Source organism: Antechinus flavipes, chromosome 4, assembly GCF_016432865.1.
Source record: "Antechinus flavipes isolate AdamAnt ecotype Samford, QLD, Australia chromosome 4, AdamAnt_v2, whole genome shotgun sequence".
NCBI lineage: Eukaryota > Metazoa > Chordata > Mammalia > Dasyuromorphia > Dasyuridae > Antechinus > Antechinus flavipes.
This window is the reverse complement of record NC_067401.1, coordinates 296,613,772-296,757,950: the sequence shown is the minus strand read 5'-3', so window position 1 is coordinate 296,757,950 and position 144,179 is coordinate 296,613,772. Positions and strand designations below refer to the sequence as shown.

Here is a 144,179-nt window from a genome sequence, read left to right as displayed (position 1 = left end):
TATTTAAATGCTATTGTTATAATTATCTCTTAATCTTGTCCTTTCCTCTTTTTCACTATATTTTTATCTTTATAAAATAAAAAGGGAAATATGCCCACTAAAACAATTTATTTGGATAAAAGACTCAAAATAAATAACCAGCATAAATAGAATGCAAAGGGTTGGAAAAATATGTTGAAAGATTGATGAGTACTTCTCAATAGCAGTAAGTCAATAAACACTTAAGTGCCTACTGTATGTAAGCACTATCAATGTTCAGATACCTATATTTCATCAACATGATTAAAATTATAATAAAGGCATTGTCACTTACATAGAAGAACTAGATCCTCTCCTGTAACATTATAATTTGAAGGCTTCTTAGCTTACAAAGTATGGAATTTCCTTTCACATTGCATTTATAGGGCATGTATATAATAAAGATCTTTAACTAAATCTAGTTTAGATAACATTTTTAATAACCCAAGGCAAGATCCTGGACAATGAGATTATGTCACTAAATGTCACCAGAATTAAAGGAAGAACTTCTAATACAAATATGTTCATATCAAGCAAAGTGTTCTCCACTAATAAAAACAAAATACAAGTAATGTATGTTACCACAATATCCACTGATTATTCCTGACGTTACAACCCCAACTCAAGACTAAAAGATTATACAGTTTTGCTTATAGATATTCAAAGATATGCAAAGTATGGGTCTTTTAAAAAAATTTATAGCTTTTTATTTACAAAATATATTCATGGGTAATTTTTCATCATTGATCCTTCTGAAACTTTCTGTTCCAACTTTTCCTCTCCTTCCCCCCACCCTCTCCTCTAGATGGCAGGTAGTCCAATACATGTTAAATATGTTAAATACAATATATGTATACGTATTTATACAGTTATCTTGCTGCACAAGAAAAATCAGATTTAGAAAGAATGTAAAAATAACCTGAGAAGGAAAATAAAAATGCAAGCCGACAATAACAGATAGAGTAGAAATGCTATGTTGTGGTCCACACTCATTTCCCATAGTTCTTTCGTTGGGTGTAGCTGGTTCTTTTCATTACTTAACAATTGGAATTGATTTGGATCATCTCATTGTTGAAGAGAGCCACCTCCATCAGATTTGATCGTCATATAGTATTCTTGTTGAAGTGGATAATGATCTCCTGGTTCTGCTCATTTCACTTAGCATCACTTCATAAAGGTCTTTCCAGGTTTTTCTGAAATCATGCTATTGGTCATTTCTTATCAAACAATACTATTCCATAACATTCATATACCATAATTTATTCAGCTATTCTCCAATTGATGGGCATCCATTCAATTTCCAGTTTCTAGCCATTACAAAAAGGGCTGCTGCAAATATTTTTGCACATACGGGTCCCTTTCCCCTAAGATCTCTTTGGGGTATAAACCCAATAGTAACACTACTGGATCAAAGGGTATGCAACTTTTTGTTTGATAACTTTTTGAGCACAGTTTCAAATTGCTCTCCAGAATGGTTGGATCCCTTCACAGTTCCACCAACAATGTATCAGTATCCCAGTTTTCCCACTTCCCTCCAACATTCATCATTATCTTTTCCTGTCATAATTAGCCAATTTGAGAGGTGTGTAGTGGTATCTCAGAGTTGTCTTAATTTGAATTTCTCTGATCAATAATGATTTAGAGCACCATTTCATATGACTAGAAATAGTTTCAATTTCTTCATCTGAAAATTGTCTGTTCATATCCTTTGACCACTTATCAATTGGAGAATGGCTTGATTTCTTATAAATTTGAGTAAATTCTCTATATATTTTGGAAATGAGGCCTTTATTAGAACCTTTGAATGTAAAAATGTTTTCCCAGTTTATTGCCTCCCTTCTAATCTTGTCTGCATTAGTTTTGTTTGTACAAAACTTTTTAACTTGATATAATCAAAATTTTCTATTTTATGATCCATAAAGATCTCTAGTTCTTTTTTGGTCACAAATCCCTTCCTCCTCCACAGGTCTGAGAGATAAACTATCCTATGTTCTTCTAATTAATTTATAATCTCATTCTTTATGCTTAGATCATGGATCCATTTTGACCTTATCTTGGTGTATGGTGTTAAGTGTGGGTCAATGTCTAGTTTCTGCCACAAAGTGTGGGTCTTGAAAGGAGAAGGACCACCTCAAGAAAAGATGTCATTCAAAATCCATCTAAATGAAGGCTGAGAATTGCTTTTACAATTCATATCACTTGCCATCATATATTCTTAATTAGAGACATGACTATACCCCCTTAGTTGGGGCACAGAGGATCAATGGCAACATGTCTCAGAAGAAAGCAACTCTAAGAGCAATATTGCTATATGAACATGAGTATGTATCTTATGGAATTGGAAATTATTGTGGTCCAGCACTTTGGACATATAATAGGTGCTTAATAAATGATAGTGGTTCAAGAAAATTGCTTTTTATAATATTTTCTTATAAGACCTATTGCTCAAAATGTTTAGGTCTCTAAGCAGGCATTGTGTTTTTAAATTTTTAATGATTTGTTATACAAACTATATCCAACATCAATACCTGCTTAGTCATCTTTTGCATTTAAGTTTGTTTCAGTGCCTATTATATAACCATTTTTGTCATTCCCTTTAAGATTCTATATAGAGTCTTGTCCTTTACTTCTCATTCAGTTCTCTTAATATGTAATGTAAATGCATGTACAACATTCTTTAAAGCTTAATGTAAATTGTTAATATTTTCTCCCTTAAATCTGGAAAATGAACAAAACAGTAAATCAAGGTTTTTCCTTCATTTAGTGTTTGCCAATTTTTGCAATATTAATGCTTACATTGAAAATTGAATAACTGGCTTTCTTGGGTCTGTATGAATTAGTGTCAACCTGTTCCTTGAACTCCCCTCCTTTATGATTTTTACAATTGAATAGAGCCAGCTGTTGTTACCACAAGTCCTAGATTTGGAGCTAGAAAGAAATATAGATTATATTTCATCTAACTTCTCATAAAAAAATTAATCATTGAGGTACACGGGGTGAATAGATTACCCAAAGTTAAAGATGTGGCAAGTGGTTAATCAGATTTTAAACTATAATTCCTGATTTCAAATTCAAGATACTTTGCTCTATCAGGCTGCCATCAATTCATTTGATAAGAAGAAAGATCATTTTCCCCAAGGATAAAACAACACAATTTAAAAATCTGATTAAACGGTTTCTGAATCATTCTAGATGGATGATCTCAATTTGATGTGTTAATCTTATGGCTAATTCAATAATCCAAGTCATATAATTCTTAAAGAAGAATACAGATACATTGTTAATAGATGTAAGTAGCACCAATTTCCAGTGATTCCAATCAACCGACTCTTGTTATTTTTTCTTGTGGGAGACAAGGAATGTGGTAAAAAGTCATAACTTAAATTTCCCTGAATTCACTTAACAAGATCTAATTGTTAATAGTACCATATGCAATAATTATTCATTTAGGGACATTCTCAGTTAAAGTATTTTCAATGTGGAATTTCTATTAACATCTCTAAAGCTTTATAAAGACCTCTCTCAGCTTTCACATGTGCTAAGTTATTTTAATGGTGTCCTAACTGTAGGAATAAGAGGAAGACCTCAGCGAAGTATTTAATGAAATTGTATATCATTTCTCCATTTGTTTTCTGAGCAAAAAAGGGAAAAGGGAAATCATAATTTCCCACATGCTGGGCATCCCTACAGAGTTCTCCTAGCTTATCCTGGTGACATTAACTAAGATCATAATGTTTAGAGATAAGACCTGTCAGAAATGTTTATTCTATTTAACCATTCAGGCCCTCCTACACCTGCTCAGTGTAGTGCTACCTCTTTTTTAATCACCAGATATGTTTAATGATTATGAAACAATAAGGCTATTTGAAGGAAAATGTATATGGATTTCTCCCAACTTAATTTTCCTACGTGATTTCTTTTTTTTCTTTTAAAAGCTGATGTAAAAATAATTCCCTAGAAGAATGTCACTGTTGTATCAGTGACATTGAGACATGAAAGATATGAAAAGAAATTTTACTATAGAATTCTACATCATTCTCTGTGTATGTGTTCCTCTCTGTTTCTGTCTGTCTCTGTCTGTCTCTATCTCTATCTCTATTACTGTATCTCTGTCTTTCTCCCTCCCTTTCCCTTCCCCCTCCCTTCCTTTTTCTTCTCTCTCTCTCTCTCTCTCTCTCTCTCTCTCTCTCTCTCTCTCTCTCTCTCTCTCTCTCTCTCTCTCTCTCTCTTTTCTCTCTCTCTCTCCATATGTGTCTCTCTCATTATCCCTCCTTAAGTTATAAAAGCCAGCATTTCCATTATGTCTTAAGGTTTGCAAAGTTATTCACATATATTATCTCATTTTATTCACACATAACTTCATTGATAAACGGAACTCCCAGTGAGAAAACTCCCTCGACTATAAGGAACTGCAATTGTTCTGTAACCTCTATAGTCTTTGAGAGTTGCCTGAGTACCATGAGCTTAAATAAGTGTCAGAGGCTACACTTGATTCCAGGACTTCCTGATTCTATCCATTAAGACACACTTTCTCTTACATATTAGTATGGATTTGGATTAATGTTTTAATCTACTAATAATCTTCAATCTGTTTCCTTGAGAAAATGACTTTTAAAAAAATAAAAGCATACTTTAATAAGATAATCTAGATTCTACCTATATGCAACTTTGCAGAAAGTGAACATTATACTCATCTCTGCCACCATATTTTTGTCATTGATTTTTTTTTGTTTGAGCCAAAGCCCCTAGTTTTAATTTTAGTTGAATCAGCTTTATTTTTTCACAAATTCAAAATGCCATGATATTATTCATTAGTTTCACGCACTCCTGCTTCAAAATTCTTCCTAGACCCTAAGGGGGTGAGTGGAATAAAAATTCAATATGAGGAAGCATTGTGATATAGCCAAACAAAAACAAACAAAAGTATAGGGGAAGAAAGAAAAAGAAGGAAGGAAGGAAGGAAGGAAGGAAGGAAGGAAGGAAGGAAGGAAGGAAGGAAGGAAGGAAGGAAGGAAGGAAGCGAGGGAGGGAGGGAGAGAGGATAATCTGAAACAATTCTATTCTGATCAGACTAGATTTGTAGCACTATACTCAGTCATTGAAGTGACATGATAGAAGCATTGAAGGGTTCCATGGGAATATATCCAAGATAGGGAACTGAAAATAAAGTGACAGAAGGGTAGAAGCTTCAGAGAATCAAGTACTGACATAATATAAGCCCAAACTTCCTAACAATGAATGTTTTCCATAAACTGAATAGAATTGGTGACTCTTCCTTCACTAAAAAATAAAAATAAAAATAAAAAGGCTTGTCCTAATGAAGGTGAAATGTCAGAGAGAGGATTCCTGTTCAAGTAAGGGTCAGATAAGGTTGCTTCTGTGATGCCTTGCAAATGTGAGATTCTGTGAAATGTCTCATTTTTACCAGAACTGCACTTTGTCCAAGAATATGGTGTTTTAATAAGCTTCCACCAAATTTGTGTTACTCATCACCTTCCTGGTTTTTTTTTTTTAATGTAATTTTTTCTCTGCCATCTACCCATTCTAGAGGAGAGGTAGTTAGTAAATAAGGGCTGAGAATCAGTTGATCATTAGTTTGCTGAAGCCCTGATGGAGAGCTGTACTGCAGTAGCTAATGCAAAGTTCTAGTTAAACATTGGCCTAGCGTTTGCCCTGCTCCGTCTGTTGTTTTTACACTAAAGACTCAGCCAGGCTTGGAGGCAGTATTGACTTTGTAATTAAACTATTTTACCTTCAGAATTTTGTAATCATCACATTTAAAACCATCTGTTGCAGTGCAAAAGTGAATTATTTTTTCCTCGAGGCACAGAAAAAAAAAATCACCAGTGATTTTTAATGGCAGAGCCCCAGATTTCAGTGTTCTATTGACTTGTATATATGTCAGAAGAAGAAAGGGTGGTGATTTTTCTCTCTGAGACATAGAGAAGCAAGCATGTTGGAGAACCCATAGTGACTAGGGATATGAATTGCTTTTTGCTTTTTAAAAAGATGGTTTGTTTTCTTTTTGTATTGTGTAAAGTTTTTATTAATCAAGTCAAGTGAGAATTTGACGGACTTAAAGACATATTAATTTTGTGTAATGTTGGAAATCATTCATTTCTGTCATCTTGCTAGTCCCATTATCCATTTAGAATTAGGGTTGAGAGTTACATTTTACATATTACAATATGTCTAATGTGTTGCTTCTTTCAATTAATAACAAATTGTTCATTGAAGAGCAACGATATCAAGGACAGAAAAATATTAAAGAGGCAGTCCCATGGTAGTACTATGTAAGTACTGAAAATCTAGGCATGATAATTCTCAACCCTAGAAAAACAAGACAGAAAAATTTCAATAAGAGAATACTTTTAAATTTTCTTTTAGCCCATGCCAAGTGTAATGAACATATTAAAAAAATCTTCACCACTTCTTTTAGATGGTTCTAATATCAACCCATGGAATTATATTTCTGATAGGATGAAAGCAAATTTTAGATATTCACTGATTAAATATTTCCATCAGTTGAAGCAGTAAACATAGATTCGTGGAGTTTTTTCCTAGTTAGCTTCAGATTCCTGAATAGTTGGTATGTATTATGTATTACTATCCAATTTAGGATGGCAGTCATAACAAGTAAAAATCTCCTATAATTGAGATGTATGATTATCTTAGCTCTCCTATTTACATGACTTTTGCCATTGGGGGATTCTCTTCCTTCCTCTGGACCTCAGTTTCTTTATCTGAGGGTGACCTATATTCTTGGAGTGGTTGAACTGAACAATCTTTAAAGTTCCTTCCAATGTTAGATCCTATGTTTCACCCTGGAATTTCAATTCTTTAGTCTCTTTCTCTTACATGTACTTAGTCCCAATTCAGTCTGTAACTGCATTAGTATTTCAAAGAACCAGGAGTCCAAAATGGAAAGAAAAGGAAGAAAGGAACCTTCCTCGTTCCATTCACCCAAGTGATACATTTTTAGTAAGGCATGACCTAGGAGAATTAAAAAGCAGATGTAGCATCCCAGAAGGGGATTCCAGAAGAAAAAAAAACTAATTCTAAAATGGAGCATTTAAAATGTGTTTGGCAAAAAAAAATTCTAGAAAAGGAAGTAATGATTATAAAGAACCAGCATACCTTAGTCAAGACTAGGTCATGGCAGACTAACTTCATTTCTTTATATTGACAGTTTTACTACATTTGTTAATTTCTTATGGTTGAAGCTTTCCAATTGTGTTCAATTCTTCATGACTCTATTTTGGGGTTTTCTTGGCAAAGATAGTGGAGTAGTTTGCCATTTTTCTCCTCCAATACGTCTTACAGATGAGGAACCAAGGCAGAGTTAAATGAGTTATCCAGAGTCATACAGCTAATAGGTGTCAGAGACAAGAGTTGAACTCAGGAAGACATCTTCCTGATTTCAAACCCAGTACTCTACCCACTGTTGCAAATTTAGTTTACCTAAATTTTAACAGACCTTTTGATAAAAGTATTTAAAACTATTTTTGTGGACTGGATACAAAGATGACAGATAAAAACACAATAAACACTGATGAATTAAACTGGTTGAATAACAAGGAATAAAAAAGGAGTGGTTAATGACAATGTAACAGAAGGTAAGAGTGAAATATCTCAGGGATCTGTGCCTTTCCCTGTGCTTACAAAAACAATGAAGAAAACAAACAAAGGAGAATAAGGAGAATGAAAAACATATTCTTGTAGTTCTGGCAAAACAGCCAACATATGTAGTTCTGGCAAAACAGCCAACATTTTAATCAATGATTTGGACAAAGGCTTAATCACTATGCTTGTCAGATTTGAGGATAAAACTAAGCTAGCAGGGAGAGCTCCCACATCTTGACAGAGTAAGGATCCAAAAGAATCTTAAAGGTGAGAATATTAAGTTGATCTAATAAACTGAATCTCAGTAATTAGATAGATAGATTAGATAACATTTAATATATATTTAGAGGGAGGGAGGGAGTTTTATACCTATATGTCAAAAAAAAACTTTTCCAAGTATAAAATGTTAAGAAACATGCTTTGGCAATAATCGTTCTGAAAAAGATTTAGAGATTTTAATAATCTGAAAGTTTAATAAGAGTCAGTAGTGTGATGTGAAAGCCAAAAAAAAAAAATAATAATATGATCTTAGTTTGGATTGAAGGATACAGGGCTTCCAGGATTAGGAAGATGGTAAACCCATAGTACTCTGCCCTCCCCTGGAGTGTTGTGTTCAGTTCAGTGAACCATGGCTTAAGAAGGACACTCCTAAGTTGGACAGTATTCAAAGGAAGTTAACCAGAATGGTCAAGGCCCATGTCATATAAGCATTAGTTGAAACTACGAATGGTTAGCTTGAAAAAGACAAGGCTTGGGGGAAGACACAATAGTTGACTTCTTAGAGTATTTGAAAGACTGTTATATGAACAAGGATTAGGTTTGTTCTGTTTGGTCTTATAGGGCAAAGTCAGATACAGTAGGTAGAAGATACAAGGAATTAATTTTAGGTTAGGAAAAACTATATGCAAATTAGAATTGTCCAGTGGAATGAACTACCATAAGAGATTGTTGGTTACTCTTCTTTGAAGGTCTTCAAGCTGAAACTGTTTGACAACTTGACATGAATGTCATCATAGGGATTTCTTTCACTAGATGACCTTCTAACATACTCCTATGACATAACTGAGAGGTATACAGAGATTAAGTTCTCATTTTCCTCTAATCTCCTATCCAAAGAAAATGGGTCCCAGTATCATAGCATTACTAGCAATTCCTATTCTAACTTTATCAGAACAATGTAAGGCTTACTTCATTTCACACTATCATCTTTTGGGTTTATTTTTATTAGGATTATTAAATAAGGTGAAATCAGTTCATTGATAAGAACTGGCACACCCTTAAGAATGAAGAGAATGATTTGTAAAGTTGGAATCCAAGCTCCAGATTTTTGTGGCTAAGGCAAGATAATAAGTCTGTGATTAAGACAATAATGAAACAGTGCCAAAAATTGGGGGGGGGGGGAAATCAGTTATCAGAATTACTCCAAAGGGAATTTTTTTTTCTTTCTGGTCATTTAAATAACTAATTAACTAAAAGAAACATTGAGAGTCTAGAGTAAAGCAGTTGAAACATTTCTAAGATAGAAATGTCAAAATATATAATAAGGCACACTTTAACCACTCAATTCAATTCAATAGACATTTATTAAATGCCTATTATGTGCCAGACATTGTGCTAGACCCTGGGGGTAAAAAGGCAGAATTCATATAAAATACCACATATAACATATTTCCCTCAGGAACTTAGATTCTAATAGTTGTAGGGAAGGAGGGACTAGAGGAGGGGAATAGTGACATGTATCATAACAAGGAAATATACAAAGTATGTTTATACTTTATAAAATAAATATTGTAAAAGACTTTGTATAATAAATGTATACAACAAATTAAAAAGCAATATGGAAAGGAGAGTAAAATGAAGGGAATTAGGAAAGGCCATTTGGAGAATATAAGAGTGCAATAGAGAGTGCTGGGCTGGAATCAGAAAGATATGAATTCAAATCTGGGCTCAAATCATAGTTATATGACCTTGGGCATATCTATTTAGCTTCAGTTTCCCAATATTAGCACCTACCATAATATGGTATAAGAATCAAATGAGATAATATTTGTAAAGAGCTTTTCACAGTACAATTCAGGATAGGATTCCTATTAGTTGTCATGGGGAATCAAACAAAGATAGATGATTATATCATAATGTCCCTTTTTCTTCTACAGAATCAAATGATGCGTTTTCTTCTTTGTGGAATGACATAACTAATCAGTAATAGCATTTGTTTCCATCTTTATTATTCTTTATGTTAACTCAATAATACTAAAATATGAATTACCAAATTGCTATAAAATGACAATATCACTTTACTCTGAATAGCATGAGAAGGAAGGGGAAGAATTAATATCAATAGCAAAATAAATGCTTACTCACTAGCTTTTTAATGGAATCAACCCCAAAACATACATTGTTCCCAGATTAACTAGGAGTGGCTATTTCAATAGAATATGAAAAGTGGGAATTTAGTGAATTTGGCAGGTAACAATAAAATACTATTTTATATCTTTAAAACTTAAGAGGCATTACATGTTTAAATTATATATTATTATTACAATAAATATTTAATGTTTCTAGTAATATATAACCATTATCACTATTATCTTTTTGCGCTAGATTTATTAGGAATGAGAAAATAAAATTACAAGAAATCATGCAAATCCAAGTCAGCATAACTAATATTTTGATATTTGAAAAAAAAAACACCAACTTGTAATGATGAGAAAGCTGCTCTACTTAGAAAAAAAAATTACAAAAGCAAATGCAAGGGAAAAAAGGATACACATAAAACCAATAGAGGAACTAAAATAAATATAGAAGCTAAAAAACTTCAAAGTCAAGCAAATTTGCTTAGCAAATGAGATAGTTTTATTTGCAATAGTTGAATATTTCATAGGATAGATGATATAATATTTGGTGACAATTCAGAAGACAAGATTTGTAGACATCAATTATATATAGAATAGATTTCTTTCCCAGAGAAATAGGTATACTATATGCAAATAAGAGGCTGTTCTGGCATGATGAAATTTTGTTGTTCAGTTGTTTTCAATTACATACAATTCTCCATGACTTCAATTTGGGATTTTCTTGGCAAAAATACTAGAGTGGTTTGCCATTCCCTTCTCTAGCTCATTTTACAGATGAGGAAACTGAGACAAACAAGGTTAAATGAGTTGTCTAGGTTTCAAAACTAGTGTCTGAAGCCAGATTAGAACTCAGAAAGATGAATCTTCTTGATGCCAGAACAGATACTCTTTCCGCTATACCATCTTATGAAATTAACAATAATAATCAATAATAGTATTTATAGAGTACTTAGTGCATGTCAGGAACCACACTAAGTACTTTAAAATTATTTTCTCTTTGGATCCCCACAACTGTCCTGAGAAGCTGGTGCTATTATTATTCCCATATTACAAATGAGGAAACTAAGGCAAAGATTAAATGCCTTGCCCAAAGTCATACAGCTAGTATCTAAAGCACTCTATCTACTGTACTACCTAATTTATCTGAGCAAACAATGATGATCAATGATTGAAATCTCTATGTCCAGAAAGTAGTGATCTTGAGCATGGTATTGAAAAATTAAGATATTGCATCATATTTCTCCATGAAAAGTCAGTCACATTCACATTTGCTTAATCCTCCTTACTGCAAACTATCTAATAATAAATCAAATGGACAGATTCCTGGGCCTTTTTAAATTTCTAAGATTCACTTTGATAATTTCCTTGGGGTTATGGCAAAGTCAATGATAGTCACTGCTTCTGGCCATTAAACAATTAAGACTGCTGAAATTGGCTATCATGGAATATATTTAATAATACAGTTTCCAAATAGAAAGGAAGGAAGGAAGGAAGGAAGGAAGGAAGGAAGGAAGGAAGGAAGGAAGGAAGGAAGGAAGAAGGAAGGAAGGAAGGAAGGAAGGAAGAAGGAAGGAAGAAGGAAGGAAGGAAGGAAGGAAGGAAGGAAGGAAGGAAGGAAGGAAGGAAGGAAGGAAGGAAGGAAGGAAGGAAGGAAGGAAGGAAGGAAGAAGGGAAGGAGGGAGGGAGGGAGGAACGGAGGGAGAAGAAGGGGAGGAAACATTTATTAAGCATCTGGATCAAGTCATATACTAAATGTTTTACAAATAAAAGAAAACTAAACTTTGATAAAATACAATAATAAATCTTAGTTCAAGAGAAAAAAAAAACTTCTCCCTATGTTGTATACACAGTTAAATATAGTTAATATAGAGATTGGTTTTTTTTGCTCAACTATTTTATGTTACAAGGAAAGATTCCATAATTCTTGCTAAAGTGGAAAGAGGGTAGCTATTATGTCATAACAAAAGGCATCAATAAGACTTATTTGAAGGAAAAAAAGTGTATGAGTGGAGAAGGAATTAGATAATGATAATGAGCTTCCTTTCAAACAGCCAAATTTCTATATTACAATTCGTACAAATAATGGTTTTTATGTAAGGCAAAGTTTCTTGCCTGAACTAATATCTAGGCTGTTGTGAGGGCTTTCAGATCCCAGTCCTTTCATTAATTACCATTCATTTTTTCCCAAATTACACTATAATCAATGATTCTCTTGATATATTTAGAAGTATAATATCTCACTTGGTGTATGTACATTCAAATACATTCATAGTGGGTTATCATTTTGTATTATTCAGCTCAGAAGCTTTCCTTAGGTTTATCAGTATAGATAAAATGGGTGAAATCAGATGTGAAGAGAGGTACAGGTACCTGTACGTCAGCTCTCCAATTGTTTATGTCCCTTACTCTGCTCTTGTTAGTCACCCAGGACACGAAGGCCTCAGCTTTGATCTCAGTCTGACTCTGTTTGACAAATCTAGTCTTGAACAGTCTTTGGGGATGCAGCAGATTACAGATAATACCACCTCAAAGAAGTATATCTTCTATCCATTCATATGCTGCCGCCAGCTGGCTCCTCATCGTGAGATTTGCTTGTTTCATGGAATGGCAGAAACAGAGTGACAATGGAATGAAAAGAATCTGTTCATTTGTTGGGACACATCTTCCTCAGAGAATCAGACATACCCATCAGAATGTCTGCAACCAAATGAAAAGTAGCTCCACTAACTTAGCTGTTGCAACAATATCAAGATTTATTTATGAAGGTATAGTCCAAAAAAAAAAAATTGATGATGCTCATTTCCTGGAAACTATTATAGAGAAGATGGCTGAAGGGTACTGGCAGATATCCATCTTTTCTTTCTCCTTTTCCCCTTCCCCTTCTGCCTTCCCCCAAAATCCTTTCTACCTTCATCCTGTTAATGAATACAGATAATAGAATTTTATGGCTAAAATTCCAATTCCAGAGATGTGATGTGAATGCTGAATTGCTGAATTCCCAATCTGACATTTGGTATCCCTACTATTTACTCAAGTTTCTGGTTTCACTAGGATAAATATTTTTATAAATATAATGGTTATTTTGCAAATTTTATATTATTATATTTGATAGTTATTCTTAAAGTATTAATAAACTTTAGAATCAGAAAGCCAATCAATATCCATTTACCTTTAAGTTTAGGATTCTACTATCAAGATCTAGAAAATAATTCTGAGGAAGATACTGTGTGAGTGAGACTACAATCCACTCTTTTATGTTTATCAATTAACTATCATAGTAGAGAATGTGCTAAATTTGGAGTCCCAGAAATTTATTACCTTGGTAAATTACAACCTCTTTTAGACTCAGTTTCCTCAATGGGATAATAATAGTACCTACCTCAAAGTGTTGTTCTAAGGATGAAATGAGATAATATTTGTAAAGTGCTTTGCAAATCCAAAAATTCTACACAAATGTAAGCTGTTGTTTTTATTTTAATGGGAACAATAAAGATAATATTTAATATTTTATATTAAGCATATCATTTGGTATTTGTGTTAAAATGAATTGGTAAAATGACTTTTGCTTTGGCAAATTACTAGTCTATATCATTTGTATAGCTAGTTTCTTAGCCTTCCAGTTAAAACATGTGAACTAGAGGCAGATAATTAAGAAAACATAATTACCAGATTATATTTCCATACAATATCAATAACGTTATTTAAACTACATTAATTATAATTAATTAATTTAAAGCTTAAATGCAAAATAAAAAAAAGAAAAATTGCTATGCACAGCAAAGCATGAGAGGATTCAAAATATCAAGTAATAAATTTCCATTTCAAGAAAACCTATATAATAAATTCTATATTGTATTCAGAGTTGTCTATCTTTTCTTTGCTTTCTTATAAGTAATTTTTTGTTCTCTGCTATACTATACTATAGTTTTACTATACTATACTTTTACTAAACTATAGTTTTAAAATTTCAGTGGGAAAAAGTGTGTGTGTGTGTGTGTAAGCACACCTGTGTGTGTTTTTGAAGAAAGATGGTCTCAACTTCCCTTTAAGTTAGAAAATATTTAGGAGATGATTTATCTTTAAAATCAAGTAACCCATATTACAAATCAGTTTTCACTTTAGTATTATTGCTAATGATTTTCAGCCTTCTCACAATCAATTACTCCACTTGTAGTTTATATCTAAGAGCTTTCATATTGCATAATGACTGGTAATTTATAAGCATTTAGCAAAATGCCTATTTAACAAAATAAAAAAATTAGGCCTAACAAAATGCCTTTTTAAAAAAGCATTAACAAATGCTTATTAACTTGAAGTAGCAAATCATCCCCAAAAGATATTTTTCTGTAAAAAAAACAATTATTGCCTTAACATTGGCTCAAATCAGGAAAATATAAGTAAAAATGATTATTCAATTCAATTTAATAAAATTTACTAAATATCTATTATATACAGAAGTAACTGTTCTAGGTACTTGACTAGCCCTCCCTGGCTGGGGAAGAGAATGGGGAGGAAAGAAAAAAAAAAGAAATTTACATGATAAATTTATTATATATTTACAAGGAATAGAAAGTTGTACGTAATAAATTTTCAGTTTCATGTGCAATCAACTTTTTATTATTCTAAAATGTTATCAAAATGCATAAATTAAAAATAAATAAAAATCCCTACATTCAAGGAGCTTAACTGAAAGAAGGGGGGAAGATCAGATACACAATTAAACAAATGTAATGAATGTGCAAAATGATGCAAAATGATTCCAACAGGGAAAGAAGGCTCACAAGTAGGAAGTTCAGAAAAGGTCTCATGTAAAAGGTGTATTATCTGAGCTGTGCACTGAAGGACGGTAGGGATTCTATGAGACCAAGTAGGAAAGGGATCATATTCTAGAGATGAGGAAATATTTGTACAAAGGCATAAAAGTGAGAGATGAAGTATTGAATATGGGAAACAAACTATTAGGCTTGATTAGAATTAGGAATATGTGAAAAGGAATAATATGAAATAAGACTAGGAAAGTAGGTAGAAGCCATAATGTGGAGAGTTTCAACACTCTAGTGGCAATTCAGTTTTATTTTTGTTTTTGGGGTGCTTCTAATGGCAATCAGTTTGTTGTTGACCAAGGGTAGATAAATTGCAGGAATTATTCAAAAACATGCATTTTTTTCCCTTCTACCACAAGTTCCTAGATTATCTGTCTTTTATCTGACTTGGTTTAGAACCAATGATATAGAAAGATCACATGGATTCCTTGGAACTAATGAGCTGTATACTGGATGCAAATTGTGTCCATGAATCCAATCAGAAAGTTCATTTGATATCTCCACAATGGTCAGATTTCAGTCATCAGGATTGACCGAAAAATTTAAGTGACTCCTAGATCATCAGACAAAATATCAAATCGCTGTAGAATTGGTTGACTGTGAATATACTGTAATGATTATCTTGCTGATTCTGAATAATTCAGGATATTTCATTTCAAAACCCATTCTATTATATATATATATATATATACATATATATATATATATATATTAGTGAATAAATAATAAAATAAATGAGTAAATTTCTAAGATGTTACAATGAGTCTCATACAAGATGAAGTATGGTGAAAAAAAACATAAAAAGAAAAACAACAACATACTTTTAGGAAGTGTCTTATTCTATTTACTTTGTGGAAATCCAGAGATTTAAAGACCTCAGCAAATTGGCTTAAAATAAGCCTGAGTGTGACTTTTTCCACTATTAATGGAAGGGACTAGAGAGCAGTACAGATTCAGTGTACATGTATTCACATGTATTAGACAATAATTAACATAAAAATCTAATTAACACAGCATCTAATCATTCTCTGGTCCTCACCTGTAATGTAAACCCACTGTTAATTAAATCATCTCCTAACCCTGACCATCCTAATCCTAGTGTTTTGATTATTTTTCCATGGTCAATGTAGAGCTATAACCCATTGTCCATGAAAAGAAATGCTAACACCTTTGCCATAGATTTTCTTCCCAATTGTTGCACAATAGAAAACATTTTGAAATTGGTCTTTCTTGCAGGTTTGTTTACAGGAGAGAATGATCTTTTAAAATATGGAATATGAAGGCAAAAGGCACATATGCACTAAGAGTATCTGCCAATCCATGAACATACTCCTTCAAGATAGAATTTTCAGAGTACATATTTTCTTTTTTTTACTTTGCTTTTTTTTAAAAAACTGTGGTAACCAGGGCACAAGGGCAGTATGAACATGTGGCCCTTTATTTGATCAGGGGATAATAATCAACCAAGCAAGAGGAAGGTAAGTAGGTTTTCCTATTTCACCTGCTTAGTTAAATCTTTTATGTGCTTTTCAATTGTCTATCCATCTGTGCCACCATTGTGATGAGGAAAACCTCAAAGGAAACAAAGATGAATCATGGAGAAACTGAAGGCTTCAAATAGGAAATATCACTTACATTTATATGCAGAAGTACTAGCTACTGAGTAGAATTTTGTTTCTTGTCCATTTCTAATGTCCTAGTATGACTGCTTATTTTGTAGTACTCAACTCTACTGATCTCATCTTTTCTGTTTGTCCATTTTTTTCCCTTTAGCTTTCTAGAAAGCACCCCAAAGACAAAAAGAAAAGTTTCATGTATAGCAAAATATTCCTAGTAGTACTTTTTGTGGTAGCAAAGAATTAGAAACAGTATGATTGGTCATTGATTAGAGAATGGCTAAACAAGTTGTGGTACACAATGCTATAGAATACTGTTCTCCATAAGAAATTTAGAATATGAGGAATTAGGAGAAACATGGGGGAAATTATATGACCTAATACTGGGTAGTAAGCCAAGCCAAGTACAACCAAGGCAAGAATATCTACAAAAATTATTATAAACATAAATTATAAGAAATCAAAATTGAATGCTATGTAATTGTAATGATAGAGCTTGGCCCTGTAAAAGAGATGAGGAAATATATCTCCTTCTTCCTTTCATTAGAAATGTGGAAGACTATCCATATAGAATGTTGTATATTCTGTCAAATGTATTCAATATATTGCTTGGTTTGGCTGGCTTTTTCTTTGATTAGGGGAAGAATATATTCATTCAGAAATAATCATGATATACAACCAAAAAACATCAATAGAATGTTTCTAGAAATTTTAAACTGCTATTGGTTGAGAGTGCATATCTCGCACATACATGTATATGGAGCATTATGTGTGTTAGTTAAAAATAGAATTTCTCCTTTTTATGTGGGGAAGAATTGCAAAACAGAAAGGAAGTTCAATGGGAGGCAGCACAATGTGTCTGACATTTGTTATTTCTTGAAGCACTTTGAGCAAATCCCTTGACTTCTCTGAGACTTGGTTTTTTAATCTATAAAGTGAGAGGATAGGGAGATTCATCTTTCAAGGTCCCTTCTAAGTCTAAATTAATAATTTTATGATTCTACAGATTTCCATGAAATTTCTTGGGTGTAGGATATATTCATTGTCTCCTGGGATCATAGATTTATTGCTGGAAAGGGCCTTAGGGGTCACCTAATCTATCAGCCAGTCAACTGTTAAATAGTCTACAAGGTCATTCAAATGTACCCAGGACAGCATTCCTGACTCACTGGTTTTGTTTGTAGATGCCTATGGACACATGTACAAAACTGAGATGAATATACTATTTTATGGAGATGCTTCAGAAAATTCCACTCTGGGTTCTAGTGACTCAGTGACTCATCAAAGCATTTGGAACTATTTAATTCTATTTTAAGGATTGTGTATTTAAATAATGTAATTTCTGCTGATGGAGGCTGATAAGGGGCACAGTGGATAGAATGCCAGGTCTGGAGTCACAAAGACTCATCTTTGTGAGTTCAAATGTCAAATCAGACATTCACTAGTGTGTGATCCTGGACAAGTCACTTAATCCTATTTGTCTCAGTTCCTCATTTGTAAAATGAGCTGGAGAAGGAAATTGCTAAACATTCTGGTGTCTTTGCCAAAAAAAAAAAATCCCAAATGGGCCCATAAAGAATTGGACACTATTGAAAAATGACAATAACAATAAATTCTTGCTGGAATGTTTTATCCACAAATCATACAAAAATGCCTAGAAAATTTTCAGTCATGTCTGACTACTCATGATCCCATCTGAGATTTTTTTGGCAAGAATACCAGAGTGGTTTGACACTTCCTTCTCCAGCTCATTTTATAGATAAGGAAACTGAGGCAAACAGGGTGAAGTGACTTGCCAAGGATCACACAGCAAATAAGTGTCTAAGGTCTCATTTGAACTCAGGTCTTCCTGACATCAAGACCAGCCTGTGCCCATTACACCATCAAGCAGCTGCACTTTCAGTCTCAAGATTACCGGTAAGCCAATTTGGTTTGGCTTCAGAAGGCATCTGAAGAATGGGTCCTCTAATCAATAAGTAAGTTTGATAAGATGTCTTGCTTCCTTTCCTCCCAACCCTGCCTTTTGCTATAATGTTGTATCTTTCAACTCCACCCTCTTCAACAGAAGTCTTATAACTTTCCATTTTGATTCTTTATACCCTTTGTGCCTAATAAAGAAAAGATAACTAAGAAACAGGCACAGAGAGACTAAAGGAAAGAATCATAAGTAATAGCTACTAAAAGAAGAATGGAAGGAAAGCAGGCAGAAAGGAAGGAAAGAAGGAAAGAAAAAGGGAAGAAAGGAAGGAAGGAAGGAAGGAAGGGAGGAAGGAAGAAAGGAAGGAAGGAAGGAAGGAAGGAAGGGAGGAAGGAAGAAAAGGAAAAAGGAAGGAAGGAAGGGAGGAAGGAAGAAATCGAAAAAGAAAGGGAAAAGAGGGAAGGACAGAAGAGGAAAGGGGGAAAAAGAAGGGAGGGAGGGAATGATCCTTAGTTGCTATAATCATCACAAAATGTGTTGGAAATTTTATATTTGGAGGAGATATTCAGTGGCTAGCTCTGTGGACCATGATTGTGTAAGGGCAGGTATTGATTAACTAGGCATGTGCCATCTTTTAAGCCTTCTAATACAAGGAACATAAAAACGTGCCTTTCTGACGCCTTGGTGCCTCCTTCTATCTGTTTCTGATTCCAGAGTTTATCTGTAATCAAAGACGACCAGCACTTTCTTCCCTGTAGCTATCTCCTTCTCCTCTTTTCCTGTCTCCTCTTTAAGACTGCTTGTGAGATTTACAGCTGGGGTCATAATTCTTTCCTTCTACAGGTTAAAGATCAGCAGCTGCTGAATACAAATAGAATATGTAGGAAACCTGTATCCATACAATCAAGCCTCCAGACAATCAGCCAACCAATAATATTGAACAATAACATGAAAGACAGCATGGTGTAATGAAATGAACCCTGGATTTGGAGTTTTAGAACCTGGATTCAAATTCCAACTAGTACTTATTTGCTAATTGATTTTAAGAAAACATCTAGTCTTACAATGTTTCAATCTCCTAGTCTATGAAATTAGAATTAGACTAGATTTCTAAGAACTCGTCTAATTCTAAATACATAATCCATGAGTCTAGCAATATAAGGAGTGTCCTAAAAGTCTCAGTCAACTTTTAAAGTTTTAAAATCTTTTAAAATGAACTAAGACTTTTGGGACATGATGTATATGGTGCTAGAGGGTAGGAGGGACAGAAGTGCAAGTTCTGTCCTCAGAGTTCACATTCTATATAAGGGAAAATTAACTTTCATGAAGCAATGAGAATAATGGACTATTAGAAAATAAAGTATTGACAAAGTGCAACAGGAATTAAAAGGGAAACTTTTACCACACCCCATGGCTGTCACAGATGGGCTGTGTTAACATACAGTTCCACTGGATGAGCAGTAAGGCAGGACTAATTTTTCTTGAAATTGACATTACACAAAGTATTTCTTTTGAAGAAACTAGCTGGTTTCTTTTCTGTCTAGCCTACAGGTGCTGTATCTCTCTTGGCAGCATATAAAAGGTATAGATGTCATTTTTGTATACTTTACTCTCTTAAGCACTGAAGAGCAGAATAATAGTAGGGAAGACAGTGGGAATTTAATAGTCTTCAGATTTGAACGGATTTTATAAGGATATCATAAGGGATATCTTAAGGACAAAGGATTAAACTTGTTCTGTCTTCCTCAGATGGCAGAAAATAGAATGGGTGGAAGTTTCAATGCAATGAGGCAGTTTCCTCTCTGTAAGGACTCTAACAATTTGAGCTAATCAAAAAGGAAATTGGCTACCCAAGGGAATAGTGGTTTGCCCTATCTAGAGGTCAAGCAAATACAATAGAAAACAGGGGTGAGTTGTGTCCAACTGCTGTTTTAATAGCTTTTGTTCAGTTGTTTTCCAGTCATACTCAACTCTTTGTAACCCTATTTGGGATTTTTATTGGCAAATATAATGGCATGGTTTGCTATTTCCTTTTCCAATTCATTTTACAGATGAGGAAACTGAGGTAAACAGGATTAAATGACTTGCCCAGGATCACATAGCTAATAAGTGTCTAAATGTGCATTCTAGATCCAATAACCCCATGGGGAGTTCAGAATATTATAGCAAATAATGGAACAGAAGAGTTCAAAGCAATAAATGTGCACTACCTAGCCCCACCTTTTTAATAACTTAAAATCCATTAGATCTTTTGGGATACCCTATGACTCAATGATCTCTGAGATCCCTTTCAACTATTAGATTTTTCAAAGGGACTACAAGTAGAGCAAATACTGATGTATTTTTTTGTTTATTGAAGAGAGGTTTCATCTTTCCTCTGTTCCAAAAGAAGTCCAAAGCTGGGGGGAGATGTTTCCTTGGAGAAGAGCAGGAGTGACTGAAAAATTGAACTTTACTTAATGGTACTTAATGAGAAGGGGATTTCTCTTAATTTTCATCATTAGTTCATATAAAGATTATCTCATTAATGATAGGCATGTTTCACCACAGCTTAAATGGATGCTACTGAATTATTAAGCCCTAAGGAACTGATCACTAACCTATTAAATGCCCATTAGGAATCCTCTGATCTAGCTCTGAGCTTATTATAAGCAAGCAAATTATTTAAAGGTGGCAGTAATAATAATAATATCTAGCATTTGGATAGCATTTCAAGATTTGCAAAGTGCTTTACAATTTTTTTTTCATTTAGTCCTCAAAATCATTCTGAGAAGCAGGTGCTATTATTATCTTCTTTTTCAGATGAGGAAACTGAGGCACAGAGAAGTGAAGTCAAGAGTCACACAGCTCATATGTGTCCAAGAATGTATTTAACCTTAGGTCTTCTTGACTCCTATTATCACATCATATTCACTATGCCACCCAGTTGATTATTTTTAAGATATAAGGTTAGAAATTTTTCTCATTGTGCTTCAGAAGTTTCAGAGCTACTCTTTTAGTAGATCCAATAGCCCCATGGGGAGTTCAGAATATTATAGCAAATAATGGAACAGAAGAGTTCAAAGCAATAGTTGATGTCCTCCATGTATCTCATAAAAGTCATCTTGGATCTCCCCTATTGTTGGAAACTTGGAAAGGAAAGAGAAGTGTTGAAAATATATCTGAATCACTCCATTTAGTTAAAGGAATGCTTATCATATGCAGTTATGAGAGCTAGTGTAGTAGAAAGAGTTGCTAGGCTATTGATAGGTATGCTTGTATGAAGAAAGATCCCAAGGCAGGAAGCCCAGTATTTACATTCTCACAGATATTAGCTTGAATTTAGACAATAGATTTTGGAACTAGTCGATCAAATTCTTCTCTTAATAATACATTATTTGTATTGAGAATTCCTCCCAGTTGTATCTTTGGATTTTTCCTATGTACTAACTTTACTTTCTCTTGTGTCATAATTATTTGTATTTATCTTTTTCCTCCATTAGATTCTAATTTTCTTAAGGGCAGTCTCTAAATTATATCTCTTTATATTTCTATTACTTTGAATATTGCCTAGAATAGGTTCTTAATAAATGTTTGTAGAATGGGTTGAAGAATAAATAGCTATGCCAGAGTAGAATTTGCACCTCTATTCCAAAAAAGCTAAAATAAACTGCAAATTTTATTTCTCCTCATTAAAATTTCCTTTAGTTATGGGTTACAGTGGAAAACTGAATAGGGAACTGGAGTCAGGAGAACTGAGTTCAAATGTGACCTCAGATACTTACTAGCTGTGACTACATGTCACTTAATTCTGTTTCCCTTAGTTTCCTCAACTACAAAATGAGATAGAGAAGGAAATGGCAAACCACTCCAGTATTCTGCCACCAAAAAACACCCTCAAAAATGGGGTCACAAAGAGTAGGGCACAACTGAACAACAACAACTGAACTAAGGAGTCATAAAAAACTGCATTCTAAACTTAGTTATGACACTCCTCAATTGTGTGAATTGGGTAATTCATTTGCATTTGTGTTAAAGTTTCATCTTAATTGAAAATCAAAACACTGGATTTCTCATAAGAAATCAACACTCAGATAACTATTTCCAAACCACTGTGTCTCCATTCTAGCCATCATCACTCCTAGAAATTTATACTCTGCCTTTGAGCTCTAACAGGTAAGTTTTTGTTTATTCTGTTACATTAGAATTCTCTACCTCCCTTCCTAGCCATCTCCTAACAATGTGACAGCATGTTTCCCCACCTCTCTCCTTTCCAAATCCCCCCAAATACATCCCTTGATGTACTGTTTTCTCTAGAGTAAAAATTCCTTGAAGTCAGGGACTGCCTTGCTTACTTGCATTTGCCCCCAGGATTTAACACAGTACCTTTGCACAGTAAGTGTTTAATAAATGCTCTAGCTACCTGCTTGCCTACCTATTTACTTATCATCTATTTATGAACTAATTTCTCAAATTCATAAATGCAAATCACATTCTTCTTGTAATTCAGGCAAACAAGGTAGTTGTGATTAGTCTACCATAATGTGATCACAGTGCTAAAGTGCCCAAGGTACAGCAAGTATATTGTGCTCCTCAAGACAACTTTGTGAGGTGTACAGTACAGGTAGCATTATCCCCATTTTACAAATGAGATAACTAAGGGTCCAATAGATTAAGTGACTTCCCCAGGTTAATGTTTAGTCATTTTCATTTGTGATGCCATTTAAGGATTTTTTTGACAAAGATACTGGAGAGCTTTGTCATTTCCTTTTCCAGTTCATTTTTACAGATATGGAAACTGAGACAAAAAGAGTTACTAAGTTGCCCAGTATCTGAGGCCAAATTTGATCTCAGGATTTCCTGACTCCCCACCCAGAAGTCTGTTCCCTGTGCCACTAGCTTCCCAGGAAGCTGTATCAGAGATGTAGACATTCTGGGTCACTGTCAGTCAACTTGACTTTTGTCTTGCCACTGGACTATGATGACTCTGGAAGAAAGAATGAGATCTATGACTGCGTAACTCTGTCTCACACTCCTGATGTCACTGATTCTCTTCAAGAACAAGGAATGAACAACAACAATATCAGAGATGTGATTCGCAAACCCAATCTTTTCTGATTCAAGATCTAACACTTTCCAATTCCACCTTTCCCTCACAAGGATGTAAGCTCACAAGGTTAGAGCAATAGGAAACCCAAAGATCACCTTGTCCAACAATCTACATTTTTATTTTATTTTATTTCTTACTTTAATTTTCCTTTATATTACAAATTTTATAATCTCCAGCAATCACAAACATCTCAAGATCCTCTCATTTTATAGATGACGGAACTAATGTCCAGAAAAGTTCACACAGATAGCAAAATCACAGAGCCAAGATTTGCACCAAGTAACTCCAAATCTAATGTTCTTTCCACTCCAGTGGAGTGGATCCACTGCTTGATAGTGGAAATGACCTTTGATTTGACCCTAAAAGGATGAAGATAAAAAGGGAAACATTACAGGGTATGGGAACTGAGAAGAAAGTATGGTGCTTTTTGGTCATGTTAGGTGGAGTCTTGAGCATGCTGTAGTAGTGATATAAGATAATGCTAGAGAGAGAGGATGACAACAGAATCTTGACTGCCAAATAGAGGAATTCAAATTTGTCCTAGGAAGCAATAAGGTTCCATTCCAAGATATTGCAAGGCAATAATGACCTTTGGAGAGTACATTCAACCTGAGAACCTCTTCCCTCATCCTTGTCCTTCATCCATTATCCCAGATTCTGTCTCAAAAACACAAGTTAAAATTGCTAAATGACTGGGATTGTTAGGTAGGAAAAGGAATTGATCTAATCATCATCATCTCTGTCCTGGCCAAGGTTCTTATGTGTCTTACATCAATTCAAACAGAGGAAATTTCAATGGTTAGAGCTGAGAGTTGCAAAAAAGAATTAGTGCCAAGGGCGCAAGTGTCAAACTAAGATTGTTAATTGTACAAGTGACCTTAGAACATAGAAGGTAGAAAGTTACAAGGACTCTAGCATTAGAATTTCAGAACTGGAATGAATTTTAAGATATAGAGTGAATATTAATGTCAGAATCAGGCAGCAACACTGAAGCATGTGACTAAGTTGCCAACATAAGGAACTACATTTTTCCTCTTCTCAGGACCCAACATCTCCCTACCCATCTTATTGCATGCTTCCTCCTTCCCTTCACTGTCCCAGGGTCTTTTTGTCATTATTTCTCTAGGGAGACTTAACTCTCCCAAAGTGAGAAGGATCTTGCTTACCACTACTTTAGCTTCCTACCAAATGAGCTACTTAGCTTGGGGAAATCTGCCACCAGCAATGTCCAAGATCATTGCCTCAGCAATTAGGGAATAAACCCTACCATGCTTCCTTCCCCATAGTAATCTCAGCTCCATTACTCTCCTAGTCCTCCTTTGCTCTTATTTGTTCTTGTGTTCTCTCTATAATTTGTGTGTGTTCATATAATATATATATATATATATATATATATATATATATATATATATGTATGTATGTATAAAATCAAGGCTTCTTAAACTGTGGGTCACAACTTCACATGAGAACCCATAATTGAATGTAATGATCTTGAAGTTATGATTTATTAACAATAAATGTTTGATTTGCATACCTATTTTATATACTTACATATACATGTGTGTGCTTTTACACTTTTCTATACTTATATACTCAGGGTTGTGTAAAAATTTCTTGAGTGAAAAGGGTTACAAGTGGGGAAAGTTTGATAAGTCCTGGCTTAAGATAACACAGAATCTGATCCTTCCTTCTCCAAAAGAGACTGTGATTTTATACCTGAGGGAAGCTGGAGAAGTGAGATGACTTGGTGCTCACTAATTTCCATCTCTTCTTTTAAAGAAAACGTTACTGTTTAGGAGTTTCAGTCTAGTTCAGAACAAAATCCATTTCTCTTGTCACTACTAACCTTTATTTCATATGCTCAGAAGTTTAACTCTTTCCCACCAAATGCTAGTCACACAAAATATCTCAGCTGAAAACAAAAGAAAGATCCTATATTGACTCAAGGGAAAGTTTTCTCTCTCAACTCTTTCCAAAGGCAACCTAGAAATCAGAGACATGTTGAAGAGCCAGCTTCTCCTTACCTATCTTCAGATTCTAAAGTCTTTCTCTCCTAATGAATATCTAGAACCAAATATGTTTCAACCACAAAAACTCTGGTACTGACCATACCTCTTATGTAGATTATTCATCATTACCTTTTAGTTCTCCCAATTAACATTCTTTTCTCCTTTCATATAGAACTCCTACTACCCAATTTGATAATTTATTTTTTAAAAAATAGTTCTTTCCCTATATGTTAAAAAAATCAAAATCATTAAATAGTTACAATGTTTTAGGCATGGTACTGAGTACTGGGGGAGTAGGGGAAAATATATAACACCTACTCTCAAGAAACTTACAATCTAATAGGGAGAATAGGTAAATAACTAGGGCTATAGAAGCTATATACAGAGTAGATGGAAACCAGTCTGAAAGGGAAAGACATTAGCAGCTGGCTGGGATTAGGTAAAGAAAGACCATGGGCTTTTGATGTAAGTTTAAAGGTAACTGTTAGAAAAACACATAAAAAACTAAGAGACTGAGACAAGAGGACAGAGCATTTCAAGCGAGGGGAACATCCAGTGCAAAAATATAGAGAGAGTGATTTTTCTTGTGCAGCATAGAAATATTAGAAGAATTGCATATATTTAACCTATATTGGATTACTTGCTGTCTAGAAAAGGAGTAAAGGAGGGAAAGAGGAAAAATTGAATCAAAGTTTTTCAGAGGTGGATCTTGAAAACTATCTTTGCATGTATTTTTAAAAATAAAAAGCTATTATTATTAAAAAGTTATGAAGATTTGAAATAATGTCCTGCACAAGAAACACAAGTAAGCAAATAAGCTGATGTTCCTAGGACATAGAAATATAAGAAGGTTGGAAAAGGAAAGAACCAGTATATGAAAATCTTTTTATTTCTAGATAAAGAAGTTTATATTTCATCTCAGAAGTTAAAGCTTATCAACCTGGGGTAAGGAGTACTGTTAATATGTTCAGTGTTCAGATCTACATTTCAGGAAAATCTCTTTAGCAACTGAATAAAAATTGATTGGAACTGGAAAGATTTGAGGCAATAGTCCATGTGAGAAATGAAGTTATGGACAAAGTTTATGGCTCTGTGAGTGGAAAAAAGGGGACAGTTGTGAAAATAAATGACAAGATTTGCAAATAGTATGGCTGTGTGATGTAAAGACCTGAAAATAAATGATCAAAGAGTCATAAAAGTTATATAATTTTTAGTTATTTCTAGAAAAGAATTTTTCTCCCTCCATTTTCATTTATTTTCTTCTTTTATTCTTAGTATATTCTTATGTTTCTGTTTTTTATTTCATAAATATCTTTTGAAATTTCCTTATATTACTGAGATTTATCTTAATTTCATTATAGTATTCTATTAAATGAACCACATTGTACTTAAGAATATGTATATAGTATATATGTATATATACATATATACTATATATATATATGCACACACACACACACACACACACACACAAGTTATACAACCACTATTAACTCTGAAAATACCAAAGAGCTCACAGAGGTTGTATACCAACTGTGAACTGTGAAAAATAAAATAAAATAAAACCAAGGAGCTCACAGAGGTCATAAACGAAAAGCCTTATTTATTCCTCTAGGAGAAGGCTCACCGAAGGGAGATTAAGCCTTCATACATATAATAGTGACTAGACAAAGAAACAGGTAGTGAGTTGTAGATATAGTAATAGGGCAAGTCTAATTTATAACAGGGCCTTATGACTGGAATGTTGTTCTTGAAAGTGCTTGTCCAAGCTGAAGCTGGTATGGAATAATTTTGTGATTTTGCTTCAGTATCATCATTCAGAGTGTGAGTGCAAAGGATTATTGTTATATCAAGCTCAGAACACAGCCTGCTTTCAGTGCCTTACTTTGGAAAATAGGGTGTCTCCTAATAGTGAGAAGAGTAAAAAGAGAGAGGTGGTCTTCACATGGGGATCCCAAAAGTAGTGACTGAGTAGTAAGAAGTCAAAGTTTCAGGTCTGAGAGACTAGGAGATTGGTGATTCCCTCGAATTCAAAAAAAGGCTTTAGAAAGAAAAATAAGTTTTGTTTTAGAAATATTTAATTTTAGATGTATACAGTAATATATTATCCTATTTAAAGTAAAAAAAAATTCAGAAGATTAAGATATTAGGTGATTTTTAAAGCACTCTCCCAGCTATTCCTTCCTGCTTCCTTTGCATAAGTCCGAGAGTGAACTTGTAGAAGCAGGGATAAAGTTTGAGGGGAAGAGGAGGATAATTCAAACATTACCAGTGGAGCAAGAGCTGGTCTGGACTAAGTAAGGGCATGGGAGTTGGGAAGCTCAACTTAATCATTACACTTAGAAATGAGAATGCTTGCAGATGGAGAGCTAAGCTGAGAACTCCATGTGCTACAGACTCTGGAGTAGGAGTTCTTAGCATAGTGATAATAAGAGGAGCAATGGGAGCTAAAGGGAAGTAAACAGGCCAAAGATGGAAGAATAGGATTCTTATGGAGATGATGCTCCCTTAATTGATAACATCAAGGCTGTCCATTAAGTATTGGACTATACGTTTTCCAGAATATTTTGAACTTGATTGATGGGAGAAAGGAAGTTCACCAGAAAAGAATTATCCATAAATTCTTTCTTATGCTTCAATTATCTCTAATATGATTATTATTTTATTAGATGTTTTTCCTACAGGGGAACATGCAATTGGATAAACAGAGTTGATGTCCCGAGCTGTTAGCTAAACCCAGAAAGAAGTAAAATGAGCAGAACCAAGAGAGCATTGTATATAGTGTATTGTTTAAAGAATGACATTGAGTGAATAAGTCATTTTACTATTATAAATATCCAAATTAGCTATAAAGGACATATGAAGAAATATGCTATCTGCATCCAGAGAAATAACTGATAAATTGAAGTATATTACATATATTTACATGTTTTATAGGTATATATTACATATATTCACCTCTTTAAGTCTAATAGTAGCATCTTTGGAAGGAAGGGAGAGAAGGAAAAAAGACATCTATATAGTAGCTTTATCATATTTTTAAAAGAAATGGCAATTTTTTTGCAGCTTCATGTATAATTTTTTATTATATTGTTATGGAGATTTTAGTTTATTCCATAAATTAAAAATAAAAGAATTTTTAAAAGTGAAACTAAGAACATTTTATACCTAAGAATCTTTGAGAATTTTAATATCCCATTCATTCAATACTTATTTATCTACTATGTCTCAAAGGTAGGTCATTGAAAATCTTTATGAGTATGTGACTGTGACCATCATAATATAATATGAATCTAATCATTTATTGACCCAGGAAAGCTTAATCTAAAATTATTTAGGTAAGAAGATTGATGCATTAATTGTCTGCCTGTCATCGTGATGATAATGTAGATGGCATGAGGAAATGAGCATTCACTGGGAATCATGAGATCTGGATTCAAATCCTGGCTTTCCCACTTATTAGAAGAATCTTGAGCAATATAGTCGTTACATTCCATATTATTTGGATGTATCTGAATATAAAAATATATGTTATCTAGACCAGACAGAAACATGTTTCATTACTGTTTTTCAGTTTTTTAAACAGAATTTTTTGAGTGGTATCAATATGTTCTAAGAGAACAGAGTTGGAGTTAGGGGAGTGGGAAAGAATGTAGAATTTTAACCATGATAAGAAAGCATCTAATATTAGATATTGGATAGTTTTAACCCAAAGGAAAAACATAAGATGTATTCAATGAATCTGCTGTTCTTTTAAAAACAAGCACTAAATTCTGGAACAGCATGTCCATTGTGGCCTGTGTCCATGGCCTTACATCATGACCCATTCTTGAGTCCCCATTGGTCTAGTCTAAGGCTAGGCATAGTAGTGGATCAGAGAAAGGTGGTGGCAGTTGCTGCCTCTGTTCCACCATAATTCAGATTTCAAGTATACTGTTATAGTTTATTGTTGCTGTTCAGTTATTTCAGTCATGTCCAATTCTTCATGACTCCATTTGGGCATTTCTTGACAAAGACACTGGAATTATTTGCTATTTCCTTCTCCAGCTCATTTTGCAGATCAGGAACTGAAGCAAACAGAGTTAAATGACTTAACCTTGTCACAAAACTAGTAGGTGTCTGAGATTAGATTTGAACTCCTGAAGATGAATCTTCTTGACTCCAGGTCCAGGATCTCTACTCTGCCACTTACTGAACTGTACAATCTTGGCCAAGATACTTACGTTTTATTGGGTTCAATTTCTTCATCTGTAAAAAAGGGAGATTAGGCATAATTAGATCTTAGGTCAATTACAGCTAAATCTATCATCCCCAACCTCACCAAGAAAAACATAATTTATACCTTAACTTGTCATAGTCCAGGAATGCCTTGTTACATTAATATTCCTTGAGTTCCAATGTCATGTAATCAAATATACACTCTAGACCTTAGTTTCAGCCTGTTCTACATTGGCCTGTGTTTCACACCGTGATATTTTTTATATCTATCTCATAAGCTTTCTGGCCAGTAATCATAAAGACCTACTTACTTCCTTGCAATATCACATTGGAGCACAAAGCAAATGTGAAGACTTGGGCCAAGAATTTCCACTGATTCAGCACTCTTTCAACCAGAACCTCTCCTCTAAGTAGAAAGCTAATGCTCTGAGTGATTTCAATGCCATTAAAACTAATGATTTTTCTATAAACATTTTCATTAATCTTGCTCATTTATCAAACATGTCCCTAGAACTCCTATCTTGACCAAAAAATACAGAGGAAGTTACAGTCCCTGTAAAATGATTTGTTACCATTTCAATATCCTGTAAATCTTCCTTGGTGACCATTGCCTCATATTACATGGAAATAATTGACTGAATATTGTAGTGATAGCATCAGTAAGAAAAAATAAAGGGAAAATATTAAAAATGATTATTACATATATTTGTGTGTATGTACGTGTGTGTATATATATATAAAACATGTAACATTTGTCTGTTTTCTACATATTTAGAAAAATATTTGTTAAACTTTTTTCTTACAAAATATTTCTATCTAAATAGACATATCTCTGACACATGTACTCCAGCTCTAAAAATTCTTTTTAATTTTAAAATATTTTTAAAATTAAAATTTAATTAAAATTAAAATTAAAAAATAAAATAAAATAAAACAAATATCAAATAAAGAGCAAGTGGGAAAATTCCCATTGAAAAGTTGCCCTCTGACAATAGTTTGGGGTTCATAGGCTTGTGTATATGCATGTGTTTTCATGTTTGTGTGTGCATGTATTTTCTCTTCACATATAGCTCTTCTCCCACCATCTTGAAATGAGGCAGATTTCCTACAAAGTACTAACTAGGACCAGCTTCCTCCCTCTACTACTCACTTTACTTTCTCGTTCTTTCTTGTAATAATGTATAATAATAATAATTCACATTTCCATAGCACTTGAAGGTTTTTAAAGCATTTTTGTCTCAATAATCCTAGCATTCTAGGAGAGCAACATGTATAACATTCCTATAAGAGATTTCAGCCAGAATAATGGAGAAACAGATGGAAGTGGACAAGTACATGTCTTTGCTTATAACAGAACTCAACTCCACAATCCATTCTTCCCCGTGCCCCACCTTGCAAGTACCATGGGGAACCAAACTCCATATGTGACACTCCTCTCTTGCTGCTGAGCCATATTTCTGAGGAAAAGAGAAAACAGGGACAGCACATAAGAACCAATGTTTGAAATGTGAAGAAACGAGCTCAGATAAGGAAAGTGGTGTGCTCATGATCATACAACTACCAAATTTCTAAGGCAGAAGTTGAATGCAGATCTTTTTACTCTAATTCCAGTTCTCTTTCAACTATGCCATGTTTCTGAGACATAGGAAGGTGATGGGGGTGGAAGAAGTATTTCCCTTGATTTTGTCACAATAATTCCTATCATTGTTTGCACTCTAATTAAGCTTCTTGACTTGATTATTTGACAGTGGAGTCTTGGATCTTTTAAAAACTTCTTGTGACTGGCTTTTGGACTTAATAGTTTGCTTATATGTAACTAGATTTGAAAGGGGTTTTTAATTGTGGGGCTATATTTGTTTCTAAAAAACAAGAAAGACTTGGGTCAGAAGATCTGGCTTCAAACTCTAACTCTGATATTTGTTGTGCAGACAAGTTACTTTCAATTTGTTTACATGTTTCCTGATCCTTAATAAGAATTTGAATTAGTGTACCTCTAAATCCCATTCCATCTTTTAATTTCCAATACTGTGATGCTTTGATTTAATAGTTACTTTATATGTAATAAACTAAGGAGCAAAGGAAAATATCATGCCTTTCATGGGATTATGAAAGATTGAAATACCATTCAATTAATTTTTTCAATGATAAATTTTCCATTAAAGCAAACAAAATGGGTTTCATAAAATTGATTTTTACTAAGAAAAACAAGTTAGTTTAATTCAATGAAAAGAAAAGAAAAAATTGAGTAATATTAATTTTTATCAGGTATCTTCCAGTAGCAGAGATTTCATTTTACTATCTCATTTTATAAGTCTGTGATATCATGAACCTACACATTTCACTTTTGTCTGATCACTGGTATTCGTTAGAAAATAGAAGCAGGATATTATTTTGTCAGTGTAATTACTGAAATTCCATATTAGGTTTCTGGCTCATGAGCCCAATCAGATAAAGAACTGGAGATTTTCTCAGATCTTTGATACCTCTAAAATTTCTCCCAAATAGGAACTAGGGGTCAGAGGAAATTACATTTCAGGTATCTGTGATCCAGGACATCAGATCCCAAACAAGGTAAAAATTCAATGAACTAACAAAAGAAAAAAAACAATAATTCCTAAAACTTAAAGCTCTCATTTAACATCTCATCCCCTATCACTCACTACACTCCAGAAAGCAAAGCAAGCTACAGAAATTAACTCCATATCCGAACCCTCAATGCCTCAGAGATTCAAAAGACAGAAATTTGCTCAGGCTCAATAGCAAAATAGCAACATGGCAAGTGATCTCAGCCAGAAAAATGGAAAAACAGAGGGAACTGTGCAGGACACATGTGTTTGCTTGTAACATACTCATTTCTACAGCTCAAACTTCCCTTTACCCCAGCCAAGTACCACAGAAATTCAAACTCCAATCATGTTGCTGTTGTTGCTCTATTGCAGCTGAGCCGTAGATCTGAGGAAGAGAGAACAGGGACAGGATACCTCATAATGTTAGATATAATGCAAGAAAACAGCCCAGAACTTCTGGACATAGAAATCAAAGAGCCAATAAAGAGATCAGAGTGGGAGGAAAAACACTCTTATAATACAAACTCCCAGGCACATGATGGAAATATTGAATAATTCAAATAACAAAAACATATTCTGCAAAGGCTCAGGAAAAAGATCTTCAAATGTAAAAGAAAGTATATTTTATTATCTCAAAACCATTATGCACCCATCAGAAAACTGCATAATGAAATGGAATAATGTGTTCCAAAGAAATGAAGAGCTCAAAATGCAAGCCAAATTGACCTACCCTGAAAATAAAAGGTGTCAGAATTGGAAAAGGAAAGAAAAAGTTGGGGAAAAAAAGTCAAATGGAAATGAGGGTGGGAAAAAAAGCCTTGAAATATCATATACTAAACCTTCTAACACCCCACCTATAAATAAATCAATATTTTTGTGGGGCTATATTAAGAATGAGAAGGTGAATAAAAGGGAGAGAAGAGAAAAAAGATAGAGGGGAATATGTGATGTTCGCTAATCAAGTTAAAGGCTAACGATGAAGGTAGAAGAACACTTATTTCTCTAGAGGAAGAGAATAGTCAGGAGAATAGGGAAGAAAGCAAAAGAAGGATTGAAACTGCAAAGAAAGAAATCGTGTTTTAATAAGGAGACTGAACCAACCACTCCAATGAGAGAGAGAGAAATTCTATAAAAGGAGCTGAAGGCTTCACAATGAGTGCAACCTGCAGGGATCTGATGCTTAGAGAGACCCCATCTTATTCTTTAGAAGTAGAATCAGAGCACCTGAGAGAAACTAACACTTAGAGTGTTAGTGAAACTCATGAACCAGTGGTGGAGATTCTATAGCAAATGAGATAGAAATGATGGTGAAAAAGGCAATAGTTAATAATGAACTGCATAATTTTAAGTATAGGAACATTCCTACTATGGGAAATATTTTTCTACAGTAAATGATATTTTAAGAGTGAGGCACAACAGAAATAGTATGTGGGGAGAGGTGTTGAATCTAAAAGACATAAAAATAACAGTATTTTTTAAAATAGGGAACCATAAGAAATACATGAACTAAAGTAGGTCTAAATAAGTATAATAGACATAAATCAAAGAACAAAAGTTTAGAATGGACAGAAAAGAGGGATAATGAAAAAAGTTAGGGAAAGAAAAAATTTTAGATAAAGCACACAAAATGAAGTTGCTAAAACTAATAAATAAGACAAGATGAATCAGTGGTGAGGTATTGATTCCTTTTTTTTACTTTTTTTAATTTACTCCTTTATTAAGAAGGATAAATGTGGAAAGTAATTAAGTAAATGGATAAAAGGGAAAAAATAAAATGGAACTAACAAGCTAAACAAAACTCCAAAACCAAGGAAAGGGGATACAAATGAGAGGGCGCTTAGGATGAGATGAATAGAGCTAATAATAGGACAACTTTAATAGAAATTAAACTAAAATAATGGAAGTTATAAATTCATTATTTACAAAAATTGGCCTTGCATTAAGGTATATGGATATTGCAAACAAATATTAAAAGGTAGTAATATAGACATATTCTTTACAAATCATAATGCAACAAAAATAGTAATCAGTTCCAGGAACATAAACAGAAGACACATATCCAGATGGAAACAACAATAAAATCCTAAATAATGACTTGGTCAAAGAACAAATTGTAGAAATAAATCATGTGGAATATGACAAAGAATATTGATGATAATATGATAAAGAAAAATACACCCAATTTCTAGGATGTATTAAAGTAGATTTCAAGGGAGAAATTATATTCTTACATATATATATATTTATATATATATATAAAATCAAAGAGGCATAAAGAACTGAATATTCACTTTTTAAAAATTAGAAAGCTAGCAAATAAATATAAAATAAGCACAAAGGAAGAAATAATAAAAGATTGGGGAGGAACAAATTGGAAACTAAAAAAAAAAAAAAATAGAAATGATCACTAGAATGAAAAGAATCCCCTAAGCAACACAAAACACAATTTACTGCCAAAGGATGCATACAGGAGACCACCCTTAAATTTGGTTTTTAGATGAACTTTAATTTCTAGTATTACAGATGATACCATGAATAATGAGTGCAAGAACCAGAAAACTGACAATGGACATTTAATTCATTTAAAAGTCAAAGTACAAAAATGTGGTACTTTGAACATTAAATATAAAAATATGGTTAGGTTTTTCCCTTAGAAGTCATATACTTAAGGCATTAATAAGCTAGAGTACACAGTGCCAAATGACAAATCCTGATTAACAATCTATTGGTGAAACTTGTATTTGCCTCTGTGTGTTTAAAGATGCTTGAAGGCTATAAATCTCTGACCCTTATTCTAACTATTGATTGGTGAGAACACTACCCTTGTTTTCAACTAATCAAAACAATGGTTTCTCTTTACTTAAGAACAGGTATCATTTTGAGTAGTTAATTTTTCACTTTTTAAAATGTTCTCTATACCCAAGTCTTTCTTGGAGTCTCTAAAGCATCTTTTTTTAAAGCAGGTCTTCCCATTACACTGAAAAACTTAGATTGACCTTTTCTTCACCTTCAGCTCTTTTCAACTTCAGGGATAAATCAATCAAATTTACATATAAAAAAATCTTACCTAAGATTTAAACATTTCACTTACTATATTAGTACTTTTAATTGGAAAATATGTATGTATAGACATAGAAATATGGATGTACATATATATCTATAATTCCTCCAAAAGGAGAAAATTTTATTGTACACACATATATAAACATAGATATATATAAATAAGTATGTGAAATAATAGTGTTTTATTTTTCTTATTGGAAGAAGCAAGGAATTATATTTTCAAAGTTTTGTGACCTTTTGAAAGATAAATAAAACTTAATAACTTCACTGTGTTTATAGCCTTAGGTAAGAGATAGTATGGTATAGTAGATCAAGCTTGGTGTTGGAATCAGGAAAACAGCTTGGTATTCTACCTCTAATACTAACTAGTAGAGCATAGACAAGTCACCTAATTTTTCTGTGATTAAGTCAGTTCCCTAACCATTATCTACTAAGACTATGATTAGCAAGTTTTGATTCTATGGAAGAGGCTGGTGAAATCACAGATCTTTCAGGTATTTGTGTATACAGTATTAAAAGAAAAATATACGAAATGAATTCTTTTAATTTGTGTGATATGTCACAGAAAGAGCAAATTCCAGATGTTTTTAACTATAATATCAGGGAAATGATCCAATCAAAAAATTACCTGGCAATAAATATTTTAATTGCTTTTTAAACAAATTTCTCCAATCCTTCCTATTCTCATATGCTGATAATTTATTATCACTGTATTTCATTACTATTACATACATATAACTGCTATTTATATAAGAATTTAAGGTTTGCAAAACATTTTCAATACCACAGCTCTGTGAGGTTAAGTACTAAGGATAAGGAAACTGAGGCAGATGGAGGATGTTACTTGCCCAGAATCACTTAAGTTTTGAAGCCAGGATTCCAGCTCTAATTTTCCTGATTCAAAGTCCAGCACTCTCCTCTGCTATATATATATATATATATATATATATATATATATATATATATATATATATATATATATATATATATATATATATACATACACACACATATGTATGTATATGTTATAAAAATATACTGTATATATGCATAATATATATGAGACGTGTGTATATATACTGTATGTCTATATATTTGTATGTATATAAAAACAGCTCTAATACTGACTATTATATCATCTTTAACTCATCCTTTCTAAAATATCTATTTTGTATGCTTTATAAGACATGTCTATTAACACAGTAGTATATATAATATATATACATATGTTATTGATAAATAAAATAAAAAATACACATATCAGGGGTATATACTCTTTTTTTTTTACTTCTACAATTGCATGTTCTCAAAACTGGGGGCCACCAGCCTAGAGGTCAGTCCTTTATTCACATTTTAGATATAACAGAATATGTGGAACAGAAATTATTAAAAACATATGGAAGACTTCTCCAATCAAAGAGAATTAATTTTTGTACTATGAGAATAAAAAAGACACTATCAATAAACACTAGGATCTATTTTTATCAGGGATGTTATTGACAAATAAAGAGAAACTTTTATATAAGCAAAATACAAATAAGCCATTATTTTATAAAAAAAAAAATTGGTCTCAAGATGAGTGACCAGATTTAAAACAAATTCAGGTACTAATTACTCCCCTATAAGTCTCGATCTTTCCAGTCAATTGGATATTCTTGTAATCAAGGGGTAAATATGGCCTTTGAAAGGGAATCTATTTTTTCTTGTTTGGTACATTTTATGGAGCAGTATGATGGTGTCCCCTACCATTTACAAACTAGAGAGTTTCATTTAGAATTCAATAATTGAATAAGATAGGATAGAAACAGTGTGTGTAAATGCATTGTCTTTTATCTTCCCCATAAGAACAAAATCTGCCCAGTGTCAGTCATAATGACTATAAATGTTGTTTGCTTTTCTTTCTGCTCTATTTTTGCAACTGAAATAAATGTATTAACCCTTTCCCTTAAGATCCCAAACAGGTCTCAGATCCAGACACTTGTAAATGCTCATGGCAGCTCTGGTGACATTTATAAGAAAACTGAAACTTATCACATTCTACAAAAATGATAGAATTATCAATCCCAGAGTTCAGGGGAGCTTATGTAAACCAAGCTTCTTGTAACCAAGAAAACAGAATCAACCATTGTTACTGGCTATCTGCTTCCTAGCAGAGTTGACACTTTGCTCTAGAACTCACCTATTCTAATGTCTTTGCACAGATGTTCTCCATGAACAAGTTACCAATTTGAACTACCTTTAATGAACTTGAAGATTACTGCTTTTAGTCTTTTCTATATGGCCAATATCTACTAAATATGGAGGTGCTTATTTACTCTATTTGTGTTTACAAATGAGAAGGCCCAAATTATAATTAGTGAGAACCCAAGACTATCAAGAGACAGTGTTATATAGCAGAAGTAATCCAAAACCAGGAAATAAGAAAAACATACATCAAATCTTGCTGTGGTGATGCTTAATATTTGTATGCCTTCAAACAAGTCTCAACCTATCTGATCTTATCCTTCTTTACTTGTAAAATTGAACAAAGACTGATTATGGTATTTTTCCCACTAAATTGTTACAAAATTAAGTTAGATAATGTGATGTTGTTCAAGAAATTTATCGAAATAATCTACTTCGATTTATCATTTGTAAATCCCCAGATCACCAATTTGTCCTTTATCTCTCCAATCCTTGTTCTGCCAGTTAATCAAAAAAAGCATCCTGATTTAGTACAAAGCTTTTTAAACTGTGGACTACAGTCCTACATGGGCTTGTGTACTTGCATGTGGGGGTCACAAAAAATTTAAACAGTAAAACAGTAAAAGGTATCAAATATTTCAGCAAGATTTAATTCTTTATATAAAAATAAACAAGCACATCTACTTCATCAGTATCCAAAATTTGCTTTCATTTTTAATAAATGGCAAAATTATATATTTGTGTACATACACATTCTAAAGAATGATTTTAAATTATTTTCTTTATGATTTATTATAGGTAAATGGTTGATTTGTATACCTACTTTATGTACCTGTGTACTCAGGATATGTAAAAATTTCTGGAGTAAAAAGGAGTAGGAAGTAGAAAAAGTTTAAGAAGCTCCAGTTTAGTATATAAGACAAAAGACGTAGATGTAGGAAGACTAGGTTCAAAAACCACCTCAAACACTTATTATACATGTGACTCTTTCTAACATGTTCTTGTAACATTTGCTGTGGTCTTGCTTTTTTCCCTTCATGGTTTTAATCCTATTATTGACAAATTCAACTGTACACCATCCTTTATTCTTGATTTCCATTTTTATTACTTCTTGTGTTTTGATATATTCTAATCCTAGATTGCCATCTATTTACTTCTACTCAGTTCTATCTGCTGAATCCTGCTAGAAATAATACATAATTATGTAGACCTTGACCTCTCCATATTTATGTTTTATCTTCTCAACTGTATCCTCATTGCTATATGACAATCTAATTATTGTTAGATGATTCTATCACACTCTCCCAAAAAAGCTCTTCAAACTTTAAGAAGGATTACTTGTCTCTCTTGGACAAAGTGCTTTGCTAAGTTCAAGAGATGAAGACAAACTAAATAGCAGTATTTGGCCCTATAGAAGTTTATGTTCTACTTGGGGATTAAACATGTAAATAAATAAGTAAACATGAGCCAATCTGAGTGGGAAGAGAACACTAACAACCAGGGAAATAACACAACACTTCTATAGGAGGTGGTATCTAAGCTTACCCTTGAAAGAAATGAATCATTCTAAGAAGTGGAAGAGAGAAGAGGTTATTTTGTAGGCATGTGGAACACATGGTGTAAAGACACTGAGGCAAATTCTGGAAATGGAAAATAGACCAGGTTGACTAGAATGGAAAATTCATGGAAAATAAGAGATAAATTGCAGCTAGACTGAAGAAAGCTATAAATGCTAAACAAAAGACTTTGTATTTTATCCTGAGGCTATAAGTAAATTATTTTGGCACTCTGAAGAGGATGAATTGAAGAGGGGAGAAACTTAATGCAGGGAGACCTGTTAGGGACTTATTATAGTCTGGGGAGAATCAAAGAGGATCTGAAGTAGGCTGATGGCCATTTGAGGTCTAAAAGGTCTTCAAACTGGAATTTTAGAGAGATTTGTCTTTGGCCTGGGTTTATTTGAGAATTTTATTAATGATTTGGTAAATAGAATAGAAAATATTCTTAATAAATTGCTAGTAAGAGCAAATCATATGTGAAGGCTGGTACATTGCTAAACCCAAAGATATTTAGATTCTAGACCCTGCTAGGAATTATGTTTATATAGTTTTGTAAAAGGAATGTTTAGGAGTAACAAGTAACTTTATAGAGCACATTCCAAAAGTCTCAGTGCAATTTTAAGCTTTGATAGAATATATAGGGTATAAGACAGACTTTTTGTTGGAGGGTGAATGGATTAGGGGTCTGGAAAAAAAGTGAAAAAATACACCCTGTCATGTCCATTTATAGTAAAGACAATCAAAGAGGGAATCCTTTTTATAATATAACAGAACTTAGGTAAATACTTGGAGTGAAATGTTTGGAAAAACTTTCATTTTAAGGATTCTGAGTCACATATTAAGAATACTTCTTCCCTTTCTTCTCTTTTTCCTACCTCCCAGCTTCTAATGATTTAAGTGAAGTTTTAGGGAGATGAATGAGATAACCTTATGATTCATTCATCCTTACACTTCTATCGTATTGATTCAAGTGGCTTTTTTTCCTCCAGTTTTTTCAGTCTCTACGCTTTCCTAAGGATCCTCCTAATTGATGCACTTATCTGTCCCTTTGTTTTATTGAGCTAACCACAAAAATGTATAATTCAAAGAATGGTGCACTCTAGGGATTGAGAAGATAAAGATTTAGCTATATTAATTTCTAACATTGATTGCATTAGAAAAATTAATAACTCTTTTGTTCCTGTTTTCTTCATCTAAAAAATGGACATAATTTTTGGGGAGACAGAAAAGGGATTGGATTTGTAATTTAACTGATGTCAAGAAGTCTCCATGATGGAAACTCTTTCTACCAAAGCAAAATTCCTTCTGCTATTGCACATGGGCACCTATTTTGTGATTTATATTTGTTAAGTATTATCTGAGGCACTTCAGGTTAAATGACCAGATCTAGACTGGGATTAGAGTCAGGACAATTTATTTTCCTGAGTTTAAATCTGGCCTAAGACACTTCCTAGCTGTGTGACTTTGAGCAAGTCAATTAATTTTGTTTCCTCATTTGCAAAATTAGCTGAAGAATCAAACAACAAAACACTCTAGTATCTTTGCCAAAAAAAACCCAAATGGAGTCACAAAGAATTGGACATGACTGAAAATGACTCAACAGCAATACTTATTAATCAAGTATGTGTCAGAGGCAGTGAACTCAAATGTTTTTATTCAAAAGGACAGTTTTCTATATGTCACTGCAATTACCTCTATAAAAAATATGTACACACAAAATGTGCTACTAATATAAAAGCTTATTTATGACTACACTGATAAATCTATTATCTATCACAATATAACATGTCATGGTAAGTGTAAACTCCAATAGAATGACAACTCCTTGAGGGCAGGGCCCAGATGCCTAACAATATCTTCCTCTCTAAGATTTCTATAACAGTGCTCCATTCTAGTTGTCTTCCTTCCTGTCTGACCATTTTTTCTCAGCCTCTTTTGCTAAATTATCTTCTTAGTCTGAGCTTGGACATAACCCTAAACTCTATCCTGAATTCTTTTTTCTTTCTATCTTTTTCTCTTCTCTTTTCAAATGCTGTCTATAATAATTTGGACAAAGTGTATATTCCTCTGTTTACCATTAAAAGCTCACCATTGTAAGCTAATTCCAATCTATTTTGATAAATTCACTTGATATTACTTCCCATCATGTACTTTATACTCCTAATACACCATCTCTCACCTCTGTGCTTTATGAACAGGTTGTCCTTCAAGTCTCTGTTTCTCTCTCTACTTACTTATGTCTTTTGTAACTCCTAGTTCAAATGAAGGTTCTGTTCAACTGCTCCCTCCTACAAAGGATCTTTCCCTATCCCCATTGTCTCCCATCAGTTTCCTAGTATTACTGATTTAGTATGTAATTACTTTCTATCTACTTATTTATCTGTTGTTTCTCCTCAAGAGAATATAAGCCCCTGGAAGGCATGAATTGTTTTATTTTTGTCTTTGTATTCCCAGTACCAAGCACAGCAGTAGTGCTAGGCAAAATAGGTGCTTAGAAAATGCTTTAAAAATCAAATATCTGTTGTATTGCTGGATCAACTTAGATAGTTCTCCAACTTTAATATCTATCATATATTTGATTTTTTCACTAGATCTTTCTGTTCTCCATCAAAACTATGTTCTTCATTCTTAGCTTCTCTCTCTAGACCTCTCCCTTATTGATTTCATACATTCTCACAATCTCATCTATGTAGATTATACGGCTGACTCCAAAAATTATATCTTCAGTCCCAAATTGTCCTCCAAGCTATAATCATTTTATACTGCATGCTTGAAATACAGTATCTTGAATGTGCTACCATCACTTCTTTTTTCCTCCTAAGGCAATTGGGTTAAATGACTTGCCCAGGGTAACACAGCTAGGAAGTATTAAGTGTCTGAGACTAGATTTGAACTCAGGTCCTCCTGACTTCCGGGCTAGTGCTCTATCCACTGTGCCACCTAGTTGCCCCCATCACTTCTAAGTGTCTAAAATAAATCATTTTCTCCCTGCCCCCACTAATATCTCAAAGCTTACTCTCCTAATTTCTTTAAATCTTATTCATCAACCAAATATTTGTTAAACCTCTATTACTTGCTGTTCCTCATATAGGTTCAATGCTATCTTGCCTCAATTCCTGTGCCTAGAATGTTCCCTCATTTATTTGTATCATCTGAAAGCCACTCATTGTTCAAGGTCCAAATCACATGCTCTGACCTCACTCTGCCCCTCCCCCCAGTCCAAACGGTATTGGCTCTCCCATAGCACTTTGTATTTCTTTTAGAAGATAAGTGATGCAGTGGATAGAGTTGAAGTAAGGTCAAGAGTCTGGAAGACCTGAATATAAATTTGACTTCAGAAATTACCTATGTGATCCTGGGCAACTCATTTAATTTCTACCTGCCTCGGTTTCCTCAACTGCAAAATGGGAATAATAACTCCAATTTTCCATTGTTGTTGTGAAAATCTAATAAAATATTTGTAATATTATAATATTTATAATAGCACAGTGCCTAGCATACATGCTTGATTCTTTACTCCCCTCTTTCCCAATGTTCCACTCTGTGTTGCTTATGTGTGTACTGTGTCACCTCTTAAATGGTAATTCCATCAAGGCAGAGCCCATCATATTTATCTTTATTTTAATCTCCAGCACACAGAAACTAGCTTTTTACATACTAGTTGTGCAGTAAATATTTGTTCAATTGAACTGTTATATTTAACTAACGCCTCTTCATTAGCCTCAAGTCAAGTCCAATTTCCTTTGAAATGTCTCACAACTGTCTTTTCTATTCCTCATGTCTCCTTTATAATACAGATTCTCACTCAGTTTAAGAGATATTTATCAAGCCTTTACTGTCCAGGCACTCTGCTGGGTACTGGGGCTATAAAGACAAAAAAAGGAAGGCTTTCTGCCTTCAACAAGATTACATGCTCCTACATCTTTAACAAGAGATTATTTTCAAAAGGAGAAAGTGTTAACAATAGGGTTGATGTGAGAATCAGGATTTGCCTCAGTTACTGGACCAGCAACTTGGCTTGTCTCACTCATTTCAATCTCTACATATCATAATAAACCTTGGATGGCACTGCCAGATTAATATTTCTTAAATATCATTTACATAATAACCCTCATATTCTGCAAACTTTCAATTGTCCTCTATTTCCCAACACATAAATTCTATACTTCCCTAAATTTGCTAGATTATAAACTCCTTGAAGACAGGTATCATGTCTTATTAATCTATGTATCAATCATGGTTATTACCATGGATGATATTTAATAAAACATTAGCACTTATTGTGTTGAATGATTGGCTTTTAACCCAGTTCAAGAACCATGTATTCCAAAAAGCTTTCCATAATTACTTCTGGTTTCACTGAATTCCTCCTCCTCTGAATTCTTCAGCACTTACTGGGGCCTGCCTCAGATAAACTGAGAACTGGAAAAGACCAAAAAAAAAGGCCAACATTTCCTCCACTATATTTGAGATCATCACCAATCATCCTTACCTACAGCTTGCCACTGGACTTCAGTGATTTTGGCAGAAAGAATGGGGCTAATGATTTTGCATATCTGTGCCTCACTTAAATCCAATCCACTTGCAAAGTAAAACATCACCCTTCTCATGTCATTGATCCTCTTCAAGAACAAAGGACAATGACAACATCCCTTAAGACACCATATTGCAGAATTTGATCATTGTAATTGTTTCACCTGTATCAGTCTCATAAATTCATAAAATGTTGAAGCTTTAGACATAAACTAGTTCAGGGGTAAGGAACTTTTTTTTCCATAATGGACCATTTGGATATTTATAACATCACTCATGAGCTATACAAAAATACCAACTCATAGAACTCAAGCAATAGGAGGTTGCTGTGCTTAGCTTTCAACTTAACATCATCTGCAGTTGCTTTAGCAAACGATTTCATATATGGACCATGGGCCAGACATACCTTGCTTCTGATCTAGCTCAATTACCTTATTTTATAGAAGAGGAGACTGAGATCCAAGAAAGTTAAATGATCAAGGTGACACAACTAAGGAACAGAATATAGACTTGGAATAAGGGTCCTAATCCAGGGCCCTTTTTATTATTAAGTTGCCTCCTCATCTTCTCTCTTCATCTAGATTGTCAATTCTTTGCATGGAGGTGGGTAGAAGGGAAGAGAGCAATCATCCTCATACTTCTATATTTCCCAACTTATTTTACTGATTACATAGCTGCCTTTTCTACCAGGATATATAAAAAGGGAAATTAAATGAAATTATATAAATGATGTGCCAAGTTGTTTAAAATTTATAAATCACGTGATAAAATTGTTTTAATAAACCTTAACTTGTAGGTGTATGCCCCCACATCTCTTTCCAATAGAAATTATTTCCAAGTCTTAGTCAATTTCAGAAGACAATCTCTTCTCTCTTAGAACTGCTAACTCTTGAACCCATGCCTAAAACCCATGGCTTTCTTACTTTTAAAGGATAACAGCCATCCATTGGTCTTAGAAACCAAAAATTTTGGTGCAATTCCACATAAAAGTAATTAACCCTCTATTAACACATCCTTGGTACCAATTTATAGGTGATGATGTAAGGCAGAAAGGATTGGCTGTCTTCGTTTTTCTTTCTTTATGTTTTCTGTAGAACCTTAGAAATACCTCTCGTGTTTTATTTTGTATACTGCAGAATGGATCTAGCTATTGAGCATGTCTGTTTGCTAAGATAGCCCAAAGCTACATTATCTAAAAACAGCACCATTCATGAGAACAAATAGAAAAAGCATATCAAAACATTTTAATTTTTGAGATATTTCCTTGCATTCCCTCTTTTATTTCTCCTCATCTTTTCCCACTTCTTTTAAACAGGTAGAAAGCATTGGTCTCCATTCAGTTACACAGATAAAACTATCCTTATGTAACAGAAACCAATCCATTAAAGCACAAAAGATTTGAAAGTTAAGCAACTTTGGCATAGGCTGAATTGAATCAAACTCGACCTTGTAAACATTTCCATAGGAGGTAGAACACATACATTTGACAAGTAGTCAAATAAGGGATCGTAAACAGTGATTTTGTGATACTAATAAATAAAGGACAGTATACAGGCATTAAATAAACTTTTTCTCTTAAAAAAATAAAGAAGAAAAAAGAGAAGGAAAAGAAAGAAAAGATATTTTCAATAAATTAGAAAGGGAAATGTGAATTCTCCATAATAGAAATATTTGCTTTTCCAAATCCCTACTAATTTTATTAGCTTGCTGATGCTTGAAGCTACAACTATAATAAGAACTCATATCAAATGATTCATGTGCAATGTACTCTTTGCAAGTGTTTGTTTTCTGATGAGTAGATAGATCACCCGGTCTTTAATTTTTTTTTTAATCAATGAAGCGATTTCAAGAGTAGTATCCAGCTACAGTAGAGTCTATTTTCTCTTCTCTCTTAAAAAGCTGAAAGAATAGTGGTCTTTGGATCAGTGATGTTGGGAATGCTTTTAAAATCGACACACCACATTTTCTGGTCTATGTCCCCCCAGCTGCTGTTCCCATGAAGACAGTGTTGATTGGTGGCAAAGATGACACTATATCTCTATTATTTGTTCCATGGGAGTCCAGAGATTCCTGAGTTGGATATTGACTGGAAGTTCCAAACATACACTGAGATGAGGATGCAGAAATTGCTGTTGACATACTGGAGGCTGCAATACAAAGGGAAAAAAAGCAATCACCACCTATAGATTTTGTTCCCATTTTCTTTTCATCTTTAACTGTCATGTTATGCAATAATGACTCATATTTCTAAATTATTTTAAGTTATGCAAAGATTCAACTCACAACCCTGTGAAGTAAGTAGTAAAATTATCATTATTCCTATTTTACAGATGATAAAATCAAGGCTCAGAGAGATGAGTTGACTTATTCATTGTTACCCAACTAATAACATTAAGTCAGTGGCTCATGCACAGGTTTTCTAATTGTGTGTCTATCCTTAAAATCATAGCATAATATTTCATATTACTTTTCTTCTCTAATTTATTCTTCAATTTCCCACAGAAAATTCAGTCAAGAACTTGAACCATTTTTCATAATCAACAAATATCAACAAAAAGTTGTTTCTCTTCCAATATTTAACATAGTACTTTGCACATAGTAGGCACTTTTAAAAATGTCTGTTGGGTTAGGGGAAGAAGGGAAGAAGCATATACATGTGTGTGTGTGTGTGTGTGTGTGTGTGTGTGTGTGTGTGTGTGTGTGGAAACTGAGATAAACAGGCTAAGCATCTTGCCTAAAGACACATAGCTTGTAAGTGTCTCAGGACAGATCTAGATGCTTTCTGCCTCTAGGTATGATTCTCTATTCACTGCAATACCAGCTATCTCGTGAATTAAATTTCTTTCTTTTTCTTTTTCTTTTTTTTTGATAACCTAGTCTCTTTTTTGTTTGTTTTTTTTAAATAAAGCTTTTTATTTTAAAAGCATATGCACGGATGATTTGACAACACTGACCCTTGCATAGCCTTGTGTCTCAGATTTTCTTCTCCCTTCCCCTCCCCCATCCCCCAGAAGGCAAGAAATTCAATACATATTAAATCCAATGTGTATAAACATATTTATACAATTCTCTTGCTGCACAAGAAAAATCAGATAAAAAAAGAAAGTAAATGAGTAAGAAAACAAAATGCAAGCAAACAACAACAAAAAGAGTGAGAATGTTATGTTGTGATTCACATTCAGTTCCTACAGTCCTCTCTCTGAGTGTAGATGGCTTTCTTCATCACAAGATCTTTGGAACTGGCATCAATCATCTCATTGTTGGAAAGAGTGTTGATGAACTGAATTTTTTCATCACATTTGTCATATAGTGATAAGTGTAAGATATGCAGTTAGAGAACCTGAATCAAAATTTCAACTGTGCTATCATTATCTGTATGGTTTGGGACAGCTCAGGGAGAAAGAAGGGGCTAGACTAAATGGTCTCTAAAGAATCTTCAAGTTCTAGCTTCCTACCCAACATCTCCCAAAGCTGGGATTTTAATCATAAGAATTTGGACACAGAGGCTAACGGGATTCTCATTTCATTTTATACCACTTAACCTCCTCCTTGGTTTTGCCTTATCTAGTTGAAACCCTTTTTGCCTGCAAACTGGCCCTATGTTACAAATGCATACAACTGCATCATTCCATCAAAACCACTATCTCTATGTAAATAAAATGAAGAGTTACAATGGGAACATTTTAGTCTCCCTTGATGAGGAAACTTCCTAGACTGATATTTTCTGCTTCATTAAAGCAATCTAAAAGCAATGACCATTTGCAGAGGACAGAAGATGTGTTGCTAGACCCTGCTCAGAGCTCATCTGTATCAGCCACAGGAAAGCAAAAATGCTTCCTGTCAAATTGTTGAAAGATTACATTGAATAAGGTAAGGATATTAATGACATTTTTTTTTCTTCTTCAGTGATTGTGAGGCAACACCCTTCTTCCCTTGTAAGGGTCTGAAGGAGGGCTGAATATAAGAATATTGTGCTAATGAGCCTCAGAAATAGTTATGGGACACATAAAAATGTAAAGCTGATGGGAGGAGATTGTTCCCTCTTCCTCTTTCCACCATTTCACTGATTAGTTGAGCTCTTAATGTACATCACACCAGTCAGTGACAGCTTTAATTGATTATTATATCAATTCTGGCTGTCCTGCCAAGCAAACTGACAATTTAGCCAGACAATGACAGGGGAAACAGTCACAAAGAGACAGACTATACACATACCTCCACACACACTCTCCATACCCCCTGCTTCTGACAAAGCACAAGACAATCCCAGATAGTATTCTAAGGACATTGCTTTGTTAAATGGAAATGCTAGAGCAATAAAGAATACTGCTAGTATTTAGTCCGTTATTCAGTGTCTCCCTTAACAACAGAGAGGAAAAGTAGGTTTCCAGCAAATATCCACAAATATGTAGTTCCTCCGTATGCCCTAGGATCTTTATGACATCAATCTAACATCAATTCTAAATGAAAGGCAATGGCACAGTGGAAAGAGCATCAGAATTAGAGTCAGGAAGACCTAAGTTCAAATTTTGCTTCAGATAATTCCTGGCTGTGATCCTGAGCTAGTCACTTAACTCTGTTTGCCTCAATTTTATCATCTATAAAATAATCTCGAGAGGGAAATGGCAAACCATTTCAATAATTGCCAAGAAAACCCCAAATGGAGTCAAGAATATTCAGACACACTGAAACAACTAAACAACAATGAAAATCCTCCCAAGACCAAAAGCAGTATGGATAGAGAGCAGAATTAGAAATGCCTTATCTAAATCATGTATGTGAATGAATGCATATATGTGTGTACATATATATACATATTTTGTGTATTGCATATGTATACATGTATGTGGGTACATGTATTATATATAGACATATGATACAGTATCCTCCAGTGCCCACAGATAACTCCCAAAGATTTTAAATTAAAAAGAGATGTTGAATGTGGGCATATGTATATGTATAAAATATGCTCAAATACTTACCTATTGTTGAAGTCCGACAGCCAACTGAAGAGGATGTGTCTGTGTAATAGGAGCTTGCTGGTTTCTGACTACTATCATCCAAGATATTCAGGGGATCATGGATGTCATTGTACGGGGGCAGTGAACGAATGCTGCTCACACTGCTGATAACAGACACATGTTGATCAACCATTGATCCAAGCCTATGAGATTCTGTATAGTTTACATTGTTTCCATAATAACCTATTAACAACAACAAAAAAAAGATGCCAATGTATTAATTTGCTCTAAAGTTCATTTAGTCCTGAATGAAGGTGGTGTGGGTGGGGAAATCTTAAAATATTAAGAAAGCTCATTCATTATACAAATAAAGATCGCTAATTTTTCAACATTGCTCTTACTATTTAGCTTTGCTATAAATTTGGTCTTTAGTATGTGCATTCTAAGGAGGGATAACAGTAAGGAAGCAAAAGTAGTGCTGGTTCTAAAAGCAAAGGACCTATGTTCAAATCCTCCTCTGATGTTTCTTATTTGTATGACCTTGACTACATTTTTTATTCTTGTGCTACTTGTCCAAATCATACCCCTTCTGTTCTTCTATTTCCTCAGTGGTAAGAGGAAAGCAAGAAGAATAGACTGACTTCTGATATCCTTCTTAATGCCCACTAAAGTTAAGAGGACTCTTGGGTGTGTGAAGAAAGAAGGATCAGGCTCATTATTTTAGTTCCTAGATAAAGAATTTGTTTAATTCACAGGTGTGCCCTTGGATAACATTAAGAGGAGCCACACATATGTATTAAGAAATTAAGGATTTCATAAAACAATATCAAGTTAAATTTACCAGCTTATGAAACCCATAAGAGCTAAAATCCCCTCTCATTTATCTACATATGCCCTAAAACATCCTGCCTAGAATAACTCATTCAGTGTTGAATGAGTAGATTTTTAAAAAGTTTTTATTATGTGTCAAAGGTAGAAACAATTGACACAAACTGTTACAAAGTTAGTGTCACTGGAGGAGATGAATTAGAACCATTCCAAGAAGTGGCACTAAAAACTACCCCAAAGAATATCATAGGCTTTTCAGAGGTTCCATATTATTTATCATAGATTATATATTTGGGGGCAGATTAGAGGAGGGTAGAATAATCTTGGGAGATAGAATGGCTTATGTATGGGACATAATACATTTTCAATTTTTTGAAAAATAGGGAACTGAACGTTTCTCCAATTGTTTATTTCATGTCCCTAGGCAAGTTATTATATTTAAATAATTTTCTAAACTGAAGCATTAGGGAATATCTATCTCTAATTATTTCCAAAGAATAGCATTACAACAATTCAATATTAAGGAATTACTTTAAGTGGCAAATCATTTTTCAGTGTAGGATAAATTCCTATTTCTGTTTAGGTTCCTCTATCACAGTTTTAATTCAACTTTTTTCTTTGGTTAAATAAATAAGAGATACATATAAAGCTAACAAAATTATTCAAAGTATTTAGAATGGATTTTTATGGGGGACAAAAAAAGAGACTAACCAAATTAACTGCTACCAGAAATTTGCATGGCTCAGCAATAGATAGAGCTATACTCATTCATTCTGTTTACACAAATACCAGTGTATACTTCACCTTACTTGGAGCATAAAACCAGCTTAAGAAAATAAAGGAAGGTTCTTTAAAATTCCCCAATACCGTTAGGTGCATTTGGAAGATATGAGGATCCTTGGCAGCCATTAGCCCCTGTATTACTCAGGAAATTGAAATTTCCATTATTTAGAAACTGCATACTGTGTGCCTCCTGCATGGTTGAAGATGATCCATAGTTTGAAGACGACCTTTCATTGTATGGAGACACAGCACAGCTGTTACTGAAATAGTCTCGAGAAAGTTGTTGCTCACTTAAAGCCATAAACCGACTATGTTCAGATCTGTGGTGATAGATTCCTGTAGTTGGGTGGGTCTGGGCTCGAAACATGGTTTGGTAGTTGTGGCTGGTCCCATAATAGTTCTGGTTTGTTTGTGAGAGAGTCTGATACAGGGGCTCTGAGTATGATGAGCAGTGAGACTGAGCAGATAGCACCTGACCAACACTGGGAGGTCTCCCAGCCATTGGTCCCTGGTTGATGACACTTCCTCGGCTGACCATGGCTGGAGAAATAGGTGGCGTCACCAGGTGACCAGTACTCTGAGACAGCTCTACTGGACCTGGAAAAAGCCAAAATAATAGAAATATCAATGTGAAATTCTATTTGGAGGAATTACAAAAGAAGACAAGTCTGTGTCCTCAGAACTAAAGAAATTCAATGCATCAAAGTTAAAAAATAAATAGCAAATGGTAATATTTCATAAATTCTACATTTATCAAGGAAATCTGTGTGTAAGGAAGTGTTGCCTTAAGAACAAAAAAAAAAATGGAACTTGAAGTATACATTGTTAATCAGGTTAGAGAAGCATAACAATTTCTTTCAATATTCCATCCTGATCTCTGGTTACAACTGCCTTAAATATTGTAGCTAAAACCTTTTATTAAAAGTTACATTATTTCATAAGTTCGATTCATATATGAAAGTAATATGTACTATATATTAAGTATAATTGAAATAGGCTTGGAAAGATGATAAGATTTTGTGGAGCAGTTTAACCAGAAAAGAACTTGCTTCCTGACTTCATGTATTCCAAATTCCAACTAAATTGGACTGCTATTGCTTTTCCAAAAATCTATACTTTTATTTTTTGATTCAATGCCTTCACAAAGACTGCCTCTCATACTTGCAAGTATCTCATCTCCAATTCTCTGTGTCCCCTCTCTTCTTTCCTCTTCCTATTTTACTTCTTCCATGAGGTCTTCTTTTCCAACTCATTGTATAGTTACCTTAACTGCTCATGCTATCTTAGACTGCATTGAAAGGCAAAATTCAGGATTAGGAAGGTAATAACCCTGCAATGTGATTTGCCCTAGTCAAATATAAGTTATGGGTTCAGTTCTGAGAACTGCATTTTAGGACTGATAAACTGAAAACTGTCCAGAGAAGAGCAAACAGGATAGTGAATTCTCTCAATATCATGTCATATAAGGATCAGTAAGAAAACTAAGAGGCAGTGATATTATAACTATCTTCAATTGTTTGAAAGGAGTCCTTGATGAAGGATTGGATTTGTTCTTCCTGGCCCTAGGAAAACATAAAAAAATATGATTTGAGTTTGATTATTTGGGAAGTACTTTCTAGTAATTGATGCTGTCAAGGGTGAAATGGGTTGCCTTGAGAAGCAATAAATTCCTCTTTAAATGAAGTTCTTTGAACACATTAGATAAGCATTTTTTGAGTATAAGAAAAGAGATTAGATAGGGCTTTGACTGGATAACCTCTGAGGTGTTTCCAATTCTGTGATTCTATGATACTGATTACTAAGCAGACTAATAGTCATAGCCCTTCAGTTGACCACAACCATGTAACCTTGGAATCTACACTATACTGAAAGCTCCTTACAATAAAGGATTCATAAAACTGAAATCATTGATCCCTTCTCAAAAAAAAAAAAAAAAATGAGAGAAAGAAAGGATAAATTGACCCTGGTTTTTTAAATGGAAGATTTCTTCAAAACCTTGAATTGAATTATCTAGCTTTTAAATACTTTCTTATTCTTTGATATCATATGAATGCCATTGAAATTTAGTAAAAATCATTCAGACTGGGGTACTTAGATTTTCATGATTTTACTACTAGCACAAAGACTTTTAGAAGAATAATGTTGCCTAGCATCTGCAATATAGACAGTATAATGTTAAAGGAAAGCGCACTGTCTTAAGAACCTAATTCTACCTTTTATTAATTAGTGTATTGACAGGGGTCCTCAAACTATGGCCTGTGGGCCAGATGCGGCAGCCGAGGACATTTATCCCCCTCACCCAGAGCTATGAAGTTTCTTTATTTAAAGGCCCACAAAACAAAGTTTTTGTTTTTACTACAGTCCGGCCCTCCAACAGTCTGAGCAACAGTGAACTGGCCCCCTATTTTAAAAGTTTGAGGACCCCTGGAATTACCTCGAACAAATCATTGAATTTTCTCATTCTCATTTTCCTCATCTAAAAAATGGGAAGAATAAACCAATTCTTTTCTTCCTCAAAGGGTTATAATACTGATCAAAGGAGATGATGTATATGAAATAAGTGAAAGAAAAATACTTTTTTAAAAAAAGAGTACTAATGTAAGACACTATTATTATTGCTATTATCTATTAATCACCAGCCATTTTAGCAACAAAGGAAGCGTAAGCCAACATAAAACAAAAACTAATTTGAAGAAAAAATTTTATTGAGAAGAGTTGATATAGCTTTACTACAGTCAGTTAAGTCAAAAAAGTAATATTTGTAGGCACTATAATAAAACTAGGTTACTGAATCTGCCCCTCTCCATCCCCACCCTTGAACTATGTTTGAATTACATTATATAGATGAAAGCTTGGTCTCTTTATCCATATAATAAAGATAAAAATCTACTTGTAGTATGGGATAATTATGTTATTAATAACAATTATGTCATTATAGAAATTATAGTAATAGCCATTATAATGAGCATTAATGGCAATTGCTGTTATCATTCAGTAGAAAGGTTTACTAGATTCCAAATGGATTAGATTAAATCTTTCCTATTCTCAGAATCATTAGAGTAGAACAGTTCTAGGAAAGAGAATGAGAAGGGAGACAAAATCATTTGTTGAAGTATAGTGAAATATTGTTCTTGTTTATTTTATACCATACCTGTAAGCTGCATATTCTCTGTATCTCCAGGAGAGAAAGGGTGTAAAACAGAAGGCAAGATACTAGACTGGTTGGGGGGCAGAGAAACATAATTTGCCTCAGCAAGACATTCATTCTTGACTGAAGCATCACTAGGAACAGTGCTCCCTTTATTCCGATTAGCTAAAAAACAGGAACTTGGTGAAGCAGTGAAGGCAGCTTTGCTTGCATCTGAAAAGATTAAGACAAAAAAAGTCCCATTCACTTACTTACACAGCTTATGAGGTCAGATCAAAGAGAAGGAAAGTACCTAAAAATTAGATCATTTAGTTCAAGGTTTTGAAGAAATATCGCATTAAAAAACAAGATTAATTGATCTTTCCTTCCTTCTACTTTTTTGGGGGAAAGTGTAGGAGTTCCAGATTTATAAATTCATCATTCTAGAGAACTTCCAGTATAACGACTCTCCACAACAATGAAGATTAGCAACAAAACTGTAAATTATCATCTTAGAGAATTGCTTAGGGACACTAAAAATTTAAGTGACTTACTGATGAGGACACATCTAAGTAATTGTCAGAGGTAAGCCTTGAAAAGTCTTTTTGCCTCCAAGGCTGTCTCTCAGTTGCCACACTCTGTATTTCTTCCTTTTCATGGCTACTTCTTAAGTCATTGATTCTGGAGTTACAGGTAACATAAAATAGCTGTCACTCTCAAAGAAAGTGATTTCTTACTCTTGTAAGCACTGATTTTATCAGACTAATAAATATTGATAAAGTATTCACAATGATCCCTCACTCCTATCCATTGGTTTACTGAAATATATAAACATTAAATTTAGGAGTGTTTCTATATATGATACATTTTATTCATATAATGGTTAATGTGTATTTCTGTTATTAAAATTATCTGTATCTTATCTCCCCTCCTAGAAGAGTACAAGGAAATTGAGGGCTCAATTTGTTGTTCAGTCATTGCAATGATGTCTGACTCTGTCACCCCATTTGGGGATTTTCTTGGCAATGACACTGGAGTGGTTTGCCAATTTTTTTTCAGCTTGTTTTATAGATGAGAAACTCAGCTAAGAGACTTGTCCAGGCCCACACAGCTATTATCTGAGGATGGATTTGAAGTCATGAACCAGAGTCTTCCTGATTCCAAACTCAGTGCTCTATCCATTATATCACCTATCTGCCTCTGATAGCTTAAATCATGCCTCATATTACTTTGTTCCCTCATCTCCCCATTCCTGCCCCATTCATGCTTCTCTAAACACAACACTTTGCACATAGATACATAATTATTTTTTGAATGAATCAATCAATAAACTAGCATCTGGTCAAAGAATTATAGATTTTTGAGTTGGAAGAGAATTATAGATGTCATCTAATGTTTAGATTTTTTTTTTTTACAGTTTTTACAGATCAGAAAACAGATCTCCCCTCCCCAGTTTTTACAGATGAGAAAACAGATACAGAGAGATTAAACGATTAATCCAAGGTCATGCAGGTAATTAGCAACAAAATTCAGGATTGGAACACAGATCCTTTAACTATAGAAATCTATCTTTTCCCAACCATATCACAGTGTTTTCTGAATGCAAATATTTTTTATTTCAGCAAAGAAGCATTCTGAGGTACTCTGAGAAAATTTTGCTTCTTAAGCCCTCTTGGTTTATTCACTTTAAAAAAATGTAACGTCAGATTAGACAAAGTCTGTGTATTTCTCAAATGTATGCATTTCTCAAGTTACCTGAATTCTTCATATACTTTTCCAACAAATTCTGCAACTCTTGCTCTTTGTCATTGTTAAATTGGGTTTCCATGGCTAGTAGAATATATTCATCCAAAAGCATTCGGATCAAATGAAAAGAACCTTATGTAAAGAAAAAAGTAGAAATGGGAGGAGGAAGGGAAGGAAAAAAAATGAAGAAATGAATGTAACCCAGTTATCTCCATGACCATCTTTCTACACTTTACCAGGAGCAAGTGAAATAAACAAATAATCGTTGGACTTTATATGACCTGCCAAGACCAACATGCTTAACCTGAAACTCTAATCTTTCTTTGTCCTGGCCCAGCTAGTTTAGTGTGTTTACTATCCCTCAAGCTCTTGGGCCCTAATTACATCAAAGTGAAATACCGATGAAAGTGAGACATACTTTATACTTAAAGAGGCACACACTGGAGTAAGATAAGCTTTAACTGCAGGAGAATGGGGCCATTTCTGTACTATCGCTGTTTACTTTATATCAAATAATTAGACAGTTGTCAGCATAATTGTGAAAGATATCAAAAGAAGATTTCTTTCTAATTTAAAAAACTTTATCTTTTATTTTTCAAAAGATATGGATATATTTCACAGGGGGAAAAAATCCAATATAGTGGAAAATCTTTGACTCATTTTTAAACTATCCATAAAATGCCTAACAAAAAAAGAGAGGGGAATCTTTTTTCATTTTAAAAATGCTTAACATCAGTGAAGAAATCACTAAAAATGAAACAGGAATATAATGTTCTAAATCAGAGCTTTTCAAACTTTTTCCACTTGTGACCTCTTTTCACCCAAGAAATGTTTATGGGGTCCCAAGTATATAGGTATGTAAAAATAAGTACACAAATCAATAATAATTCATTATTATGATAATAAATAATAATTTCATGATCTCCACATTCAATTATACAGTCACAACCCATTGTTTAAGAAGCTCTATTCTAAACAATAAGTATTATTTGTATAATCATTCTCTGCATATGTGATTTCTCTAGCCTTTTTAGAAATGCATTTGAGATGAAGCTGGCCTTTTCTTTGCTCACTATGAATCATCAAAAAATTTTGAAAATGTTTTTTAGTTCAATTAGTTTAGATATTATATTTCAATTCAATTATATTCATAAGCATTTATTACATGCCTCCTATAAGACAGGCACCATACTAGGTGTCAGGTATCAAGGATATAAAGAAAGAAAAACCTCAAGTATTATCTGACCTCAAGGAACTTAAAAGGATTTCAAAAACAAATGAACAATAACAAAAAAAGAAAAATCTTATGAATGAGAATAAGTGTCAAGAAAGTGAATAGCATAGTGGCTAGGGAATCAACCTTAGAGTCAGGAAGGCTTGAATTCAAGTCTCACCCCTGCCACATACTGTCTGTATATTGCTAAATAAGCCACAACCTCTGAGTGCTCTAAAAACGCTTTAATTCTGTAAGTTATAGGCTGATCTATTTCACTAAATAGATCACTATTTCACTAAAATTATTTCAGGAAGAAAATAAACAGAAGCCTTCAATTTTGGAAAGACATAACTCAAGACATAGCTTGCAGGTTTCCCACACTCAAGTAATATAAGTATCAAAAGATGATTTAATATCTAATCAGATACATCTAGAAATGGGTCTATGTGGCTCCTCTACTTGACTCCTTCCCCAGAGAATTCTCTCTAGATGGAGTCTTGAAGTCTTGCCTCAAATATCATTGAGGGCATTCTTTTCTCCTGCGAGTTGGACTACATGGGTACTGATGTCCCCACCAACTCTGACATTCTAGAATTCTCTGATTCTTATAGAGCAGCATTTTGGATAGATAGCCAAAAGCCAGTGGCTCCCACATACAACTCACGTTGGCATGGAAAACCTGTAGCCTCTCCTCTTTTTCTTTCAAAGTCAAAAAAAAAAAAAAATCCAAGCATTGAACGGATGCAACATTACATTTCCATAAAGCACAAACGGTGTAAAAATATAGGAAGAAGAATCAGTTTTATGAGTGATAAATCTAGCTATTGCACTAAGCAGAAAATACATTTCAGAGGAATTTCCCAAAGCAGAGAAGTGATACCAAAACTGGAGGCGTTGTTCAAGGTCAGGTTGTGCATGACTCTAGCACCGAAGAAGCTCCATTTCAATAGGAAATCTTGAGCCCTCTTCTTTAAAGATCTGCCATTTTGCTTGCTGGTCTAAAATTAAAAGGACAACCCAAAACTTTTAGTCTTACTCTTTCTCATTATCTTTATGCCCAGAAAAACACAAAATAGAAACACTGATATTAGTTTAGACTGGATCTGTAATTTAATTGGTATAGGCAACAGTGAGGAAATTCCTTTTAAAAATGTAGAGGATCACTAGCTCTGAAACATGAGTCTTAGAGTATTATCTGGGGTACTGAAACATTAAGTGATTTGACTAGGGTGACACAGTCAGAACTAATGTGTTCAGAGAGTATGTGGTTCAGAGTACCTACTTCCCAGAGCAGTGGGATAAAATGAAATATTGTTAAAGCATATTTCAAACCCTAAAGTGATAAAGTGATTTTAGCTGTTTTTATAAACATTTCCAAAAATCTCTTCTGAAGAAATTTTATGTGTTTTATTTTTCTAAATTTCCTTAACACTGTTCAGAGCACAAAGCTTAGAGTCAGGAAGACCTCAGTTTAAATCCAGCCTAAAAGACTTGCTAGCTGTGTGACTCCGGGCAAGTCATTTAACCTGTTTGCCCCAGTTTCCTCATTTGTAAAGTGAATGTATACACCTCCTGGGATAGTTGTGAGTATTAAATGAGATAGTAATTGTAAACGCTTATTTAGTACTGCTTCTAGCACATAATAAGTGTTATATAAAGTTTAGCTATTATCATCATTAATATTATAATTATACAGAAGTAGAAATTGAACTTCAATCTTCCTAACTCCAAGCCTATTTGTTATGTCACAATAGTTCTTGATGTACTAATTATTGCATCATGTTAAAATATATTCTTCTATACTGGGCTTTAATCTTAACTCCCCTTTATTATCATTTTAAGGTAAGAGGCATTTTATCTCATATAATAACATTATAGAATAGAATTAAAATTTGTCACTTGCTCAATTGAAATAGTCTACAAAATTATGTTATCTCTGAGTTTTCCTGTGACAGCACTTTAAAAGTGAACAGACGGCAAAGTGCAGGGGAAGGGTTACATGTCCCATGAATGATTAACTTGCACTCATCTGATCCTGAATGATACGAGCAAGTCCTCACACCATAACTTAGACTAGTAAGCAATTTCTACACTCAGATTGTCTGGTTTCATTGATGAATGACTTGAAGGTTAACTGAAAGAACCAAAGAAATCACAAAATATTGAATGCTTTTAGAATTGAGAACTTCAAATTACATTTTTAAAATGACATTTTGTGATGCAATCATTTCTTATTATTTATTTTAATCTGAGCTAGATTTAAGTTTCTACATTTCATACCTATATTCTCTGCTCCATGCTTTTCTAAGTATGTTACCTCATCATAGCACCAACCTTTGGCAAATGAAAAAATAAAGTTTTTATTCTTTCCCATAATTCTTGCTTATTTTCTTGGAGTATATGTCTAGCATTGGCATCTCTGGTAAAAAGATATGAACACTTTAGTTACGTTTTTGTTTCTTAAGTTTAATTCCAAATTGCCTTCCAATAATTGCATCAATTTTTTGACTAAGAGATTAAGACTAAGACTACTAATATGGCTATCTTTTTACAATCTCTCCAGTATCTATTATTTATATGGATTGTCATCTTTGCCAATTTGTTGAATATTAGAAAAAAAATCTCATTTTGATTTGCATTATTCTTTTTATAGCAATTTGAAGTAAAATTTCATGTGATCATTAATAGCTTAAAACTCATGATTTCCGTATCTACATGCACAGTTCTACTTGGATTTGGTAGTGAATATTATATATTATGTTGCTGAAGTTTTCTAAAATACTTTTAACCATCCCTTTTTCCCCAGTCTATCCCTAAATTATCCTTCATTGTGAAACTTCAGCTAATTATTAAAACAAAGTTTTTATTATCACGAATCTATTAAAACCATAGAACAGTACCTTAATAACCCTTTGCTCTACCACAGTATCCAGCCACTCAATAAATGATTCCACAGTGGCATTCTTCTTTAGCAAATCCTTCAGTTCTTGAAACACTGTAATAGAGTCATCTACCATGTAAAAAGGAAAACAAAATGTTGCACTCTACGCAGAACCCAAATCCACTCACCAAGAACCATTGACAGTTTTAGAGCATGCAAAAGAAAAGATAACATTAAAACAGAAAAAAAAAATGCACCCTGAGTTCAGAGCAATGCCAACATCTCATTTTGTTCCCCTTTCTGCCTCCTACATGCTAGTGTGGTCATTTTTACTTTGTGTATTCTCAATCAATTTCTATAATTTCTGAAATCTTGAACAACTTTCATAGATTTCTTTTCTTCATCAAAGTCTCCTGCCTCAGGTTCCTCATCTGTAAAATGAAAATAATAAGAGTACCTACCTCCCAGAGCAGTGGGATAAAATGGAATAATATTGGTAAAAGTACATTCCAAACCTAAAGTGATATATAAAATTTAGCTGTTTTTATAAATGTTTCTAAAAATCTCTTCTGAAGAAATTTTATGTTTTATTTTTCTAAATTTCTTTAATTTTTAAACTGGATTCCTATACCTAATTGCAGAGCAACTAATCATTTAACTAAGCAACTAATATCTATATAGTCTGTTGTGGCTGACAATGAGCTTTCTCCCTAAGGATCCCAGGAAGTAGGAAGTGCTAGAGTTCTCATCCTCATTTTATAAATGAAGAAAAAAGCTCAGGTCAAGGTCTCACAGATTTGAAACTGATCTTGAGCCATATCTCTTGATTATAAAGCCACAACTCTTTCTACTTCACAATAAAAATTTTTCAAAGTTTATGTAAAAGAAAATTTCAAGTATGTCAATGGACTAATTGTTTAGAACATTTCTTTGCTTGTGATCATTTCTAAATTTTAAAAAAGGATTCGAGTTCAGGAGTACTGATGGTGTTTTTTCAGATTTATTCAGGTTCTAGTCAAAACATATATTTCGAATTAATGCCCCAACTAAGTATTTAGTACATGTGGAGAATTAACTAGTAGGATAATATAATACTATAATGAAAAAAATTAGAATTCACTCAGTTGGCATTTCTAGCTACTGTGTTATGATCAAACTAGAATAGTGTGATAGAAAGAGTAAAAAACTTTAAGTAAAAAAATTAGACTTGGCATTTCATCCTTCTGCACCTCAGTTTCTGTAGAGGGCTGGAACTATGCATTGAGATTGGGACTGCCCAGCGCTTGAGGCTAACTTCTGATTGGACAATACTCTATGGGCATATGCTTGGAAAATGGTCCTTTCCTCGATCCGTACTGGCTCAATGATTGGTGTGTAGAGGATTGTAGGAGGGACTAGGGGGTGGAGCAAAGCTAGCCAGAGATACACACTCTCTATGATAGATGAGTGAGAAGGGGTCGGGGAGAATCTGCTTCTATCCTGTTCAATCCTGTGTCTGGGGACTGAGAATAAAGATTGAGGACTTTTGCTCATCCTGACTCTGGCTAATTCTGGGGTGTCCTGGGTGCTAGCACAGTCGTTACAAGTTTTCTTGTCCATTAAAGTGAGGATAATAACACATCCAAGAGGCTTTCCACATTGGATAATAATGAGAAGACTTGTTTATGTGCTATGTAAATGCAAATTAAATTCATATAAAGCACAGATGATGTCCTAATTATGACCTAATGAAAAATGTAAACTTTTCATTTATGGTTTATGTCATAAGCTCACAAACATGCCCAGAAGATTGAGAAGCATGTTGGATGGCTTGATAGAAAAGCAATCACAATATGTTCCTTGTTTTATTGTTCATTGAAGCTATTAGTTTCTGATAGTACAAATGGCTGTGATTATAGAAGCCCTAGGAAACCATATGTGACCAAACAGTTTGTTTGTTCTAATTCTCATTGCCTGGCACAATATATAGTCTCCTTTAAGTGATAGGGATGTAGGAGTGGCAGCATCCTAGTTTGTAGATATGTCTTCCAGAAGTTACTGTTAATTAATTTAATCAATGCATTTCTGCAGTTCATTTCTCATTATATTATGAAGTTAAATATTCTTACTGTGATTTGATATATTAACTTTAAAGATTATCATAATATATTATTAATGAGAAAACAATCCTCTCTATTTCTCCTTAACTCACTGATAATTTCTTAAGTGCTTTATTTTGCTAAATTAAAGTTTTAATTGAGGTCTGAGTGAGCAAGTAAACTGCATCTAGCTAATTTCTGATAGAACAATCTCCTGAAAGCATAGCTTGCTTGCAGAATGATTTCTACCCTCAATAACACATCCAGATAATATATAAGAAGTACTATAATTAACTTTTGGAATCAAAATATAAGATTATAGCACTGAGGAGGCAGATGTGTCAAAACAACTTTAAGTATGACTACTTCATAAGTCTCTATTTCATTAGATAATAGATAAAATATCTTCTCTGAATTTTGCTATATTGCACAAATTAGATTGACTCATAAAATATGTTCTTATATCATAACATGCATTCTAGACTTAGAAACCAAACTATAAATGCTAAAAGAAAGATCTTGTTAAAATATTGAAATATCCAAAGATCAATTAAAGTAACCTGTCCTTAAGAACTGGAGTGCTGTTGCTTAAAATATTGTGAGATAAAGCAATAACTAAATATAGAAAAGTAGGAAAACTCAGAAATTGGTGGAGGAATAAGAAATATTGACTTTTTTTAAAATTATCATTACAGAAGAAACTTTTTTAAAGCTATGTGTTTTAAAGCTTGAAGTTATAATTCAAGTAATTGAGATTTACAAGTATAAAAGCAAAACTATCTCTTACAACAGCATATTAAACCTCACAAATAAATTCAAAAGATCTTTTGAGTCTAAAGTACTTTTGTCAAATAAAAGAGAATTATTATTGAGAGCTAATGAATTCAATGTAACCTCATTATTTTGCTAATTTTAAGATAAAAATGAAGTTACTTAGATTTTTCTTTCCTTTAAATACCAGCTCCTTCATACTTATTAAAGTTCCAAATTCAATACTAAGAGGGAGAGAGGCGGGGGAGGAAGATACAGACCTCAAAGCAGTTTCATACATACAGAAATACATGTATGTGTGTGTACACACACATAGAACAGAATCAAAATGGGATTGGGCTACCATTAGACCTTACTTGGTCTATCCTTAGATTTTACTCTGCATTGGGCTACCCTCAGGCTTCAAACTGCTATCAGATGGTCTACAAAAGAATGTGAACTTTTTTTGCACTTTTAAAGGTAGAAAGTGATAGCAGCGATACTTTAGAAAATGTCTAGTTACTTCATCTTATGGAATTTACCCAGCCTATGATTTGCTATCAGACCAAAATTGGTCAAAAGTTTCTTAGTTTATTTTTAACTTAAATAACATTGAAAAAAAAAATCGGACTTACATTCAGTATAGACTTCAGATTCAGGATCAGTGCTTCCAGAAACAGTGAGAAATGCCTGAGATCCAATGCTATTCAAATCAACCTTTTCAATGTCAGACACCATAGAATTCACAACATGTTGGTCAAACAGGGCTGGTCTGGCAATCTGCATTGATCAAGAGAAAAGATATGAAGATTTCAATTCTCCTAGAAAGAAAACCTTCATGATGACTAGAGGAGTAAACAACCTAGATAAAACATCTTCTTCCTCTACTTTTAAGACTAAAAGAAGCTCATAGAATTAAAACTAAGAGTGAGTCTAGACGTATTTAATAAATGTTAATTGACTGACTGATTAAACTTTACCTTTTTCTTAACCTAGGTATTTTGTTGTATGTATTTTTAAATGTTTTTAAACATTTAAATGGTTTTAAATATTATTCCAAGGAGTCCATAGAATTCACCAGACTGACAGAGATCCAGAACACAACTCTCAATCAAGGCTACCCTTCATTTTACAGATTATTATTAATAAATCATATGTTTAAAGAATTAATTTCATTGTCAATAATTAACTATAATAATTCATTATCAATTCTCATAATAGCCGTTATTTTTGTGTTCAAAAGTATTAGTACTTTTGAGAAACCTAATATAAGACCTAAAGGGGTACAGAATACTTTAACTTTTATCTCATTTAATCTTGACAATAATTCAATGAGACTAGTATTATTATAATCCCTATTTTCCAGTTGGAGAAACTGAGGATGAGAAGTTAAATGACTTGCTCAAAGTCAAAAAGCTATCTTTTAAATACCTGAAGCAGTATTTGAACTCATCATTTTTAACTCCAAGCCTAGAAGTCTACTGTGCTCTGCTAAGCCACCAAGTTCAACACAATCTACTCTGTTACCAAGCTAATGAGGAAACTGAAACCTCTATAGGTTGCTATTGTTCCAAAGTCACACATAGAGTAAGTATGAAAGATTTATGTTAGAATCAGTGGAGATGGCACTGCCTCTATAGCAAAAAGCCAATCCTCCATCTGGTACTTACTACCCGAATGTTCTTAAGTACTTAAATATCTATTGGTGTGAGTTTCCTCATCTATACCATTTTTGTGTGTCATTGACCCCTTTCATGATATAAGAAAGGCTATGGCTCCCTCGTTGGAGTAGTGCTTCAAACACCTACAATAAAATATATAGACTTATAAAGAAAACAAAACTTTATTTAATCAATAAGGATTTATTAATTTATTACTGTGCCAGGCACTGGGATGATCACTGGACTTGCAAAGAAAGGCAAAATTCCTGCCCTTGAGGAACTCACAGTATAATGGGAAAGATAGCATGAAAAAACTACGTACGAGTAATACAGCAGAATTTAATACAATGAAAACTGAAGGAAATTAGCAGAGGGAAAGGATTAACATTCAAAGAAATCAGGAAAGGCTTTTCAAAGGTGGAAATTTAGCTATAATTTAGGCAGAAAAGAGAAAGAGATTCCCAAGCCTGGGGGAATAGATGGCCATTGAAAATGAATGAAATAGAGGGGTAGAGTGTCTTGTGTGAGGAACAGCAAAGAGGCCAGTATCGATGGACTGCAGTGAGGGGAGGGAAAGAGAAGTATGAGGTATGAGAAAACTGGAAAGGCAAAAAAACACCAGTTTGTAAAGACCTCTTAAAATTACCCACAACCCCTTTATAAGATCTTTTCTTCTCTTTCCAATCCTATATCTAAAATCCAATGAATAATCTTATAAGGCAAATGAATGATGGTTCATTGTTTGTTTCCCCCACAGAACTTAGCTATTTCTACATCTACTATTTATGTTTTTACTGATCTAGATATATTAGGAAGGAAAGAAGGAAACATTTGTTAAGTTCCTATTGTGTTCCAGGCACTCTGCTGAACACTTTGCCTATATTATCTCATGTGACCTTCAAAAATAACCCTAGGAGGTAAGTGTTATTATTATCCCATTTTACAGAAAAGGAAAGTGAGGCAGAGAAGTTAAGTGATTTTTCTGGTGATCACACAACTAGTAATTATCTGAGGTTACATTTGAACTCAGTTCTTCCTGACCCAGGCCCAAAGTTATATCCACTCTACCACCTCACTTGTCTAGCCTTATAAATGATTTTATGAGCTTCTAGTCTTAGAGAATTAGATCTCTCCTCTACAGGATCAAAATGAGGACTAGAAAACTCACCTCTCTTTTATGATAATCCATAAATTCTTCCAAAGATTAAGACACCAAGCACTTCCCAGAAGGGAATAATCAGATGAAACAAAAAAAAAAACTTTTAAGAAATATAAATGTGGCAGTTTTCTTATTTAGAACGAAACTATTGATGTCTTTCCTTCTCAATATATTTAAAAGAGAGTTGGAAGATTTCTAGTTTGCCACTTGTGTATTCAAAAAAGGATTCATCTCTTGATTACACTGTGACAAATATGGTTTGTTTTAATATAGCAAAAGCCAAGAGATTTTAGATATAATTCACACTTTGGCTTACCTGAGCAAGATGTAAGAAAGATGTTTGTCGTTTTAGGGAAGATACAAATCTCCGTACGATGGGTAGTTTCTTATCAGTTAGGGCTTCTGGCAGGTTTTCCAAGGATGAAACAACCCACTGTTCCCAATTTTTAGCAAAATTTCTTATGTCTGCTAACAAACTACAAAGAAACCCACATGTTAAAGTAATTTTACTTTAGGGGAGGGATAAGTAATTACAAACCTAGAAATCAAAAAAATTTGGTGGGTTTAGACTTGATTGTTTTGAAGTACCCTTTCACATCTAAATTTCTATGACTCTATGAAATAAGAAATGTTCCTGAAAAGCTAATAAGTTCTGAAAGATAACTTTCTGACAACAGACATTTGAACTTATCACTACATTCCTCAAAGGAAGTAAAACTGACCAAGTAATATTATCAAAACTAATGATTATTATTCACAGGCAATTAAACATAATGGAAAAAGCAAACTTGGAATCAGAAGACACATAATTGAATGTCTCATTGTTTACTAATTATAAACTTCAAAATTTATCCATGGACTTAAGTTTTCTCATCTTCAAAACAGGAAAAAAAAAATTGTACCTTCACCAGGCATTATCTCCCAAAATTGTTGTGAAAGTCAAACAAAATCATTCAAATCCTCACTTCATCCACTATATGCAAATCATTTTGCTAGGTGCTGGTCATATAAAGACAATTTTTTTTAAAAAAAAAACTACTTTGAAAGGAGAGAGATAGAAAATAATTTGAAAGTAGCTGAGATTAATTCAGTATGACTAGAAGGATGAAGGGTAGTGGAACTTTCAAATGGGAAAGAGGCAGTTTGGAAGAGAACAGAAGATAACCAATTCTGTTTTAAACAGTAAATTTGAGATTTAAATGGATTATCTAGAATAAGATGTGCAGCAGGTAGCAAGTGACATCAAATTTAAGGCTGAGAGATTAGAGCTATAGATTAGGATTGTAAAATAGATAAATGGCTGAGATAGATAGATAAATGGATGGATGGATATGACTATATATATATATGAAATTGAACTCATTGAAGTTGATGAACTCTACCATGAAAGTACTTTGTAAATTTTCAGTTGCTAAACAGTAGTCATAGTTAACATTTATAAAGAGAGATAGAACACTTTGTAAAGTGCTTTACAAATATCATCTCATTTTTATTCTCACATCCATCCTGAGAGATAAGTGAAAAAAATTATCAGTAATCTGTGTCTTCGCTGCAATTTACCAAATGCCTCTGTTTATGCAATCTATTCATATATTTATAAAAATTCATTTGACTGGATGATTGGCCACATGTAAACATAGCCACTGTATTGCAGAAACTTTGATCTACTGCAGAGCCGAGAAACTATGTATAATTTATTCTTATTGATCTAAATTAATGTCAGTTTCACTATGCAGAAGTAATAAAGAAGCCAAAGGAATATTTGGTAAAAGAATGGTAAAAGGAAAAACTATAAGAAAAATGTAACTCAATTAAGTGTAATTCATAGGAACATAGATTTGAAGCTATAAAAATTCTTAGAGACTAACTACTTCAATCATCCTCTTTTCACAGGATGAGGAATCTGTGGCTCAGAAAACTTATTCATTCTGCCCATGGTTATGCTACAGAAAGTACAGGAATCAGGATGTGTACTCAGGATCTATGACTCCAAAACTAATTACAATACTTTTTTTTTTCAGGACACCAAGCTGCCTCTCAATTTCTCTATCACATATTTATTACACCCTTTCCATTTACTTAGCACTGTGTGCATTTGCTCCTTGATATACTAAGGTTTTAAACTGGTTATTATTCAAAAGAAAAGAGCTTTTTTAAAATTCTGTTTTTCTCCTATTAGCAAAAAAAGTTTTATAAGAGGCCTCTAACAATCAATTCACATCAAATCATCAGAACCCTTTATTCTTAAAAGACTACATTACTGTAATATTACTTTCTCACTTAAGCAAATTTTAAGTTTAGGGTCATTGTTTCCAAATAAATATATGGTGCTGCATTTCTTGATGCACTTAAATCTTTTCTTAGAATTCTTATTGTTAGAATTTTATATTTAACAAACAAGTTTCTATTGAAACTATGTCTGGGGAATTAAAACTTAGATTTTGTCTAAGGCTACGCACAGGTTTTAAAGACATGATGTTCCTTCACCTTTCTTTCTATGATATTCAAAAAGAAGACTTTTGGCAGAAAACATACATAATTAATAAAATTGGGAGAGGAAATAAAATGCATGCAATCAGATTGCCACCTATTACTTAATGCTCCATCCAAACTTGCCATTCCCCAAACATTTCTTTTTTTATTTTACTTCTTTCCATCTTTACCTTGGATTATACCTGGAATTCCTTCTCTTCTACTCTATCCCAGGCCAATTTTTGGTTACTGAAATTCTACCCACTCTTCAAGGCCCAGCTTGAATGCTTTGAAGTTTTTCTCTGATTTTCCAAAATGGAAATGATCTCTGTTTCATTGGATCTCATAGTACTTATTTACACTTATCTCACGTATTCTACATTATACTAATCTATGGACATTTTACATCCTCTACTAGGTTGAAAGTTTTCTGAGGACACAGGTCATTATTTATAAATAGGGCAGATGTCTTCATTTTACTTTTTAATATCACCTATACAAAGTCTAAACATTTAGTAATTTTATTTTACTGAATAGATATCTTTTCTTCTAGTTTGATTCTTTAAAAATGTGATTAACTGTAGAGAAATAAGAATAGAAACTTGAATTTTCATTGGCATAGGAATTTACCAGTAGGAAACTTCCTCAACCAAAGTAGATTGATACTTTCTTTGCAACTTCCAGTGTTAGAGAGTCCCTTGTATGCACCGTAACCTTGCCCAGGGTCACACAGTCAGTATGTGTGAAAGGCAGGATAAGGTCTTCCTGAAATCAAAACCAATTCAATCTTCAATCTACCAAAGCACCTCTCCTTTGGTGTAATATGTAGAATGAAACTTCTTTGTGCTGACAGGTTAAACTTATTTTCCCCAACTTACCTACCTTTCAGGCATTTCTTGCATTGTTGCAGGAATGAGGACATCTGTTAGGACCTTAAGCATAGGAAAAGATAGTCATCTTGAATCTTTAGAGCCAACACTTTCCATAAAATCACTTAATAATTAATAACTATTTGATTATTTTCATGTATTTATAGTTTTAATATCTCTAAAATGTGTGTCTACATAGGAACCTAGGGAAGGTGGGATATATATATATATATATATATATATATATATATAAGATTGGAAGCAAAGTAGACAAAAGAGGAAGGAAAATTTTACACACACACAAACACACACACACACATGAGTACATCAGGTTGATGGTCTTGGAAGGCAGGGAAGAGAAGAATGGAGAAAATATTACCATGAATGCTGAGAATAAGCCAAAATTACTAAAGTCCTAAAGTGATGGTAGCACTGAAAAAACTGGGTAGACTAAGAAAAAACATTTAGAATAATTGAAGGATAATGTTTAGTGGCCTGCTTGAGGAAATTAGGTCATAGGCTCAGTTTGAAAGGAAATCTATATTGGAAGTATATGAGAAAAGCAAAATCTGAAAGAAAGCAATTTCAAAATAAGAATGAAGAAAATGACCACTATATTGATTTGCCTTTTTTAACTATACTTGTTAGAAGAAAGAGCTTTTATTAGTGGGAAGAGTTGATAGATAATGTACCAGATACAACAAAAAGCATAAAAATAAAATTGATAAAACATTTTAAAAGACACAAGATGAAAACAAAAAGGCAATAGAAATAGGGAGATTTTCTTATTACTGTGTCAAATCTAGTATACACTTTAAAAAAACTAAATAATTGTTCAGTTTCATATTCAATATGCTTTTTATTTTTTTATCCTGAAATATTCATGTCTGTTGGAAATTATAATAAAAGAAGGAAGTTTGTATTTTAAAAAGAAAAACAAGCAAAATTAAAAAAACAAAAATAAAGAGTAGGCCAGTAAAGTGGCTGTGGTCTTATTTATAAAGCTCTATTTCTGTGTACATGTATGCCTACACTTAGGGTTAAAATTATTAACAATTTTTAACATGCACTGTACATTAACATGTTTTGATATAATTCTCATATAATATTAGCTTATGGGTAAAGGAAAAGATCATCAAACACTATGGGTGGGAAAAGTAAAATCTACAAGATCACAATTTCAAGTTTTCATCATTTTGTTATGATGTGCCATCTTTTCAAGTTTTGTTAATGTACTAATAAGGATAACTCTCCAGTATTCCATTCTTGAAAATTAGCTACCTAATGAACTTTTTTGTATATTGGACACATAGACATCTCAAATTCAACATGTCCAAAACAGAATTTCTCATCTTTCCTCCCCCAAACTTCTCTACTCTGCGCTTCTCTAATATTTTCAAGGATACAACTATCTTCCTATTCACCTAGGTTTCCAAATTAGAAGTTCTCTTTGACTTTTCATTTTCCTTTAATAAACATCTAATCAGTGATCAAATCTTATCATTTCAGCCTCCATAATAACTTCTCTCCTCTCACACAGCTGACACTCTAGTTAAGGTCCTTATTGTCCTCACCTGGGCAATTACAATAAGTCTAATTGATCTCCCTGCATAAAATCATTTTCCACTCCATCCTACTCTGCTGCCAAAGTGATTTTCTAAAATATCAATCTGACACAATATTACTGTCCTACTCAATGCTCCATATCAAATATAAAGGCCTTATTAGGGGTATTTAACTCTTCATAATCTGGTCCTTTCCTATCTTTATAATCACCACTATTATCATCACCTCATCTTCCTTCTCCTTTTCTTCTTTCTCCTCCAGACTGTCATTTAGTTTCATATCTTCGAATTTCAAGTCATAGGAGTTATACCACATGCTTTCCTATTAAATACTATTAATAAGAAGCTGTGGGACACAACAGAAAGATCGTTGAATTTGGAATCAGAAGACAAGTTTAAAACCCAGCTCTAATCTTTACTAGTAATATCAGTATAGGCAAATCACTTTGCTTCTGGAACTCCATTTCCTTATCCATAACATGGAATAATATCTATACTCCATACCCACAACATAAGGTTGTGGTAAAGAAAGTATTTGGTAAATTTTTAAAGCACAATAGAAATGTAGCATTATGAAGGAGCCAATTCTACAAGCCTTACATCATTAGTATCAGATGCTGGAACTTGAGGCTTCCTTGAATTGCTGCCCAGTCCCTGGATTCTCCATTTGGGGAACAAGGACTAGGAGAAGAGACATGCAGATGCATTGACCTATATAGCTCTACTTTCTATTCAGATCTCTCAGCAGCCAATCTAAAGTTCATAATCCAGTTAGTCTTTCAATTTATCCCCAATGCTGTAACTTGAGTTTGCAGAGTGAGTGCTCCAGGAAGCAAACATTTAAGGGTGAGCCTGAGACTCAAACACTATAGTTCTTTATTTGTCTACTGAAGCTACTCAAGCTTTAGCTTTGATTAATAGCTTATTTTTTACATTAGAAATGATGGTACAAGACTATTATTTATACCTGTTGTTACAGCTTGAACTCGGGAGAACACTGCATCTACCTAATCCTTTTAGGGGATAATAGTTCCATTCCTTGATTGGGAAAGAAAGAGGCTGAACAGGATACTATGGTTCTACTCCTAAGTTTCTCTTCTCCCTGAATCTGTAGCTAAGTCACTTTAAAGATCAAGCACATTTTCTAACAGTTTTAGCCACCCTTTTACCTTGAAGTTCTCTCGATTCCAATTCATTTTGTAAAGAGCTGATTTTTTTTTTTGCAATGTAAGTCTTAAACCCAAGCAAAATCTGATGATAACATTTACACAGTGGGTTGGTTTTCCCCACACTTTTATGTCCATTCATTGTGACTGAGAATGAAATTGATTATGGATCCATCTTGACTATTTCCTCTCCACTGGAAAAGCTTCCATGTATGCTACCTCATTAAGTGTTTGGTAGGAGACTGAGATTCTTGTCTTTCCATAAGAATCCATGATTGATGAATCTTTTGTAGATGCCCAAAATCTTTTATTTCAGTTGGAACAACATGCTAGGAGCCTTTTTATTAAAATTAGGGGCCTTTTCTATTTTACCTAATCTTTTCTTGTTTTGAAGGCTGCATTTGGAGCCAATGGAAAATAAGATGCTCAGAGGAATTTCCACAATTGCACCTAATTATTTTTCGCAAATATCATAAACTTGTCCAGTAAAATATCTAAATGGTTTTCTTTGACTATAATCTAATAATAATAATGATAATTTAAAAAAACAGAAGTTGCATCTCTTCAATTGTTAATACTAAAAGACTAGTTTTGTAAAAAAAAAATAAATAAAAATAAACCCTTTGTTTGAAAATCAAATAAAAATTAATTTACCAGCCCCTCTTCAACCTGAGGAATTTTTAATTGTTATTTTTATATTCAAATGTAAATTTTATGGAAAACATTTTCCCATAAGGTAATCCAATAAGAAGTTGTTGTTTTTGTAAGTGCACATTGCATGTAGAAAATATTAGCATGTGATGAGACTCACCTTATAAAGAATTGAGTCACAAACACAAAAAATGTCAATGATAACAGGGTTTTCAAGCAGTGGGAGAAGATGATCAGGCATTCCTTGCCAAAAATGTAATAAAAAATGTTGGATCTGTTGGAGGAAGAAAGGGTAAAAGTAATTAATTTCTTCACTCTACATGAGCACACATAATATAAAAAGAAGATATTTATGATCACCCTTACCTCTTCAAAGTTTCCGTTAATTGCATTATCCAGAATACACTGACAGTGAGTTTTGTACATCATAATGAGAGTATCTACCTATTCAAAGAAATGAAAGATTAAGCAAAAAAAATTTAATTTCTTTTTAATGTTAAAGGAACTCAAATAATTCTGTCTTATCAGATGGGACAGTTGGCAAAAAAAAAGAAATAACATTAATATAACGATGAAATTACTTTTTAACCTAAAGTAAAACAAAGTGAAATTCCAAGCATATACACATAAAGTCTCTCTCTCCACTTCTAAATCAATAATCTAGTAGTTTGACTCTATAAATGTCAGCTTCTTATTTTAACCTCCTGATTTCATTAGTGTGTGTATTCCAGCACCAATACAATTTACCATCCCTATATAATTAATAAATGGTCTTTAAGGATTGTTGTGGCTTAAATATTAATCACCTTGCAATCAGCTCTTAAATAAAGATCTCCAAACTGAGGGAGACTAGTTGCATATAAGAGATGTTCAATCTATTCTTAACCCCTGAAAACATCAATTTTCTCATCAGTTAAATAGATAATAAATTTCACCAGTCATGTTAATATTTGTTGAAGTTTTCTCAAAAAAAATTTTAGGATATAGAAATTGATGAAAGTTATAGATTTTGAAAGGATCTTAGAAATGATCTAGTTCATCCCCTTCGTTTCACACATGAGGAAATAGGGTCAAGAAATTAAAGTGACTTGGTCAAACACATATAGGTAATGAGGGAAAGGGTTAGGATTTGATGACAGGCTGACTCCAAATCCAGCATTCAGCCTAATTCCTTCAAATACAAATTGTCAGAATTGTTATTTTTTGCCATGGGTTCAGTATCAACAACTTATTTATTCATTTTCAAATTTTATAAAAACTTTGGACCATGACTGCCATTTCACAATTACCATTATTTTGCTTGATGTGACTGAAAATAGATAGTATCATTTTCAAACCAAAAGCTGAAGCAAAACTTTTTTTTTAAATTAAAGTTAGTGAAAGCAGACATGGATTAGGTTAGGAGGCGTAACTGCCTTTGACTAATGTACTAAGTTATTTAGAGGTAAAAAGCTGTCAGAAGCTTCTCTATTCAATGCTGTTCACTGGAGCAATTTTCTAGCATTTTTAGAAGTTAAAATTTAGAATTTTTTAATTTTTTGATAAATCAAAAAATAGATAGGATTTTTTTTATCCTATCTAATCCTGACTCTAAAAAAGGTATAGAGTAGTGGGAGGGAAAATGATGAAGTCCTCAAATTCAGTCCCACCTCATCCCATTCTCATCAAAACAAGCAGGCAGCTGGGATAGAGGCACAGAGACAATGAACTGGCTATTTTCAAGAGTGAGAGTCAGGGTCCCCAGCTGCCTACTAAATAGGGGCAGAAGGTTGTTCGTGATAATGCTAGCTTAGTTCTGTTCTGTCCTCTTACAAATGGATGTTTCAGTGTTTACATGAATTTATAACAGCAGCAAATTCTCCCAATCTGTTTTTGAATTTATAACTAAAGGAACTGCTCAAAAATGAAGAAATGAGATGGAGATGCTAAAATAAATTGCTAGTATATGTTTCTTTTCAATAATACCTGTCTCAATGAATTGCTATAAAGACCAAATAAAATGTATGTATGTTTCTTTCCTTCCTTCTATCCCTCTTTATATGTATGTATATGGCCTAATTTCAGGGAATTTCTCCCATCCTTGCAGGTTAGCAATTTATTCCATAATGCAACATTAAAAGAGTTTATAGCCTGGGTCACTGGAATGTTAAGTAACTTACTCATATACCTTGTATCTGTCAGAGGCAACCTTAAGGCCAACTATCTACTATACTACCAGATCTCTGCCATGAATATATATATATATATATATATATATATATATATATATATATTATGAACAGGGATGCATAATGCATATTTACACATATGCATGTGTGTATGACTGAATATGTGTGTGTGACACTACTATTTCCATATATGAAGGAAAGTCAACTAAAAAGGGAAACCCCAATATAACAAATAAATCTATTTGTTTAAGATGCTAATCTCAAAGAACAGGCTTTCCCAGCTAGGTCGGCTAGCTTTGTTTGCTACTTTGTTCTGAGACTGCCACATTGTTAATGTCAGTACCTCACAAAATCCAAAGTTGCAATGTCACTTTCAAACCAGAAAGGTAACAAAATTATTTTCAAACAGCTTATAGAATTATGAAAAAATCCATTAAATTAAACAAATTGAGAGATATGAGGGGAACCATGTTAAAAGAATGATATCATAGGAAACCATCTAAGATTTGGTCTAAATGAAAAAAAATTCTAACATTGAGACTGAGAATGAGTCTGAAATAGTTCTTTTCAATCTAAATTGAGAGGCAAAGGAGGATCAAAGAAAGTATAGCTTAAGCTACATGGGATAGGTGGGAAAATGACACCATAAAAAGAAGAAAAAATTATTCAAATCTCATTTGGCTTCTGTTTATTCTGCTGTGAAAAATAATCATTGAACTAGAAAGGACAGAACAAAAGATAACTCATAGAAAATTGACACCTAACACATGTAGTGAGATACTAGAAAAAGCAGCAAAGAACACTAGGGCTAGGACTGAGAATACAGTACAAATCCCAACTCCATGTTACTTTAGTATAGTAACTTCATCTCTGTTGACCTCAGTTTCCTTATCTATTAAATAAAGGAGTTGCCCTAGATCCCAGCTTCTTAAACTATGGGTTGTGATCCCATGTGGAGTCTTGTAACTGAATGTGCGGATTATGAAATTATGATTTATTATCAGTAAATGGTTGTCTTGTATACCTATTTTATATAACAGCAATTGTAAAAATTTCTCTGACAAAAAGAAGTCATGAGTGAGAAAGAACACTGGGAAATGAATATAAACTGCTTGCATTTTTGTTTTTCTTCTCTGGTTATTTATACCTTCTGAATCCAGTTCCCCCTGTGCAACAAGAGAACTGTTCGGTTCTGCGCACATATATTGTATCTAGGATAAACTGTAACCTATTTAACATGTAAAGGACTGCTTGCCATCTGGGGAAGGGGGTGGAGGAAGGGAGGGGGAAAATCGGAACAGAAGTGAGTGCAAGGGATAATGCTGTAAAAAATTACCCTGGCATGGGTTCTGCCAATAAAAAGTTATTTAAAAAAATTAAAAAATAATAAAAATTTAAAAAATTAAAAGAAGTCATGAGTGGAAAAAGTTTTAAGCCCTACACTAAACAATTTCTAAAGTATATTCCAATTCTAAATCTATGAGCCACTGATCTTTGATGAGTTTGTCACTAGGCCTGAATAAATAACTAGGACCCTTTCACTTATCTGAAAGGGTAGGGATGCTAGAGGAATTACTATAGCACTGGAGAAGGACAAGTATTATCCCTATTTTCAAAAAATAAAGGAAGATAATAGAGTCTGCAAACTAAGGCTTGTGGTTTTAATTTCTTTCCAGGTAGTCTCTGAAGTTATGTCTAACTGAGATTGTTTGATTTTGTGAGAATGATTTTTAATTCTTAATAAATAAAAGAATAGAATCCAACCAAAACTTAAAATGATTTTTACAATGGGTATCTATCTACTTTTCATCTTTCTTGCCATTTCTACTTCTATGATATCTTTTCCATTTGTCTTTTTTTCTATTCAGATAGCCACCCCTTAGTTCAAGCCCTCATGATCTCTCACCTAAACTACTGCAATTCCTTCCTAATTGAAATCCCTAGTTCAAGTCTCACCTTTCTCTAGTTCAAATGCCATACAGCTGCAAGAATGGTTTTTCCTTAACTATAATTCTGTGTTACTCCCCTAATCAAGAAACTCCAGTGTTCTCTCTTGCTTAAAGAATAAAACATAAGCTCCTCTACACGGCTTTTAAAGTCTTTTACAATGTAGTTCTAACCTCTCTCTCCATGGTTGGTATATATTACTTTCCTAATCTGTACTGTTCAGTTGTGTCCAAACTGTTCATGACTCCTTTTGGTATTTTCTTGGCAAAGATACTGAAGTGCTTTTCCTTTTCCCTCTCCAGTTCATTTTACATATGAGGAAATGTGCAAATAGGATTAAGTGACTTGCCCAGGATCACACAACTAGTAAATATTTAAGGCAAGATTTGAACTCAGGAAGAAGAGACTTCCTGACTTCAGGTCTACTCACTGTAGTGAGTTCTACTCACTGTACCACCTACTTACACAACAGCCAAATTAATTTGACCTCTCTTTTCTTCACATATAACATTTCATTTTCTGTCTCTGTTCCTTTTCAATAGGAATTCCGTGCCTAGAATTTCCCCCTCCTCACATGTATGTCACAGAATCCCTCAATTCCTTCAAGATTCATTCATTCTGAATGGATGCCCATCAATTGGAGAATGGTTGAGTAAATTGTGGTATATGAACCTTATGGAATATTATTGTTCTGTAAGGAATGACCAGCAGGATGAATACAGAGAGGACTGGCGAGACTTACATGAACTGATGCTAAGTAAAATGAGCAGAACCAGGAGATCATTATATACGTCAATAACGATACTGTTTGAGGATGTATTCTGATGGAAGTAGATCTCTTCAATAAAGAGTTAATTCAGTTTCAATTGATCAAGGATGGACAGAAGCAGATATACCCAAAGAAAAAACACTGGGAAATGAATATAAACTGCTTGCATTTTTGTTTTTCTTCCCGGGTTATTTATACCTTCTGAATCCAATTCTCCCTGTGCAACAAGAAAACTGTTTGGTTCTGCACACATATATTGTATCTAGGATATACTGTAACCTATTCAACATGTAAAGGACTGCTTGCCATCTGGGGGAGGGGGTGGAGGGAGGAGGGAGGGGAAAAATTGGAACAGAAGTGAGTGCAAGAGATAATGCTGTAAAAAATTACCCTGGCATGGATTCTGTCAATAAAGAGTTTTTTTTTTTTTTAAATAAACCAAATTGGGAAAAAAAAAAAAAAGATTCATTCATTCTGCATACTTTCCCAATTCCCCCAACTGCTGGTACCCACTCTCTCAACTAAATTGTACATCTTTATTTGTACCTTTTTTGTATATATACATATACATCATGAATATATAGTGGATAAAAAGTTAGCCCCAGAGACACGAAGATCTCAATTTAAGTCTTACCTTTGTCACATACTGGCTGTGCGACCCTGCATAAATCATTTAATCTATCATTACTTTAGATGACTCTCTAATACTATGTTACAAAAAAAATGGTAACCTTTATTGATAAAACATATTTCTTCATCAAAGAGTTCTCTATATAAATGAAATCACAAGTCTGATACTTATCCCTTATCCAATACTAACATATGCATATGTCTATTCTAATGAAATGCTAAGTCCTTGAGAACAGTGATTCTGATTTTTTTTTTCCTTTAGCTTCCTGGTGCCTGTCTTTCAACACTGCTAACCTCCACATAACTCTCTATGATCTGGAATATTTTCTAAAGTTATCTGGAATTATGTTACTTACATTAACACTTCAGCAATAGTTATTCAAGTATTTTCCAAAATTATAATAAAAATAACTAGCCTTTATATGCATTATAAGGTTTGCAAAGTGTTTTACTAATATTATCTCACCACTTGTCACAACAAACCTGAGTGGTAGTGCTATTATTATCTGATTCATTCACTTTAGTTGAAGAAAAAAATAAAACAAAACCAAAATCACCAGTCCAATGACACATGGCAGGGATTTTATAGATTTAGCAAGCAATGGCTACTAGCTAAATAAAAAGCTTGGCTAGACAAATGATTTCAGTGGCTCTAAAATGAGTAGATGAGTTTTGAACTTATTATATAAGCATAGGAAAATCAAGTATTAGTACTTACTACCTATAGATCTCTTCATTAAAAAGTAGAGGAAAGGATGTGTGTGTATATGAATACATACATACATATACATGTATATTATGTATATATACACATGTATCTCAAATATAAGACTAAGAATTTTAAAGGTGAAAATTACCATTGAAAACATCTAATCTAACCTTCTCATTTCACCATTTTTTAAACTTGACAAGGTGATCTAAATGGAAAGCTATTTTTAAACATTTAATATATATTTTGTCACCCCATGGTTAGGTAATGAGAGTAAGAAAGTAAATAATTAAACTAAAAACTGTTAATCAACATTAGTAATAGCTTGCCCTTCCATAAATGTGTCAATTATATTCAAGTATATAAAATTGTGACAGCTTTCAGCAAGTGTTAAGATATACTCTGAGGACTGAGCCAGGGAACGTGTATATCAATAATTAGATGAGGAAGTATTTCTAGAGGGAAAGATGAGAAGCAGCGAATGGCAGACAATAATTGAACCTTACTTTCATTGGAATCAACTCAAAGAGGGAACAAGCTCAGTTGGGTGTAGCTTACTTTATAGGGAAGCAGCAGGGGAAGAGATAGGAGAATGAGAGGGGCTGATAGAAGGGAGAGCCAATTGAGAGAGCAGTGATCAGAAGATGAAGAAGTATTTCAGTTCAATACCTTGTCTTTAGAAATGCATCCTTGGTACACAAGATGTTGTGCACTAGGGAACTCTGGAAGAAGTGTCCCAGTTTTTGAGCTGAGTGAATATTTTCGAGTGAAACCACCCTACAATTCAGAAATTAAAAATATATTGTTAACCTACTTTTACATTCCTTACAGAGAATGAGTACTCAGTACACATCCTTTGAATGAATGAAATCAGAAGAGAATATCAGTTATCAAGTAATTGATTCAAAGGTTACATTAAATAAAATAGAAATACATATGTAGATATAGATATATATTACATATATATACACATACAAACATATATATTTGTTGTTGCTGTCATCTCCAAACATTGTAGAGGCAGAAGACTATATCTACATTTTGTCCAGAGCATAAAATGTATAGGCCAACAAACCTTTGTTTCTGTTTATTTATAAATATATCTATATATGTTCAAAATAACACAATTCAATGAAAATACAAAAAGAAAAAAAAGATAAATATGCAGTCAAATTTTTCATCTAGCTTTAAGATATAGCAAATAAATTTTAATGGGTTCTCAAAACTTCATAGTTAGCTTAATATTAAAATTATGGAAGCCTCACCATGATTTCATTTACAGGAAGGGGATTGAGATTATTATTTTATTGATAAGTCCCAGGTAAGAAAAATCCTTCTATTAATCCAGGTGGTAACTTCTCTCCAATTTTTCATTTTAAGGAATTACCTAGAACCCAGCTTCTTAAACTGTGGTTCACAACTCCATATGGGCACTTGTAACTGAATGTGGGGGGGGGAGGTCATGAAATTATGATTTGTTATAAGTAAATGTTTGATTTGTATACATATTTTAAATACCCATAGAAGCAGGGTCATGTAAAAACTTCTCAAGTGAAAAGGGGTCACAACAAGAAACGTTTAAGCCCTGATATAAAACACCAAGAGATTAAACCCAGGCTCACATAGCCAACATGTATCAGAGGCAAGACCTGAAACCAGATCTTCCTGATTTCAAACTTTTCTAGCTACTACATCAAGTTGCTCCTTTCTAAAGAATTACTTCTGGAAAGGACTTCGGACATCATCACTTCCCCTTCCTATTTCCCATGCAGCCCACGGATGTTAAGAAACTTGACAAAGATTACATGGTTAGTTAGTGACAGTACTAGATTCCAATTTCCTTGCTCCTAGTCTATCTATAGAACTTTTTATTTTTTACTTCTGTAATTTAATTTTCATCCAATTTAGCAGAGACAGAAATAGAGAAACAAAGAGATCTAACTATTCACATAGGTGTGTGTGTGTGTATATATATATAATATATATATGTATGTATATATATGTTACATTATTTTGGGTATAATCAGTGAAATTGACATCTGGTTCATAACTAGTAAAAATTATATGGGACTATGAAGTATAGATATATGTGTGTGTACACATTTACATTATATGTATATACATATATATATATACACATATGTGTGTGTTCACACATATACACTGAATCATAAGGAAATAATATTTAGGAAAACATAGACTCTATTCCATTCACTATCAATGTGATCTTTGACAAACCACTTTATTTCTTTATTTCTCATTTATAAACTGAGGAGGCCAAGCAATATGAGCTTCAAGTAGAAATGCCACCAGATTTATTAATACTGGAAAATCACATGAGTCCGAAATACACACTTAGATTCACATAAAGCACAAACCCCAAAGATCATCTGTCTGTACTCCATTCATGTTTGATCAAGAAAAGCCCATCAAAATGTATTCTCCAGGTATACCATGCAGTATCAATCACAGTCCTAATCATAATCATCAGGAAATTATTTTTGGCAAGAACAATTATAGGATTCCAGATTTTTAAGATGAAAGGGTTCTTAGAAGTCATATAGTTCAACACCTCTCATTTTACAGATTAAGAAACTAAGATTTACAGACAATAAAAAGTCAAAGACTTGTTCAACATCATTCAGGTAATAGATGGCAGAGTGAGAACAAATCCTGTGTCCTCTGACTTTACTTAAACACAGATCTCATTACATTGTACTACACAACCTATAGATATTAGTAGCTTCCTATTAAAACAATTTCATTCTTTATTTCATCCCATCTTTGCACATTTGTTTCAAGATTTTTTGTGCCATATTTATGACCTTTGCTGTTTCCATGCAAAAGATTTATTATTACCTATGAACAGATGACATTCTTCCTTGCCTTATAGATACCCTCTGCTCCATGAAGGCAAATAAGATGAAGCCTAAAGTCTGGGTAGAGAAAATGTGGGCTCTAAAATGTCTTGTGGCTTGAAAATACTTACTTAATAAAGACCAGGACAATGTTTTAATATGGGTACATATTCAATCATTTAAAAAATAATTCATAAAAAGAAAATAAAATTGATGTATTTTTCAGGAGAAAAAACATTTTTCACCCATTTACACATTCTATTATCTGAAAAAATGGTTGATCAGTATTCTCATTATTGAGTTGTCATAGTCACCTTAATGGTTGGTAAATTTGCAAAGAATTAGAATTAGAATACAATGAAATTCACTTAATACCAAGACAACTATTAATGCAATTTAATTTTTTCATTCTGAATCAGAATGCACTTTTGGAACTTGCTATAACTTATGGTCAATAATGTCAACATCAGTCATCAATGCACTGAGAAGGAATGGAAATATCAGTTAATAGCAAGAAACTCTGGATAAGGAAATTCCTTTAGGGGGAGTTGGGAATCTCTGTAATTTACAATCTAGTTGCCTATGCTAATGGGAAATGAACTAACTTGCCCACTATGTATCAGAAGCAGGACTTGAACTCAGTTTTTCATAGCTTCAAAAGTGATTTTTCATCCACTGTGCCATGGAACAAGAAAAAGTAGGATAAAATATGTAATGTCAATTAATAGGGAAACTATTCATAGAATCCATAGGATTTAAACCTGGAAAGGACTTTAGCGATTGCCTCGTTCAATCTCCTTGTTTTACAGAAGAGAAAACTTAAGCCAACAGAAGTCCATCCAGTGACATTCTCAAAGTCATACAACAAATAAGAAGTAGACCTAAAATTCAAACCCAGGCCCTTTTCACTCCACATATAATTTTCTTTCCACTGCAAAATATTCATTATCCATAGCTAAATTAAATTTTCAGAAAACCATCTTTTCTCTTTAACAATCCTTTTTTTCCCCTAATAACAACATTTAGCAAAATAGAATGATTGAGTACATTATTTCTAAGAAATGCTTCACCTCATTTTAATGAATACATGGTTCTATAAATTCAAAAATCATGGGAATAAATTATAGCTTTGTTCTGAAATGATGCACTTTTATTCTAAATAGGTAGAGATGGAAATCAATGAAAAAGAAACCTAAAAAATATGGCTTGAGCGGTGGGAGGGGAAGCAAATGGGAGAGATCACTTGGGAACATTTCTACAATGGGGTAAGACAAAAAAAGTTTTACCAATAAAATAATAAGAAAAACCTAGACTGCAATGCTAAAAGAAAACCAGAACTGGGAAGCAAGAAATGTGGGTTTCTAAAAGAACCAGAAGGCTGTTCTTTTGTTTTCTGTATAAGGAGGTACCAAGTCATTGATTAGAGAGATGCCTCCTTGCTTACCTAGCGAAGTGACATTTGGACTGTTGTGTTGAACCTTAAGCATCTCATTACCAAAAGTTGTAAGGAAAGAAAAACAGAATGAGCCTAGAGAAGAGAAACAAATATGATTAGAGGGAGGGAGGGGCTCATTTATGAGGGAAGATTAAAGGAGCTAAATCTATATAGCTCAACTAAGTGATGACTAAGGGAGAATGTGATAACAGTCTACAAATATTTGACAAGCACACTGAGGTGGGGGGATGCACTATTTGGCTTGATGTAGAGTTGTTAAGCTGGCCATGAAAGGATGAAGTCAAAGAGGAAAATTTGGAGGGAAAATATGACTGAAAAGGATGAAATCATGAGATTTTGCCAGAACAAATGACAGCTGCATTATTTGGAATATTTAATGTAAATCTGAGCCAAGAACTAGAAAACACATTGTTTATAACCAATCTTGCTCTGGCTATGATTTTTTTTTAAACTTCAGTTTATACATTGATCCTACAGAAATTTTTCTGACTTTCATTTTTATCCTCTACATTGTGTTGATTTCAATCATATTTTGTCCATTTGTAATTATATTTATTCTTGTTTTATTCTTATATTTTATTATGAAGTGATAACCTTTTAAGGAGGCACTTACTTATTTTTCTGATGACCCTGTTTCAATGAACTTGAATATTTTTGCTTTTATCAATGTTTTATAAAACTTCAAATATCTCACATCAGACAAAACCACTCAAAATGAATTGCTGTTTTATTAACTTCTAAATTCATAAGAAATAAGGCAATACTTTTACTCTGTACTTTCTGAATAGCCTCTTTAAGAAGTTTAATTATCATAATAACTATCTCAAATGTCTCAAATGTCCTCATCTATAAAATGATGAAACTCTACCTCCACATAGAAGCATTGCATATAAGGTGCTATATTAATTAATGCAGCATTAGTAGAAACATTAGGAGTAGGAGTGGTAATATAGCAGTGGTAATATAGTAGTAGTAGCAGCTGCTGTTATTGTTTTATCCATAGAATCCTTCACAAAACTCAACTTGGAGCAGTGGATAGATGTCAAGGAGATTTAGGTTTCAGTTCTACTTGTGATACATACTGGTTATAGTTAAGTATTATACCCAATAAGCTTTAACTTCTCAGTATTTCCAGCTATTCTCTAAAATCTTACAATTGTAGAGCAGTAGCAGAGGGATTTTTCTCACCAGGAATTCCCTAACCTAATAAAATCTCAAATCCAGGGGGAAAGAAAGTCCTTTATGGTAGTTTTATAAGATATTTTTATAGATCTAGGTCCAATTATATCCAAATTTGCCTTTGTCAAAATTCAAAGGACTAAATCTCAAAAATAAAAGTTTAACAGTTTAACACTACTAAAAAAATAAAAATAAAAAAGTTTTCCATTAACAAGCACTATATTGCTAATAAAATTGATCATCTTTAAAAGACTTTTGGTATGATAGTTTCAGATAACACTTGTGAGTATAATTTGCCCATTTCTAACCATAGTACTATATCCCATAAGCTGGAGCAGAGGCTAATAATGAGAATTGACTGTTTTTTTCCTAAAATCAAGAGGATTGGAGAAAAAAGTTTCTACCTAACAGGTAGGTTAGCATGCTTAGAAGGTAATATTTCTCTCCTAGTTCATTAAGGGAAGAAATGAAACAAACATTTCAATCCTTGCTTTTTCAAAGTAAAAGGGTTAATTATGTTTACTGACATCCAGGACTAACTTCACCATGAATTCCAAGAATGTTGAACTTAACACCACAATCCCTTTTCAAAATTGCCTCAATGATCCTAGGACTATTAAATCCCCAAATCAAAATATCAGAAAAGATTATTTGGGGAATTCCTTTGTTTATTCATTTTAAAGCAAAGTCTCTAGTTTTAAGAATTCCCCAAATATGCTGTTAACTCAGGCTGATAGGTAACTTCTCACTATTCAAGAAAGGAGCATGAAAGAGGTAAACAATCTCCAAGTTTTAATTGAAATGAAATAATGCATATGGAAGCATTATGTAAATAATCAAAATCCCCACGAACCTAATTTGTTAATCCCTTCTTCCCACCCCTACATTGAATACTGTGTATATATATATGGCTTTTGAAAACTAAATCTGATCTTAAATTCTGTTCAGTTCCACAAATTTAGATTATCTATTATGTGTAGAATACTGGGCTTGGCATAGGAAAGAGATGGGAAGATTAAGTAAGACAAGGACTCTGGACTTATAGAGCTGAAAATAATATTTGGAGAGTCCAGAACTCTGATTTCATTAGTGTAGAATGCTTCCACTTTTACAGACACATCCCAATAATCAGCTATATCATTGGTCCACTAATGGCACAGTGGCTTAGAGTCAGGAAGACCTGAAGTCAAATCTGGCCTCTGATACTTGCTTTTTGACCCAATGTCCATCATTCAATTTCTGTTTGTCTCAGTTTCCTCAACTGTCAAATGGGGCTAATAATGATAGCATTTAGTTTGATGGGTTGTTATGAGTTCAAATGTAAAAAGTGCTTAGCACATACAAAATGTTTATTCCCTCCCTTTTTTCCACTTATTACTTTAGAGAATTTCCTGGGACATTAAAAAATTAGATGAGTTGCCAACACACAACTAGTACATCAGAGGTAGAACTTGAATCCAGGACTTCTTGACTCCAAAGCTTTTCATCCCATCCACTATGGCATGCTGGATATCACATCCACACAGGGTCAAAGCAGTCTTGATGAACGATTTTATTTTCTTAGACACAAAAGGAAGGGCTACTGAATGGATGGATAATATTGAAATGTCCTCTACTATTATTATCACTCTCAGTAAACATAGATAAAGCACTAAATTTTAAAAATATATTTAAGCTTAAAATCTGAATAGATGCAAACATTATGCTGTGTGAAATCCCATATTGAGTAATTTTTCCATTTTAACAATTGTTTATCAACACACAAAGTTTATTTCATTGATAAAAAGGGCAATCTGGGGAGTTTTATTATATAATGACCCATTAAATATATTTTTAAAAAGCTTTGGTGAAAAGAAATTGGTTCTCTTCAGAGGATCGGGGGTTCATTTCATTTGATTTTATTTTTTGAGATAACAGACTTGCATCATTTCACTGTCCTAATGGGATTTCATAATTCTCAGTTCTAGATTGGTTCAGGGACCACATTGCCACCCACTCTTAGTTCTACAGCACCTGTTTCTAATGGCTCTTTAACCTCAGGATAATGAGAGCATTATTATCTGCCTAATTAGCCATGCAGTCTCTAATGGCAGATTAACTGGTTTAGATAAAGATAGTTTGCTGATATGTTGTTCCACAGGAAAAATACTAACCAAAGAAAAGTGGTACAACATACCAGAGATAAGCAGCATTTGTGATTTTCAGTAATTATTTAAATGGTCATTTTATGAGCACAATTTATATTCAACCTTGTTGTTTTAAGGCTTTTCCTTTTGTTTTAGTGAGAATACACAGGGGGTTTGTTTTAAAAATCTTTAAATATTTTATCTAAGATAGGGTTCTTAACCTTTTGTGTGTATTGAACTCTTTGGCAGCCTAGTGAAGCCTATGAACTCCTCACCTTCTTTACAGAATCATATTTTTTAATAATTGTTGGAAAGGTTAAATTTCACTTTGAGGTAGTTTCTCATCCAGTTTCATGAATCCCTGAAAATTTATCCAGAAGTCCTTTGGTGTATTATAAGTTAAAGAAGCCCTGATCTAAAGTATAGATAATTAGAAGATTAACTCTTCAAGAGGCTGTGTAATTGAATCATGAAAACAAAATTTGCCCACATAAAAGAAACTGAGGTTTTCTGTTATCCAAAACACCAAGAATTTTTGAAATTCTGAATTATCTTACTAATATTGTTCAGAAACTAAGGTTTGTAGAAAAATATGAAATTCATTTAAAAGAAATGCTTACCTCATTCTTCAACTTGCTTCCAGAAAACCTTGAAAAATCAATACATTTTCCATTAGTCCCAAAAGAATATTATAGTTCTAGCATTAGGGAAAAATACTTAGGGAGCCGAGTGACTTCATGTCAAACCTGAGAAAATATACAAGGTCATACAGAAGTAGCTCTTTGAATATCTCCTCAAAAGGAGTCAAGCTCTTTTCCTTAATTTATTCAGAGACATATTATCAAAGAGACATTTGAGGAAAGGTATGACGAGATGAGATTAATAGAAGTTGCATGAGGATTCAAGTATAGGAATCTCAAGAAACTTTTCACATGGATCTAAGGAGTTTCTGGAAACAACAACAACAATAACAAAAATTTCATAAATTATTTGCTATATCAAATGATAACACATAAATATTAACATATTACATGTTGGGGTTCAGGTCAAACTCCACTTCTTACCTGAGTTCTCCTCTGATCCTTTCCCTAGCTGCTAATGCCTCCCTCAAAATTAGGAATGGAGAGTTGGAACAAGCATTTAATAAACACCTACTATGTGCCACACACTGTCCTAAGTCTTTACAAATATGATTATTTCATTTGATTCTCACAACAACCTTTTAAGAAGAAACTGAACCAAGTTAAATGGCTTATCTAAAATCACATAACTATTAAAGCTGAGATTTGAACTCAGGTCTTTCTGGCTTCCACTCTCTTAGATTATCTTGTATTTGCTTAGTTATACTTTTATGTATCTATGTACAAGCTCCCAATTGAATCTTCAAAGAGCAGTGACTGCTTAATTAATTGCAAAATATTGGAGTTAATACATAATTAGTTCTCAACAAATGCTTATCAATGTATCATTATAATGCATGAAAACACTAAAAATGAAAAACTGAGCACTTGAAGCAATAACAAAATCAAAAGTGCATTTTAATGAGCTATTCTTCTTTACTTTCAATTTCATCATATTTGGCATTAGAATTTCATTAATAATAATAATAAGTAATATACTAGATTTCAGTTGCACCTTTTCTCTGTAGAGCTCAAAGAGCTTTCACATAGGTATTATAGATGTTTTTATTGTTTCATTAATCAACAAGCATTTATTAAGAACCTACTGTGTTCCAAGTGTTGTGCTAGTGGTCAGAGATACAAAAATAAAAAATTAAAATAATCTCTACTCTCAAGGAGTTTTCAATGATCCTCACAATGACCTTGAGAAGTATATATTTTCACCACTTTGAGACAAAAATGACATAGAGTGTGGCAACCAACAAGTCACTAGAAGAGTTTGGAAAAACCCAATTCTAATAATTCTAGTCTAAGATCCTTTCCATAAGATGTACTACCTTCACCGCATTCATCCCTGTCTCTTTGGCAAGTAGATACTACATTTTAAGCATATTTAAATTTAATTTAATTTAATAACTTTTTATTTATTTGTATTAATTAATTAAACAAATAACCAGAAACCAGAAAATTAATTAAATAAATTAGAATTAAATTAAATTAAGCATATAAAATAAATATATTATTTATATACTTCCATTTGGCCACTTCTATGATAAAGTCTTGTTCTTATCCGTAAAAGTCAATTAGTAAACTGAAAAAAACTGAAAAAAATTGATTTTTATTGGTTTTTCTCCTAATAAGAATAAGTTTGCTCCTTAAAAGTTGTACTGTAATACAGTCTCAGATGCAAATCCCACCTTAGACATTCATAAATTCTGTGACCCTGGACAAATTCAGGTTATTTCTAAGAGTCTTAGTTTCCTCATTCACAAAATAAGGATATCTGTTTTCCTCAGAATTGTTATAAAGCAGAGGTAGGGACTAGACCTATGATTTCATTAATATAAGGAACTACATAATTAATTTAAGGGACTATTGATGAGGAAGTCCATTTACCACTTCCAATAGGTACCAATTTCTGAAATTTATAATTTTATCAATTGCCTAAGTAAGCAATTCTGAGAGGTTACTGAGAGGTTAAGTGTATAAGATCATACAGCTATCCCAGGCAGAACTTAAACCTAGGTTTTCCTACTTCTGAATATAGTTTTCTGTTTACTCTGACATGCTGCCCTTTACCTCATGCTGTTACAAAGAAAGTGCTCTAAAAACTTTAAGGAGCTATATACAAATTCAAGTTTACTCATTCAAAAGCTGGGTATTATTCATTGGTGCTACTAGCTACCACATCTATTTAATTATTCCCCTCCTTTAGGATCATCAAAAACAATTATTTAGCCCTAGAATTATGATAAGCTAGCAATATGTTCTGTTAGCTACATGTCCAACACTCTTTTAACTCCAGGCATACATAGTGATGAGAGGCAACATAGCATAGCAGACTGGGGTCTTGGAATCAAGAAGTCTTCCATGTTAGTCTTGCCTTGTTTACATACATATTTTCTGTAAAGTCAATTTACCTCTCAGTAACTCAAGCATTTCTCTAAAAATCAAAATTGAGAAATCTTTCCTCATCTACATGTGTCAAAGGGAGATCACAAGTCTGTGAAAAAATGTATCAATTATTAGCGTTCGTCATGTTCAAAGCACTGTGCTAGTTGCTAGGGTACAAAGAGGAAGAATAAAACAATCTTTACGCTTAATAACTTTGGCTGAATCATAGCATGCAGAAGGGAGAATAAGGGCTAATGAAACTGGAAAGAGAAGTCAGCTTGTGGAAAGCTTTAGCTATCCTTTAAGCAAATATAATTTCTCCTCTTTTTATCACTGATATCTTTCAAATAAAAGATCTCAGACTAGCCAGCAAACATTGATTTAAATTGAATCCTGCCCCCCTCCTCTTTTTTTCATCTTTCTAAGAACCAGTTAGTTTCTAAATACTTTCTCAGCAATTCATCTTTTTAAGTGCCAAGGAGAGAGAATTTGACAAACACAAAGGTCTAGATGAAGTTAAAAATCTCTCCTGAGATTTACAAGAAAACAAATTCAGTGAGTATAAATGGATAAAGAAGCATATTCAGGAGGCATCATTGCTAATTTGGAGAAAGATGAAAGCAAGCCAAAAGTGTCTCTGAACCATACATACCTTGTCAGACCCTTCCCAGAGTAGACAGAGTGATAATATGCACTGCTCTCTTTGATGCCGATTCCATAATAGTGATACCTAGCATGGAAGAGAAAAGAAACAACAGGGAGTTCAGCAGCAACTTGGTGAAAGACCTACAAAAGAAAGCTCAAAATAATAAATATTAACCTTATTTCTAGATTTTCTTGTCATCCTTTCATTAATCAATATATCAATGTGCTAATATAATAAATACAATACTTTCCCCAGAAGTTGATATTTAAATACCCAAACACAAAATATTTTGTAGGACTAATGAATCAGCATTTTTGCCTTCACCTTGACTCTGTACCATACCCCTCAATATTTGTGTTTTGGGCAATCTAAATTAAGACTGGGGCTCTTCAATCTGGAATTATGCCCAAAAAGTTATCAAACTGTGCATACCCTTTGATCCAGCAGTGTTTCTATTGGGCTTATACCCCAAAGAGATACTAAAAAAAGGTGCCAAAATGTTGGTAGCAGCCCTGTTTGTAGTGGCTAGAAACTGGAAAATGAATGGATGCCCATCAATTGGAGAATGGCTGGGTAAATTGTGGTATATGAATGTTATGGAATATTATTGTTCTGTAAGAAATGACCAACAGGATGAATACAGAGAGGCTTGGAGAGACCTACATGGACTGATGCTAAGTGAGATGAGCAGAACCAGGAAATCATTATACACTTCGACAACGATATTGTATGAGGATGTATTCTGATGGAAGTGGATTTCTATGACAAAGAGACCTAACTGAGTTCCAATGGATAAATGTTGGACAGAAACAGCTACACCCAAAGAAGGAACACTGGGAAACGAATGTGAACTATTTGCATTTTTGGTTTTCTTCCCGAGTTATTTTTACCTTCTGAATCCAATTCTCCCTGTGCAACAGGAGAACTGTTTGGTTCTGCAAATATGTATTATATCTAGGATATACTGCAACATATTTAACATATATAGGACTGCTTGCCATCGTGGGGGGGGGGGTGGAGGGAGGGAGGGGAAAAAATGAAACATAAGAGAGTTCAAGGGATAATGTTGTAAAAAATTACCCTGGCATGGATTCTGTCAATACAAAGTTATTATTAAATAAAATAAAATTTAAAAAAAAAAAAGGAAAAAAAAAAAAAGACTGGGGCTCTTCCACTGTAAAAGTAACGTATGTGAATGTCCTGAAGCTGCCAAATCACAGGCTTAGCACCCCATGCTGTGTGATTTATGGGACAGGGTGAGACTTTTTGCTTATACACATTGCAATGAGAAAAAAAGAAGGAAGGAAGGGAAGAAGGGAGGAAGGGAAGAAAGGAGGAAGGGAGAGAGGAAGGAAGGAAGAAAGGAAGGAAGGAAGGGAGGAAGGAAGGGAGGAAGGAAGGAAGGAAGGAAGGAAGGAAGGAAGGAAGGAAGGAAGGAAGGAAGGAAGGAAGGAAGGAAGAAGGAAGGAAGGAAGGAGGAAGATTAATTGAAAACTGCTTCATTCTAGAAAATGTAAAATTAAAAATATAGAAGGGACGAAAATATCATGACATGGGGAAATAACTGACATTTCAGGAGAATATATGCCATATGGTGGAACGGTAAAAGATCTTCACTTTAAGTGAGGAAATAAGGACAAGCTTATTTTTCTGTAAAGCTCAGCTCAAATTTTTATAGAATAAAATAGAAGAGGTTTCTTTCTATGCTGAAAATCAACAACAGCAGACAATTAGAGAAGTGGCCATCAGAATGTGAAACAAAAGTGTCAGATAGATAATGAGCTCTTAGATGAATCCTTATGTCCATGCTCGTTATTCTCTTCCCAACTCTGGCCACATCTATTAACATCCTGTACATATAAGTAGATATGAGATCTTGATCCAAAGTGCCTACAAATACTAAATCATTGGTATTCGTAATCTCAAATTTTGTGACACTTTTTCCAAGCTTAAATTTCTTGGCTTCTATATCATCCCAGAGTTCTGAAAATAAGTTTTTCCATTCCTAATGTAGATTTCAGACACAAGCAATAAAAGTAACAATCTGTTTAGCTGTGATCTTTTAGTATCATCAATATCCTTCTCCAGAAATGATGACCATAATGATTTGCATTTACAGTATGTTTCATCTTGCAAGTTCCAAAAATCCTTTACAAGTTGGATAAATGCATTAAAATCACAGCAATCATTTCCTCCACCAAAAAGGCAATATGTTTGTTGCTTTGATAAAAGGTAATCACATCTGAATAGACAATGGTATTATGTCCATGCTCAGTGCTCTCCAAGGAAGCATAGATTTAATTTAATGAAATTAGAACTTGAGAATAGAAAACTGTGATGATGATAAACACAATAAAATCATAAATTAATTCATTCCAAATCACATGTTTAGGAAATTTTCATTAAAATACAGAGAGTATAGATAAGCATGTCCTTGAATTAAGAAATGCTTCTAAATGCTTGTAAAGTTCATGAAATACCTAATGATCTCCTATATCCTCTTAAGCTTTCTGCAAATATATATATAATTTGGGAAAAAGAATTTTTAGGTCACCTATTTATATACATAAAGAAAGAGTGTGTTCAAACATGAGAATAAAATGTAAACATTGTATTATTCATCAAGAATTGTTTTCAATAAAGAACTTTAGATCAGGAGAGGGCGGGGGGGGGGGACCTTAAAATTCAACAAGTCTAAGTTCATTTTAAAGTAAGGAAACTATAGAGATAAAATGACCATCAAGATAACACACAAACTATTAAGGGACAGAGTTACTACAAGTCCATCTTGTCATCTGAATCCCAATACTTTTCTCACTATGCCATACTGTCTAAATTTGATGACTTCCTACTCAAATTCATTTTAATAAAAATGATTTCAGAACCCCTATGAGTATGATTTTTGTCTGAAAGAAAAAGTGATTTTAAGAGATAATTATGAAAAACTGAGGGGAATGAAGAAACATTGACTAAATGACTAAATTTTAAGAATAAATGTGAAATTTGAGAGGCCAGAGTATTTGATATAAATAGCCTCAGTTCCTCTGAAAAATATAACTCTTCAATTAGATTTAAATTTTATTTTATTTAATAATAACTTTGTATTGACAGAATCCATGCCAGGGTAATTTTTTACAACATTATCCCTTGCACTCGCTTATGTTTCATTTAACTCTTCAATTAAAAAAATAGAAGACGCTAAGATTTGTTTCATGTTTATAGACAGAAAAGATTTTTATTTTTAAAAATTAAGATTTATTTTTAAAACTGCAAGGATATAGAGAAGGAAAATTGAGAAATGCGAGTAAAAGACAAAGCTCAACTTTAAACTATTGAACACATTGTTTATCAATAACAGAAAATGGTATGGAAAGAAACTGGCACAATTATGAAAATTGTGCAGAAAATAGTTGTCTTAGCAGATATGAACAAGAGAAAAAATAGAGAACATAAACAAATCAGCAGGTTTTATAACAATAATGACCTCATTCACAAGGTATTTTACAGGGATGTTTTTTTCAGGTAGCCATCTCTATCAGAAAAACTAAATAAAAATATATTAATTTTCCTTTTTGTGATTTAACAATCAAGTACGAGGAATATAATGCTATTTATAAGTAGGAAAGAATAAATAGAATAAGTCACAAATAAAAATAGAATTTACATTCTAACTTCAAATTCTTTGCAGATTCCTCAATATGCTATATTGGCACATGTATACAAGAGACATCTGTAGATATGTAATAGCTATTTCTTGAAGAAAATGAATATTAAGTTATACCTAGCAAGCAAATATTGTCCTTTGTTTGTGATTGTTTTTTCCCTCTTTTTTCACTCCTTATCCCTAACATTTGATGACATCTTGAATTATCTTGAGACATCTCAAGGTGACTCCTTGAGAGTCCATACAAACCATGTTTGGAACACATTACCTTCTGAATTCTATCTTTGTTTTGTTCTATTTCTATTTCATCCTGCTATAGGAGACAGGGAGAAAAATTCATTAAAAGTGGACATTTTCAATGTTTCTCACAATGAACTCAAATAATCACAATTAAAGCTTTATTGCTGAGAAAATAGGATATTAAATCACATTTTCCAAATTGTTAAGTTTTTGTTCATTTTTCCAGGTGTATTTGAAGGTAAGAAAAAATGTTCTCTCAATCCAGAAGCTCCATGTGACCCTGAAGAAGGCTGTTGTCACCTAATTTTATCTTGATGGGAAACACCTTTCTTTTTGTCTTGATCTAAACCTATGATTTCATTGGTGTGGAAAATTTCCCCATATGTAGATTGATAACTTATCCATAACATCATTTCAGAATATGACTAGGACATTGGGCGGTTAAGTAACTTGTTCAGGACTACATAAGCAATATGTATCAGAGACACGGCTTGAACATAGAACTTAGTGGTTCAAAGGAGGGTTCCCGGTCCACTGAAATACAGTTACATCTCTTCTCTATAGTGCAACTAAATATACCATGGCTCCTTGAGGCCAAGGACTGTAAATTAGTCTTCTTTGTAACTCTCTTGGTTCCATACTTAAAACCTGCAGCATAAGATATTTTTATTGAATTTAATTGAATTCATCTGGCATGATTGAGTCCAGTAAAGATAATCTTACAGACTTCCATCACCTACATCTTCATCATTGAGCAAAATGTACCATGATTCTTTTTCTTTAAAAACAAACATCAAGGTCACTTGTGAAGTAGAAGTACTCTCCAGTTATTTCAGTCTCAGTTGAAAATGAAGATGTCAGGTTTCAATCATGTATTATTCACACAGAGTTTGGCTCATTTCAACTGTATCCATCAATCACTAAAATTTAAAAATTGCTCTGTGTGGATTGAATTTGAATTCTGGACTTTTGCACAGAAACATATCCAAAATCAGGCACCTAAAATAGCATATAATTGATACATGAATATTTAGATCTAGAAATTGTTAATAGAAATGCAAATTTTTACATAAATCCACATATAAACTTAGATTATTTCATGCAGATCCTTTTTAGGAAATAGTAAAAATGTAAATTGACCTCCAAGATGTGTTGATTTTCAGTGAAAAATCTGTGAAAACATATGGATCAGAATTGTCACTGAGGAGAAGCTTGGATGGTTTGGGATCTGCACCATTAGAGGGAATCTTTAAAGCACGGGAGTAGTCTAGAAAAAACACTCGCTTCTTAGAAGTGCTGCAAGTAATGCAGAAAGAAGGTTCCATAGTAATTATTATTTATTGCATGCTAATAAAGGTGCCAAATTGATTTTCAGTTAATGAGCTGGTGCTTATCAAAACCGGAAGTAGGACTTGTCTCTTTACTGGAAAACCAATAAATTTTCTTGTCTAGCTCATTACTCTAGGCCCATGTTATATCCTGCATGTACAATTTAAAATACAACTCTTCTGAGTAAAGATTCCCATGTCTAACAATGCTTCCATCCTGTGTTACCAGCTTTTATTTTTAAAAAGAAGATAATAAAATCTTTTAAAGTCCTGGAATTAACCAGAGGCAGCTCCATTCTGCAAAGATGTCTGCCCAAGATAGGACAAATTAGGACAGTCAATTTAGATTATTTAAATCATTGGTCATATATTCACAATGTTAGAACAGGAAGGGAAAGAGAAAAATAGCTAGTTTAACCCCTTCATTTTTTAGAGAAAGAAAACTGAGAAACAGAAAATTCAGGCTCCAATCCAGTGCTTTTTCTCACTATGCCAATAACTTCTTAAACAAAGAGGGTCTGTATTTTGTCATAAAAAGTGAAGACAGGTTACTTTATACATGTACTTTAGGTAAGGAAAAATAATAATGAGACATAAATGGCTGGATTTTTTTGAAGCTTTAAAATGCAAGGATTTTTTTTAGAAAAATAAATGAAATTATTAAATCTAAATTTTGCTCTTTTGATTAAAAACTGTATCTGATAATTTTTTTAAATTTTCTTAAGAACTTGGAAGTGCCACAATATTTCTTTTCCTTTCTAATCAGTATGTAGGTTTCCTGTAACATATGCTCACATAGAGTTAGTGGCCCTGATTTCTGTTTACATTATACAAATGATAACTGATAAGGAAATGATGGGATTAAGCTGTTTAAGGGATTTGCAATAACTTGCTATGATAAGGCCAGCTGCCATATCAGTTTTATTAACCCACTAAATCACTGCTAATAAATAAGATAATAGCGTTTATTCATTGTGTCAGAAAGTTAGGTCTTGCCTGACAAAGGTCAAAAGAAATTAAAATGTAATCTTCAATTAATCTATTGTCTGCCTTTAATCTGTAGAATGGGCCCAAAATTTGCTGACAAGAGAATTTTCAAGGCAAGGACTAAAGAATAGAGCTATACCTACATTTTTGTTGGATATTTGTCAATTTAATTTAACTCAATTCAGTAGATACTTATGAAGTATCTAATATGTGTAAAGCACTTTGCTAAGTGATAAGATACAAAGATAAAAATATTAGAATATTGGGCTTCAAGGAGTTTATGGTTTATTTTTGAGAAGAGATGAAGTAATGCAGTGGAGATACAATAGAAAATTAGGTGTGTGTGGTCTGGGAGATAGGGGTGATAAAGAATAGATCCAAACAAAGTTATCTAGAAAAATCTGAACAGAGATAGAACACTTTCAGATTATAGAAGCAAGCAAAATCCACCATCTTCTGTGTTCTCATTATGTCATTATCATCATATGATGGCAGAGAATACATAAGTTCTCTGAGCCTTATCAATAAAATGACTAAAATGGAATAACTGACTGTAAGGTCCCTTCCAGCTCTAAATATGTTTTAAAAATCAATCAGTAAACATTTATTAAGCACCCACTATGTACCAGATACTGTGCTAAGCACTGAGGATACAAAAAGAGGATAATGACAATTCCTGTCCTCAAGGAGCTCAAGTCTACTGAGGGAGAAAATAAACACATATATACAAGCAAATTAATTCAGGATAAACAGGAATAATTAACAGAGGGAAGGCATTAGAATGAAGAGAAGTTTGGAAAGACTTCCCTTATAGGAGATTTTAGTGGGGCCTCCAAGGCAGCCAAGGAAGTTAAAAGGTAGATTTGAGGAGGGAAGGTATTCCAGGAATGGAAATGATCAAAGAAAATGACCAAAGCTGCGAGCCGGAGTGTTGAATAGCAGAAGGTCAATGTTTCTGTATTGAAGAATACATGATGGGGAATAACACGTAAGAAGACTGGAAAGGTAGGAGGGGGTCAATCTATAAAGAGTCTTGAATGACAAGAAAAGGATTTTATACTTGATTCTGGAGGATAGGGGAATGCTGTTCATCAACATTATTTTTAAAAGCATTAATAAATCATAAAGGTCTGCATGTTGGGTGGCTTATAAAAAAAATCTAGCATTGATAGGCCTAGTTACTGCCTTTCAGAGCTTAAAAGTTAAGCCATGCAAATATAACCATGTATAAAACATAAAATAAAAACTTTCTTCCCCAAAATAATTTGTTATATATAAAATGCCAAAAAGCAGAGTCAAAACCACTCTGGGGAAACTGGAAGTATTTGGAGATAGCTAGGTGCAAGTGGGAGATTTATATTCCACCTCCATCTAGGTATATTTCCCTTTACCATATGGGTTGCTATTATTAGTACAAGATCCCTAATTATAGTCCTGATATAAAAAATGACAAAAACATTATGAATTGACTTTTGATCAAAGCATCTATAATACGTGTGATCGTCTATGGAGATCCCTTCAGAGGGAAGAATTTGACTGCATGCCCTATAGTAAATGTAACTAACAATGTACCAGAGATAGATGCTGGAACTATAATTTCATTGGTTTATGAAAGCCCAAATGGATAAATTTTTCTGCTGATTCTGCTTAGCACATTCTTTTCATCTTATAGCCTTAAAAGATTGCTTAAAGCAGGGATCCTCAAACTACAGCCCGCTGGCCAGATGCAGCCCGCTGAGGACCTTTATGCGGCCCGCCGGGTTATGGCAAAATCAGACCAGAAGTGACATTCGACCTAAACTCGCATTAGCAATGCACACTTCCGGCACGGGGCTGAGGTAGCAAAGACAGAGTGTGAGGTGATACCGAGGTGAGGTGAGTTCCCAGACCGGGGTGTGTGGTGTGGGGAAGGGAGAGAGATGCAGAAGACAGAGGACTGACAGCCTGCGGCCTTGTACAGTAATGGCAGCCACCACAACAGACAGGCGCGGGGGATGTACAGTGCATGCTGTGCACGTCACAGTCTCTGCAGGGGGAATTCTGCAGCAGTGAAGGTCGGAAGGAAGCAGGAGCACAAAGAACGGGAGAGAGAATATGGGCAACAGAGGCATCAAGCACAGAGGCAACTTGGAGGAAGTTGGGCATTGCAGTCTGTATGTCTCTGTGTGAGCAAAATTATTACTGGTCTATTGTTTTTGTAGCGCTGTACATATATATACATACACATAGGTATTTTACTAATAGCAATTTGGAATCCCTAGGAAATAACAATGTAAAGAAAAAGAAAAGTTGACTTGGAGTGTAGGATATTCAAAGAACAGTGGACTTATGATTACATTTTCATGCAGTACAAGGAAAGAACGCTATGTCTGATATGATGGACACTATATTCTGTGTTCAAAGAATATAATTTACATGGACACTATGAAACTCAACATAAAGATAAATATGATTGTTTGGTTGGAGAAGTGAGAAAAGATAAAATATTAAAACTGAAAAATACATTGACAACTCAGCAAAATACTTTTGTGAAGCAGAAGCAGCTAAATATTTCATCACTGTGAGCAAGTTTTCAAGTTGCCAAGCTAATAGCACACACTGGCAGACCATTCATGGAGGGAGAATTTGTTAAAGAATGCCTTCTTTCTGTTGCCAAAGAGATGTGTTCAAAGAAGGCCAATTTATTTAGTACAGTGAGTCATTCAGGACCTACAATTCCATGGAGGATTGAAGAAATGGGAGACAATCTGCATCAGCATTTGCAAAACTCCATAAAAAAAATTTCATATTTTTTCTTGGCACTCGACGAAAGCAATGATGTTTGTGATTCTGCACTACTTCTCGTTTTTATTCGTGGGATAAATGATTCTTTTGAAGTCATAGAAGAGCTTGCTGCACTGCAAAGCATCAAAGGAACAGCTATAGGAGAGGTTATCTATGGTTTGCCAAACTATGAATGGTTTGGAGCTGGACTGGGCTAAACAAGCCAGCATGACAACTGATGGTGCTCCTAGCATGGTGGGGGTCTAAGAAAGGAGTAATTGCTCACATTAACCAAGAGATGGACAAACATAACCATTCTGCCTCATCCACCAACAAGTGCTGTGTAGTAATCACTGAAGTGGGGCTCTGTTATGAAATTTATGGTATCATATGTTAACTTCATTAGAATTAATGCACTAAATCACAATTTCAGGAATTTCTGTCTGAGTTAAATGTTGAGTATGAAGATATTCTATGTTACACAGAAGTCCATTGGCTGAGTCGAGGGAGAGTTTTGAAATATTTCTTACTTTCACAGATTACAACTTTTCTGCTTTCAAAAAACAAAGAAGTACCAGAGCTCAATGATGCAGAATGGAAATGGCACCTTGCCTTTCTGACAGATGTAACAGAGCTACTTAACAATTTCAATATGCAACTTCAAGGAAAGGGGAAGCTCATCTGTGATATGTAATCACATGTCAAAGCATTTGAAGTAAAATTAGGCCTCCTCATCAAACAAGTGAAGGAGGAAAACTTCTGCCATCTCTCCACAACTTAAAATTTGTTAACGGAAAAATCGCTGATTGCATTCCCAAACAAAACATGTGTGGATTCACTGGAAAAATTGCAAAAGGAGTTCCAATTTAGATTTAAAAAGCTTCATCTCCATGAACAGGACATACAGCTTTTCCGTAACCCATTTTCTACTGACACTGAAAATGTGGATACAATTTACCAAATAGAACTGGCTGAACTGCAGAATTGTGACTCTCTGAAAGACGCATTCAAGTCAAGCAGCCTTCATAATTTCTATGCATCTCTCCCCTCTGAGACATATCCTCATCTCAGGAACCATGCACTCAAAATGGCAACCATTTTTGACAGCACTTATGTCTGTGAACAGACTTTTTCTAGAATGAAACATTTGAAATCTCCAACCAGATCAAGACTAACAGATGCACACTTGAATCACTTGTTACGTCTGGCAGTGACAAATATGGAATCAGACATTGACCATCTCAGTAGCCAAAAGCAGGCCCATAGTTCCCATTGAAATACTGGTAAGTTTGTTGATTTAACTTTACTTCATTTTAAATATTGCATTTGTCTCCATTTTGTTTCTTCACTACAAAATAAGATATATGCAGTGTGCATAGGAATTTGTTCATAGTTTTTGTTTTTACTATAGTCTGGCCCTCCAACAGTCTGAGGGACAGTGAACTGGCCCCCTATTTAAAAAGTTTGAGGACCCCTGGTTTAAAGCATTGAGAGGCTGTCATTTGGCCAGGGTCATATAATCAATAACTCAGTTATTCTTGATTCTGAAACCAGCTCACTAGAAAACTGTAAGCTTGTCTCACTAGAAAACTAAATTATTATCAACCAATCAAAAGTAATTAGCTTTTTCCTGCTATATTATGTACTACATTCTACTAATTTAACTGGGTTTTTACTAAGCTGTTGGAATGAAATTAAGACTTTTTAAAAATGGGAAGATTGCAAGCCCCTTTGTGTCACAGAATGCATGTTACATTTCCTTAACATCCTGACTAGTACATACTTGATGGCTCAATAAATATTTGAATAGTTTTGATTGATTACCATTATGAATTTCACAATTCTAATCATTACAAATGCTATGCAGAACAAAATAAGTATGTGATTTTTCCATGGAAGCTAATATGGCAACCAAAAGGGATTATCAAAATAAAATTATTTGTATTAGTTACTAAATTAAATTAACAAGCATTTATTAAGAACCTACATGCTAAGCACTCTTACTTCATATTGAAGATCCAAAAAGAAGAAAAAGATAGTCCCTATCCTTTTTTTTTTTTTTAATGGAAGATATTTTTTTTTATTTAATGATTGATAGTCCCTATCCTAAAGGAGTTTGCGATGTATTGGGGGAAACAATAGTAAACTAAAGCTGATTGTCATCATTGTCTTTAAATTTTAATTTTAATTTGATGTTTCATTGTGGCATAGAGTGACCAAAGTGGAAATAGCACCTCAACCAATGTGTGTATGTATGTGTATGTATATATATATATATATATATATATATATATATATATATATATACTGTAAATTATCTTAAAACAAAACAGTGATTTTTTAAAAGTCCCATCCCATCCCATCCCAAACCCTCATCACTAGCATAGTACTTTGCATGTGGTATGTATTCAATAAACATTTTGAATTGAACTATCTTGGATATAGTAATTACTCAATAAGCATCTTGAATTGAATTGAAAATTTCAATAGTGGATCATTGACTCATTTTATTATTATAATATCTGATGTTTCTATTAGTGTTATAAAATATGTTGGGGTAGGTAGGCGGTGCAGTAGATATAGTAATAGGCCTGGAGTCAAGAAATCTCATCACATTTCTAAGTTTAAATCTGACTTCCTGGCAGTCACTCAATTCTGCCTCAGTTCCTCATCTGTAAAATGAGCTGGACAAGGAAATGGCACATCACTCTAGTATCTTTGTCAAGAAGACCCCAAATAGGATCACAAAGAATCAGACATGACTGAAACAACTAAACAACAAAAACATAAAATATATAAAATTCTTTGCATTCATTCTATCACTGTAGCTTATATTTAGTTGCATACAAGTTTATATTTATATTAGAGTCTTTCTATAATATTTATTATATTAATCATATTGTCTCCATTAGGTTAATGATTTAGGAGATTTTAAACAAAGTAAAAGTGAACTTTTTTGCAATAAAATTAGGGTTAAATGATTTGCTTAGGGTCACACAGACAGTATTAAGTGTCCTAACTTCAGTGCCTGTGTTCTGTCCCCTGCACCATCGAGCTGCCCCCTAACTTTTCTGTCAATTAGACAAAAACACAAATTTTCTGGCCCTCTACAATATGGTTACTAATTACATTTCCAATCTTATTTTGTATTTTCCCATTCCCATGCTCTACATTTCAGATACTCAATATCTTATCCCCAACTTCCATACATAAGCATCCTCTATGCCTGGAATGCTTTCCCTTTTTCAACTATTCTCAAAATTTTTACTTCTTTCTAAAGACTCCATTCAGGTACTACCATGTTTGTGCTACCTTTCCTAATACCGCTCATTCTTGCTGTTATTATGTTCTCTTTTTTTTTAATTACCTAATATTTAGGTACTGTACCTCCCCAGTAGAATGTGAGCTTCCTGAAGACAAGAGTTGTATTTTATTTGTCTTTGCATTCCTAGAACCTAGTATTTGCACATAGAAATCACTTAAGAATGATTCATTGAATAAAATTGATCTTTACATTTATATAATACATTGTAAAGCATAATGCCTGGCTTATAATAGATAATAAATCCTTGTTGATTAATTATAAACCTTAAGGTAGTATGTAAATATGATTAATTATGTTGTTTCCACATGAATGTCAATGTATTTTCCTGATTATTTTTTTGAATTTCTTTGTTTTACTAAATGCACTAAAAGGGCATGGCACAGGGGATAGATTGCCAGGCCTAACTAAAGTCAGGAAGAGTCATCTACCTGAGTTGAAATTTGGCCTCAGATACTTATTAGCTAGATATGTGACCCTACACAAGACACTTAATTTTACCTCAGTTACTGATGTATAAAATGAGTTGGAGAAAAAAAAAAGCAAACTCCAGTATCACTACCAAGAAAACTCCCCCAAAAGGAATTACAGAGTCAAACATATCAGAAAAATGATTAAACAACAACAAAAGGCACAGATTCAGGATTATTGTTTGCCCTTCATTATCAAAAAGGACCATAACATCAGGGAGGTAATGCCATGACACACAAGTGAGTTGGATTTAAGTGAGAGACATTCAGGAAGGTGGGGCACAAAACAGCTATCAAACAAAGCTCTGAAATAATTTGCAATATCAACAATAATGAATTCTGCTTGCATGCTAATATTATCTTATTTATTCAGATACAATTTAAGTTGGTGCTTTTCTTGCTGGCTGTTATCTCCTTTAAAAAAAAATTTGATTGTGTCTTCTGATAAGTTGAAAAAATAAATTCCCTGAATATTTTTGCAATGATTTTTTAACTTTTTAATTTGCACTAATTTAACTTAATTATTAAGATTTACCATCTTAATAACTGTAATTATCATTTTAGTACGCACATGCAGTATTCATTTATAGTTAAGCTACACTCTGAATGAATTTTTTCTCTCAGGCCACAGCAACAGTCTTTACAATTTATGTCAATAAAGCATTAAATGGAAAACCACTTGTTGAATTAGGCTGTGTCTACACACAAACTGACTTGGGTAAATTTAATGAAACAACTAAATCCCAAATCTTCACTGGATTCAATAAAAATAACAAAGCATCCATTTGTTTATTTCTCCTTTTTAATATGTTATGCCAAGCAAATGCTTTCATTGATTTTTTTTTCCTTTTCACTTGATTGTTCAGCTGTCACACAGACATGGTTTTAATATGCCATTAGCTTAAACTTAGAGCCTTACTCACTTGTTTGATCTAAATGACTGAGTAGAAAAGAAACACAGAAGTTCCATTAGCTCTCAGGATTTTGCCTTTTCTTACAGGTTTCATCACAAGAAAACATGAACACTTGACATACAAGATTTCCTTCCACTTGTCTCCATTTTCTTAATGATTATTTGACCTACTTCAGCTATCATAAGTGGAAAATAATCAACTTTGGTTTTGTGAATTGGCAAAATATTAATGGAAAAACTACATGAATTCATAGGTACTATCATTCAAAAATTATGGAGGCTCCATTGACAAATTTAGTTTTCTCCCTTAGCATTATATTACTTGTTGTTTTAACTCAGCTCAAGACTTGAATCTATTGCTTGTCTATTTTGCATCTTATATAAATAACATTTTCTATATGACACAGGGGATAAAGCATTGAGCCTGGTGTTAGGAAGACCTGAATTGAAATCAGAACTCAGTTCCTAGCTATGTGATCCTGGACAAGTCACTTAACAACTGGTTTCCTCAACTATGAAATGGAGGTAATAAATGAACCTATTACCACGGTTGTTGAGAGGAATAAATGAGATAATATTTATAAAAAAAAAACTTTGCATATGGTAGTCACTGTATAAATGCTTAAACCCTTCTCCTTATCTTCCTCTTCCCTGTCAATATTCTTCTACCTGGCCTCCCCTTTGTCTTGCTCTAAAAATAGAAAAACAAAGAACCATGCAATTTTAAGACAAAAGGGATTTGAAAGAATATGTAGTGCAACCGCTCCTTTTTTTAGAGTTTAGCTAGGTGTCTCAATGGTTAGAACATAAGCCCTAGAGTTAGAAGAACCTGAATTTAAATAGAGTCTTTGATACTTATTAATTGTGTGACTCAAGTCACTTAACTCTGCCTCAAAAAAAAAAAAAATGAGGAACTGAATGCCATAGAGTAAAAGGAATTACCTAACATCACTCAGGCTATAAACAATCTATTTGGAATTTGAATCCAAATCTTTTGATTCCAGTGCTCTTTTCTCCACACTACATTACCAAAATCTGTTTATATGTATGTGTGTATATGTGTGTACACATGTAATGCCATTTCTTTATAGATTTACTTCACCTCTCTAATGGTGATTTCTTTATAGATTTCCCTCACCTACTTGGTTTTACCTCTTCCCTTTTAAAATGTTGCTGTGTTGATATATTGAAATACATCAGTCAATAATATGAATAACAGAAAAGATTTCTCTTTCTCTAATATCGCTGATAAGAAATTAGATAATCAAGATAGTATCTTCAATTTTTCAATTTAATTATATTCAAGATAGCTCTAATATTAAAAATATTCAGAGAGGAAATTATCTTACTGACAACAGTTTCAGTAAAAGTATAACTAAGTTCATGATACTACTGTTTTAAAAAAAAAGCTATAATTTATAAATCAAAGTAATTCATATCTTAACAAATTTGTTTTTCCTTACATTATCAAAATGTCAAATTTATCTGATTCACATCATCACAATAAATACCAAAATTGCTATCAAGGCAGAAAGAGTCCAAATTATCAAGGATGCTTTATTCTTAGGCAAAACTATAGTACTTAAACAGCCAGGTTCCCTGAAATCAAGACATGTTGCCTACTTCAAGCTAAACAGTGAACTGTTCACTATGCTACAATGGACCAAGTTAATGATTTATCTTTAATCCTAAATGCTCCACTGAGGACTAATTGACTTGCATATGTGTTTGCCTATAAGAGTTCAATGAAACTATGTATCTCCTAGATCACAATCCTCTTGTCCATAGTGAAAGTCAAGGAACAATATCTCTCTGAGTTTGTCTTTCTTTCCAATGCCTAACCAACTCCAGACCTTCTCTTTTTAATCCCAACATAATCCAGTAGCATGAGTAAATGTGTAATGAGATTCAAATAGTTAAGGGGAAAAAAAACAGAATTTTCTTCCTTTCCCCAAATAACATAACCAAGAAAATTCTATTACCATTTTTAGAGAATAGGAGGAAAGATAAGATTTCCCTCCAAAGAGGAAAGAAGGAAACATGGAGGACTTTATTCTATGAAAAAGAAAATTCCAGTTCCAGAAAAGAAAAAAGAGACAAAAGCTACAAATGAAGAACAGAGTGAGGACTTTTTGTAAGCCTATCCTCATTTTGAAGAGTTCTGCAAAGCTTTCTGACACTTCTTTTAAGCCTTTACTCCATAACTGAGCTCCTATTTTTTGAAAAACAAATATAGTCTCATTCATTAAAAGCAACTGTTACCAGTTTCAGTATGTGCTTTAAGATTGTCCAAAAAAGCAAATAATTCTGTCCTATTTAAAAAGTAAGCTCAACACAGCTTTCATTTTTTTTCAGGGAAAATTTTGTCAACTCTTGATATACCAACAATATTTCAATTGAACCATCATTTTTAATCACCAATAAGAAGATACCGTGCTAAAATACTGAAACAAAAATAAAAACTAGTTCCTATCTTTAAGAACCTTACATTCAACAGAAGCATTTAAAGAATTTCAAAAGTGGGTGAGATATAAAGGACCTAAATTCATTTGAATTTTTATTTTTATCTTAATGAAATATTTCTCCAAAATCCATTTTTGCCCTTCCTCCATTTCTTGAAATAACTAAAACCTAACCTTGTCAACAAGAAACCACATAGTTCTACCTGGCTATTTTGCCACTTACAAAAATAAAAAGTATTAAGTATATTTTTTCCATATATGTGGACACATAAAATGTATACACTAGTGTAGCTTACTTTGAATGGCCTCTGGTCCCAAGTCGCCTTGTGGTAAGGAGAGGAAATTTCTGACGAATAGTCTAAAGAGAAAATTGATAGTTTTCATTGTAATAATAGCTAGCATTTACATAGTACTTTAAAGTTTGCAAACTATAGGTGATTAAGAGAGACAGAAAAGAGAGAGAGAATAGATTATTTTCATTGATCTTTACAACACTATAAGGTAAATATTGTTATTACTATTATTTACTATTCCAACCTCTCTAAATCATCTTTTATATTCAAATCATGTATACCTTTTGGCCTTATTTTGATATATAGTGTGAGATTTTGGAATTATACCTAGTTTCTGACTACTATTTTCCAGTTTTTTCAGCAGTTTTTGTCAAATTATGTTTTAGTTCCAAAAAGTTTGGATCTTTGGATTTATCACATACTAGATTACTATAGCCATTTACTATATCATTTGCACTAATCTATTCCACTGATCTACCCCTCTATTCCTTAGCCAGTATCAGATTGTTCTGATAATTACTGCTTTATATATACTTTGCTAAACAACCTTCTTTTACATTTTTTCAATGATTCTCTTGATATCCTTGAGTTTTTGTTCTTCCAGATAAATTCTGTTACTATTTTTTCTAGCTCTATAAAATAATTTTTGAGAGTTTGATTGATATTGATAATGAATAAATAAATCAATTTAGGTAGAATTGTCATTTTTAACTATTTAGGCTTAACCTACGCATGAGCAATTAATATTTTTCCAATTGTTCAGATATGAATTTATTTGTGTGAAAAGTGTAGTTGTGTTTTATAGTTGCATCATTATTAATTATTATCCTTTCTATTTTAAAGAGGTGGAAACTAAAGCTGAGAAGCCTAGGATTACATAGTATCTAAGACAGAATTTGAATTCAAGTTTTCTTGACTCTAATTACATTTGCTCTCTGTATTAAAAGACAGTTGTTTTGAGAGACAATGTGTCTTCTTTGATGGTCGCTCTGTATCATTTACCTCAATAAAAGAAATATCAAATAATTCAACTAGTTACTCTTGAAAAAAAGTGATACCATGTACATAATGATAATAAAGATGACCATGGTAAGGGGTTATGCTTTTTCAGATTTATGTATTCCTATGCCCTTGACACTATTTAAAAGACAGACCAAATTGTTTAGATTCTCAGTATTAGATTCTTCATTTCATTCCAAAGAAACAATTCTTGCTTTGTTTATCCTCTTGGCAAGAAGATTTGTATTTTATTTAGCATCATTCTGTGTATATGAAGTTATATACAGCTGCAATGGATTCTTCCCAAACCCCAGACTTTGATGAACCACTCCTACTCCCAACCTTGCTGTTCCCTTTCTGATTTCCTGTAATTGCTTCTTGTAAAGACATTAGAATAGTCATCGCATGATCTGTGTTCACATCCCCTCCTATTGACTATTTGTATTACTTTAAACAAATCACAACTTCTTTGGATTTTGTTTTCTCATCTGTAAAATGAGAAAGTAGGAAACTAGATCATTTCTAAAATCTTTTTTCAATTAAAAGTCCTGTGATCAGACAGAAATCTTTCCCTTTTTTAGTAATTTTTTTCCATTGTTGCTAAATATTTAGACAAAGAATTACTTTCCATAGAAAAGAGAATTCTATATCCTTAGAACATCTTTAGAAATCATTTAATTCAGACCATTTATTTTTAATAAATAAGGAAACTAAACTCCATAGAGTTAGGCAATTTGCTAAAGATTCTGAAGAAGTTTTTTAAGATTTGGGTCACAAATTTTATATCTCATATAATCTGAAATCCAAATTCAAAAATCCAAATTCAAATGTGTAGAGGCCATATTTTTCACAATATATAAACTTTAGATCTCAGGCTTCTTCAGAATGTCAAAACTTTCTGATTATACAAAATATTATTGGAAACTCAATGAAAATGGATTTTCCCTAAGAGATTTACATTGTTTTATGATTCTAGAGCTGGCAATGAAATAGCAGGGCTCAAATATTTCAATATTATTGCAACCAATTTTGTCAATGTGGTAAAGAGCATCTTATTTTTAAAAGTGAGGAACATTGAGCAAAATCCAATAGAAAACTTATAAAATTTTAGGAGTTTTCCAAGTCTATATACAGGTTTTCAAATGAAAATATGAGGAGACCATCCAAATAATGCACTATTTAAAATTATTTAACACTTCTAGATAATACCAATAATCTAACTCAGTAACTAGGTGATGCAATGAATAAAGTGTAGGGTCGGGAGTCAGAAAGACCTAAATTCAAATCCAGACTCAGATACTTTCTAGCTGTATAACTTTATGAAAATCACACCCCCATTTGCCTCAATTTCTTCCTCTATAAAATGGAGAATGAAAAGGAAAACCTCTGCAGTATCTTTGCTAAGAAAACATTAAATGGGGTCAAAAAAAAGTCAGATGCAATTGAAATTAATGAACAGCAAATACATGGTTAATATTTCATATTTGCGTAATTTAAGTACTTATCTCCACTCTCCACTTTGACTATGCAGATATAGTAACCCTAACGAGATTTTCAACAAATTTCTCTTTGAAACAATACATCATACTTAAAGAAACTTATCTAGAGGACAAGGGAAAGGACTTGAAAAAGTCCATACTGGCTTCTTTAGTTGCTTTAAACAGTTCACCAACATTTCAATGTGTCATAAATTTAAAATTGGAAGGAACCCCAGATTCCATGTTAACCCAATTTCCTTATATTATAAAAAAGAAACTGAAGCTCACTCTAAGTGATTTCCCTTAGATCATACTAGTCATAGCTATCAGAGATGATATTTGAAACCAAATCTTTTAACTTTACAGCCTGGTTTCTTATACTGCTTCATACTGCCTCAATTTGGTTAAGCATCTTCAAAAAGGAAAGCTCCAAAATGCAAAATTATTCCAGAGGATCTACTCGAAAGGCCTCATGTACACTCAAAAAATGGTTAAGATTTTCATAAGTAGAGTGCTACAAAATTCATTAAATGATATGACATTTGATATACCAAAGAATGAACAAATTTGTTAAATGATATACAGAAGTATGAACAGAAGTATGTATGTTACCTTTCCAAATGTGGCTGCACAGGCAGGCTCCAACTTCTCTTTCCTGCAGAAATCCAAATAATGTGCATAGAGGATGCACCGCGGTAAACACACACCTTCACATACAATGTAATTTTCTTCAAGCCTGTAAAGAATAGTAATATTGAAAAAAATCTATTACTTTTAACCATTTTTCCTATTTCCTCCTTTTTTTCTTATACACTGGATCACAGGATCATGTGACTATAATCTACTTTCAATTTTGCTTAGAAGAGAGAAACTATTCAAAGATACCCTTAGAAGAACTGCATTTTCAACATTCCCATCCCCTAATTTGGCAGATGAGGAAATAAATATCCTGAAAAGTTAAGAGACCTGCCCAACACCAAGCAACTAGTAAATTACCCCACCAGGATTTGGACCTTGGTCACTATGACTAAAGAAAGTCTTTTTTAAAAATAGTTATCTTCAACTTTATAACACATTCTTCAAACTTGATCAGAGATATAGATGATATTATAGTCTAAAAAATTAAGATACCTTTACTTCCTTGAGAGACATATAAACTAGGGAGCTTTCCTGTGCACTCATTTGTTTTCATGGCATCTAAGTGGCACAATGGCTAGAGTGCTGGAGCTGCAGGAAAGAAGATCTGAGTTCAAATTCTACTGCAAGACACTACTTTCTACTTTAGTTTTCTTGTCTAGGAATATGGGTAAAGGATATGAATCGATAGTTTTCAATGGAAGAAATTCAAGCTGTCAACAATAAAAAGTTACAAATCAATAATAGAGAAATAAGCTCAAATTAAAGTGATTTTGATGTTGTGCTCCATATCTATCATATTGGTAAAAACAACAAATGTTGAAATTCTTGTAGGAAGACAGGCACATTATTTCTCTTGTGGTGGAGCTATGAATTAATCCAACCATTCTGGAAAATAAATTGGAACTATGACCAGAAAGTTACCAAGCTGTACATACCCTTTTTTGTGCATACCCTTTAACTTAGCTATATCTCTACTAAGTTTATTGCTCCAAATAAATTTTTTTAAGTAGAAAAATTTCTATATATACAAAAATATTTGGAACAGCTCTTTTCATGGTAACCTACTGCTAGAAAATGGTTTCACAAATTGTGGGAGATGATTATAATGAGATGTGATTGCAATATAAGAATGATGAAATGAATAATATTTGAGGAAACTTAGAAGCCTTTTATGAACTAATGTAGAGGGATGGGAACAGAACTAGAAGAAGAATTTATACAATGATAACATAATAAAAAATAGCTTTGAAAGATTTTAGGACATTGATTAGCACATTGACAAATCAAGTCTCCAAAAAAGTGAAGATGAAATATGCCGCTGTCTTCCCAACAGAGGGGTGATGGACTTAAAATGCAGAAAGAGATATACAGTTTTAAGACATGGTTAACATGGGATTTGTTTTGCTAGATTACATAACTATGTATTAAGGGATTTGGTTTTTAGGTGTTTTTTTTAATTTGCTCAGTTCAGAAAAGTTTCAGGAGGAACAGACTTGAAAAATAAAAATAACAAACTATTTTTTTAAAAACTGCTTTCATTTTAGGCTTTATATGCCACAAAATAATAATAGCATTTATGCATAAAATACATTGAGTACTTTACATATGTCATCTCATTTGATCCTCAAGATAATTCTGTGTAGTAGATGCTATTTTTATCTTCTAGATAAGGAAAATGAAGCAGAAAGGGGACAAGTGACGTAATAGAACTGAACTCAGATTTTCCTGACTTCACTCTATCCATTGTGCCACCTAGTTACCATAAAAATAAATGAGGACAGCATAGTAAGCATTCCAGTTAATATTTCACAAAGAAGTAAAAGTATCCCTATATTTAAACCATAATATCATCTATATTTCTGATCAGGCTTGAAGAATATTCTGAAAAAAAACTATTAAGAAGAGGCATATTCTAGTCATAGTAGCTAGAGGTCAAATTCTGCCTCTGCTACTTACTAGCTGTGTGATTTTGTATAGCCACTTAACCTTTGGGGACCTTTATTTCCTCATCAGTAAAATGATGGCATTGGACTAGACATCTCCAAGGTTCCTTTCCAGTTCTAGCCATATGACCCCATGATCCAACAACTTTAACGATTTCCTGGATTTATAGATGGCCAATACTTGCATCTCTTGCTTTTCTTTTCAAACCCTTGAAGAGATTATTTCTCATTTTAAAGATAATAGTACAGAAAATGAATTAATTTATGAACTAAATAAAAGTAAACTCATGACTTTCTATTCTGGAAGGAAATGGATGAATTCTACAATTTTTTGTAAGAAGTGCTGTGCATTTCTGTTCTAACTAGCTTGTTTTCTAGGGCAATAAAATGCCTTATAAAGCCCAATTTCTTAAACTATGATTCATGATTCCATATGAGGTCTCATAATTGAATATGTGAGTCATAAAATTATTATTTATTATTAGTAATTGTTTAATTTAAACATCTACTTCATATACCTATATACCTAAGGTCACATAAAAATTTCTTAGGTGAAAAGGAGTTGTGAGTGGAAAAAGTTTAAGAAGCCATGCTATAAAGGACTCCAAATGAAAAAATTGTAACTTCAGTCCTATACATTAAAAATTGTAAATAAACATTGATAACTGAAAATGAATCAACTATATTCGAACATTAACAGTTAAATGAAGAACATATAAATTCAAGGGGCAACATAGTGGTCAATGCCTTGGTTCTAAAATTAGAAGACAGAGTTCATTTAAATGTGTAGATAGCAAAGTATTTTTTCAAATTCTTTGGTATGCCATTTCTTCTTTAATTCAAGCACGGATCATTATGAAAGTAAAGAATAAATAAGGAAGTAAAATACTTTCCCCCATCCATATTAACTTATTTGGAAGAAAAAAAAAAACCATTGGCCTTAATTTTGTGGACAGTTCAAATATCTACTTGAATTTGCTAATATAAATCTAACCAAAATCTCACCTTTCTAATTTACTAGCTATATAACTTAACTTCTCTGGGTCTGTCTCTTCATTTATAAAATGAAGAAAAACAATGGATAGAGTACTGGATGTGGGACCTTTCTATTAAAAGATGGGTTCAGACACATTAGCTGTTTTGACTCTGGAAAAGTCATTTAGTCCTGTTTGCCTGTTTCTTCATCTATAAAATGAGCTCGAGAAGAAAATGGCAAATCACTCCAGTATCTTTGCCAAGAAAACCCCAAGGTCATGAAGATTGAATCCATCTAAATACTTAACAACTAGTAAAATAACAAGAATGAGGGAACTGAATCAGATTGTCTCTGAAAAAAAAATTTAAGTATAAATCATAGAACTGAGAAAACTCCAAGATTCTATTTCCAATTATACTAAAAACTCAATATAAGGGGGCAGGAAAAAAATCACTTAAATCAGTAACTTAGGATGAGCATACAATTGCAGTTTAGAACTGTAAGGGATCTTGAACATCTTTTAGTCTAATCACTTCAGGAAAGGAGATATTAAATGGCTTGCCTAAGCTCACAAAGATTGTATAAGGCTGAATAAGGATTTAAACCCAGGTTTTCCCCTCCAAAACCAACCCTCTTTCCCATATACCATATTGCTTCCCTAAACTAGTAGATTAATGATATCTGCATTATTGTGAAAGTAAGAAGATTATTGTGGAATAATTTAACCTGAAATTGGGTGTAATCTCCCAAAAATTCAGATTTAAATTTTTTATTAGCTTAAATGAGAAGTCAGTTATGATATTCATTACTCTATCTTCTTTTAAAAAAAAATCACTTGGGCCTATGTTGAAAGTTAAAATAATGTTTGTTATTCAGCATAATAGCAAAATACTTGGATGAAAGTTATGAAGGCAATCAACCAGATTTCTTTTGCCAAGAGGACAATTCAGTGCTTCTCATCCTCATTCTGTAATAATCCAAAGTATAATTAATTAACGATTTATTTCAAATTATGAAAAATTTTCAAAAATAAAAATTCTTTTTTGATGTAAAAATTGTCTTTTATCAGGAATCTTATTATAAGAAACAGGAGAGGGTTGTTATTAAAATAACTTTTGCATTGCTAAAAAGAATCATTATACAAAGCAGGTATATGTTTAAAATACCTGGCATTGTAGAGGCAGAGCTCACTGACTGAACTTTTCTCTTGTCACTAGTTTGTTTCTTGTTCTTGTATAATTTCTGTATTCATGAATAATTTAAATGTGTGGATAGCAAGGTCTTTTTGAAGTAAAAAAATTCATAAAGAAACAAAATTCTTTTCCCCATCCATATTGACTTAATATTTGAAGTAAAAATAACTTTGGTCTTAATTTTTCAGACAGTTGTTTAGCAATAGTCCTTTCTAAATAACCCATTCAGACAAGTTTACTGTAAGTTTATTGAGCATATGCTTTAAATGTGGATTCTTTATGGTACTGCAAATTTAAAAAAAAAACTTGTTCAAGAAGTTAAACTAAAATAAAAGAAGAATGTAAGTATCTTATGCTATGGTGTTTTACATTATTCTCCTATTACTTTTGAATTCCTATGTTCCTCTAATACATGGTAATAACCAATTTTTAAAGTTGCCACATTCATTTTCAATATATGATTATTACAGCTAAATGAATTTATATTTAGCAGTTAGCATATATAACATAAATATATTTTATTAGTTAATTAATAGGAAGAACTTCAAAATAGAATCCTGGATTTAAAGATAGAAAGGACCTTAGAAATAATCTAATTCAGTCTTCTAATTTTTAAAGTGAGAAATCTAAGGTTCAGAGACCCTGAATGCTTCTCCAGTGTTACACAGACAGTAATGGCAAAGTCTGAATTTTAACCCAAGTCTTTGACTCCAGATCTGCACTTTGTTAACTCAGCCACAGTGAATATCCCCTCTCTCTATCTCCTTCAATCTTGAATACTTTCATTCTCAATCCCATATGCCATCCATAATTTTTCATTCTAGGGATGCAATTAAGATTCAATATATTAGTCTCTATTAATATAACCCTATTACCTAAATGAGTCACATTTTTATACAAAGCATAACATAAACTATTTAAAAATAAATCCAGACTGCATAGTCTGGCAATTTTGAATGAAAATAAATGTTACAGTTTTAAACAAGATAAAAGCAAAAAAAAAATCTCTGCTTTGTTAATGATAACACCTAAAATATATACAGGACTTGAAATTTTATAATATGCTTTTTACATAATTAAATAGAAAAAAATTCTTGCATTCAAAAATGAAAAAGTGAAGTTTCTTATGTTTTCTTGCAAATTATGTTTGTACTATTGTCTGCTTTTACTTTGTACCAAAAAAAAAAAATCAGTGATGGCTTTTTAAAGATAGAGATATCCTGTTTAGCTCTCAAACTGTTCTTCAGAATAAATAAAAGAAAAAAAATGAAAACATTAGACTTTTGAGTAGTACAGATGTATAAAGGTATACCTGTACTCTATAATCTCCTTACCACTGCAGAGTGAGCTGAGTCTGTTTCTTTTTATCTTTCATGATCTGGGTGATGGTTTTCTTCTGGGACAAATGTGGCTCAGGTGCTTTCACTTTATTATCTTGAATATCCGCATCCTCTTCGGATGAGGAAGAAAGATGATCATTGCTGAGGTGCATTTCTGATTAGGAAAAATACATTTTGAGAAATTAAGAAAAGCACTTCATGACATCAATTATTTGGTTTATAAGTGACTATTCTCCTCAACTGGTGTGAGTAGTAATTGCAGACCATGATAACTCTATAGTTCCGTCTCTCAATAGTTTAAAAGCATCCTTCTGCAGTATATAGATGTATGCATAAACCGATATTAAGAAATATATGCTAGAATGCATTTGATTCTCTATTTGTAACATTATGCAAATAGGTCCTATATTCAAGCTGAAATAACTTCGGGTCCTTCTGCACGCTCAGGACTACAATCTACTACCAAGGTCCCAGTATCAACCCCTGAAAGTCTGAAAGGCTCACCTGCTTTGATTCCAACAGACAGCCCCGGCTCCTCTGCTTCCTCCCCGATACCCCGAGAGTTTACAGATTGCCCTTCCTCCGAATAGGCGAGCAAACCCTTGGCCAGCAGCTCTACGTAGCATCCCTCCTCTTGGAGCCCGGGAGTAACTTTTGGAGAAGGTTGTCCCTGCAGGAAGACGCCCTCCTGCTCCGGAACCTTGGGAGTTCTCTTCATGGGCATAGTTCAGAGGCGCAACGGGCGCCCATACAGACAAAATCACAGAGTTGGGACCCTACGAGATGGGTCTGTGGGCGGAGACAGGAAAAGGGGCGGGAATCAGGGAGGTGGGTGGGGTGAAATAGGGTGCGAGGTGGGGTGGTGGCTTCGGAATCCCAGACTGGTGCCCTCGCCTGAAGAAGTACTCCAGGAAAATTGGAAAATGAAGCTTGTCTAAAGAGTGGAAGCAGCTATCTTGAGGACGTCTCAGATGAATGAATCAAGTTTAGTTCTCCAGGGAAAGGGGTATAGACTACTTAGAAATTAATTCTGCTACTACTTTGGAAGTCTGCGTGCGCCCTGCAGACTAGCAACTGAAAAGAGACGGCTACAGTTACGCATCACTTTAAGAAGTCCTTTATCTGGCTGGGGAAGGATGCCTGACCTAACATGTACACGCTTATTGTTGGTGCTGAAGTTCCAATCCAGGCCGGAAAAATTAATTCATATCCCCTAATGCTCTTTTCCCTTCTCTTAATCCCCTTCTTTTTCCTCAGATGACAGAATTTTTGAGCTGAAAGGAACCTTAGAGACTATCTAGTCCAAGCTCTTCCTCTACTTGTTTTTCCTTGCTCCCCACTATCTTTTTTTTTCCTGATTCCTCTGCTTTTTCTTCCTTTTTTCCTCCTCCTTTTAGTCCCCCTCACAAAACACACACACACACACACACACACACACAACACACACACACACACACACACACACAGAGTTAATCACACTGGGGCCAGCCAAACCGAGCAGGGGAAACTCTGAGTGAAGTCTCACATCCCAGGGATCCACCCTGCTCCTATTCCTAGAGACATTAATGATTAACTTGGAAAGACAATTATTTCAGATTGTGTGAGTTGCTGAGGTGGGTGTCTCTGGTCTCCAAATTCTCCGTCTAATTTTGCCCTGAGGCGATCATTGTCTAATCCCTGGTTTAATAGGGGGCAAGGAAGAGACCTGATGATCTGTAAAATCTTTTCCTGACCTAACTTCTTGTGAGTACATGATATCATATGATATGGTATATTATATAAAATGTTATCATATAATAAGCTTCCTTTTCTATTATTTTCTGCTTCTTCTATTGAGGTAAGAAATAATTTAAGAAGAGATTGGAATGACATCTCTTTAATTAGATTCAGTTTAATTCAACTGGATTTGATACAACAAGCTTTAAGTAATGGAGGTGCTAGACATGTGTCCTGGGTGACACTCCATCTCATCTCATTTTTCTCTTGAACAGAGGACAATCTACTCTGTCTAACCACAATCATATATGCCCAGGACCAAAGTGTGCATAAGGATGAGGACAAAGAGTGAGAAAAGATGTTGGGATCATATACAATATTCTTCCAAAATGTATGAATAATATTTGCTTACAAATGAACATCAAGGTCCATCTTGGAAGAGAAAATAAGTTATACCAAGCCTGAAAGACATATGTGTGCATGGTGCTTTTATGTTTGGGTATATACACACATATTCATATATGTATATATAATATACATTTATATATATACACACGCACATCCATACATACACACAAGAAGAGAGAAGATGAGGAAGAATGAGAGAAAGAGAATAAGAATTAGTTCACTCTACTTGATTAAAGGATTATTGAAAAAACATGTTAACCTGACTATGTGCATAGATGTTCCAAATTTTCTTATTAGCTGCTGGAAGACTCAGAAGCCATAGAGTCAATCACGCAAAGAGGTACTTTACTGCCTCCAATGACTGCAAGCTTTTTACTTTCTTTACTTCCTAGCTGTTTCACATAGTACAATGGCCCCTATGAACACTTCTCCCATTAGTGGCCCTGATACTCCTCTCCTAGGGACCACCTTCCCACCCCATTTCTTAAAGTGGTAAGAACCAGGAATTCTGGGGCACAGGGAATGTTTTCAGGACTACAACCACAAGTGAGCTTTCTTGTGACCTACCTTGTCCATCTCTACAGTTGCCTTTGTCAAAAGGAAAGAATTTCCATATATGACTCTGAAGAAAGCTAGCACTTTTTTCCTTCAAGCTGCCTCCTAAATCTTTGCCTAGTAACTGTATTTCCCCAAATAATGCCCTGATTGCTTTAACAACTTGGTATGTTTCTTATATATTCATTTAAGGGCCCAGAATTTTTATATTTAGTGAATCCTAATACTAGTGTATGTTAGTTAACATATATTAACATATTCTTTTTCAAAGAAACAAAACCTTGGAGATAGAAGTCATAGAAATGATCTATTTCAACACATCCTCCCTTTACAAATGAGGAAACCTCAACCTGGAGAAAGAGATTTATTTTGTTGAAATCACAGTTTTTAAAAGTAGCTAGGTCACTCAGTAGAGAGTGTTCTGGGGAAAATCTAAGTTTTGATTCTGCCTTGGATATTTATTATTTATGTGACTCTGGGCATGTCATTTAATCTCTGTTATTTTAGTTTCCTCTACCATAAAATTAAGCTAATACTAGTGCCTGCCTCCCAGGATTTTTGAGAGAATCAAAGGAGATAATACTTGTAAAGCACTTAGTAGAGTGCCTGGTACATTGTAAATGCTGTATGAATGTTATTATTTTTATTGTCCAAAGTCACATAAGATTTGGATAGACATATCCTCCTGGTTCTTCACCCAACTACTCTTTGACTAGAACATGTTAAGCACAATAAGGGAATCCCTCTTATGACTGGATCTATACAACATATAGTCTATGTCTATTATATTGGCATCAGATGGAAAGTGAAAATTTGAGGCAAGTAAGAAGGGTTTGTTTGTTTTCATAGGCTCTCTGGAGTGAAATATTCAGGTTGGTTAGAATTCCTTTTTTCTTTTTGAAGTGGAAGTTTTTCAGATGTTTTACAAATGATTTTTCTGGTATATTATAATTTGAGATAGATCTGTGGAATTAGCCAATTGATTTACATAAAATCACTAATATCATTCTAATCTTTAAGATTATTTTGCCCTAAACTCTGAATTCAGTCATTTAACCAGATCATATATTCTAGGTGCTTCATGGAAGTAAGTTGGAGAGATGAAAGATGTGATCATTGGAATAAATTTTATTCTCTGAGCTTCATTAATTAAAGAACTTTGAAAATTAACTAATGAGTCTGAAGTATCTAAGAAAAAAAAAAGACTGTATAAATAATGTGCCAAAGTTGGATCTTGCTTGCATAACAATAACTCAAGGAATTGTATTTTAGAAGTTAATTACAAGGTCAAAAAAGAAAAATAAGCTCAGTATTACAGACGCAATATCAATATCTGTTCTATTTGCCGTATGATTTCCTTCAGATATTTCTTTGAAGAATGTGTATATTAAAAATTTGTCTTCAAGATTCAAAAAAAAAAAAACAGCAATCTCAGGAATTTTACACAAATTAATCAGTTTTTTTTGGTATTTAAAATTCCAAGTAACTACTTTGACTTTTACACACACACACATACACACACAAACACACACACACACACACACACACACACCACACACATAAAGATCCAAACTAATTTTCATTTAATCAAAGTATGTTCTAATATATTTTAAAATAGGAGAAATGGGCAATGAAAACACTTCTGGATCTGGAATCAGAGAACTTTAGGTTGAATTCCTAGTTTTGTCTATTGGCATTCATGTGATGGATCTTCTTGGATATCTATAAAATGAGAGGACTGGATCAGATTATCTCTAGGTTCCCTTCCAGATTTAAACATATTATATGTGTGTAAATATGTGTGTTTGTGCACTAGATTCAATTTAAAAGGACAATCTCAACATTTAAAATAAAACACACACAATTTTGAATCACTTGAGGGAAGAATTATGGTCTAGTACAAAGAGAAGCACAGTGAATCAGTCAAAAAGCATTTATTACCAAGCACAGACTTCTTAGAGCTTAACCCTCAACAAAGAAGCAAGTCCCTTCTCAGTATTAGGCTACAGGGAATAACAATTTTTAAGTAACTATATAAAGTGTTTTATTAAGATACAGTTCAGGGTTCCAGTATCTTAATTAGCTTGTAAACTCCTCAATCTATAATGAATGTTTTCCTTCGTCACTTATTTCACCACCTAGTGCAAATAATATTGAATAAATTGATTTCATTTCTTTATTTCTGGGGTTTCCCTTATTCCCTTATAAGAATGAATAATGTAGAAGAAGTAGGAAGACTGGATTTGAGATCTGGTTTTACCAAAGTGACTCTCTTAATTCTAATTTCATGTGTAAAATGAATAGGCTAGACAGTATGGTATCCAAGGATTCTTTAAACTTTGAAATTGTCCACTACTTTAATTTAAAAAGCATTATCAGTATTCAAAAGTGCAATTTATTTTTCTTTTTCCACACTTTGATAAAAGTGTGTGATTTTATTTATCTGTGTGCTCTCATGTTGTGGGGCAGATAGTGAGACAGCTATATTTACTCAACCCATGAGGCAAAGTTGTTTATGTTGTTTTTATTCCAATTGGATATCTGCAGCTTAAACGATTTGGGGGTGGGGTGGGGAGTAAAGATACTTTTATTATGTTGTTACCTATGAAAAAAAGGGGAAATGAAGAGTGCATTTATAATTTCTATTTTAATTAACTTAATATAACTATGTTCATTTCATTAATGTAATGAATTTCTTAAACAACACATGATTACTAAAGTAATGTTGTTTCTTCACATGTAAATAACAACCTACTTTCCCATTCAAATCCTGTAAGAGACAGCCAATTGGTATCTCTTATTTAATATGAAATTAAATCTATTTGTAATTACAAAAAAGAAAAATGGATTTGGGCAGCACACAACAGGAACCAATAGGCAATCATATTAAGTACACAAGAACTACCCTTTCGTACATTGTCATAGTAATCTGAATGATCATGCCTAGTCATAATAAATATATGTTATATATTAAAATCATTTCAGTTATATTAAAGGGATAAATTACATCTGGGTTATTTATATGTTCATTAGAAATATGAAATGTTTTAGTCAAAAGTAAGTTTGAAATTAATTTCATTTCTGTAAACAATTAAGATCAGAGGTGAATTGCAGGTACTAGTTCATTTTCCATATATAAATAAGACCTTTATGTGAGTAGGACATTTCTCAGAAAACCCAAAACCCATGTGAATTAAAAGGGAATGGTGGACAAGGAGAAACATGCTGTCTCCATATGGTACCCAGAGTAAATGGAAGCCCAAATTCTGACTCATTAGTTCAATCTACCTTGTCTTTTCTGAGTTGTTGCAGCCTCAGTCAGAATTTTATTTACATTTAAATGATGTAAACAAAAATTTTCAATTAAGTAAGAAGTGTTATGTTGTGCTGTTTGAGAACTAATTGATGGGGGGGGGGAATCTAATATATGCCCAAACAATCCTGAACAGAAAAATCTGGCTTGTCTGGTTGAATTAAAACTTACCATTGATTCAGTGCAACTGTCTTGTGTAAACCCAATCAGAGAATATCTTTTTCTCTTGGAAATTCAGTATTTATATTTATATATCTATATAGGGTATTATTTTTAATTAATAGTGAAGGCTTTAACAAAATCAATTAATAAGGGAATTACTAAATTGTAAATGATACACTTTAATAAATGATTTGAAAGAAAATTACCTCACAGCTGATTAATGACAATATGACATATTAGCTAGAAATCTGGCTTCTAAAACTGTGGTTTAAGTCCCATCTCTTATGCATAATGCCTATGAGAATTTGATAAAGTCATTTAATTTCCTAATATTTCTAGCTACTCTTTAAGATTATTATGTTGCACATATCCAACATATAAAGGACTGCTTGCCATCTAAGGGAGGGGGTGGAGGGAGGGAGGGGAAAAAAATCGGAACAGAAACGAGTGCAAGGGATAATGTTGTAAAAAAATTACCCCGGCATGGATTCTGTCAATATAAAGTAATTATTAAATAAAAATTTTAAAAAAAGATTATTATGTTGCAAAACAAGTATTGGACTACATAGGTAGAGGGAAGTTCTTGCTTTGAAGTTCTCTATGCTGATGAAATCACATACTAGGTTTTATAGAAAAAAATTTTACCTTCACTTGGACAGATCATGTTTGCCAAATGAAAAACTGGTAGTTAGATTGATATATACTCTTAGAACAAAAACAATAGCTTACTTTTATATCACACTTTAAGATGTTCAATGTGATTTGCATATATTATCTAATTTGAGCTTGATGACTATTATTTAATTTTATTTTATGATGAAAGAAAAATAACATAATTTGTGCAAGCTGAGTTAGTCTCAGAAGTAGAATTTGAAACTATTTCTCTCCTGTTTCTAAGTTCATTGTACTTTTCACTATCCTATGGTAACACTCAAATATCTATTAGAACAGTATTTCAAAATTCCTGAAAGGTATTGCTATGAGTATGGATAATAAATATTCCTTTCACTAGAATGTGGTGTGAAGGAGGCCACTGGCTTAAGTCTGATGCCTACATGGATCAGATAGTTTTATTATTTAATAGCCATAGACTGTTCCCTTTTGCTCTAGGTCAGTATTTTGCAATCAGTTCTATTTGCTTAATTTAGGGTACAGCCAAGAATATGGATATACCTCAGCATGACTCTATCCTCAGTACTAGGAAAACTCAAAGGATATACTTTGTGATAACAGGGCACTGAAATTAACTAGACAAAAATTATTTGCACATTTCAAAAAAGAGCAAAGATTTTTGCGTGGCTTTCTGATTATTCTATTTTTATTGCCATTCTGAAAACATTTGAGGGAGAGAAAGAAATAGATACAAAGAAAAGAAGTAGACTTTTGAAGCAGGAGAGCAATATATAAGTATATCTCGGCAATATAGTATGTGATCTAACCACTGTTAAATGACTTGAATATCTTTGTTATCTTGTATGGTTTTCTTCTAAAATAGACGTGAGTTTGATGGTTTTGATTTCCTATCCAACAGTCCATATCCTCTACTTTTAAGGAAAGAAAATCTTCACTGAGGTATATTTATAATTGAAGTGACAAAACAAAATACATTAAGAAAAAAAAACACACAATTAGTCTCTAAAAAATCTCCTGAACTGACATATTGTTGTATTCAGTAATAATTCATATTATAGTCACAACTCTCCAGTTTTAAAACAATTAAGATCATATAGAATAGCATGCATATATCCTATCACTTATAATCAGATATTGTATTATCTTAATCTCTATCATATTAATAATTATGCCTTTGTGTCTTCAAGTATTTGAAAGGGTATTGTACAGAACAGGAAATGGATCTTTTTTTGACATGAGAGTCCAGCACAAGTAGCAATAATGGGAATAACTGCAAAGAGGCATATTTCATCTTTTTAAAATTTATATAAATCTGTCCATCCTACTTTCCTCCTCCCCTGAATTGAACAAAAAGAAAGGAAGATGGAGAGGGAAAAAAAGAAAATCATTATGCATTGTCCAATTAAATAAATTCTCGCATTTGACATATCTGAAAATATATGTCTAACTCTGCATTTTAAGTTCATTACCTCTCTGCAGGAGGTGATACTCTGCAGGAGTATGTTTTATCTTCAGAAATCACAAAGCTGTGTATAATTCCATTATGAAAAAAATCACAATAGTTGTTTTTAATAATTGTTTAATATAGACAATGGTCTATATTTTCTTATTACTATGTGCAAATGTACAGTTGTTGTTTCTTAAACAAAACTAGTATTATTTTCCTCTACTTACAAGATCATTAGTTTTGTTAAAATCACACTGTTTTTGTAAAGTATGGACACATAGGATGGATCAATATTTATATCTATTTCTAGATTGTAGTCCCATGACTAAGTATGTAAGCAAGGCATTTATTTGTCATCTTTCCTTCTTTGCTCAAAGGTTCCTAAATCCAATCACTCATGTTTACTACGCACTTTATCACAAGGAGGAGATCATTCAATGATTCTCTGTCTTTATGAATCAGGTGACCTTCTAGCAATCATGAATGTTAAATAGAAAGGTAGTCAGGAATGGGAGATAGAAGCCTGACCTTGAAGTCAGCAAGACCTATGTCAAAGTGCTCCCTCTGACATATACTGGCTATGAAACCATGAGCAAGTCATTTTAATATCTCAGGGGCTCAGGAAATTTTTTAAGTCCATAACTTAGCATGGAGTTGCTGCACTGAATTGGGGAAGAGAATTTCCTATGCATTTAAATTCATGAGCCAATATTCTTGCCAAAAATATTAAACAATAACAATAATTCATAAACTAAAAAATGTTACTATAGGAAATGGTGGCAGTTTGTTTTTGTAAACCTTTGTGTGTATGTACTTGTGTATGTGTGTGTGTGTGTGTTCTCCCAGAATATTAATTCTTTCCTACCACACTACAATTAAATCATCCATACAGAGAGTATGCCTAAGAGATTCAAATCTTTCAATTTTAGAACACCTGACCCTTAGACAATATTGCCCTAATTGGTGAGGGTCTCCCATGGTATGCTATAGCTAACCAGTCCTGGGATGTTTCATTTTATATCCTGATCATTTTTTTTTTGTCTACTGCCACCATGTTCCTCCTCATCTCCATCCCTACAGCTTTTGAATTAAAATGAATATCGCCTTTGTTTCAGAGTGTGTCTATCAATTCCCCTATGACTCTATCCAACATTCCTGTGACTTTTCAAGCAAAAAAAAAATACTGTGCTTGGTTACCATTCCCAAATAAACATATGTTTGTGTGTATGCACATGTGTGTGTGCTGTGTGCATGAGTATGTGTACACACATTTGTTCTCTTATTAGGATAAAACTATTGATAACGCTTGAAAGACAAAAATCTTATATATTTTGTATTTGTATTAAAAGCACAATATTTGGCATATGATAAGTGTTTAATAAATACTTTAATATTGCCATGACAATTCCCCCTATGTCAGGGACAACAAAAATGTGCTTTCTGATTGGAGCAAAAGGAAATTACTCTGGGATTTATGTATTTGTATCACATGATGTAAAGATGAAGATAAAATATATTGGAAACAAAGAGGATCTGGATTCATATGTTTGGGATACCATTTCCTATCTGTGATTTTGAACAACTCACCTCACTTTTTGAGGACTCAGTTTCCTGATGAATAAAATATGAGAATTGTACTCTCTGAGCCCTAACAACTTGATAAGATCTTATGAAAAATCCAACAAACACTTATTGTGCCAGACACACTGGGTTAGTTGTTGAACATAAAATTACAAAAGCCAAAGTTTCTGTCCTCAGACAATTTTTTAAAATTTTGTTAGAAAATAGTAACTTAGAATTAGTGAGAGGAGATTCCCCAAGAGGAAAGAGAAGTTTTCTATTTTTGACTATCTTTAGGAAACCTGAAAATAAGTTCATCAGCAAAGTCTAAATGCAAGCAGTACTAGATGAACAGCCTGGTCCCTTTGAATTATTAGATTCAGGTATATGTGATTCTCTCCCTTGAGTAAATCATATGAATAAGCTTTCAACAAATATTTATTAAGTACTTAGCTACGTGCTAGACACTATGCTATCTGAGCACTGGGAATACAAAAAATATGTCAAAAGATGCAGTTTCATCCCTCAAGAAATGTACATTTATAAGAGATGGCGGATGCAGACAGACAGTACATAACTAACTAGATACATTCAAGCTATAATAAATTGAAGGTGTTATTATTGCAATTCAAAGCCACTGGGGTCTAATATAAAAACTGTAATAAGTTAATGTTACAAGTTAGTATTACAATTCTTTTTGATGTATACATTAAATAAGTATACTTATTCCCATTTTGAACTTTTCACAAATTGGTGTAAACTGGTTTGTGTAACTTAAAATTTTTGAAAAGGTTCAACACTTTTTAAATTTTATTTTCAAGATATATGCAAAGATTCCTTTCAACATTTATCCTTGAAAAATCTTGTGCTCCAAATTTGTCTCACCCACTTCCCTCATCCCCTTTTCCTAGACAGCAAGCAATCCAATACATATTAAACATGTGCAATTCTCTTAAACATGGCTCCACATTTATCGTATACAAAAAAATGGGTCAAAAAGGGAAAAAATGAGAAAGAAAAAAAGCAAGCAAACACCAAAAAAAAAAAAAAGATGAAATTACTATATTGTACTTCACATTCAATCCCCACAGTACTCTTTCTGGTACATATGGCTCTCTCCATCACAAGTCTATTAGAACTACCCTGAATCACCTCATTGTTAAAAAGAGCCATGTCCATCAGAATTGATCATTGCATAATCTTGTTGTTGCTGGGTACATTCACTTCACTTAACATCAGTTCATCTAAGTCTCTCCAGGCCTTTCTGAAATCATCTTGCTGATTGTCTCATATAGAACAATAATATTCAATAAAATATTCATATACTATAACTTATTCTGCTATTCCCCAAATGATGGGCATCTACTCTATGGGTTAATTTTGAAAGGATATATGGGATTCATAAAATGACAAGTGCAAACTTTGACATTGCAAAAATTATCAAGGTCACCATATTTTTCTAGTTGGTCATATAAGGAAACTATTCTAATGGAAAATTCTCCTCTATGAAGATTCCATTAAATACTCCCTGGATTGACTACTGGCCTTCAATATTCACTTAAATTTAGAAATAGAAGGAATTAAGAGATCATTAAAATGGAAATGGTCATAGTGAAGACAGGAAATGATTAGATTAAAAATGTGTATTTTTAAGAAATATAAGATCATGGTCAAAATGAAATGAATCCTGACCCTCTTCCGGTGATCTTGATAGTTTAAGATCTCTGTACAGATAAAGTCACTTCATAATGCCAAAAATGGGCATACTTTAGAATTACAATTAGCTAACCCCTTTTTAATATAAGTTCATTTAATTTGTCTAAGCTAGTGCAATAAGCTCATAAAAAAGGTTAGCTTCTGAAAACAGTGGTTATATGAAATATCCTGAAGAAAATGACCATCTAGCCTCATGAACAGCAGAAAGATCAACAGCCTCTACCCCTTTCATAGTTCTTTTATCTGAGCAGAAAAAAAAAATTTCTACATATATTCTTTTTACTGTTGAAAAGATTTCATTTTTAATAATTCCTGATATTGGGATCCCTTCATCATCAGTCTAATTAAAAGATTAATTGCACATTTTGGGTGTTCCTTGAAAGCAAAGGCTGTTTTCAAGATTGTTGAGGGTTTTGGGATTTTTTTTTTGGTATCCCAGGGCTTAGTATGGTGCCTGGAGCATAGTAGACACTTAGTAAATATTGTTTGATTGATTTGTCTATTACATACAAGACACTATACTAGGCTTTGAGTCTTTTGTATCTACAAATGATAAAATATCTACAAGCAAGGAGCTCTCAGTATCAATTAAATATAAAGCTACTTTCTTGAAATTACCTAAGTTTGCTGAAAGATAACTTTTAGAACAGATCTTAACAAAGTTTTTAAGCTAAAGAAAATAAAATGTTTCCATCAAGCCTGACCTTTTTAGAAGCCTCTTTAGCATATCAGCACCATGGTCAGTGGAACAGTGGGATCCAAGAACTATGTAAAGGGAAAAGACCAAGGGGTTTTCAATTAAAGTTTTGCCTTCATATTGTATCAGATCAAAGGGGAAGAGGGCAGCCTATTGGCCATTGTTGTAGAGCATTGTGGTAGATCAGAAACATCTAAATTTAAAGGAATGATTTTCCAAATATTACAACATAAGAAAATTTAGAAATATATTAATAACATACACAATATCATGTATTTAAAGTATGAAACAAAACATTACCAGTCAAATCACATCAATTCAGCCAAATGCCCTGAGAATGAGAGCCAGAATTTAATCCAGAATGTCCAAGAGAAGACATCCAGGGACCAGACAAGATACCTGAAACTCAAGACAATATATAATGATTATAAGGGACTTGAGAGTGGACTACTAGACTACAAGGAGACTCTGTGTGTGTGTGTGTGTGTGTGTGTGTGTGTGTGTGTGTGTGTGTGTATAACTGGAAATGGAGGTAGCTAGGTGGCTCAGTAGATCGATTCCTGGGCTCTGAGTCAACAAGAGTTAAATGTGGCCTCATAAACTCACTAATCATGTGACCCTGGACATAGGGTTTTCTGTTTGATTTTTTAGCTTTTTATTTTTAAATGTTAATATTGGTAATCTTTATTTTATTTTATTGCTTCATGGTGTTTATATTTAAGTTTTCTTGGTTATTTTAGTAACATAAATTTCCTTTCACAAAATTAATCCATTGTGAGTAGTTTGATCTGTAACCTAATTTATATAATTCTGATTTGGAGTAGATGAAAAAACCTTATAGATTTAGTTTGTAGATAAGTTATCCAGGGAGGAGTGGTTTCTCCATGGATCAAAAGGGAGAAGTTGAGAGAACTGAAGCAAATTGGAGCAGCAAGTAGTGGTGAGAATTGAGTGAGCTACACTGACTCCAACTTGTGATTCAGTTCTGGAGCTAGATGAGTTTCCTTTTTATTAAATTATGGGCTTAGTCCAATTTCTGTCTTGTGAGAAAACCTTATTTGATTATGAAAATTGGGAGCAAAACTTTAGTGCATTGTTTTAACATAATTTTGTGCGGCTGGCACCTCTATCTACTATTTAGAGACTCTTAACTTAGGACCTGTGTTCTGTTGACCAAAAACTCAATCATATTCAAAGATTGATGCAAGGTGTTTTCTCACAATTGTGCATTTCAAGGAATCCATACATCTTATCTGAAAATTGGCCCTATCAATCAGATATTATTTTCATGTTCCTTTGATTGTATATAAACACTTAGGAAAAGCAAATAACTCTTTTTTTCTAATTTCTTGTAATTGTGCCTCTTTATTTTATCCTTCCCAGTTTGAAAATACCTAATCTTTTCTTGAATTTGAAATTTAGTTACTTAATTTTGGATCCTGGTTTGTATTGTCATTAATTATTTTCTTTTAATTAATTGTTCTTATTTTATTAACTGTTTTTAATGTAGAAAACTCTCTCCTTATGTACTCAGGGTCTAGAATCAAAGCTGAAGAAATGATTGTTCCCAATATGTTGGGCAATAACATGCATTATTTAATAAATTTATATCCTCAGAAGTTCAAACCTTTGTTTCCTATATCATTTCATCTCTCACTTGCCACACAAGTTGGACTGAGATCTAGGAAGACTATGGATATATTGCACAGGATTTCTGAAATTTTTCCTGATATGGACATTTCCTTGTGTGTGTTTCACAGCATATTAACATACCAATTCCCAAAAAGCAACTAGTGATAGTTGTAAATATATATTTTGTATTGTAGTTCCCCAACCTCATGTTCCTTGGATTCTATGATTATGATGCTATCTAATTCTGTAAATCAATCAATTATTTAATTGGCAAACATTTATTAAGGAACTTTTCAGAGACTATGCTAGACACTAGAAATATTAGGATATGCATGAAACAATCCCTACTCTCAAAAAATGAGTGTTCTACTAGGGGAGTGTTTGTGTGTGTGTGTGTGTGTGTGTGTGTGTGTGTGTTGCCAGAAATGGAAGTAGTTAGGTGGCTCAGTAGATAGATTTGTTGTTACACAGGAGCCACCTGCCAGTGGCTGCTGGAGGTCTAATTGAGACCTGAAGAATACATCTCTTCATGTGAGAGGATGATGATAATACAAGGAGACTGAGAGGCAGTTGCTGTTCTCTGACCTTTCTCCTCTTCCCTCTTGTCTCCAATTTATCTCATTCCCAATCCACAAGAACTACTTTGCAACTCCTTCAAGTGTTATGATGCATAGCTGTGGAGGCTCTCAAAGAACTGACCTGCCCCTTTACCTATGTATGGTCCTTAACAATTCCCCCCTTTTTTTTGTTTTGTTTTATGGGAGTATGATTATTTCCCCCCCACAGCATGGTCAGTAAGTTTATGCATTGGCTGTTGTCTAAGTCCACATGCTAAGATATCTGAGTCTATATGCTAGAGAGTGCAAACAGCATTATAGCAGTTATTGAATCTTGTGAGATATCATGAAGGCAGACTTTCAAATGGAGAAGAGGACTATAATCAGAATAGACATTTTATCATAAGTCTCTCATCAGTCTCCTGGCTCAGCCCTTTGATGTGTTGGCCAATTTAATTACCCCACACTAAAAAAGTCTTACCGGGTCTCTTCTTCCTTTCCTTCCCTGAGGGTTACTGAAGGAACTCTGGGAGGATCTTACTCATGAACAGCAATCAAACCCTGCTACTTCTTTGTTTCTTGTGTTTCTTGTGTCCCATGTTGGGCACCATATGTTGTGATACTGGAGCCATCTGCCAGTGGCTGCTGGAGGTCTAACTCAAACCTATAGAATGGATCTCTTCATAAAAGAGGATGATGATGATGATACAAGGAGACTGAGAGGCAATTGCTATTCTCTGAACTTCTCTCCTGAGAGGCAACTGCTGTTCTCTGACCTCCCTCCTCTTCCTTCTTGCCTCCAATTTATTTCATTACCAATCCACAAGGAACATCTGGGTTAGGCTGCTTTGCAATTCCTTCAAGTGTTATGATCCATAGCTGTAGAGACTTGCGGAGAATTGACCTGCCCCTTCACTTAGGCCCAATCCTTAACATATATCCCTGGGCTCTGGGTCAGCAAGAGTTAAATGTGGCCTCATAAATTCACTAATCATATGACCCTGAGATAGGGTTTTCTGGGTTTTTTTTAATAATAGCTTTTTATTTTTAATAAATTTAATGCAAAACTGGTTTTCAATACTCACCCTTGCAAAACCTTGTGTTCCAAATTTTTCTCTCTCCCTTCCCTCATCCACTCCCCTAAATAGCAAGTAATCCAATATACATTAAGTGTGCAATTCTTCTATACATACTTCCACATTTATACTATATAAGAAAAATCAGACTAAAAGGGGAAAAATGAGAAAGAAAAGAAAAAAAGCAAGAAAACAACAACAAAAAACGTAAAAATGTTATGTTGTGATCCACATTCAGTACCCATAATCCTCTTTCTGTTTGCAACTGGCTCTCTTCCTCACAAATCTATTGAAATTGGCTTGAATTGCCTCATTGTTGAAAAGAGCCAAGTCCATCAGAGCTGATCATCACAAAATCTTGTTGTCATTGCGTACAATGTTCTCTTTGTTCTACTCACTTCATTTAACATCAGTTCATGTTGTTAGGTTCATCAGTCTTTCTGAAATTATCCTTCTGATTGTTTCTTATAGAACAATAATATTCCATAACATTCATGTGCCATAACTTATTCAGCCATTCCCCAACTGATGGGCTTCATGGGGTTTTCTTTAATGCACTGGAGAAGGAAACAACAAACTACTCCAGTATCTTTGTCCAAATAGAACCACAAAGAGTTGGACATGAATGATTGAACCACCAAAAAAATAGAAACGAATACATGAAAAATACACACAATGTAATGTTGGTTGGAAACATTAGAAGCTGGGATCAAGAAAGGATTCAAGATGTCTTGAAATGAGCAAGGTAGAAATGAGTGATGAGTGTATTCCCAGAATGAGGGACAAACTATCTTATGAGGGACAGTACTTAGGAATCAAGAAATGAATTGTGCATGATGAACAGTCAAAATATCATTTAATTATAACTGTAAAGTATATGAAAGTGAGTAATATGCATAAGACTGGAAATATAGGTTGGAACAAGGCTGTAAAAAGCTTTAAATGTAAAATGAGTTTATTTTTTATATTAGAAGTAATAGAAAAAGACACTATAATTTTAAATGTAGAAGCATAATGGAGTTATACAAGACCAATGCCCATTTTGTATTTTTTTTATTTCATGGATTGTTATGACCAAAGACGTAATTATCAAGTGGTCAAACAACTGGTGATGAAATTCTTCAAACTTAGCTTAACTAGTATTAGGAAAGTTACCTCATCCAATTGATAGAACCATTCTCAAAGCCCACCATAGCATGTGGTCCCATGATATAGCCTTAAAGAATACAGGTTCACCTCTCCCATTATGATGCATTGGAGCCAGAATTTGTAGGAAATATTTTCACAACTTCTACAATAATAATAATAATATTTCAAATATCCTAATCATCCTCCATGTCATAATGAAAGTGATAATTGCAAAGTAAAGATATATCAACCCGAGTAATATATAATTGGGTCTCTATATGCCCAGACAATAATATGGTAGCTATGCAGGTTTATTACATATCCTAAAATCTTGTCCAATTGAGCTTTGCTTTGGTTGGCACCCCAGTCAGCAGGATGTAGCAGTTGCTTAGAGTTTAAAATAATAGACAGAGTAGCATAGGCATTATAATAAAAAAAAAACTGGAAACAGATAATAGCAATTAAAAAGGATGTCTTGCTGTTTATTCTCAATGATATCTTCTGGTTCACATTACAGATCAATTCAAGGTAATTATAAGAAATTATTCATTCCTAAACCCAGATTATATTTTAAATAACGGAAATTGAGGAATTACCTGAATCTAAAAAGGAGAAAACTAAATTGTCTCACAGCATTGAAACTCAACAATTAATAGAGATCCTAGAAGAACTACCCAATAATGAAACAAATGTCAAAGATAATGCAAAAGAATCAAATAATTTTAGAAAGGAAATGGGTATACTTCAACTGAAATGTCAAAACATCCCTTTTGATGGTGATAACAAAATCCAAACACAGTAATAGATCAACTAAATTTTTTTTAAAAAGCAATTCAAAAGAGCTGGTATTACTAAAATTATCATAAACTGATACTTGTAGCTCATTAGAACTTTTTTCATTATTATGGAAGTTAGAAGGAGTGTATATAGACAAAAGGCACAAGTCTGAGTTGAATATGAAGCAATAATATAAAAAAGAAATTAAGGGATGAGAAAGGAATGGGAGAAAGGAAAAAGGTGAAGTGGAATCATGTAAATTATCTGCAATTAAAAGGAGGCAAGAAAAAGCTTTTACAGTAGAGAGGAAGAGAGGAAGAGAGGGAGAGGAAGTGAACTTTACTCTCATTAGAATAGGCTCAAAGAGGAAATAACATACACAGTATAAGTACAGAAATCTATCTTATCCTGCAGGAAAGTAGAAGGGGAATGGGAAATGAGAAGGGAGGAGGGTAATAAAAAAGAAGATATATTGAGGAAGGAAGTAGTCAGGAGCAAAACACTTTTGAAAGAGGCAAGGTAAAAGAAGAGATAGAAGGAAATACAATTAGCAAAAATAATTGTAAAAATAATTTTGAAGCAAATTTCTCTGATAAGGCCTCTTTTCTCAAATGTAGAGGAATTGAATGAAATTTATAAAAAATAAGACCCATGCCCCAGTTGATAAATGATCAAAAGATAAGACCTGTGTTCAAAGGCCTATAAATTCATGCATATCCTTTGACCTAACAATACCACTACTACTCTGAAGAATTTAGGATGAAAAATCCTGTCTATATCCAGAGAAGGAACTGATTGTGTCTGAATACAGATTGAAGCATTCTCTCTCTCTCTGTCTCTCTCTCTCTCTCTCTCTCTCTCTCTCTCTCTCTCTCTCTCTTTCTCTCTCTCTCTCTCTCTCTCTCTCTCTCTCTTTCTTTTTCTCTCTCTTTCTCTCTCTCTTTCCCCTCTCCTCTTTCTCTGTCTTTGTTTTTATTGAGGGTTTGTTGTTCTTATTGTTTTGGGGGTAGGAGATTCTTTTACAATATGATTTTTATGAAAATTCTTTGCATAACTTCACACATAATTTCTTAATGAGGCCTGAGAGTGGAAATAAGGGAGAGAATCTGGAACTCAAAAATTTTAAAAACTAATGTAAAAAATCATTTAAAATGTAACTGGAGAAGATATTAAATTAATAAATATTTTTAAAATAAAAAAATTTATTATAAACAATTCTCTTGTAATTTTTTGACAAAAAAAGTAAAAATATATCAGAACATTACAGTACATACTTCAGACATTTCCATGTTAATGACAGTAGGAAGAAAGGTGAAGCTAATTAGGAATGGTTCCAGTGACAATCTTCAGTTTCACCATGGCAGAAGAGCTTATCCCAAAGCAGGTTTAGAAAGATTAACACTTCTTTCTGAAAAAGGAAGAAGAGTATTGATAAAAATTCTTAGAGCATGTAATAAAGTGGTTAAAAATTATAGAAATATATTTGGGACAAACAAACCAGATTTCATAAAGTAATAATAAAAGATAACAACATATATATGCCAGTGTATTTCTGGACAAACCCACACAATGGTTAAGAACTAAAATTGGAATCAAACAGTGCTTTATGGATTGTATCCATGAGAACTTTACCAATAATACCTCAATAAGGATTCAGCAAATGACTGAATTATGTAGGGTTTTTTTTTAACAGAAACTGAGGGATATATGATAGAAATTCAGTGTCAGATCAATACCAACAGAAAGAAAAAAGTTATTCTTAAAGAGGCTGGATTTATTGATATGGATGATGCAGAGGAGTGGTAGAAATTGCACATATCACTGCATAACTGAATGTGGGGGGGTCACAAAAAATTAATAACAAAAGTTTTCTGAATGCTCCAAATCTTGCAGTATTAAACATTTCTCCAAGATTTAATTATTTATGTAAAAATAAATATATTCATCTCAGTATGCAAATTTGCTTTTGTATTTAATTATATATACCAAAGAATTATTTTAAAATAAATTTCTTTATGATTTATTATCAGCAAATATTTGATTTGCACACCTATTTTATATAGCTATGTACCCAGAGTCATATAGAAATTTCTCCAGAAAAATTGGATCACAAGTGGAAAAAGTTTAAACCCTATTTTAGAATTGCATAAACCCACTAGTATCTTCCCTTTGAAATTATCTTCCATTTTTTGCAAGTTATTTTCTCTATTCAAGTACAAGCTTTCTGAGGAAAAAGACTGTCTTTTTGCCTTTCTTTGTATCCCAAATACTTAGTAAGTGCTTAATGAATGTTCATGACTAAATGTCTAATTGACTGACCTACCAGAACAAAGTAAAAAAGTGATACAAGTTAATAAGGGACCTTGAATACCAACACAAGTATTCTCAGCTTGATCAGGTAGGGAAGATGAAGGCAAATATAGGTTTCCAAATAGAAGGGCAGATAGATGGTGCAATGTGTAGAGAATTACAGACTTGGAGTCAGAAAGACAAGAATTCAAATTTGACCTTAGATACTTACTAAGAAATTGTGTGACTTTAGGCAAGTCATTCAATGTTATTTGTCTCAGTTTCTTCACCTGTAAAATGAGCTGCAGAAGGAAATGATAAACCATTCCAGAATCTTTACAAAGAACAATACAAATGAGGTCACGGAGAGTTGGACACAGCTGAACAACAACAAACAGAAATTAGTATTATAAGAATCAAAGTTTGTAGTATTTTATGAAGCTAAGAAAACAATTAAAAATCCACTGCAGTAATAAAGACATAAAAGAACAAAGATCTAAAATAAAGTCTCACATAATGGGCAATATCTTCTTAATTGATTTTTGGCTCATTGATGCTGCTGGAAATAGTGTTACCTTGGAAGCTGAATTAACTCAACCAATTAACCAGTTTAAAATATCATAAATGCATCTTGCAAACAAGGAACTTGGGTCCTTTCAGGACCCTGATATTAAGCATACTGAGTCACCAGTAGATGGGGATGTTGAATAAAAATTTTCCTGACTTGTGTGGTCTATTTTCTTAGGAAGATCAATCCTGTTCTGATCAGAAGAATGAATATTTGATCTGTTGCCTAAAATATGTCTTGCTGCAGAGACTTCTAATCCCTATATTTCTCAACTTCTCCTCTGACAAGAATTTAATCTCCTATTTTGCACAGAAAATGGAAATTTCTCCACCATGAGAAATGACTATAGGATGACGGAGTCTGGGCTAAAAAGTACAGAGAACTTTTTTAGGAGTTAGACTTTGACATGAAAAAGAAATCTAGAATGATAATTGACAGAAATTTTAGGATCAAATGAGGTTTTTGTTTTTTTTAAAGATGGGACAAATGCAAGCCTATGTCAAGGCAAATTGCAAATTAAATTAACTTGTTTTTATTTTGTATATTTTCTGTATGCATTTAATTATAGATGTATTGTTTCTCAGATTGTATTTAAGTTTCTTGAGGGCAAGGAATATTTCATTTTTCTTGCAGTGGGCATTGTGCCCAGCAAAAAGCAGGCAATTAATTAGTGCTTATAGCATGCCTGAGAGCACATATACTAGTGCACAAATGATGCATAATGGAATAAAACTTGCCAAAAAGTCTCATATTTCTGATTTAGTATATATATTCAACTTTGAAGGTAAAATTAATAAAGAAGTAAAGCATATTTCAATACTTGGAGACTGGCATTGTCTTTTCCTGGAAATTATTTTTAAATGTTTCTTTCTCCTTCTAAATCAGCAGCAAGCTGGGGTCAATCAGTCATTGGTTCAAAGTCAGTAGTATGACAATGACTCCTGGATAATGTTTTATTGAGGTTAAAAAAGACCATTGCATTTAACATGATATAATTAGCCAGTAAGAACTGAAAAATAATTCACCTCATTTATCTCTACTTCCAAGCTAAATTGATATATTATAAAATTGTAACCTAATTTTTTTCAGGGTATTTTTTTCTTTTCATTGGCTTCATTAGAGTATGTGCAAATATGAAAAGGTAGGATAGTAGAGAAACAGGCCTGGAGTCAGGAAAACTCATCTTCATGAGTTTGAAACTGACCTCAGATACCTACTAGCTATAGGATCCTAGAGGATCCTAGACAAGTCGCTCAATACTGTTTATCTCAGTTTAGTCATCTATAACTGGAGAAGGAATGGCAGACTAGTATCTGCCAAGAAAACCCTATATGGGGTTACAAAGAGTCAGAGATAACTGAAAAACAAATGAAAAACCAAAATATGAAAAAGTTCCAGATGTTTCATGACCTTGACAGTCACCTCAGCAACCTCAATTTTCTTGTTTCTAAGTCAATCATTTATTAAGAACTTACTATGAGTCATGCATTATCTGTAAGAAAAGGGAAATTAATTTGCTCTCATTGAGACCTGGCTTTCACAAATTGATACTGTAGGAAAGACTATCTAGACTCTATCCACCATCTTCTCCAGCATAGGCTATATACCTTCATTCACACTGAACAAGCAGGCATGAGTGCACACACACACACACACACACACACACACACACACACTCTAGAGAAAGAAGCTCCCCATTGCCTGCCTCCCCAACACTTTCCTTCATGTGTTATTCTCTTTATTTTTGCTCAAATTATCACAGACTTATGTGGGCAACTAAAAATTCCAAGATTCCTTAAATAGCCAAATTCCTCCTTCAGCAGTCTTTCCCACTTCACCTAAATCCCCCAAATGCTAAAGTCTTCTCCTTTGAGATTACTTCCCACCTTCTCTGTATAGTCACCTACATCTTGATTAGTGTGAATAATAAATTCTGTAAAGTGGGTACTCAAATTACATTATTTGAAATTATAGTTATGTAAAATATGGTGACCTCTTTCAGCCTAAAGGCTGAAAATGCAGTGTAAATTCAAACATTATGACCAATTCATAGGATTCATTATTCACATTAATTAGGTTATAGCTGTTAACTTCTTTGTACCCACTTACTTATATGTTATCTCCCTAAATAGAATGTGAGCTCCTTGAAGGAAGAAACTGGGAATTTTTTGTTTTTAAACCTAGTTTAGCACAATGCCTGCCACATAGTAAAGACTAACTGATTAAAAATGATTGTTGCTTTGTCTACTCCTTCTTCTTTGTTTTGTTTTGTTTTAGAAATAAGGCACTACAGTGTGTTATGGGATCAGTTGAAAATTTCAATTATTTCAGCAACTTGTTTCTTATCATAAATAAAAGGTGCAAACTTTGCGACACATTTTTGTAAATAGTCTTCAAGACAGCAATCATCATTTGAGCATGGCCATCTGTTGAAACTAGAATGCTTTAGAAAACTATCAAGCCTTTGGATTATAAAACATCTGTTCTTCAAGATTTAGGCTTTTTGTGGGAAGTAGTTGTTAAAATATGTAATGAACAAATATATACATCAAGTGGGAAACACTGTGAACCATTCATGTGTCATGATTATCTAACCCATCATCCAGTTAGTCTCTCAAAGGTCACTATGTTAGTTCCTGAGTACATTTCTTTCACTTCTCAACAAAATTGTTTTATTTAATTCATCCCTTTTACCCTGCATATGTAGATGTTCAATAAATGTTCCCTCAGCTGGAAAAGAACTTCTGTATACTAAAATGAGGTTTTTTAAAACCAGCTTTAGGAAGAAGAAGAGCAAGTACTAATGGCTCCTATTGAAGATAGCAATTATCAGTTAATTAAATGCATTTTAAGAGTGACAAGATCCCAAACATGATTATGGATTTCATTTAAGAAATTATAATATGATGCAACCAATAAAGTGTAATCTGCAAAGAGGGGCATCTGCTGTACCTTGCCATCTACAAGGACTCTCTGTTCACCTTAGATTCTACATTGAATCTTCTGCATTGTATTGTTTGTGATTTCTTATTAAACAAGTGCTTTCTTTTCTTTTTTTTTTTCTTTATGGGGGAAGAGGGAGAGAAGTAAGGGGAGTGGTTACCAGAGAGAAGGAAGACTAAAATGACTTTTAAAGGATTACCCAGAGACTTTAGAATACCAGCTGGAATCAGAAAGAACTAAGTTCAAATCCAACATCAGATACTTATTAGCAGAATGACCCTGGGCAAGTCATCTAACTCTGTTTGCCTCACTTTCCTCATACATAAAATGAGGGGGAAAAGGAAATGACCAACCACTCATTGTCAAGAAAACCCCAAATGGGGTTACAGAGAGAGTTGGACATGGCAGATGAACAACTGAATAGAGACTTTAATTAATTCATTCTAACACCTCCTTTGGCTCTCCTCCTGACTTTCTAGACTTCTCTGGGTCTTTCCTTACAGCATTATCATTCTAGATTAGATCTCTGTCCTCATCTCTTGGTTAGTGGATGTCATTAACTTCCATTAGAGGAAGTACTTAGGCCAGTTACATTCACTCTTCTCTTGGCTCCAAACCTAACTTTTCCCACTTCTCCACTTTGCCAAACATTTTCAGTTTTAACAGTTCCTTTTTGTGTTATGTTCCCCCATGAGAATATAAGTTCCTTGAGGACAGGAACTTGTTCTTTTTGCTTACATAGATATTTCTGGCATTTCCCATAATGAATAGCACATATTGAGATCTTAATAAATGTTTTGTTCATCTATGTTTATCCATTAAGGCAGGTGAAGGTAGTATGAGAAGTTCAGGGAGCATTAGCACCTCTGGTGCTAATAAATTCTTTTCGGGGCTACTCATCAACCTTCAGCGTCTACCTGTCACCTAACTCCTAATGGTGCTCCATGAAGCTGTAGCAATTACTGCGATCACACTCTGGGCAAACAGACTAAGCCAGGTTGAGGGTTACTAACCCCTCAGTGAATTAGGGGAATGTCTATCCCAAACATAAGGAGACTTCCCCAGAAGAATGGGGAGAGAAGAAAATTTACTCTAACAGCTATGAAAGTGGTTAAAGCAGATGCTGTGGAGCACTTAGCTTTGGTCAAGCACTGAAGATGTCAAGGTATCTGGACCACCCCTGTCATCCTGACTTTTGTCCCGCCACTAGACTTTGATGACTAGAAAAAAGAATGAGGCTGATGACTTTATAGAATTCTGCCTTACTTAAATTCGATTCATATGTAAGTCAATACATCATCCATCACATCATAATGTAATTGGTTTTCTTCAATAACAAGTCAGTTGGTCAATGAAATGAATAGAATGCTGGAACTGAAATCAGGACTATCACTTCAAACCCTTCCTCAGAGCAATTCATTAAACTTTGCTTGGTTTCAGTTTTCTCATCCATAAAATGGGGATAAAAATAGAAGCTATCTCACATTATTGTATCAAATAGGATAATATAGGTGTAGTGTATGAGCAAACCTTAAAGTACTAGAAAGAAACTAAATATTTATTTTATTCCGTTCTTGCCCTCTTCTAGTTGATCTTACATCAGCTGATATTATAAGATTATGATCTTTCTAATTAATATTATAAAAGAGATTGTGACAAACCACTGTATATTGTTCTATTTAACCTCTTCTATAGTATTATATTCAGTTCTAAATACTACAGTATGAGGCAGCTAGATGACACATTTTTAGGCCCTGGAATCAGAAGGTCCTGAGTTCATATTCAGTCTCAGATATTTTCCAATTATGTGATTCTAGGCAAGTCACTTAACCACCACCCCTCAAAAAAAATGGTTTAAGATGGACACTGATAATCTGGGAAAATTCAAACAAAAACCACCAAGATCATAAAGATCCTTGAGTTCATGATATATGAGTACTGGTTGAAAGAACTATGCCTTAAGAAGATGGGCATGTTAAGTGTTTTCACGTACTTAAAGGATATTAATGTGATTTAGTTAATTTGACTCCAGAGGACAGAAATTGAAGCCATAAAATAAATCTGCAAAGAGGTCAGTTTAGGGTTTAACATAAGGAAAAACTTAGTAATAGAGCTATCTAAAAGTAGAGGATGTTGCCTTAAAAAGTTGTGGGATCCTGCAGCTTAACAGATCCTCAAGCAAAGACAAGAATATTACTTATTTGATCTATTCTAATGGGGATTCCTTCACTTAGCCATAAAGGCATCTTCCCACTCTCAAATTTTGCAATTCTGAGGTTTTTTTCTTGTGCCAAAATTAGTGTGTAACTGTTAGTCCCACTCTGCTCTGTGATTACTCTGTTACTGTTTACTGAAGCATTAACTTGCTAATGATTTGCTATCCTTCTAAATATCCTTACCCACTGAAAGATAAAGAAGAAACAGGGAACCTTATCTCTCTTTCTTACATCATACTCACAAGAAAACATCTTCATTCTCTCGGTGTATTTTCTTACTACCTCTAGTCAATTAATGATGACAATTTTTGCTAACCATGGTAATAAGATTGAGAAATGTAGTAAGTAGAAATTAGTAAACTGCATTCAGTAGCTGTTGAATAGAAACACACACATACACCTTTTTTTCTATTTTTTTCTTTATTCTTCATTCAGTCTTTAAAGGGTAATGAAAAAAAATTTCTTTAATCCTTTATAGCTCCCTAGATTTATTTATTTTTACTGATAAGTAAACAAAGAATAAACCTTGAACCCCATAAAGTTCAAATCAAATGTTACAGCCACACATCATTAAAATATTATTTACAAAGTTAATAGAAGAGAACATAAAGAAAATAGAGTTGACATTTCATATATTTTCCCTACATCCTGGAAATAAAAGAGGGTTCTGGGAAAGAAATAACAGAAAAACTCAAAGAAGTAAATGAAAATGTATTACTGGCTTTTATATTTAGAAAAATGCCCAAAATTCTAATATCTAAAAACTAGATATTAAAATTGGGGGCATTTTTCTAAATAACTAAAAACTAGTCATTAAAATTTCTTTCTTTCTCAGACTTCCCTGGTGTGTGTGGGAAAACCAGAATGGAGGTAAGGACAAGGCAAAAGAGGACAGACAAAAGAGTGCAAAATATGAATGCAAGCTCCTATGAGCTATATAAATTTAAAGTTGAAATGACCCCTCTCAATTGTATAGGTAAAGAAATGTTAAGTTCAGAGGATGGCAGGATTCTAGATAATATAGCTGAAAGAACCTCAGAAGTCATCTAGTCCAAGCCCCTCATTTTATAGATGAGGATAGATGCCCAGAGTGATTCCTTACCCAAAGTCACACAGATGTTAAACAAAAGATGAATAATTTAGATTCAGATCTTTGGAGAACAAATCCAATATATATTGAATTTCCACAATATATTGATCATGTATTTGTCAGTATGTGACTTTGAAACAAACATTCTCTACACAGTGGCCTATAAATTTAACAAGATTCAGTTGCTCATGTTCTCTTTCTCTCTCTCTCTCTCTCTCTCTCTCTCTCTCTCTCTCTCTCTCTCTCTCTCTTTCTCTCTCTTTCTCTTTCTCTTTTCTCTCTTCCTTTTTCTCCCTTTTTCTGTGTATGTCAGTCTCTGTTTCTGTCTGTATGTCTGTGTCTGTCTTTCTCTGTCTGTCCATATCTCTTTATTTCTTTCTCTCTGTCTTTCAGCTCACTTCCCCAGTATCATTCCATGCTAGATGCCAGTAGTTTGGGTGCAATGGCTATTGCAATTATTCTCAAGATTCTAAAGATAACTTGGGGGTGGGGGGAATGTGGCAATTCATTTTAAGACTTGAACTTCTGAGCTTGCTTTGTATGCTTTGTGTTAAAAAATCAGCCAGCTGACTCAATTTTTTTTGACATATAGTTTTTTAATTCCCCAAACAACAACAAAGCACTATGACATGGGTTAAATACAGCAATCCTTTTAAACCTATTTCCATATTCATCATGTTGTGCAAGAAAAATCAGACCAAAAGGGGGAAGAACACAAGAAACAAACAAACAAAAATATGAAAATAGTATGCTTTGATCCAAATTCAGTCTCCATAGTTCTCTCTCTGGATGCAGATGGCATTTTCCCATCCTAAGTCTCTTGAAATTGCCTTGAATCATTGCACTGTTGAGAAGAGCCAAGTCCATTACAGCTGATCATCACATAATGCTGTTATTACTATGAACTATGTTGTTCTGGTTCTGCTCACTTCACTCTACATGAGTTTATATAAGTCTTTCTAGGATTTTCTAAAACTAACCACTTCATCATTTTTTTCACAACATAGTAGTATTTCATTATATTTGATGGGGGCAGCTTCTAGGGGAAATGTAGCAATAATCCTAAGATCCCCTAGCCTTGGGAGTAATGTAGTTTTATATTTCTTCCCCTAGATTTTAGGAAAGATATAGCAATAACCCTGAGATCCCTTGGCCTTAGGAGTATTATAGTTTTACACACATTGCTGGCTGTAGCTGACTCAATTCTTAACAAAAGCATTTAATCAAAGATAAAACAAGAACAATAATTACAGAAAATTCTATTATCAACCTAGGAAGAGTTTTGCCACAAATATATTCAGCATTTGTGAGAAAAGGCAACACAAACATAAAGTACCATATAATAGGGAGCTTCATGGCACAGTGGATAGAATGTTAGACTTGAAATCATGAAGACAAGAATTCTATTACCATGTGAATTCAGATGAACTCTAAATGAATTCAGGTCATCATCCTGCATAAATTATTTAAGTTCTCTTAGACTCAGCTTCCTCATCTGTAAAACTGGGATTAATAACAACTTCATAAGATTGTTTTGAGATTCTACTAAGATAATATAAAGCACTTTGTTAAATCTTCAAGAGTTATATAAATATGCTAGATATTGTTATTATTAATGAGATTCAAATGATATCAGAGAAAGTCATCAGTCTATAACTATAGATCTTTATATAGTTTTTCAGGTACTATTTCCACAACATTTACTGATGTTCATGTCAGTCTGCATTAGATTGGTGATTCTCCTGATAAACTGAACTGCTCTGCTGAAAAGCTAGACTACTTTACTACTGGGACAGGATACTCAGCCACTACAAATACAGATTGCATTAACTCTGGCTACTTTGGATTTTTTGCTCCTTTGGGCAGACTCTGAGTATTTCTACCTCCTCTATGCAGAGAAACAAATTCTCTCCTTTACCAGGTTCTAAGATCTTTCGTGGTTCAGAACGCTTAATGAGGAGCCTTATCCTGTTTTATGGTGATAATTAATACACTTACTAAATCTTCAACTTTGTAGACTAAACCATACCCAGACAATGTATATTTGTGCAAAAAAATACAAAACAATTTTAAGGTTTTGAGTTTCCTACTTAATTAATGACAGAGTTCTCCTGTTGGTCATATGCAAATAGGAAATAAGACATGGAGGCAGCTTTAGACTTAAATAAGTATACTGTCTCTGTTGGTTAACGTTTGTTTATTTTTTAAATGGATCTCACATTTATCTTTGTCATTGCCTCTTTCAATCAGCAGGATTGCCTGTCTAGAAGGGTCATACCTTTCTATTTGAATGGATCATTTGTTTAATAGAAATATCTAATGTGTCTCTAATCCTGGAAGTCTTAATATCCATCTCTTTTCAAGGAAAAAGGAAATATAAAATACTCTAATTTTCACAGATCTGTCTCCAGAAAATTATAACACTGCTGAAAAAAAGGGAGGGAAAAAAGCAAGCAGACATTAAAGTTATTGATTTTTTTTATGTGTTCCTAGGTTATGTGATGAACAATCTCTTACACTCATACATTCCTATCTATGTAATGAGTGTCTCCAAGGTATGACCAAAATGTAGTCAGTTACATTTTTAAAGCCATGGTAAATTCTCACTGGCAACAAAAGGCTAGACTGTGAACACTTCCTAGCTATGTGCTCTGGGCAATTCATTTCATCTCTCTCAACTTCAGTTTCTAATTCTAATGGTAGTTATAGCACCTAACTCAAAGAGTTATCAGGAGAATCAACTAAGACAACATATATAAATAAATTATTAATATTATTTAGCATTATTATATGATTGAAATAAGAGCAAAAGAATATCTATTTAAATATTCTGGCTGTCATAAAGACAATCAAATGGATCATTTTGATTAGTCATAAACAAATGATGGCTTTATATTTCTTCTGAAATTAGCCATTTAGTGCTAACAAATCACAAACTGGCTAAATCAGTTGTTTAAGAGAAACTTCTAATATGTCTCCTAGAAATCCCAACATTCATTTCCAAGGAAAAAGGAAATATAAGTAATGAACTGGTAATGTAAGTTGCCAATTCAATTGAATGCAAGCCTCAGAGCAGAGACGAGAACCCAAATTATCCAAATCTCATTCTATCCCACATCAATCAATCCATCAACAAAATATTTCTTAAGCAAGTGGTATGTCTCCAAAATGCCTGACACTGTACTAAGCATAGGAAGATCAAAAGTAAAAATTAAACAGTATCTTTCTTCAAAAAACTTATATTGGGAAAAATAAATTATCTTGGGATCACGATGAAAAAAATCTATGAGCCAGGAAAGGCCCATGTAGGAAGTAGCACTTGAGCTGAGCAATGAAGAAAGCTAGAGATTTTCAGTTAGAAATGAGCATAGACTAATTATATTAGATGTACATTAATACATCTAAGAAAGTAAGTAATCAAATGATTAAAAAAATTAAATAGAATGCTTGTATTAAGTTTTTCTGATAAGAGTTTGGTATCCAAGTTAAATGAAATATGTGTGTATATGCATGTATGTATATATGTATATATAATATGTATGTATTCCCTATATATGTATGATAGGTATACCTATATATACACATTTATCCATTCATTTATTTACACATGCACATACACACACTCACACATATAGACATATAACTAATAACCATTCCTCAATAGATAAGCAGTCAAAAAGTATGAACAAAGAAC

General features: G+C 33.4%; 1 protein-coding gene across 1 annotated transcript; it reads right to left on the bottom strand.

Annotated features, from left to right (window-relative positions):
• Nucleotides 1-44,821: 44,821 nt before the first annotated feature.
• On the bottom strand, nt 44,822-114,720 carry RFX6 (regulatory factor X6). The gene is made up of 19 exons (XM_051996729.1): nt 114,507-114,720; nt 113,997-114,156; nt 108,524-108,647; nt 105,438-105,499; nt 88,999-89,076; nt 85,953-85,980; nt 78,383-78,490; nt 71,857-71,934; nt 71,651-71,764; nt 68,122-68,171; nt 65,084-65,243; nt 62,583-62,727; nt 59,139-59,248; nt 57,119-57,236; nt 55,032-55,154; nt 53,301-53,510; nt 50,234-50,746; nt 48,560-48,781; nt 44,822-45,724 (listed from the first exon to the last, which is right to left on the bottom strand). Exons 1-19 carry the CDS (start codon nt 114,718-114,720, stop codon nt 45,549-45,551), a joined length of 2,793 nt encoding a protein of 930 aa, XP_051852689.1. The 3' UTR covers nt 44,822-45,548.
• Nucleotides 114,721-144,179: the final 29,459 nt, after the last annotated feature.

What these genes read in the sequence shown, in the direction of transcription:
- RFX6 (XM_051996729.1), bottom strand. Translation starts at nt 114,720, where the DNA reads ATGAAGAGAACTCCCAAGGTTCCGGAGCAGGAGGGCGTCTTCCTGCAG. An exon ending in AAAGTATATGAAGAATTCAG is followed by an intron (nt 53,511 to 55,031) that starts GTAACTTGAGAA and finishes TAATCTTTTCAG; the next exon opens with ATGCAAGCAAAGCTGCCTTC. An exon ending in CTGTCGGACTTCAACAATAG is followed by an intron (nt 45,725 to 48,559) that starts GTAAGTATTTGA and finishes TTTGTATTGCAG; the next exon opens with CCTCCAGTATGTCAACAGCA.